This window comes from Cetorhinus maximus, chromosome 21, assembly GCF_964194155.1.
Source record: "Cetorhinus maximus chromosome 21, sCetMax3.hap1.1, whole genome shotgun sequence".
Classification (NCBI taxonomy): Eukaryota; Metazoa; Chordata; class Chondrichthyes; order Lamniformes; family Cetorhinidae; genus Cetorhinus; species Cetorhinus maximus.
The window spans coordinates 75,692,559-75,811,939 of record NC_135899.1 but is presented as its reverse complement, the minus strand read 5'-3'; the positions used below and the strand labels follow the sequence as shown (position 1 = coordinate 75,811,939).

General features: G+C 43.9%; 1 protein-coding gene across 3 annotated transcripts; it reads left to right on the top strand.

Annotated features, from left to right (window-relative positions):
- Positions 1 to 47,355: 47,355 nt before the first annotated feature.
- fam110d (family with sequence similarity 110 member D) lies at positions 47,356 to 98,748 on the top strand. 3 transcript variants are annotated; one of them, XM_078567174.1, is made up of 3 exons: positions 47,362 to 47,552; positions 73,403 to 73,527; positions 96,046 to 98,748. In XM_078567174.1, the coding sequence occupies exon 3, from the start codon at positions 96,329 to 96,331 to the stop codon at positions 97,442 to 97,444; it is 1,116 nt and encodes a 371-aa protein (XP_078423300.1). In that variant the 5' UTR covers positions 47,362 to 47,552; positions 73,403 to 73,527; positions 96,046 to 96,328; the 3' UTR covers positions 97,445 to 98,748. The 3 variants fall into 3 exon arrangements, with proteins under 3 accessions (XP_078423298.1, XP_078423300.1, XP_078423301.1); XM_078567172.1 differs by lacking the exon at positions 73,403 to 73,527 and having other exon boundaries at positions 47,356 to 47,552; XM_078567175.1 differs by lacking the exons at positions 47,362 to 47,552; positions 73,403 to 73,527 and adding an exon at positions 47,561 to 47,683.
- The last annotated feature ends 20,633 nt before the right edge of the window (positions 98,749 to 119,381 follow it).

Genomic DNA, 119,381 nt, shown 5'->3' with positions numbered 1-119,381 from the left:
AAAAAGCAGGAAGAAAGAGAGCTTGTCTATTTGGAATATAAATGGAATCTTCCCCAGCAGTTACAAGTACTTTGTTAACACAGGAGTCAGAATGTCTGTACCCTCTGGTTGACTTTATCCCTACACTTAAAGATTAATATCCAAGTAACACAGTCTGCTTTCCACTTTACCATTTTTACCACAAACACACAAAATAGGTTAAATTCATATGCATGCGCCTTGTGAATATGAGCATTGAGATCATGAGCATTGAGATCATGAGCAATCAACTATCATTTAGATTTGGTGGGTGATTTTACAGCCAGATATTCTTCCTGCTGCTAACCACCCAGTTATCTGGGCTTGGGACCGGCACTGAGACATGCTGGCTTACCTGCACCAGTGACTTGGGCAACATCAAGAAGAGACGGACACTGACCGGATACTAATAAGATGCGCATCGTGAGATGGACGCGTGGAGTAATGAGAAAGGACAAAATCAGGAACCAGCATCAAGGGGTCAGTGAAGATTGTGGGAGCACTGAAGAAAGTAGCTGAGAAGGGATTGGTATGGTCATCTTTTGTGGAGGAGAGAGGAAATGTGGTGAGGTGAGTGATGGAGGTGGAACTGCCAGGAAGAAGGAGAAGTGGAAGGCTTAAGACCAGCAGGAAAGATGCGGTGGGAGAGACTTAAGTGTAACAATATTGGATGAGCAATGGGTGACTGACAGCAAGAGATGGAGAAGGGTGATCAACCAGCATTGTAGTGAGCCCAAGTAAAATGGGAGAATGTGTAGATAAGGGCAATGCATTTGACGTAGTCTACTTGGACTTCAGCAAGGCTTTTGATAAGGTCCCGCATGGGAGACTGATAACGATGGTAAGAGCCCATGGGATCCAAGGCAATTTGGCAAATTGGATCCAGAATCCTGAATGACAGGAAGCAGAGGGTGATGGCTGAGGGATGTTTTTGTGACTGGGTGCCTGTGTCCAGTGGGGTTCCACAGGGATCAGTGTTGGGTCCCTTGCTATTTGTGGTATATATAAACGATTCAGACTTGAATGTAGGAGGGTTGATCAGTAAGTTCGCGCATGACACGAAAATTGGTGGGGTGGTAGATAGTGAGGAGGATAGCCTTAGATTACAGGAGGATATAGACGGACTGGTCAGATGGGCTGATCAGTGACAAAAGGAATTTAATCCGGATAAGTGTGAGGTGATGCACTGAGGCAGGACAAACAAGGCACGGGAATACACGATGAATGGTAGGACCCTGGGAAGTACCGAGGATCAGAGGGATGTGCATGTCCACTGGTCCCTTAAGGTAGTGGGACAGGTAGATAAGGTGGTTAAGAAGGCAAATGGGATACTTGCCTTTATTATCCGAGGTATATAATATAAGAGCAGGGAGGTTATGCTGGAACTGTATAAAATGCTGGTTAGGCCACAGCTAGAGTATTGCGTGCAGCTCTGGAATCCACATTATAGGAAGGATGTGATTGCATTATAGAGAGTGCAGAGGAGATTTACCAGGATGTTGCCTGGGCTGGAGAGTTTTAGTTATGAGGAGAGATTGGATAGACTGGGGTTATTTTCCCTGGAGCAGAGGAGATTGATGGGGGACATGATTGAGGTGTATAAAATTATGAGGGGCATAGATAGGGTAGACAGGAAGGAACTTTTCCCCTTGGTGGAGGGATCAATCACCATGGGGCATAAATTTAAGGTAAGGGGCAGGAGGTTTAGAGGGGCTGTGAGGAAGAATTTTTTTCACACAGAGGGTGGTGGGAATCTGGAACTCACTGCCTGAAAGGATGGTAGAGGCAGAAACCCTCATAACATTTAAGAAGTATTTGGATGTGCACTTGCGATGCCATGGCATATAAGGCTATGGGCCTAGTGCTGGAAAATGGGATTAGAATAGTTAGGTGCTTGTTTGACTGGTGCAGACACGATGGGCTGAAGGGCCTTTTTCTGTGCTGTAGACCTCTATGACTCTATGAGCCGAAAGAAGAAGATGACCAATGACAAGGTCTGTTACTCATTTCTTATTTACCAATCAGAAATGCAATTGACCACAGCTGTTTTTCAATCAGCCCATGTGACTAGTGGTCGAGTTAACGCATTGGACAACAATGATCATAGAACCTCAAGGAACCACACACTCCAGTTTGAAGAGCACTGCGTTATATAAAATCGAATTGCACTTCAATGCACAAAGGTGAATAATGTTGACACTGTACAATTGTATAAAACAACTCTAGAGACATTGACACCCTGCTTTACATCACTGAAGCCAATTGTCTATAAATGTGTAGAGATTTAAAATGGACGGTCGATCTTGCTATCACCCATGTTACACTATTGTACAATGTCAATATTAACCCCAAAGAGTGTGGAAGGGTCAATTTCACAGAGGTGAAACTTTTTTTCAATTATTCCCTTTTGCATCATTCAAATTACAAAATGCGCAAAATAATAAAACTGGTTCAGAAACTGAAGGAAAATTTCAACTCAATTTAAGGAGAAAAATTCTTGCAATTCTTTGCCTAGAATCTTACAGCACAGGAGAAGGCTATTCGGCCCATTGTGGTTGGTTCTTCGAAAGGGCTAACCAGTTAGTCCTACTCCCCTTGCTCTTTCCCCATAGCCCTGCAATTTTATTTTCTCCTTCAAGTATTTATCCAATTCCCTTCTGAAAGTTAGCATTGAATCTGCTTCCACCACACTCCCAGGCCGTGCAGCCCAGATCACAACAACTTGACTTTTAATGAAATTGACTCTGCTTTTGTTTGAGATGAGATGAACCTTTTGACTGAAGAACCCTTGGGCATTTTACTTAATGTCATAGTTGACGATGATAGCCGCTTCATTTTCACATTGTCGCTAACAGTTAGTGTTATTGTTGTGAACATTCATGCAGGTTTTACTTGTGTTTTATTTTATTTCCTTTAACCTTCAGGCACATTGTAGCTCATGTCACATTAATCCAGTCATCTGTAAGGTCAGAAACAAGGGCATTCTATAAAAGCTGCAGCTCCTACCATTTCCTTCCTTTGCTGTTCTATTTACCGTGGAAAGCAAGAGAAATACCAAAACATTCTCCAATTTCCTAGAAATGTGATCTGTCACAGAAATGATAGAAGAAAAATATTGAGGTAGCAATTGCGTCCATTTCATGGACTTAAAATAGGGCCCTGAAGCTCAGTTTTGGAAACTGATATCCCATACTCCAAGAACAGCTGAAAATGCCCTATCCAAAACTGGATGGGGTAATTTCTCAAGCATCAGGGGTGACTGTCTAAAAGAGGCGTTAGGTCTCCTTGCAGATGCTAACACAACAACAACTTTCATTTGTACGGCTCCTTTAATGTAGCAAAATATCCCAGTGCACATTATAGGTGCGATTATCAGACAAAATTTGACACTGAGCCATGTAAGGAGATATTAGACTAGTGACCCAGAGCTTGGTCAAAGAGGTAGATTTAAGGAGAGTCTTAAAAGAGGAGAAAAACACAAGGAAGAGAAGAGACTTAGGGAGGGAATTCTAGAGTTTAAAATGAAAAACACAACTTGAATCAATATGGCACTAAGAATCTTGAGTGTTTGGGATTTCTAGCATGGAATGGGAAAGGTCGCTCTACCAATCAAATTCATTCCTTGCAGAATCCTTGCATTATTCTATCCTGAACCTTGGTCCTTTTCCTTGTTAATAGGATCCAAGCCGGTTGGTGAAGCCAAAACCAAGACTCAGAGCTCTTCTTTATTGAAAGTTTATTGACTTATTCAGTCTCACAGCTCTCCTCCCACTCCACTCAGTGTCCCAGCTATCCCCTTTTATATGTGCTCAAATTCAAAGACAATTAATATCCATCACTTGTTCCTTTTAACCACAACAATGTATTGACATGACAATAACAAACTGTAGCAATGTAAGTCATAAGACTTTGACATCCGTCTGTCTCTTGTCCACAGCATCTGTTGATCCTCTCCTTTAGGGAACACTGAGTACATTCTAACTCCTCTCAATCATTACTGGTGAAATCTCTCTAACTCCTTCTCAAGTCTGATCTAGTATTGTGAGGCACAAGACATTTTAATTATGTGGGACTAGATAGTCCAGTAGGTCTTTTCCTGTCCATCATTTCTCGCAGGCATGTTCATATGGATCTTGGGAGCGGTAACAAGCTGAGAGGGATTACCATTGAGATGGGGGAGAGTTTGTTATTAGTAGTTGTAGTCAGCCATGACTCAATAGGTAGCACCCTTGCTGCTGAATCAGAACATTGTAGGATCACTTCAGAGATGTGAGCACATAATCCAGGCTGACAATCCCAGTGCAGTACCGATGAGGATTACTTTGTCCTTGATGATGTCGAGCTTCTTGAGTGTTGTTGGAAGTCCGCTTATCCAGGTAAGGGAAAGTATTCCATCACACTCCTGGCTTTTGCCTTGTAGATGGTGGACAGGTTTTGAGGAGTCAGGAGATGAGTTACTTACTACAGAATTCCCAGCCACTGACCTGCTCTTGTAGCCATATATTTATAGGGTAGGTTCAAACTGCCTGATTGGAGGTGCTGTTTTTTGAATGAGACATTAAATCGAGGATGTAAAAGATTTCATGGCACTATTTCGAAGAGAAACAGGGGAGTTCTCTTCATCCTAGATGAGGTAAGTGAAGGACAATCTGTTCCTCTCTGCCTCTAATTCCATTCCCAACTAGATAAAATTCTGTCCAGAGAATGCAGCAATAATTTTTGGATATTAAATTATTTGTTGCTAGATCAATTGGCAATTTCTAAACTGAGATCAATGGATTTTGTTAGGCATTAAAGGACATGAAAGTAAGGAAAGTAAATGAAGTTAAGGTACAGATCAATTGAATGATGGAACAGTCTCAAATGGCTGAATGAGCTCCTGTTCCTATATTAGCTGAGGCGAGAGACAGGCTAGGTGCCCTTAAATGACCTTTCCCAAATTGTAAAATTATAGAATGACAGAACACAGGAGGGAGTCATTTGGCCCAATGTTCCTGTGGTGGAGCTATCCAATTAGATCCACTCCCTTGCTTTTTTTCCCATAGCCCTGTAATCTTTTTTCTTATTTATCCAATTTCCCTTTGAAAGTTACTATTGAATCTGCTTCCAGCAGCTTTTCAAAACATGCATTCAAGATCGCAACAATTTGCCGTGTACAAAATATTTCCTCAAGTTGCCTCTGGTCTTTTGTCAATCACCTTAAATCTGTGTCCTCTTCTTACTGACAGCTTGTCACTCAAAACAGTTTTGCTTATTTACTCTATCAAAACCTCTATCAAAAACCTGAACAATATTCAGGCCTGGGCTGATAAAGTGGTAAGTAACATTCGCACAAAACAAGTGTCGGGCAATGACCATCTCCAACAAGAGAGAATCTAACCACCTCCCTTTGATATTGAACAACATTACTTTTGTCAGAAACCCCACCATCAACATTCTGGGTCACCAATAACCATAAATTTAATTGAACCTACCTTATAAATATATGGCTACAAGAGGTCAGTGGCTGGGAATTCTGCAGTAAGTAACTCATCTCCTGACTCCTCAAAACCTGTCCACCATCTACAAGGCAAAAGCCAGGAGTGTGATAGAATACTTTCCACTTACCTGGATAAGTGGACCTCCAACAACACTCAAGAAGCTCGACATCATCAAGGACAAAGCAACCCAATTGATTGGCACCCCATCCACCACCTCAAACATTCACTCCCTTACCACTGACGCATAGTAGCAACTGTGTGTGCCATATGCAAAATACACCGCAGCAACTTGCGCCTTTGACAGCACCTTCCAAACCTGTCTATCACATGGAAGACAAGGGCAGCATGAGCATGGGAACACCACTACCTGCAGGTTCCCCTCTAGGTCACACACCATCCTGACTTGGAAATATATTGCCGTTCCTTTGTCTTCACTAGATGAAAATCCCAGAGCTCCTTCCCTAACAGCATTGTGGCTGTTATCATATGGACTGCAACAGCTTAATATGGAAACTCACTGCCACTTTCTGAGGGAGGATTATGGATGGGTACTAAATGCTGGTCTTTCCAGCAATGCCCACATCTCATGAATAAGGAAGAAAATCTCCCCTTAACTCTCTCTGCTCTATGGAGAATAATCCTAGCTTCACCAATCTTCCCAAATAAACAAAGTCCCTCGTCACTGGTACCATATACTTATCTCATCTGCTCCCTCATCGAGGCCTCTGCATCCCTCCTAAAGTGCAATGCCCAGAATTGAACACCAGAACTCAGCTGAGGTCTAGCTGATGTTTTATACAAGGTTTAGTGCAATGGCAGACTCTGATTCATATAGTGTGTAGCACCATTACTGGGCTTCCAAGGTCGTGGTTCAAACAGCAACTTTCTATGCTAAAGGTTTTGGCAGTTTGCATGATTCTTTGATATTTGTGAGATCTATTGTTCACCAGATTCTGATGAAGCCACAGATAAAGAGCAGCAGAGACCACTGGTTATCTGTTTCCCCTGACCTGATAAGGATGTGGTCAGTGATTCTGCCTGCTCACCACCAATCGAGCTTCTCTAGTTTTTATAAGTATTTGAAAATATTTCTTATGCCCAGCATCTCCTGTCATTCAAATGCCTACTTACAGTAATTAACTTGCACTCTGACCAATGCAAAGAAGCTAAGGGAACACAAACCAAAGTACTACCATATTCACCAGCCTTAACCATTGTCAAAAATGACATTGTCTCTGATTGTGACCTGTAGTGCATTATTCATTCTTTACCTGCTTGTCTTCTAGACTTGCCAGCCCTCCAGGATTGGCTTGGAGTCTCCAGAAATTGAAGATCAATCTCCAGGACACTGCTGTGTGAAACCACGGAGAAAGATCATAGGGACATTTATTTTTTCAAAATTTTCTTGGAGCAATAAAAATATTGAAAATGGGAAAAAAGGCTGTTTGGTTTACAGTCAAGCATCATCCAATTGGGTAATGAATCTTTTTGCTTTCCAAGTGGTGTAGAAAGGCAGTCCATCACAAGGATGGATGTGTTGGCTGACTAATGGCTGGAGCGAGGGGGCAAGTCATGATGAAGCTTCCAGGGATACATTTAATCACATTAGACTTCTCTGTACTATTTGACACAGTCAACTGGGCAACTAGGAAGTACTTCTTTCACGCAAAGCGTGATATAAATCTAGATCTCTCTCTCCCAGAAAGGTTTTAGTTGGTGAGGGCCAATTGGAGCTTTAAATACTAAGATTGATCGATTTTTGTTAGGTATGGGTATCAAGAGATATGGAGCTAAAATGGGTAAATGGGATTAAGGTGCAGAACAGCCATGACCTAATTGAATGACGGAGCAGGCTCAAGAGGTTGAATGACCTGTTCTTGTTGCCATATTCCAAATGAAGCATCTCCCTACAGTGCCTCTCCGCTATTGCCCAGATGAGGGGAACAGTACAGTGCTTACCTAGCTAATTTGAACAAAATCATCTCAAGCATTGGTTTCTTTATTTGCTTCTGTATTATTATTTCAGAAGTTCCATATCCTTGCACCCCGCCCTCCCCATTATTGATATATTTCCACTTGGTGACATCATCCAGAGGCATAGGATCAGATTCTGCATGTACCTTGAGAACACCAAGAGCAACCTTACAACTACATCCCCCGACCATTGATAGGAACATAAAAGGAGGCCCTCAAGCCTGTTCCCCCATTCAATGAGACCATGTCTGATCTCACCATGGTCAGGCTGTAATGTCTAACATGCTTGCTTTGGATGAGCCACAATTTCCTCCAGTTAATCATTCGGAAGACCGAAGCAATTACCTGACTACATTGAAGATGCAAGTTGTTGTTGTTGTGGTCATCCTGTGCTTAGTCAGAGCAAAAAGGGAGAAATGAAATGGGCTCCCTTACGGTTGTGAATGCCTTCCCGCCTGATATTCCCGAATTCATTGTGACCAAACCAGAGCCTCAGGCGTGAAATTTATCTTGATTCCACATCCCAGATTCCAAGCTGCTGCGAGACAATATCTGTTTCAAACAGCAGGTGGCACCAAATTGATGAACTGGGAGCAGAGAGAGGTCCAACCTGGGCTCTCGAGTCATTGTGCCCTCTGGAGGCAAAGGTTTGAAGGACAATTATAGTTCCAGTTTAAAAAGACTCTGGGCGGAATGGTCCCAGATTTGCACTGTGTGGTACTGGGCGGGTAAAATGACGCTTTACCCACCGGCCGCAATGGCAGTTTTTCACACCGTATTGTACCAAACCCGTATTATTTATGCATTCCTGGGAAACAGGCCGTTTCTATGTCAGGTGGGCTCCGATTCGCCTGCCACACCATCACCTCGTCGCATCATCACGCCAGGCACCACATTTAAAGTGCAGCTGTGCTCAGTGCTTCCAGTCCAGGACTGCAGCAAAGAAGACATGGCCCCAAAAGGCAAGACGTTTACAGCCCTCGAGTGCCTTTTGGACACCATGGAAGCCCACTGTGATGTCCTCTACCCCGCTCTGGCCACAGGAGGGGCAGCTACATTACCACTCCGGCTTGGCAGGCGATGGCAGTGGTGATCAGTGCCAATGCTGCACAGAAGAGGTTGGCCAATGCGGATAGAGGATGAATGATCTCATCTGTGCTGCCAGGGTATGGCAACCATCTCATCACTCTAAACTCATACTCTCAAGCCCATCACACATTCACTGGCACCTCACTCACTGCCAGCTCAAGGGACATCACCACCCATTCTCACACACACACCCTCACATGGCAAGCTGGCCTCATCCCCTCTGGAGACTGCCTCCTCAGCCCTCACCATCTTGAGGCCACTTGCACAGGTTAACATGTGCCCCCACACACGCCCTGGGATACCCTTCTTCCACATTACAGCCCTCGCCCTGCAGCCTCTTCCCTTGTCTGCGGCCACTTCTCCCCGTTCCCCAGGCAAGCTCAAACCCTGCAGCCATTGAAAAGCCACCTACATATGGCTGGTCTGGTAGGTAGAGACCTGCCTATAAGCCCCCCTAAAAGTGATGTGGTGCTGTCTGTGAAGCCTGGCGCTGATGACTGCGAGTGCTGTCTGAAGCAAGGTCGGCAAACAAACCTTGAAGTCCCGAGTGAAGGCAACCCGCCAAGTGCACGCCTTATATCTGTTGTTGTAGAACACGTTGGCATGTTTTCCTGCCAACTTGGGCAGGGGGTTGGGGGTTGAGTCCAGCGGGCTGGCCTTATAATGATATGCTGATGTATTACAATGAGGTTCCTGACGTCTGATGGCGGGTGGAGCAGATGTTCGCAAGCTGGTTTCATGACGTTGTGAAACCGATTTTTGGCCTTCTCGCCATGTTGTCCGCTCACGCCACCGAACACGCCGGATGCCAGTGGGTGTGGAAAGTTCTGGCCTCTGGGCCGTAACTTCCGAGTTCCCCGGCACAAACTTCCTTCGGGCAATTGCCCTGCGCTGGGAACTATCGGAAAATGCGATTTAAATTGCAAAATCCAGATGTTTCTGACAGGGCTACATCAACACTTACTCTGAAAAAGTTGAAGAATTAAAACTTCTAACTTCTGGGTAACTATTGTAAAGATTCAGACCCCCCCAACAGGACTCTCCCCACACCCCCAACACCCCCATAGACACCCCACCATGGGACTCTCCCCACACCCCCAATCCCCCCATGGACCCCCCCACGGGACTCTCTCCACACCCCCAACCCCCTCTTGGACCCCCCCCATGGGACTCCCACCACACCCTCAACCTCCCAGGGGACTCCCTCCACGTCTTGACAAACCACCCTCCCATGTTATTCCCCAACCCCACCAACCCCCTCCCCCACAGGAATCCCCCCACCTGCACCGGGCTCTTTCCCCGCCATCCCGACCTGACCCCCAGCCTGCCCCACAGGCCCGACTTGATCGACTCCTAGACCCAACCTGACGCTCAACTTCAAAGAATTAAAAAAGAGAATTAAGCCAAATGCCAAATGGCCACATTCAAAACAACATTCATCAAGGTTTACCCAGTACATAGAGTCCACCACTGCTCCAACTGTTGTAAAGACAAGGCTTGGAAGAGTTATAAAGCCTCCAGACTGCCTGACCCTGTTAACACTGAAACTTGAAGGGGAGAGGAGGGGCCGTAAAAGCAATATAAATATATTTGGTAAAAGGGAATGCATTGTAAATGTATTGGATAAAGATGTTGGGGAGGTGCAGTATAAGGATCTGGCATAGAAAGGGTTTATGTGGGACTGGGAACAGTACTGCCCACAGTATGATGCAAAAGAATACATGACCCGAGTCTAGACGGCAGCCTTATACTGGACAGGGATGTGTGTAGAGGAAAGCATGGAGACAGCTCCAAACTAAGACCTTATACTATATATATGTATATAGTTACAAGTAGTTAATAAACAATTACTGTTAAACTGTACAAGAATCAGAATATCTTCATCAGACTTACCAAACTACACACATCTTACATCTACCTTTATTTCTGGGTTACCCTCTATCTCTGTGTTAATCTGTTACCCTTCATCTCTGTTACTCTGTTATGAACATATGAACAAGGAGCAGGAGTAGGCTATTCAGCCCCTCGAACCTGCTCTGCTATTTAATAAGATCATGGCTGATCTGATAGTAATCTGAAATTTGCATCTCACCCCTGATAACCTATCACCCCTTGCTCACCAAGAATCTACCTACCTCTGCCTTAAAAGTATTCAAAGACTCTGCTTCCATCGCGTTTTCAGGAAGAGTTCCAAAGACTTATGACCCTCTGAGTGAAAAAAATTCACCTTGTCTCTGTTTTAAATGGGTGATCCCTTATTTTTAATGCATGACCTCTAGTTCTAGATTCTTCCACAAGAGGAAACATCCTCTCCACATCCATCCTGTCAAGACCCTTCAGGATCTTATATGTTTCAATCAAGTTGCCCCTTTGCCTTCAGCGTATACAAGCCTCGTCTATCCAACCTTTCATCATAAGACAACCCACCCATTCCAGGTACTAGTCTGGTAAACTTTCTCTGAACTGCTTCTAATGCATTTACATCCTTCCTTAAATAAGGTGACCAATACTGTTCACAGAACAGAACTCCATCTCATTAGTGTACAACTGAAGCATAATCTCCCTACTTTTGTATTCAATTCCCCACCCCCTCTGTTACCCTCTATCTCACTCTGATACACTCTATTTCAGTGTTACTCTGTTTTTTTCAAATTCATTCATGGGATGTGGGTGTCACTGGGCAGGCCAACATTTAACCACATCGCTGTGGGTCTGGAGTCACATGTAGGCCAGACCAGGTAAGGACAGCAGATTTCCTTCCCTAAAGGGCATTTGTAAATACAACAATTGGCAATGGTTTCATCATGTTTATTAAATTCAAATTGCACCATCTGCTGTGGTAGGATTCAAATCTGAGTCCCTACAGCATTACACTGGGTTTCTGCATTACTAGTCCAGCGACAATACCACTACACCACTGCCACCTTCCCTGTTACCCTACATCTTTATGTTACTCTGTTACCCTCTATCTCTGTTTCTCTGTTACCCTACATTTATGCATTACTCTGTTACCCTCTTTATCTATGTTACTCTGTTACCCTCTATCTCTCTGTTACTTTGTTACCCTCTACATCTCTTTTAATCTGTTACCCAAGATCTATGTGTTACTCTTCTACCCTCTATCTCTCCATCACTCTGTTACCTTACATCTTTATGTTACTCTGTTACCTTCTTATCTCTGTTACTCTTTATCTCTGTGTTACTGTTATCTTCCATCTCTGTGTTACTCTGTTACTCTACATCTATGTGTTACTCTGTTTTCCTCTTTATCTATGTTACTCTGTTACCCTCTATCTCTCTGTTACTTTGTTACCCTCTACATCTCTGTTACTCTGTTACCCTCTATATCTCTGTAACTGTGTTACACTCTATCTCTGTTACTCTGTTATCATCCATATCTCTGCTACTCCACATCTCTATGTTACTCTGCTACCCTTTATCTCTGTGCTAACCTCTATATCTGTGTTAATCTGCTACCCTCTATCTCTGTTTCCCTGTTACCCTAGATCTGTGTCACTCTACTACCCTCTATATCTCTGTTACTTTCTTATTCTCCCTCCGTGTTACTCGCTTACCATCTCTCTTTGTGTTAATCTGTTGCATTCTACATCTGTTATCCTACATCTATTTAATAAATAGATATGTTACTCTTACCCTTTATCCCTGTGTTACTCTGTTGCCCTCTCTCTCAGTATTACTCTGTTACCCTCTATCTCTGTTGCCCCCCATCTTTGTGTTAGTCTGTTAGTCTCTAACTGTTCTTGTTGCTTTGTCTGTTACTCCACGATTTGAGCTTGCTCCAAATCTGCCATCAGGGAAAGTCATGAAGCTGTTGCATTGAGAGTTTTAGACTTCAACCAAAAAAGAGAGCAAAAAACAGGTGGTGGGAATAAAAATGAAAAATGGGCCAGAAGTTACTCTGTGGACTAGAAGGCTCTGAATTCCTGCTGCCACCTATTTTCATAGATGTGTTAAGCTATTTAAAATAAGCCCGGTCAACCTGTACAGCAGAGAGACTAGCAGGTGAGCTCTTTCTATGTTAGCCTCACAGGCCATCGACCTGAGACCATGAAGCTTTCAAGCCTAATTGAGAGGTTTTAGTTGGGTAAAGTTATCAAGGAACATGGAGCATTGGCAGGCAATGAGTTGAGGGGCAGATCAAACACAATCTCATTACACGGCAGTGCAGGCTCAAGGGACTGAATGACCTCCCTCTGTTCTTGGGTTGCATTGTCATTTCAACTTTCAGTGTCTATTTAAGAATGAGGGCCAGGCAAATGTGTAACCACTAGGTGGAGACAGATGGTTACTTGTGAATGACTGAGATTGTGTCTGTGAGGAATCATAGAATAATTCTGGCAAAGATTCAGCACAGGCATGACTATTCAGCCCATCCTGCCTATGCCAACTCTTTGAAAGAGTTATCCAGTTAGTCCCGCACCCTCACCCTTTGCAAATTCTTGCAAATTTCTCCTTTTCAATATTTATCCAACCCCATTTTGAAAGTTACTGTTGAATCACTCTTTCAGATAATGCATTCCAGGTCATAACAACTTGCTGCATGTAAAAACAATTCCTCATGCAGTCTCTGGCTCTTTTGTTAATCACCATAAATCTGTGTCCTCTGGTTACCAACCCTTCTGTTACTGGAAACAGTTTTAACTCTATTGCTTTTGAACACATCTATCAAATTTCCCTTAAACTTCCTTTGTCTTATGGAGAACAAACACAGCTTCCTCAGTCTCCCCATGTAACTGAAGTCCCGCATCCCTGGTATCTTTCTGGCAAATCTTCTCCGCAAATTCACTAGGGCCTTGACATCCTTCCTGATGTGTCGTGCACATATACTCCAGCTGGACCTAAACTGTATCTTATCAACTGTGAAATGTGGAATAATAAAAGGAAATCACTGTTGATATCTATTTTAGTTATAGCCTATCAACAGGAACTTGCATTATAAGTCTGATGAATGACCATGTTCCTCTTTCACCTCGTACAGTCTGTGACTGTCCCAGCATTTTCCTGATGTTCTATTGGAAAGTGCATTGGAAAGGTTGGCATTCAGGCTGGGATCTGTATGTGCCAGGCTTTATTTAGACATTTGTTCTCAGGATGTGAATGTCCCTGGCAAGACCGAGATCAAAGATCCCAAGACTAATTAAAGTAAAAATAAATAAAACCTTGTACGTTCTTCTCTGATCCTCCTAGGCAACTGAAGCTAGTCCACGGGCAGAACTTTTTGCTTGGCGTGCGGGTGCGCGCCCGACACGCTCGAGCATGAAATAGCGCTTGATGACGTCAGGCGAGCGTCCCGACGTCATCGAGCACTCGTGCAATATTTCGGCTGGTGGGCATGTGCAAGAGTCGGCAGCGCACCCGCTGACAATTAAGAGGCCTATTAAGGCCACTAACATTGCAATTACCAGGGATTTTACATTGTCCGTCCAACGTTACAGTTGGCAGGCGGGCGAATTGGCCAGGCGGCCTTTGCCTTTTTGAGGAAACCTCATCTAAGGGCGGGATGAGGTTTCCGAGATTAATTAAAAGAAATAAAAATGTTTGGACAGAATTTTCAGCATCCATGGGTGGGCCCAATACGCCCGATGTGTAAAATGACGCGCGATGACATCGGGCGTGTGTCCTGATGTTGCGCGTCATTTCGATATTTCGTTCGGCAGGCACGCGCTGGAGGCGGCTGCGCGCCCGCCGAACTGTCAACGGCCTATTAAGGCCACTAAAAAAGTAGTTAAACCTGTTTAGAACCCGTTTAAGGTTGGCGGTGCTGGCTTCCAAATGAGATGGTAAATCATCTGCCTGTTTGGATTGATGTAAAATAGCCCATGGCACTATTCAAGGATGAGCAGGGAATTCTCCTGGTGTCCTGACCAATATTCCTCTCTCAGCTAACACCACCAGAAACAGATGAACAGGTCATTTATCTCAATGTTGCTTGTGGGAGCTTGCTGTGCACAAATTGGTTGTTGCTGCATGGCTTACACAAGTATCACCATGCCTCACAAGAGTCATTCATTGGCTAGTAAGCACTTTGGTTTGTTCTGTGGGTGCTAATTGATGTTCTATAAATGCATGATCAACCTTGCTTCAATCTTCACTTGAATGTGAAAGCAAGAAAGAAAGGAGGATTTGTGTTTCTGTGGTGCCGTTCATAATCTCTAATTAATTGCTTTTGAGATGTAGCTGCTGTTGTAATGTAGGAAACATAATATGTGTACAGCAAGCTCCCATAAACAGCAATTTGGTAACAACCAGATAATCTGTTTTGGTGAGATTGGCCAAGGGAATAAATATTGGCCAGGACACCGGGGAGAATTCCTCTGCTCTTCTTTGAAGTAGGTCAGTGGGATCTTTTACATCTGCCTGAGAGGGCAGATGGGACGTTGGGACTGTTGCCCTAGACCTTGTGTTCAAATCTCTGAAGTGAAACTTGAACCTGTGACTTCCCAACCCAGAAGAGAGAACTTGCATTTATGTATCGCCTTTCACAATCTCAGGATGCCCCGCCGTGAAGCACACTTCCCAGCAGGCCTCACTGATCAAGGGCAGAAACCTGATCGATTTTTACCACCACCCTACTCCACCCCACCCCAACCACACCCCCCCACCCCCACCCCCACAACCACTCTCCCCATCGCCTTTCTAACCCAAGGGGGGGCCTGAGGAAAAAGGTAGCTGCACCAAATGAACCCATCACAGATGAGAAATAAAATTGTGCAACTTTCCCAGTAAATATTGCTCGAGGATCAAGTTGGTTAAACCGAAAATTGGAACAGTTCTGCTTAATGTTCAAGATTTTGCGTGGTACAAGGAAAAGGGCCATTTGTCACAGTAGAACACTCCAGATAAACGTGTGGGACTGTACATGGAAAGCCAATCCATCAAACCACTTGCTCATTATTCCCATCGGGTAGAACTCCAGATCCATGCAAAACACTTCATCATTTATGAGTTTGCTGTGATGGTCACGCAAAAGTAATGGAGTGGAAAGTGTAGTCAAACTGTTCTGTTCGATATAAAGAGTGTGCAGCACAGGAAGTCAGGAAGCGGTCAGTCACCAAGACTGCCGTCATTTTAGGTATTTGTTAAATAAAACAAGGATTAAACGGTGTGATTGAAAAAATAACAGATGCTAATTTGTGGAAGCTGTGGTTGTGGTTGCAGAGTGTTGGAGCTCTAGCTGATTACACAGGCTACAAACTGTTTCTCTAGTGAGAATATTGTTAAAAAAACTGGCAAACTCTAGCTCACGGGCCTTAATCCCTTCCAAATAATGGAACACTCCCACAGACCCCCCTTCAAAATGTGGATACGCTCCAAAAGGCCCCTTTCTAAGTGTTAGAGAGCGCAATTTGTATAAAAACCATTCCTTGGTCTGTAATGTTGACTTGTGTCCAGTTGGGGCGAGGTAATCATATGAAATGGCTCATATCAGCATCTCACAGGATTTAAGTTAAAAGCGAAATACTGCAGATGCTGAAAGTCTGAAATAAAAACAGAAAACGTTGGAAAAGCTCAGCAGATCTGGCATCCACAGTATTTAGCTTTTATCTTAATGTTTAATTCACTGCCACTTCTCTTCCTTGAAGAAGTACCGCTCTTCTCTCTCTCTGTTTTCCTCTTTCACCCTGTTCACCTTCATTGCTTTCCATTTCCCTCCGGGTGTTTGACAAGGTGTTCACTAAAATTCGCTTTCACAGCCATATTTCCTTCCTCAGTGACTGTCTCCATTTCCGACTTACCCCATGCGGATGACAACTGAAGTTCCATCCCTCATGTTTCGAATCCACCCAGGATTACATGTAGCTACGGGACATAGAGCATTCCCCGGCCTGCTGTTCTCGTCGCATCCTGAGATCCACTCTCAGTGCCATGCACCACCACATGTATACACTCGACCTCTCTCTCCAGCAGCACCGCCTCACCCTATCTCAAAGCTATCCTTATCCCTAGTTTCATTTTATTCTTCGTGTCATCCGACGCCTTAACAGGAAACTTTTTCTCTTCCTTTCAGGTGTTAAGCAACAGCTATTTGCCAGACCTGCTGAGTTTTTCCAGCATTTTCTGTTTCTATCACAGCATTTAAGTATTGCTGTGACAGGGAGGTTTGCTGGTGGTGACTGACCAGATGCCTCTGCAAGACTCCTGCCTCTTCCCAGGCCCTGTTGCTGTTCCCGACCCCTCTGGAGCCTGATTGTCTCCTCTCTCTGTTCCTGCTTGAGGAAGCCCTCATGGCATCTCATTGACAGGAATTTTTAGTTTGCAAGTCAAATTTTAGATCAATTGTTTCACAATGCAATAATAACTTACAATGTGCAATGGCAAATAAAGTAGAAAGAAAGAACTTGCATTTATATATGACATGCCTTCCTTCTTCCTTAACCGAGGTTTCCCACCCATGGTGGTTGACAGGGCCCTCAACCGTGTCTGGCCCGTCTCCCGCGCATCCGCCCTCACACCTTCCTCTCCCTCCCAGAAACATGATAATGTCCCCCTTGTCCTCACTTATCACCCCACCAGCCTCCGTATTCAAAGGATCATCCTCTGCCATTTCCGCCAACTCCAACTTGATGCCACCACTAAACACATCTCCCCTTCACCCCCCCTGTCGGCATTCCATAGGGACCGTTCCCTCCGGGAAACCCTGGTTCACTCCTCCATCACCCCTTGCACTTCAACCTCCTCCCACGGCACCTTCCCATGCAACCACAGAAGGTGCAACACCTGCCCCTTTACTTCCCCTCTCCTCACCGTCCAAGGGCCCAAACACTCCTTTCAAGTGAAGCAGCATTTCACTTGCACTTCCCTCAATTTAGTCTACTGCATTCGCTGCTCCTAATGCGGTCTCCTCTACATTGGAGAGACCAAACGCAGACTGGGTGACCGCATTGCGGAACACCTTCGGTCTGTCTGCAAGCATGACCCAGACCTTCCTGTCGCTTGCCATTTCAACACACCACCCTGCTCTCATGCCCACATGTCTGTCCTTGGCCTACTGCAATGTTCCAGTGAAGATCAATGCAAACTGGAGGAACAGCACCTCATCTTCCGATTAGGCACTTTACAGCCTTCTGGACTTAACATTGAGTTCAACAACTTCAGACCATGAACTCTCCTCCATCCTCACCCCTTTTTGATCTCCTTTTTTCAATATTTATTTTTTAAAAGTTTTATATATTTTTTCCCCAGCTGTTTCTATTATTATTTTTCAAATTTATTTCCATTCATTGTTTTATCCTTGCCTTTTAGCCCATTTCGATCTTTTTTCCCACACTGTCCCCTCCCCCCACCCTGTCCCTTCCCCCCATCCTACTCCCACTAGGGCCATCTGTCACTTGCTCATCCTGCTTTCTACTCTTAATGTCACCATTAGCACCACCATCAACACCCCTTTGACCTTTTGTTTATGACACCTTTGGCAATCTCTCCTTTGCCTCCACCTATCACTGGCCCTCTATCCAGCTTAACCCCCTTAAACAGTATATATTTCACCACATTTCTACTTCTCTTTAGATCTGAAGAAGTCATACAGACTTGAAACATTAACTCTGTCTTTCTCTCCACAGGCGTTTTCAGACCTGCTGAGTTTTTCCAGCAATTTTTGTTTTTGTTGCATTTATATAGCTCCTTTGGGACTGAAGAAAGGTAGATACATCTCAGGACCTTGCAAAGTGCTTCACAACCAATTAAGTATTTTCTAAGTTTCACTATTGTAATGTTGGAAGTGTGGCAGTTAACGTATGTTCAGCAAGCTCCCACAAACAACAGCATGATAAAGGCACAGTTAATCTGTTCTTGTTTAGTGATGCTGGTTGAGGGATAAATATTGGCCTAGTACACTACAGAGAACTTGGTAGATGTAAACAAGTTGTTACAGCACATTTTGTATCTACCAGAGATAACAAACAGAACCTCCTCAGGTTAGTGTCACATCAGAAAAACAGCACCTCTGACTGTGCAGCACTCCCTCAAAACTGCACAGGGCGCATCAGCCCAGATTAGGCGCTCATGTCTTTCTGGAGCGGGACTTGAACCCACAACCTTTTGACGCAGAGGTGAGAGTGCCACCCACCAAGCCAACTCTGGGCAGGAACTATTTGTTAGTATTTACTCCAAAATTGAGCTTTCTTTCATTTTTAAAAAAATTTGTGTTAGCTGTTTGGGGAAGAACATACACAGAACCTGCAAAATGAGGCCTATTCACTTCAGAATTGGTAGCATATGATGCACCGGTTAAAGGCAGAGTCACGGATATAGAACTGTGATAATTAAGGGTAATTTGAATAGCAGGAGCCGTCACCTTTAGTTGAGTCAGATTAAACTATATGAGTTTAGATAAGGGTCTCAATATAATTGCTGATGGGAGAGATTCGGACTCCTACCAGGAAAGATGATTGAACAGCCTTGGGCCTCTGTTCCCTATAGAAAAACGAAGTGAAGTGGTTTTAAGTGGTTACTTATCAGCAAGCCCACTAAGTTGTAATGTTAACGGAAAATTGGATGCAATTTATTGAGTCCTTTTCACTTAGAGTTCACTCAAGTGGAGAGGACTGCACACTGTCGCTGGCTCACTGACATTACTGGGCAGTGACTGACAGGAGTTTCAGGAAAGCCTTGACTATTTTCCTTCACTGCTTGAATACATCCTGTCCCAGGCAGCACCAGCCCAGTGACTGGGAACTGCTTCCAGCAACATATGGGATTCCTCATGATCTGAGTGTTTCCCCTGGGGGGGGGTTGGGGGAAGGGAAGTGGGAGGGGGCCGGGGAGGTTGGGCCGTAGACAATTTGGAAGACAACAGGTTAGCATCGTGACTCATGGAAGGTCAGGATGGAGTCCTTGAGCATTATTACAATAAGACAAACAGGAACTGGGATTTATGGATTCCCCAGTGACTGGAATTGGGCACGATTATTTGAAGAGTTGGGGTAGATTTTAACTCAGCCAGTCCACATGAGGAGCAGCAGGTTGTTAAAATAGAATTAGGGAGGTGGCAAAAGCAGAGCTCATTCTGGAGGCATTTTCCACCCTCCTCACTATTTTACCACATCTCAAAACAGGCACAGGACAGGTCTGATGCTGCCATTCAAATTAAAAAACCCAGGAGGGTTGCACACGAACAAAATCAACAGACAGGCCTGCCAACATCTAGATGATGGGAAAATAGTCTCTAAATAGTCAGACTGCTTGTCGCAGTATTGCATGGACAGGAATTTCCTCCAACTAAATATTGGGAGGACCGAGGTTACGGACAAGAAAGCGAGGTGAATTGAATTTTTTATGACTGTCCCCCTCTTCCGCCTGTGACAATGGTAGTTTATTTTCTAATTTAATTTGTTTCCCTTTAGCATCCTTCCCCTTGCTGAAATAGGCCGTGGCGTGTTTCCCAAACCCCGGTTTATGAGGTCTAGTGTTAGAAATGACCCCGCAGCAAATTCTTTAAGGTGAGGCAAAACTAGGATTTATTAATACATTCAAAACCCAAGGGATGGATGATGACACACATTCACGCTCACAAACATACAAGGCAGAAGGACAGGGAAAGAGGAGGACAGGAGTTACAAATTGCAAGTTACTTCAAAAGAATCAAAAAGTATTGGCATTTAATTCACGTGAATAGAATCATGTAAGTCAATGTCAAATAAAGGCTCTTTCAGTTGACTCTGTCTGGCAGAATTCCTGCACCAGAATTTTACAGCTCCGTTGCGATGGGGTAAAATGTGGCGAGCCATTCTAAACCCCATTGACTTCAACGGGAACGTAAAACCCCGCTGGCGTCAAATTCCACCCCTGGTCTTTTTCCAGGAGCTCAGTTGCAGGTTTGGGCAGTTGAAGATACAGCAAAGTATTCTTGTGTTCTGGGAATTAGTTCACTTTGTAGGAAAAATACAGGATTCTTCCTGGAGATCTGACTTTTTGAGAGAGGCGGAGGTCAGACGCACGCTGCTAGCCTGGAGTCTTGCTTTATCTTCTGAGGTTAAACTGCAACTGAAGACAGAATCCAAAAGCTGTATAATTAAAGCAATTCAAACAGCTCAAGTCTCAGTCATTGGCAAGGTAGTTTCAGGTCGAGCCATTCAGTTCATGATGTGCTTTAAGTACCCTCGCCAAAACCCATTGTATTTTGAGCAGATAACTGTGGAACTATCAGCACAACGTTGGAAATGAGGAGACACAGTAGCTCTTCCTTTGTCCAGAGTTGACTGGTGCAGACATCTCGCCTACTGATCCTTTGTGTTGGCTTGGCTGAAATGTTCATATAGTGAACATTCCAGGAATATGATGAGTTAGCCTTTGTCCATTGGAGCTGCTCAGAATCCTCCAGAGCTACCATCATGTGATCAGCTGTGGTCATTTTAGCAGTCCAACAATAGTGTCCATTTTTAAAAACAGAATTTAAACAAGAGAATATGGAAGAGAAACAAATTTTTAAGACTTTTGTTTTTCTTCATGCCTTCTTGGCATTACACCGATTTCAAAAACCACCTCACCACAAGCTCCATTCCCTAGCCATCAACTTCATTGATCTCCCTGGCAACTGTCTTAAGGCTGAACCAGACTGGTGCCATATTTGATGCTGAGATAATCATCCAAACACTAAGACCGTCTATTTCGACCTCTGTAACATTGCCCAACTCTGCCCCGCTTCTGCTTATCTGCTGTCGAAATCCTCATCCATACCATTATTACTTCTAGACTTGACATTCCAATGTACTCCTGGCTGGTCTCCCATGTTCTGCCCTCTGTGAACTTCAGGTAAAATTCTGTTGCCAATGTCCTATCTTGTACCAAGTCCCGTTCACCAATCACCTCTTGTGCTCACTAACCTATACCGGCTTCCTGTTAAGTAACACCACTAATGTTAAAATCTTCATCCTTCATTTCAAATCGCTCCATGCCCTTCCCCATCTCTGTAACTTCCTCCAGCCCCAGGACCTTCTGAGATATCTGTGCTCCTCTAATTCTGGTTTCTTGAGTATCCCAGCTTTTAACTGCTCTGCCATTGGCGGCTGTGCCTTCTGCTGCCTAGTCCTGAAGCTCTGGAATTCCCTTCCTAAACCTTGCTGTCTCTGTACCTCCTTTCCCTCTAGGCTCTTTATAGCCTAGCTCTTTGACCAAACTTTTGGTCACCTGTCCGAATATCTCCTTACGTGGTTCAGTGTCATGTTTTGTTTCATAATACTCCCGTGAAGTGCCTTGGGACATTTTATTATATTAAAGGTGCTTGTGGTTGTTGTTGTTGAAGTGGCCAGGATAAGTTATTTATAAAGCACACTTAACATAGTAAGACATCACAAATTTTTCAGAGGAACATTATCAAGCAAAATTAGACAACAAGCTACATAGACAGAGTAGCTTTTAAGGAGCATCTTAAAGGAGGAGAAGGGGGTAGAGAGGCTTAGGGCCAGAGCAGCTAAAGGCATGGCACCACTGGTAGGGAGATATAAGTCAGGTTTGTGCAAGAAGCCAAAATTGGAGGAGTTCAGACAAAACAGAGGATTGTGGGGCTAGAGGAGTTTTCAGGGATGGGAAGGGGCAAAGCCATGGCATTTGAAAACCTTCTAAAGCCTCTACCTGCTCCACCCCCACACTACTCTGATTGGTTACTCCATGTGTCCATCCTTATGGTGCCCCAACTTGACCTAGCCAATTGAAAAGCAAACAGACTCTTCGTTATCCGATTGAATGATTTTTCCCTATCATGCAAACAACATTTTCTCCCATCACTAGTGTTTTATAAATAACAAACAAAAATGCTCAAAAGATATTAAAAACAGTTTTTTATTGCTCTGATGATTTTTTTCTCCCAGGTTGCTCATAGCAGTGTCCTGGTGGAGATTAATCTTCAATTCTTGGAGACTCCTGGACAATCCTGGAGGTGTGGCAACCCTAGCTCTGGGACATTATATTATCACTGTTGTTCTGAAACCATCCCTCCAATTTAACAGCGCCACAGCACAGTTCAGATGCTGGACTAAAAGGGCTTGAAGACTTGACGTGGACCCAGCCTTAGAGAGAGGATGGCTTTTAGTGTTCTGTGACTTTACTCATGTCCAAGCAATAAGTTTGAGTTAGGCTGGAGCCAGATAAATTAAATTACCAAACAGCATCAAGAGGAGAAAAGAGCACAGTGCCCTTAACTTAACCCCATCCCCATCGATCCAACAATAAAGATTTTTCCCATCGCTCTTGTGCTCCCATCTGTCTGTGATGGATGAATCTGGGTAAACAGGAACATGAGTGAGTGTGTTTACCTCATTCTGCACCAAACTGCCACTGGGACAGCCAGTCTCTTGTGAGTCTTGGTCTCTTCCAGCTTCCTTTGTTTAGCTGTGGTTGTTTGCAATTCCCATCCTAATAAAGTGAAGGGTTGTATCTTGGTGACCTCAATGAAACTGGTCTCTCTGCGAAAAAAACACTGAGCCTCCCGATTCTTCACTGTGTTCAACACAATGAACGGTAACACACACAAACATATATCCAGACACACAGCCAGACACAAACCTACACACATCCAGACACACACAAACATATATCCAGACACACAGCCAGACACAAACCCACACACATCCAGACACACACAAACATATATCCAGACACACAGCCAGACACAAACCCACACACATCCAGACACACACAAACATATATCCAGACACACAGCCAGACACAAACCCACACACATCCAGACACACACAAACACACACACATCCACACACATATGTAAAGACAAATACACACACACACACACACACACATACAGAGAAACACACACAGACCCACACACATCCAGACACACACAAACACACATACACATCCACACACATATGTAAAGACGTACATATACACACACACACACACACACACATAAAGAGAAACACACACAGACCCACACACTCAGACAGACACACACCCATATACTCAGGTGCAGACTATACATCCCAGATGTACACACTAATTAACTAGGGTTGCCAATTCTGTGATGTAGTCCAGAGGTTTCATCACATAACCTCTTTCCTCTGACTGCCCCACTTGGTCAAATTGCTTTGTTTTGACCCCCTCCAATATTTTTTACAACTAATAAGTCAAAGCAAAACACACTTTTTTGAATACCCCTAGGATCTTTCCCCTGGGTTTCCTCACAGCAGAATCCAGTTGCACGGAGACACATCATCAACTCACGGAGACTAAAGCTATCGCAAGTGCTGGAAATCTGAATTTGAAACAGAAAATGCTGGGAACTCTCAGCAGGTTAGGTAGTAGGTTAAGAGGACCCATTGAGTTTTTCCAGCATTATCCGTTTCTCGGCCTAATTATAAGATTGTCATGCACTTAATACTCTGCTCTTAGGGTTTGCCTCTTATACCAATTAAGTCCAAAACTAAATGGGGGCGAGCAAAATTAAAGGCAGGAGAGGGATGGGAGAGGAGCGGAGGGAAGGAGAGGGGTATGGGAAAGGGGCAGCAGTGTAAGGGGGGAGGTGGGGATAGGAGAAGGGGAGGAGGACTGCCCAAAATGATCCGGCGAGGGACAGACAGACAGAGAAAGAGGGGGAGGGATCTCAGCTACAGATTCATTGTTTACTCTTATCCTTCTAGGAAAGTCCTGAGGGTCAGTGGTGGCTTAGTATCCTACAGCGCCCAGGTGGGAAACTAATTGAACTCCTATTTTTATATAAATAAGACTTTCAGTGACAGCTTCGCATTAAGGAAGTTTCCAGATTACCCACTAAAAACCTAGCTTGGCCAGCAACAATGCTCAGCGAGTTCCGCATCTGAGGCTCATGGGGATGGAGGGCCAATTAAAGTTTATGCATCAGCCACTGCACTAAAAATAACACCCAATGGAGGCTCAATATGTCCCTTTGGCAGTGGGTAAGATCGACAGGAGTCAGCCCTGCTCCTCTGCTCCCCCTGCTGCCTGGCTAGGTGATGAACAGCAGCTCTGGGTTGAACAGCTGACATCCCATAAACATGAAGAATAACATGTGGCACTGATAGAGGGCAGGGGGAGGAGGGGACTTAAAACGCAGGAGAAAATAAATTGGGTATAAAATTTACCTATATCCATTCAGAAAGTTAACGGTGGCCAACAGGATATGGGCAGAGATCAAAGTAACTATAAGCAGATGTTGCCTCAAGGAAGCTCTCTGCTATTAAACAGCTGGCTGGACTTGTACTTTATTCACTCAGCAACCCCAAAGCTCTAACAGTGCTTAAATCATGGATAAGGGGGCCCTGATGGAATGGAACTTGAATTGGAATATGTCACGTCCATGGTTCACTCTTCCCAGCTTATTTTTACTTGATACCAATATCCCCACTGGACACCAGAGATTTTTGATTTCTGTTATTATGAGTTAGAGAATCTGTTAAATGGGGACCAAATCTAGAGTTGGTGTCTGAAGTACCTCAAGAAAATGAAGGGAACACGCTTCACTGAACAACCTCCCATTCATAAGTGATGTATCATAGAATCACAGGCTCTAACAGTACAGAAGGAGGCCATTCAGCCCATTGTGCCTGTGCTAGTTCATCCCCTGCAAGTATTTATCAATTTGAGTATTGCTGAAAATTTTGTCAAAGCTTTTCATCTTGCACTCATCTGGACAATTGCAAGAATACCAATGTCAGGGGGAGCAACAACTTTATACAGTGTAAGAAGAGAGTGCTGATTGGTTGGCAGTGGACAATGATTGGTAGAGGTGTTGCCATGGAGAATGCGCCAGTTAATTGTGACTGACAGTTAACTGCCTAGCATTGTTTGAATTTTAAACTAGGCAGCTTGACTCTGATCAGTCAAGGTATTGCCCTGAGGAATGAACAGCGAAAGGCTATAACTTATTTTGTTTAGCTGAAACAGGTGCAATGCATGTACATATTCTTCCTGTCTGCAAAGAACAGGACCCTGTGTATTAATATATATAGCTTCCAGGACATGCAAGTGCACCACACTGCGAGTCCGACTGACAATCTTAAATTGGTTGTCAGGGTAATTTTTAGCACACTGAGCTAGCAAATGTTATCTAATCGCAGAATCACATCTAATGTTGGATACTGTGTTTTGAGTTTTGCAAGAATAGGCTGGTTGTGTACAGTCTGTACCTTGCCCGTTGCGAACAGAGGAAAGGATATACTGTTTGATATGATCCACCAGTCTTTGGACATACGGCCTACATACCTAGCATTGCACTGGCACTGAAAATTCATTTACCACATTGCTCATTGGTGTGATAGACAGAACATCTTTTTGGCTTGATGGCAGCATCCTGTTAGTGGTGAATACCACTTGTGTTACTACTGCATAGTAGCAGCATGAAACAGCTAGCTTCACCTGTTGCTCAAATTTTTGAGATACCTTGCCCTTCTAGGGTAATCAGTGGTAGATTGGGTAATTTTCAGAGCCGAAAGTGACGGCCTTAGGCCCTTTCATGGGTTTTTGGATATACAGCGCAAAATGATCTGATCAGGATAGCCATTATCCTGCAGGATGTCTTTATGCCCTATTTCAGCATCAGGATTGCATGGTGAGCAAATGACCTGGGCCCAATTTACAAGGTTGCCGATAAGGCCAATCTTATAGCATATGGAGCTGTAAAAATCCCAACACATGTATTGACCAGTGAAGATAGGCTTGCAGTAGACCGTGGTAGAGAACCCCCTGGCAGAATTCTAGTACGTCAAGGAAAGGGAGTTAATTTGACTGCTCCATTTTATAGGTAAATTTGAGCGCAGGATGAAGCCCGTTAAGACATGCAAGGAAATTATTGCATGCAGCTGCGGATTTAAATATAGCAAATGTATCATCCACATATCAGAAATATGCAAGTGGTAGAAGGTTAGGTGTAATTCCATCAAAGACTTGTTTCTCATGGAACTCAACAAAGATGTTTGCGAGAGCTGGGCCTAGAGGGGATCCCATGGCAACACCATCTATTTGGGCATAAATAGTGTCATTAAAGCTGAACTCAACTGCGCCAACTGCCGAGTTCATAAGCTCAATGAATGCTGATTCACGCAATAGTGGCAGGTCTAGATCGCCATGATATAGTGCTTCAGTGCAAATATCTATGGCTTCCTTAAGTGAAACATTGGTGAATAGGTGAGCAATGTCAGATGGGCACATGGACACAGCATTGTCAATGATATGCAAGTCCTGTATGGTTTTCGTAAATGTGAAGGAATCCTTCACTGTGTATGTGGAAAACTTGTTTAAAACCGGTTGTAACAATTCACCCAACCATTTGGCCAATTCATACTGTGCAGAACTGGTCATAGATTAGATAGGACGTAAAGGGACATCACTTTTGTGTATCTTGGGCAGCCCATACATACATGGACACAGCAAGCTGCGAGGACGAACCCTGTAATATATATCACGCAGTAGCTCATCGCGCTTACACAAGTCCAGCAAGCATTTTTTTTAGCTTACTTTTGAGCAAGGCTTGTCCGGTCATGTTGAGCAACAGGTCCAATGGATATGAATTTGGACCCGACATTAAGAATGCTGTGCATTCTGTTGATATAGTCACACTTGTTAAGGATGATTATTCCCGTCCCTTTGTTGGGTTTACTGATGTGTGTGTCCGGGTTGGTCTTAAGGCCTCACAACATTGTAAGACATTCACGTTGCACGTGAAAATCAGACAGGTCATTCAGAATCCTGCAACATTCGTGCGCTGGATCAGCTAGGCGCACTTTCAAAGATTCAGCATCCTCAGTGGACACTGGTTTGTAGCAGGATAGTTGGGAGTAGAGGAGTTCAAACTCAGCAAATCCCTCTTCCCATTTGACTTGGGATGAAGGCACACCAAAATTGAAACCATGCGCAAGAGCAAACTCCTCACTTTCTAAGAGTCCATGGAGAGATTTGTTACATGTTTAGTGGTGTCATTAATTGCTTTGCCAAATTGCTTCCGCTTAAGTGAGTTTATGGTGCAGACGTGTTTCAAATGGGTACTGTTTATGGTGCGGTCATCTACTGAAGCAATATAGCGGTACAAACAGATCAAATCAATTCCTTTTGAAAGTTATTATTGAATCTGTTTCCACCGTCCTTTTAAGCAGTGCATTCTGGATCTCAAAAACAAGTTAAGTAAAAAAAATGATTCTCCTCATCTCGGCTTTGGTTCCTTTGCCAATTATCTTAAATATGTGTCCTTTAGTGGTGACCCACCTGCTAGTGGAAACAGTCTCTCCATATCAACTCTATCAAAACCCATTATAATTCTGCATCCATTAAATTTTCCCTTAATCTCTCTGCTTTTAAGGAGAACAAACAGCTTCTCCAGCCTCTCCACATGGCTGAAGTCCCTCATGTAAATGAGTATGCATTGGTAAAGGAAAATTATCAATGGGTCTTCCTTCTCCATTTGAAGACCATGCACCTTTAAATCCAGGTCCATTGCCTATCCTCCTTGAGATCTGAATTTGAGGTTGGAATGAGAGTATAGAGAGACTAAAATCCTGGAACTCCCTTCCTAACAGCACTATGGGTGTTCCTACAATACGTGGACTGCAGCGGTTCAAGAAACTCACCACCCCCTTCTGAAGGGCAATTACGGATAGGCAATGACGCCCACATCCCATGAATGAATTTTTTAAAATTTCTGAATGAAGTTTTATCCAAAACTCTGCTTCCTGTATCCTAACTTGCACCTACTCCCAGTCACGCATCACCCGTATGCGCGCTGATAGACAGAAATGCCCCAATTTTAAAATTCTCATTCTTGGACTCATCTCCCTCTGTGGCCTCGCCCCCCCCTTCATATCTCTGTAACCTTCTCCAGTTCTACAACCCTCTGAGGTCTCTGCGCTCCTCCAATTCTGGCCTCTTGTTCATTTCTGAATTTTTTGCTCTGCCATTAGCAGCCGCTTTGACTTTACTGCTCTGGAATTCCCTTCATGAATTTCTATCTCTTTCTATCCTTCTTCAAGACGTCCCTTAAAAATTACCTCTCTGACCAACCCTTCCAAAATCTCCTTCTTTGACTCGGTGTGAATTTGTTGTATTATTAAGCTTCTGTGCAGGGCCTAGGAACATTTTCCTTTTTTATATTCTTTCACGGGATGTGGACATCGCTGGTCAGGCCGACATTTATTGCCCATCCCTAATTGCCCTTGAGAAGGCGCATTAAAAGGAGCTATATAATTGCATAACAAAAACAGAATTACCTGGAAAAACTCAGCAGGTCTGGCAGCATCGGCGGAGAAGAAAAGAGTTGACGTTTCGAGTCCTCATGACCCTTCAGCAGAACTGACGAAAATCCTGTCGGAGAGCAAAGCAGTACTTCTTCAAGGTAGGCATTTCTTGAAGAGGAGTGGCAGTCAATTAAACACAGAGATAAAAACAAAAAACTACTGCGGATGCTGGAAATCCAAAACAAAAACAGAATTACCTGGAAAAACTCAGCAGGACTGGGAATTGCATGTTGTTGTTTTAGGGTTAAGAAAACTTCTGATATTACATTATATCCTTTGGCCTGTCTTCCTCCTGCTTGACTACTGAATGACTCTCAAACATCTGCTGCCCAATTCTCCTTCCTCTGGAGAACATAAGAAGCTTAGATTACAAGGGGAAAGAAAATGCAAGTTTCTCTTTTGGAGAAATGGTGTAAGTGTTTATTTTGAGCCCTTCTGTAGATTCACTGCCAAGTGACCATAGCAATCTTCACAATTGCAATTCAACGCTATTTATACAACCCACAGACCCAACTATAGATAGACAATAAAAACAGGAAATGTTGGAAATACTCAGTGCATCATGTAGCATCTGTGGTCAGAGAAATAGAGTTAATATTTCAAGTCAGTGATCTTTCATGCCGCTCTAATCAGGTTTCCAAGTCCATGCCTAATAAAAATTAGATGGTTTCTTGAATTCAAGAATTTGCATTCTCAAGGGGGGTGGGCGCTGAAGGAGAGGTCAGTGGAGAACTGGACACTTGAGGGGATAGACCTCATCCCTTTCTCACCTCTAACTTCCAACTTCCAATCTCTATTTCCGTCACAACCTTACTGGTCTCTCTCCATTTCATTGATGCTGCTATATGGGGTTACCAATGCTGGTTGGATGCTACTGTGGAGATTTCACCACAAGACCTCCTGCCTCCAACCACCCCACCCCAAACCCCTTTGCCACTGATCGCCCAGCATACCCATCCTCGCCGCACTCTGACCTCCCATCCAAATCGGAATGTGAGCATACTCTTTGGTACATGATTAAATGATTCTTGATTATTTTTACAACTAATAAGCCAAATGTTCAAAGAAAATGAGTAAAAATGAGAACTTTTTAATGTCCTCTATAATTTTTTCTGCCTGCATGGAGTCTCCAGGAAAACCCTGGAGAGTTGTCAACTTTACTGCTCCAGTCAATGTTTCCTGATCTTTCCCCGCTTGCTCCTTCTAAGCTTCAATTGCTCTATCTTACGCATCCTTCCTACCTCCTACATCCGATCTGTGTTGATTAGTGTCTCCTAATCTTTCTTCTTGTTCTCTGCCTGAGATAGTCTGTCAGAAAGGAAGAAAGTGATTCCTTTCTCCTCCTCCATGCACCAGCAGCAGGATCTGTTTCAGGACTTCAGCATAAAGGGTTATTTGTGATTAGACACGGTGGGCACAAACTACTCAACTAAAGCATTGATTTGGGTCTATTCCGAGCAGAACCAAAAGAGTCACATTCAGGTATGTCCAAATCTGCGATCTCACCACCATTTCAGTCTCTTAGGGTAGTAGACACATGGAAACACCACCCTCCAAGTCACAAACATCATCCCAATCATGATATCATTGCCTGCTCCTTTACTGTCAGTGGGTCAAAATCCTGGAATTCTCTCCCCAACAGCACCGAGGGAGCACATTTACCACTTGGACTGCAGTGGTTCAAGAAGGCGGCTCACCACCACCTTCTTAAGGGTAACAAGGGATAGGCAATAAATGCTGGTCTTGCCAGTGATGCCCACATCCTGAAAATGAATATATAAAAAGTATAAAAATGCCAACAGACAAAACACGATAAGAGGAGGGCAGCATTAATATAACTCTAACCATTTTCCCAGGATCTCAAAATTCAGTACCCTTTCCAACTCCCCTAACCCATCTTTCTTGCTTCCTGTAAACTACAGACTCTTAAAAACCGAGCTCAGTGTGTAACCTAATCCTTACTTCCTGACTGACAACATCTCTTTAAGAGAAGACATTGTAATTAAAGGGTGAATGGGGTTAATATCTCGGTTGAAAGAGCAGGGAGAGGGAAGTTTTAGAATGTGTTAAGCACTCCTATTTGATGTGTTAGAATACCTGTGCCTTTAGTTTTTATCATTCATTCATGGGAAGTGGACATCAGTAGCAAGGCCTACTTGTTTTGCCCATCTCTAAGTGGAGAAGGTGGTGGTGTGTCATTTTCTTGAGCTGCTGCAGCTTGTGTGGTGAAGATACCCCACAGCGCTGATGGGTAGGATTTGGACTAAGCGATAATGAAGAAACAGTGATCTATTTTAACGTCAAGTTGGTGTATGACAAGGAGGGGAATCTGCAGTTGATGGTGTTCCGATGCCCTTTTTCTTCTAGATGGTAGAGGTCGCAGGTTTGGAAGGTGCTGTTGAAGGAAGATTGGTGAGTTATTGCAGGCATCCTGTAGGTGGTACACCCTGATGCCACTGTGCTGGGTGGTGGAGGGAGTGAATGTTTAAGATTGTGGATGGGGTGCTGATCAAACAGGCTGCTTTGTCCTGTTTGAGCTTCTTGACTCTTGAGCTACGCTTATCCAGGCAAGTGGAGAGTATTCCATCACACCCCTAACTTGGGCCTTGTAGATAGTGGAAAAACTCTAGGGAGTCAGGAGGTTTATTTTTATACATTCATGGGATGTGGGCATCGCTGGCTAGGCCAGCATTTATTGCCCATCTCTAATTGCCCTTATTCAGAGGGCATTTAAGGGTCAAACACATTGCTGTGGGTCTGGAGTCACAAGGATGGCAGTTTTCCTTTCCTAAAGGACATTAGTAAACCAGATAGGTTTTTAGAACAATTGACAATGGTTTCATGGTCATCATTAGACTTTAAATTCCAGATTTTTATTGAATTCAAATTCGAACCCGGGTCCCCAGAGCATTATCCTGCATCTCTAGATGACTAGTCCAGCGACAATACCACTGCGCCATTGCCTCCCTCGTGAGTCACTCACTGCAGAATTCCAGCCTCTGTCCTGCCAACATTTTAAAGATTTCAACCCCTGTGCTGTCAAACAACATTGGTTATACACCTACACCCACCTTTTTCAATTGCTGCTCAGAACATCTCCATCACAGAAAAAAGAAAGAATTTGTATTTATATTGCACCTTTCACAGCCTCAGGACATACCAAAATGCATTACAGTCAGTACTACTGTCCATTTTGAGTATTCCCCCCTCAATTTCTCTAATGGATTTCTACCTTCCCCCACCCCCTCTCCTGTAGCACAGTGAGGACCCCCCTGGGAGCTGTGTGCTTTTGTTGTTAGTGAAATGCTGATTTAGCCGAGTTGATTTTTTAGTGATGTGGTTACTCGCGTCTCTCTGGTTTCCAGCCCCACACACTGACCAGTCAAGTAGCTGCCTGTTTATTCAGCTGCTGAGGGCGTGCAGTAGGCCACCTTCTTTAATTTCATTCCTCTCACTGCATGCTACCTTAGATCATTTTTTTTTAAACTTGCTTCCTGGTGTGCGGCAGCTCTGTAACCAGGCCCTGGCAATCTTCATTTTTGAAACCTTTTCATTGGCTACAATCCTGTTTCCCTTCCCCAAAGGAAAGCCTGAGGGGTTCATTTTCTTTCAGTCTTTGGCTCTTCTCTCCTGAAGGCGCTGGTTCATGGTATTAGTTGTATAAAGCTCTGGAGGCCCCATGGAAAGTCCTGTGTTCAGTTCTGGGCAATGCATCTCAGTAAGGACAGATTAACCTTGGGGGTTGGGAGCGGTGGCGGTGGGGGTGGGGGTGGGGGGGGAGGGGCAGGGAGTGCAACTCAGATTCACCAGAGTGACACTGAGGCAAAAAGGGTTAAATTACAAGTTGCACAGACTACGGTTATATTCCTTTGAGCATAGAAGATGTAAGAGGTGATCTAATTGAACTCTTTAAAATGATTAAAGGAATTAATTGGATAGATAGAGAGAAACTATTTCCTGGTGGGGGAAATGAAAATAGTGGTGCCATAACCATGAAATTAGAGTGAGACCATTCAGGGATGGCATCAGGGAGCTCTTCTTTGCACAAAGGGTAATGGAAATCTGGAACTTTCTCCCCCTCCCAAAAAGATGTTAGTATCATGGGTCAATTGAAAATTTCAAAACTGAAATTTGATGGGCTTTTGTTGGCAAGGGTATTCAAGGATTTCGAACTGCTGGCATAGACACAATGAGCTGAATGGCCTCCTGTGTTGTAACAATTCTGTGAACTTGAGGCAGATAGATTGAGTTAAGATACAGCTCAGTGATGATGTAATTGAATGGCACAAATATAGGGCACCTTCATGATCAACAACAACTCGCATTTTTATAGCACCTTTAATGAGGCAAAATACCCCAAGGCACTTCACAGGAGACTAACCCCAATCCGACCCCCAAACCTAACCCCAACCCTAACTGCAAGGCACTTCACAGGAGGCTACTTAGTCAAAATTCAACTCCGAATTGCGTAAGGAGATATTAGGGCAGGTGGCCAAAAGCTTGGTCAAAGGGATAGGCTTTAAGGAGTGACTTGCCACAACCCAATGCCGAGCAGCTAATTACTGCTGAAAGAGAGTAATGGGTCACACTATCGCCTCTGAATCAGAGGGTTGTGAGTACAAGTCCCACTTCAGAGACTTGAACACATAATCCAGGCTGACTCTCCAGTGCAGCATTGAGGGACCATATGTGTCCTGCTCAATATTGAACCCTCAATCAACACTGTAAAACAATGATCTTATTATTCTCATACTGTTATTTGTTGGAGCTTGCTGTGCTCAAATTGGCTGTTGCATTTTCTACATTATATCAGTGACTACATTTTAAAAGTACTTCCCATGTTGTAAATGCTTTGGGAGTCCCTGAAATGTGGTAGATGCTATAGAAATGCAAGCTGCTTCTTTCTCCAAACACAACTGTTTAAACAGCTACTTGGTGTAAGCACAAGTAACATAGTGTAATTAAACAATTGATTGGCTACAGGACTGTCTGTCACTAAAGCCTCTGCTACTGTATTATAAAACAAACATCCTGTCATCAGCTGTACTCCAATAAAACATTAATCATAGAATAACAAACCTAATACAGTGAGGGGAATTTGAGTGTGCTCCTTTTGAGTGTTTATTTAAGATATCCAAGCTAAAGAAAGCAACATATTACGTAAAATTACACAGTACTTATAGCATAGAAACAGGCCATTTGGCCCAACTGGTTTATATCAGTGCTTATTCTCCACACAAGTCACCTCACAATTTGGCTGTGCATGCTCATATACACAAACACATGTACTAGGTTGGGAAACTGAATGATTCTATCTCCCTCTCTAGACCACAGATGTTGAGCTTAACAGCTAGGATTTTTGGGGTCTTTTTGCCTTCTCCAGGAGACTATGAACATGGGTAAAGGTGGTGGTGAGCAGGAAGTATCATGAGTGTGGGGAAAGCTTGATGGAGCTACTGGTCTCTTCATAACTATAGCATATGTACTGGTCTCCCAGCCAAAATATATGGGAACAGATTCCCCTGTGTCTGAACCTAGCTGTATCATATCACCTAGGCCAGAACCAGAGAAGAAAATTAACCAGGAAGCTCTATATACCCATAAGGGAATCTGACCAGTTTACAGTTCTTACATTTGAAAGATACAGTGGACATTTCTGTATTTCTGCATTTCTCGGCCAGGCCTGCCCATAAGACCCCTACAAACTTCAAAGTATCAGCAGTAGCAATACCCATCACCCACTCTGCTCGTTGACTTCGTTACATCCCAGTCCAGGAGCACCTCGATTTAAAAATCTCATCCTTGTTTACAAACCCCTCTAAGACCCCACCACTTTCCCATCTTGGTAACCTCCTCCAACCCTTCAACCCACCAAGATCTTTCTTGCAAGTTACGCATTCCTGATTTTAATCATTCCACTATGGGTGGCCATGCCTTCAGATGCCTAGGTCTTAAGCTCCGGAATTCCCGCCATAAACCTTTCTGCTCTTTACCTCTCTTTCCTGCTTTCGTAAAACCTAACTCTTCAACCACGTTTTTGGTCGCCTGTACTATATTTTCCTTATGGAGGTCAGTGTCAAACTTTGCTTGTTAATGCTCCTGTTTTACTACCTTAAAGGCACTATATAAATGAGTGAAAACAATTCCCCCTCCTCCTCCCCTTTCTCTTTGGTATTTAGACAGGACCTTTCACTGAGAGGAATCTTGTTCTCACTGGGTTTACATTCCCAGGAACCAGGGAATCTTATGTTTGCTTCAAGAACCTTTATTAACGCTCTTCAAATAGTGTCCAAAGAGATAATAGTGTTTACGGAATACCTACTCTTGAATTTCTTCCACATTGTTTATTAGCCAGGGGATGACAACCCTAGTCCATAAAGATTCAGTTCATTGTAACTTTCTTCTGGGAATTTTAACAATTAAGGAACCTTATTTAAAGAGTTGTCATCTGGTTGGGGCCATCTTCTTTTGTGAGGCTCCCTTTCTCCATCTTTTTAAGAGGTTTGTTTCTTTAAGCTGCCTGTTCACACAGAATGAAGCACTGTGTGCCTCTTCATTGTGTGAGATCTGGGACCGTGAGGCCAAGTTCCCCAAACATAAGCTGTGTACAACTGGCTGGCAGCCAGCTGTAAAACCATCAGGACTTTTGAAGACGAGCTGTTGAGATGACCTGTTTTCGGTCAGTCTTCTGGACTGACAGTCTTAGTGAGTCCCAACAGTTCTACATTGGAAACTTCAATGTTCCCTAACGCGTGATATTAAGTAAGCTCAAGTCTCAAAACAACAACAGTTTGCATTTCTATAGCGTTTTTAAAATATTGAAATACCTGAAGGCAATTCACAGACAGAATTTGACACCAAGCCACAAAGGCAGGCATTAGGACAGGTGATGAGAAGCTTGGTCAGGAGGCAGGTCTTAGGCAGAGACAGGTAAAGGGGAGGATAGGTTATTGGTAGTGATTTCTAGGCAGCTGAAGGCTCATCAATGGTGGAACCATTAAGATCATGGATGGGCAAGATGGCGGAATTGGAGGAGCACAGATCCCAGAGGGTTGTAGGGTCGGAGAAGCTTAGAGATAAGGAAGGGTCAGGCCATGGTGGGATTTGACCACACTCAGATTGTGAGCACAGATGGGACTTGATGCAATTTAGGATATGGCTAGCAGAGTTTTGGATGAGCTTGCATTTAAGGAGAGTGCAGATGGGTATCAAACCCCATTCCGTCCTGAATTAAAAAGTGAAATTAAAGAACTTGCATTTACATAGCACCTTTCAAGACCCAAAGTGCTTTACAGCCAATTAAGCACTTTTGAAGTTGTAATGGAGAAAACACAGCAGTCAATTTTCATACAGCAATGTTTCACAAACAGAAATGTGATAATGACTGACTGGGTCATCTGCTTTTTTGGTGATATTGATTGAGGGATAAATATTGGCCAAGAACTCTCCTGCTCTTCAGAATAGTGCCAAGGGATCCCTTACGTCTACCTGAGAATGCAGATGTGCCCCTGATTTAATGTCCCATCCAAAAGACAGTACCTTCAACAGTGTAGCACCTCCTCAGAACTACACTGGAGTGTCAGCGGGATGGAGGCGTGGCAGGGCTACCCACCTGCATGTGTGGGATAGCTGATCAAGCTCATTAAGGGCCATTAAAGATCAATTAAAAGTGGCTGACTGCAATTTTCCAGTCAGCCTCCAGGTAGCAGGGGCCAGTTTAGCTGCCTGGAGGCAGCTTCCTGGTGGTGGATTGGGAGGGCCAGGATTCCAGGTAGGCGTGGAGGCCCTCCCTGCCTGCCAGGCTCCAGCTCCAGCTGCAGGCTGCCCTGTAGAGGGGCTGGAACACCCTCTCACCCTCATTTACCACCCACCACCCTCAGGGGTGGCCTGGCTGCAAAAGCTATTTTATATTCAAACTTTAAAATAGTTGAAGAGAGGACGCCTCCATTCTGAAGCTTCTTCCCTCTCACTTATACTTCACTGCATCCTGTAATATCACCCTCTTGTTGCCATCTGAGTATGTATGTATATAAGCAAACTGGAATAAACCAGCTCAGTTGGGTACTTGAACTCCATGTCCGTGCACCAGTGTTTTGTCCTGCAAGGATATCACAGACTGGCAATAATTGTGGATTTCCATAGCTGAACAAAATTTGGGTTGGAAAAGCTTCCAGCAAATCAGAGGAACTGAGAAATAGGCTCAAAAATCCAGCCTTAGAGAAAAGGCTGTTTATATACATAGGTGGACTGACCTTCAAAGATGGCTGCATCAACGGGTACTATTGGGCGCCTGGGAGAATACAGTCATGACGGCAAGTCTTTCAGTGCCTACGTGGAGCAGCCCAAGGTGTTCTTCACTGCTAATAATATCGAGTATCCCGATAATCCAGCTGTTAACCATACAATGGGAGGAAAGGAAAAGGGTGATACTTCTGACCAAAGAAGGCTCAGAACTGTTTGAAATTCTGGAGAACTTGCTCGCCCCTGCTAAACCAAAAGACACGCCGCTGTCGGACATTTTGTATAAGCTTGAGCAGCGCTACAATCCCAAGCCCTTGGAGATTGCAGAAAGTTATTTGGAACAAGGAGCCTGTTGCCCAGTGAGGACATTTGAGACTTTATTGTGGCTTTGAAAAAGCTGTAAGTTTGGAGAATTTCAAGAGAGAGCATTGTGGGACAGATTTGTATTTGGTTTAAAAAGTGAATGCATTCTCAGTAAGTTACTGCCATTGGCAAAGTTAACTTTTGACATAACTTGCCAAACGGCATTGTCCATGGACATGGCGGAATATGACCTGAGAGAAGTCAGAGTTAACAACCATCAGTCATCTGCTGAAGTAAATAAGCTGCAGTTGAGGAAACAGAAAGCTCTAAGGACAGCAATTAGTAGTAGCAGAGGTATTAAAGGGTCCTGTTACCAATGCTTAGGCCAACACTGGGCACAGAATTGTCCATTTGTGAGAGCAGAGTGCTACAGCTGTAAGAAGAAGAATTATCTTGCCAAGAGAATGTAAACGGAGAAAAAGCTGGCTGGAGGAAATGGCACTCACTGCAGCACCAGGTCACTGAGGGGTCAGTTGAGACCCTACAATTCGAAGCACAAGGACGTCTGCAGGGCATCTTAGTTCAAGTAGCATTGAATGGAGATCCAGTAAACATAGAGGTTGATATCCGTGAATCATTTAGCATGATTCCTGAATTGTGAAAAATTGAGGCAGCATTGGCTGGAGAAATCACGCATAGAATTAGAAAGTTATGGAGGAGAGAAAATCCCCATAATGGGAAGTGTGTCGTTTCGAGTCACATGCAAGGAGCAATGTGCAAAGCTGCACATAATTGTGGTGGAGGATGAAAATCCAGCCTTGTTAGGAAGAAACTGATTAGCAGCACTTTAGTTTAATTGGAATGAGCTTCCTTGTGCCAAAGAGAAATTCTGAAAGTCTATGGGTGGAATTGTCCCAGATTTGCACTAAGTGCGGTAGTGGGCGGGAAAAGGAACGTTTTACCTGCCGGCCGCAATGATGGCTTTTCACACCGTATTGTCCCAATCCCGCCTCATTAATCATGATTTACCGGGAAACATGTCGTTTCGCTGGCAGGTGGCCTCCAATTCGCCATGCCGTCATCTTGCTGCTTCCTCACGCCAGGTGCCAGATTTAAAGTGCAGCCGCGTGCACACCTCTCAACGCTTCCAGTCCAGGACTGCTGCACAGAGGGCATGGCCCCCAAAGGGAAGAAGACTGCAGCCCCCACAATTCACTGACGCATCCCTGGGATGCCTTCTGGACACTGTTGGAGCCCGCCGCGATGTCCTCTACCCCCGCTCTGGCTACAGGAGGCCCAGCAGTGTCACCACTCCGGCTTGGGAGGCGGTGGCAGTGGAGGTCAGTGCCAATGCTGCACAGAAGAGGTTGGCCAATGCGGATAGAGGATGAATGATCTCATCCATGCCGCCAGGGTAAGGCAACCATCTCATCTCTCTAAACTCACACACTCACAAGCTTTCTGTTTTTGTACACCAGTGTTTTGTCCTGCAAAGGTATCACACATCCTGCTGCTGCTTTCAAGCTAGAAAGCCTCTGATTGGCCCTCCCGCTTCAAAAGCCCACCATTGTCTTTAATTGGATGGCAGGTCCGTCTTCTAGCCATTAATTGGCCCCTCTGGGGCAAATCACATTAGTGACTGTTTCCTAGAGCTAGAGTATTGCGTGCAGTTCTGGAATCTGCATTATAGGAAGGATGTGATTGCACTAGAGAGAGTGCAGAGGAGATTTACCAGGATGTTGCCTGGTCTGGAGAGTTTTAGTTATGAGGAGAGATTGGATAGACTGGGGTTATTTTCCCTGGAGCAGAGGAGATTGACGGGGGACATGACTGAGGTGTATAAAATTATGAGGGGCATAGATAGGGTAGACAGGAAGGAACTTTTCCCCTTGGTGGAGGGATCAATAACAGGGGGCATAGATTTAAGGTAAGGGGCAGGAAGTTTAGAGGGGAGGTGAGGAAGAATTTTTTCAGCTAGAGGGTGGTGGGAATCTGGAACTCACTGCCTGAAAGGGTGGTAGAGGCAGAAACCCTCAAAGCATTTAAGAAGTATTTGGGTGTACACTTGCGATGCCATGGCATTCAAGGCTATGGGCCTATGCTGGGAAATAGGATTAGAATAGTTAGGTACTTATTTGACTGGCACAGACTTGATGGGTCGAAGGGCCTTTATCTGTGCTGTAGACCTCTTTGACTCTATGACTATGACTCTATTCCCACACAGTGCAGGCTTCTGACCCCCATTTGAACCTGATGCCACAGTTCAGAAGTGCAAGGTGAAAATCCAGCCCCAAGCCTCTGGGGTAGGCCCTGGAGCCATGATTTTCTGACTGAAATAAGAATGTTCCCCACTGAGCCACAACTGACACGAAGACATTAAACCAAGGTGCCACCCCTCTGTTCCAATGAAGCTTCAACATCTGTCTCATCAGAAGGACAGCAGTTTGGACAATGTGACATTCTCTTGGCACATCATTAGTTTGCCAGCCTAGGTCAAGCACTTTAATCCTGGTGTGTAGTTGAATCCACACTTCCTGGCTAGACTCAGGCGTCACACCCATTGAGCAAAGCTGAAAGATAAAATTATTTTGAGATTGGTAGAAATGTGACCTGTTAAAGTTTTGGTGTGTCTGCAAGTGAACAAATACACTGACAGAAACCTTTGGATTCTCAACTGTATGTTGCAGATGTCTAAACAATGGAAGCAAAGTGTGGCTTTTTCAAATTTGCCTGTCAAAATTAGAGTTAGGAACTGCCCCAGTGCTCACTGTGAGATTTATGGCAATCCCTTTCACATTTCCACACATAACAGGAAGCAGGAATTCTACAGCTGTGTAACATATTCAGGTTTCAGGCATTATCCTGAGGGTCATGGATATCCTCTGGCAAATCCATTATAGTGACTGCTGAGCTGTAACCAGAGTCAGGTACAATCCCATTCATGCTGGTTTATACATCTCTGTAATCTGCCCATGTTAATGCTGTTCATCTAGACTACAGCTTCAATTATGTGTAAAAAGCCTGGTGATAAAAAGAGGGAAAAAAATGAAGAATGCTGGAAATGAGAAAGAACAAATGTTGGAAACGTGCAGCTGGTCTCTCAGCATCTGTAAAGGTGAAAGCAGATGTCAATGTCCAAGGTTCACATCTTTCATCAGATTGAAAACATAAGACACGAGTTTTCTTTATTCTACTCCACAGAATTGAGCCCATAATCTAAGCTGACATTGCCAGTGCACCGCTGAGGGAGTGCTGCACTGTCGGAGACACCATCTTTCAGACGGGATATTAAACCAAAGCCTCATCTGCCCTCTCAGGTGGATATAAAAAATCATATTTATTATCTTGAAGATAACAAGGGGAGTTTTCCCCAGTGTCCTGGGGCCATTGTTTATTTCCTCACACACATCTGTTTGGTATCATCTGGCTGTTTGTGGGAACTTGATGTGTGCAAAGTCACCTCCATGTTTCCTACACTATAGCAGTGACTATACCTCAAAAGTATTTCACTGGTTGTAGGATGTCTGGAGGTCAAGAAAGGCACTATAGAAATGTAATTTTTTGGTGTACCTATTGGAGTTTAGAAAAAATGAGAGGTAACCTTATTGAAACATATAAGATGCTGAGGGGGCTGGGCAGGGTAAATGCTGAGAGGATGTTTCCTCTCATGGGGGAAATCTAAAACAAGGGGACACAGTTTAAAAATAAGGAATGCTCCATTTAAGAGGGAGATGAGGAGGAATTTCTTCTCTCAGAGGGTCGTTAGCCTTTGGAATTCTCTTCCACAGAGAACAGTGGAGGCTGGGTCATTGTATATATTCAATGCTGGGTTAGACAAATTTTTGATTGACAAGGGAGTCAAGGGTTATGGGGGGCAGGCAGGAAAGTGGGGTTAAGGCCGCAATAGGATTAGCAAAGATCTTACTGAATGGTGGCAGCTCAATGGGCTAAATGGCCTACCCCTGCTCCTATTTCTTATGATCTTATGGTGGTTAAATCTCTAGTGTGAGACTTAAATGCACAAAATTCTGACCCAAAGGCAAGAGGACTACACACTGAACCATAATGACACCTAAGAGCCAAAGAGAAAATTAATTAGATTTTTAAAGAAGAATTATTGTCATTATTGAAAAATTTATGGTGGAGATGTAAATGCATATTTGCAAAATGGACCAAACTGATGCAGCCTAAGGATCAGGACCAACTTCTATTAATAAATGACCTGTCCCACTCATTGAAAACAGGTCAGTTCCTCTCAGAAAATGGCCATATATAACCCTTATCCTCGAGTCAGGTCATAAATCTTTCCTATCTGTTGACCCTCAACTGTCTACCCCATCAATATGACACAGACCCCCTTGACACAGGAAATGTCTTGAGGCTTGCACTGAAGTACAGATCGTATCAATCAGCTTAGTCTTAGGTCTCTGCAAGGTCTGGATCCTGTTATAGGTGAAGAGGTCTATCAACAGATGGGCCGCAATAGGAGAAGTGGAAAGGTCACTTGCAGAAACAACCAATAATTCTTTCGAGATCTACAGCAGCAGAACTCCATTAGATAAAATTCAGATTACTTTTAGTGTTTTTTTTACAAGAACACAATGATTTTTGTAAGTGGCTTCAAATTTATAACAGGATATGCAGGTTTTTAAAAAAGTTTTGTTTTCCAATTCCCCTATTAAATTTTGTTCCTAGCAAGTTAATGGTGGGGAATGGAATATTTTCCATTTCAGGCAGTCAGTGCCTGTATCAAGACAGTCGCTCTGTCAGTGTACCTTAGCACCAACCATAATCAGTGAGACATTTTTCCATGTCCCATATACCACCTTTCTCATTGAGATTAATAGGATGACATTGAACAAGGAGGTAGTTCTGTATTGTGTGTGGACACACTTAACTAGGAACCAGGACAAAAATACTCAAAACTTGTCCAATTAGCAATCGCTGAGCAGAATTTATACTCTGGGCTTCATTCAGACCCAGTTCCCAGGTATGAATGATTAATGCCCCAGCCCTCGCCATCCCCTTGAGAATATGCACCTTTAAAGAGTGATGCAGCGATGTTTGATTTAGGATTGGGCCTCACAAGTGGAGAGAGACAAATCATTCACACTATTGGCTATGACATATATTATTCAGAGCACTTGTGACAGGGTCTTTGACCAGAAGGGAAGCGATTCTGGTGAACAATTTTATGGCTGGAATCTTAGTTTATTATTTTGTCTTCCCCAGTGCTCCTTATAGTCTCCTAGTTGGTCCTCACTGACATATATTTGCTGCCACTCTGTTACAAGTTAATGTTCCGCACACAAACAGTTTGGTGCGAATGATCGATCATTAAATGCAGAGGCAGTTGCAGTCGGATTGGAACTGATTATTCTCCTGGTGCACAGTAAGGTATTTCCAACAAGCCTCACATAATATTGGCTCCACCAGGTCAATTTCCAAAATGAACACAGGATGCTGAGGACAAGGAGGCCACTTAAATAAGAAGTGATAAAGGGTAATTGATCTGCATGTACCTATGGTGGTTTTAAGCTTGAACAATGTAAATATTAAGATCTGGTTCACGCACATCACGCTCCTGCCCTCAAATCAGAATTGCCAAATGTAAAAGCTGCTGAAGTCTGCTACTTTGTATTTGAAGAGCAGAACAACAGACCTCACCTTTTGGATAGATGGAAAAGATCTCACAGCACCATTCGAGGAAGAGCAGGGGAGTTTTCCCACCGTGTCCCAGCAAATACTTGTCCCTCAACCTCCAGGAATATGTATGTGGAGACCATGTGAGGACAGAGTTAGAATTAATCCTGAAGTCCACTACCTCAAATAGTCTGTCAATACTCTTTGCTCAGCCTCACACCTGGGAAAAGCGCTGGAGGATGTTAACTCCCATGGTACCCCCATTTCCAGGAGGCAAAGTATATAAATGGTCTAGAGGAGAAAGGTTCAATATTGCTACTGCCCCATCTACAGCTCAGGCTTTATCAAATCTTTTCAGAGAAATTTTTAAACCACACAACATGATGATGAAGGAACATTGTTGTGTGACCTCACCATCACTCTATCCTCACACAGACTACCCCCTCCGCCTTCACTTCATAATGCCTCCACACCTGGCCTCTTGCAAATCCCCAATTTTAATCGTTTACTATTGGCGGCCGTGCCTTCAGCTGTCAAGGCCCTAAGCTCTGGAATTCCCTTGCTCACCCTCTCTCTCAGTTTTGAAGTCACTCATTAAAACTACCTTTTTCACCAACCTTTTGGTCACCTGTACTAATTATGTGGCTTGGTGTCAATTTTTTGATAATGATCCTGTGAAACATCTTGGGATGTTTTTTACTGTGTTAAAGGCACCATGATGTCAGTTGCTTGACGCCAACACACAGACCTGAAAGGACCAGTTTCTCACTCTTTGATCAAAGCCTGGCTCAAAATTAACTTTGCACCATCACAACTAACGTCCACATTATATCGGGTGACCACGAGTTGTGAGATCGGACCAGCTGAACGGTAGCATTGTGTTCGAAGGTTAAAGTACGGATTCCCAGGGAGTCCGTCAAATGGTTTAACGTGAAATCGACAGTTCCAAGCTGAAATGTGAGCTCAATCCTCCAGTGATGAGCAACAATTTTCAGGCTTATTAACTGTGTAATGCGGAGCAGATGGGAAAGTAATGGTGAGCTGGTAGACGTGAAGAGAGAGAAAATGAAAGAAAGAGAGAGAGAAAACAGAAAAGCACATATTAACACAAAAATAAATTCAGGCCCCAATGGATGGCATGTTATAAAAGGTCTTTTCCCCCGCCTCAGTTTTGCATGAAATGAGTTTAGTAGCTTTTGCTATCTTATTCTGTTGTTGTCTGCTCACCTTTTATTTATAAATATAAAATTAATTCCAGTTGCAACATCCTTTAGCAATCTGTCTAACCTTTCTCTCGATTAAAGTTTCATGTATATCCATCATCTTGCAGAGGTCACACTGCAAAGTGTTGAAAGAATAATAAGAATTTAAAAAAGATAATGATAGCACATCATTTCCTGATGGTTTGATTATGACCCTGGTAATAGCCTTTCCATCAGGTCTGGAGCCTGGGATCTGCCATACTAGAGCAATTTACATCAGTAATTAGCCTCAGATTGATCTGAGTGAGTGCCCAGTTTGATGATGTCCTCAAAGGTTGCATGTGAATGGTAGCCTTAAAGGGAGGGGCCAAATTAGCAGCTAAACATTGCAATGATGCTACAAAGCCCAGACTACCCATGAGCAATGCCATGGGAGACATACAAATGGGGGAAGGCCACCGTCGAAGGCTGTTCAGTCATACCACACCGAGGGGCTGGAAACTGGGTAAAACACCCTCAGGCTGTATGTGTGACAGGTAATGGATCTTGTAAGTAACATGCACTACTGGGAGAAACTGATTTGGTTTGCATCTTATGTAATGTCAACCTTGTACAGTCATGTAGTATACTTCTATAAATTGTATAAATAAAGCGTTTTTAGAAAAAAAACCAGATTTAGTTCTCATTGTACTGCCAATGTCTGTCCCTCGGGTAATCCCATGGCATTCTTTTGAAGAAGAGCAGGGCATTCTCCCCACTGTCCATGCCAATATTTATCTCTCAACCAACATCACTAAAACAAATTATCTAGTCATTATCATAGTGCTGTTTGTAGGAACTTGCTGTGCACAGATTGGCTACTGCAATTTCCACATTGCAACAGTCACGACACTTTGAAAAGTATTTCATTGGCTGCAAAAAGTGTTTGGGGACACACTGAGGTTGTGAAAGGTGCTAAATAAATGCAAGTCTTACTGCCTTCTTTCTTAATTATTTACTTGATTTTATTTTGCTAACCATGTCTCAGGTCATGTCTCGCACTGTGCAGTTGGTGTGAAAGTCTATGGTCGGGATTTTCTGGTCCTGTCGTGGGTGGGACCCGCCATGGGCGAGGCAGTGCCCCAGCCAGAAGTCCATTGGCTTGCGGCAGGACCGGAAGATCCCAGTGGCGGGCGGGTGTGGAAAATCCCGCCGTATGTCAGTTTGCCTCCGGATTGTCCCTGAGGTGGAGAAAAAGCACAGTGCAAGCACATTGGCCTGTGGAGGGCAGACTGAACAGCTGGGGTCTTAAATACAAAATGCCGGCACAGGGTTCCTTGCAGCAGACTGGCTGCACTGATCGCAGAGTCTGAACTCCAGTTGCCACTCACTTTACCTCATAGAATCATACAGCAAGGAAGGAGGCCATTCAACCCACTGTGCCTGTGACAGCTCTTTGAAAGAGCCATCCAATTCACCCCACTCCCTGTTCTCTCCCCGTAGCCCTGCAAATGTTTCCTTTTCAAGAATTTACCCAATTCCCTATCGAAAGTTGCTGTTGAATCTGCTTCCAACACCCGTTCAAGCAGTGGATTCCAGATCACAACAACAATGATAACAACTTACATTTATTTAGAACCTTCAACGTTGTAAAACATCCTGAGGCGGACGCGTTTAGCAAAGTTTGACACCCAGCCACATAAGGAGGTTTTAGACCAGAAGCATGGTCAGAAAGGTAGTTTTAAGGAGCATCTTAAAGGAGAAAAGAGAGGTGGATACAGTTGGAGAGGTTTTGGGATGGAATTCCAGAGATTAGAGCACAGCAGTCGAAAGCAAAGCCGCCAGTAGTGAAGTGATGAAAATCCAGGGTGCACAAGAGGCCATACTCGGAGGAGCACAGAGATCACAAAGGGTTGTGTTGAACAATTTTTCCTCACCTACTCAATGGTTCTTTTGCCAATTTACCTTGAATCTGTATCCTCTGGTCACCACGCCTCCTGCCTGTGGAAGCAGTTTCTCACTATTTAGTGTATCAAAACCCATTCATGATTTAGGCCTCTATCAAAATCATCCTTAAATCTTCTCTGCTTTAAGGAGATTAATCCCAACTTTCTAATGTCTCCATGTAACTGAATCCCTGGTACCATTCTCATTATTCTCCTCTTCATGCAATTCCACCATCTCAATATCAATTCTGTAGTGTGGCACCCAGAATTAGACACAATACTCCAACTGAGGTCTAACCAGTGATTGAGTAGATGGTGAGGTGATATAGCTGTGTCACTCACATCTCACAGCATTTGACAGTACTGAAAACATCACATCATTTAAATGAGAATTTATGCTCACTACCCAAATCTCAATTTACAATAGCCAGCATATAATATTTCTCCATCTGCAGAAGTTCACAAGTGTCTTACCAAGTTTAGCCAACAGGAGGAGTGCAACACACACTTCTGATGAGAAGGCAGGAGTTGAGTAGCTTCTCCTAACATTGTATGTACGTTAGAACATTGCTTCTTAAAAAAAAGCAATTGCGTTTATGTTGTGCCATTCATGACCTCGGAACGTCCCAAAGCACTGTACCGCCAACAAAGTACTTTTTTGAAGCTTAATTACTGTTGCAAAGTAGGAAACAGAGCAGCCAGTTTGCGCACAGCAAGCTCCCACAAACAGCAATGTGGTAATGACGAGATAATCTGTTTTAATGATATGGGGGATAAATATTAGCCAGGACACTGAAGAGAACTATGTTTGTGGAGGTTTAATTACGTGACCTCCCACCTCCACACTCCCGCCATTGGTCACTCGACATGCCAATCCTCGCAGAGTGCCGCCTTCCCATGGTCAATTAAAAATCAAACAATCTACGTTACCCCCCGTTTGAATGATTCTCCCATGTCCCAAATTTTTCGAGCTAATAGACAGGGGAGAATTAAAATAAACAATTTGTTTAACACACCTATGATTTTTCTCCTTGGCTTTTGCTTGCAACAAATTCCTGGATATTATTTTTTAATTGCTGGAGACTCTAAGGCAAGCTTGGAGGGTTGGCAACACTAACAGTGTGAGGAAGTATCCACTGGTCACAGAGCTGGGTAAGTTTCAAGCCATTCTTTGCCTGTGGCATCAGATTCCTTAGCCACCCCTCTGAAGAATTAATAAGTGGAGCATTCCTGTTTGGGGGGTGGGGGGCAGGAGTGGTAGGCGGGGAAGGAAGGGTGAAGCTGGTGGTTCAGTCCTAATTCTGCAATGACAGAGCCAACAGTTAGTTCATAGCAGTGCTTGCCTCTGGAGTGTATCCTGCAGGAGTGCCATTAACACAATGTTGACCAGAGAGAGGGCACCGAGAGGACGCTTTCTACTGGAAATTCCCAACGATGGTCACAGTCACAGCCTGCTTTGTGGCGGTCAGTGCATCTTTTCATTACAAATTACCAATAATTTGACCATAATGTGAAGCTTGAGTGTGAGACTGCCTGCATTTAATTACAAGTGTGTTGACTTAACCAGCTCACTCTGTGTAAACTCTGTTTTTCAGGTGACTGTTCTTTTATGATGTTTTGCATGTTGTATAGCTGTTATGTTAAAGTGCTTGACCATATGTCTGGGTTTACCCACAATAAATGAATCCGGTTCCTGTGGGAAGCTACTGTTTACCTTTATGCTGCTGCTGCTCCACAGGTTTCTTCGGCATTAAGATAAGGGTAACAGCAAAAGTTCAACAAATATTTAATTGTAGTTAGACAGGATCTTGTTTGTTAATCTTACAAAGGAAAATTCTTCACTTTAGAATGTGTTCCCTCCTGATTATTCCAGCTGGATGAGAAAGGAAGACTTGCATTAATAAAGCAGGATGTTCCAAAGTGCCAAAAAGCTAGGAAGTATTTTTTGAAGTTGCAAATTAAGAAACACAGCAGTCAATTTACACACAGCATGCTTTCACAAACAGCAGTTTGATAATAACCAGAGATCTGTTGAGCGGTTGATTGAGGCATAAATATTGGTCAGGGGGTAATTAGGGCTGAATTTCCTTGCTTTTTGATGTAGCGCCACAGAGTTTTTCACGTCCATCTGAGAGGGGCGACGAGGCCTTTGCTTAATGTCTTATCCAAGAGATGACATCTCTGATAGTGCAGCACGCCCTTGGCACTGCACTGGGAATGTCAGCCTGAATTATGTGCTCAAGTTTCTGGAGAGGGACTGGGAGCAAACGCCTTATGTTTCAGAAGCAAGAGAGCTTGCTATCCACCACCTGCTTTTTGTCTCTTCACTCATGAAGGAGCCCGTCACCAACAGGGGTTCACAGCAACCATCTGGTGCCTCATATAACTGACTGTTCATCACATGTGGGCCTAGACCGTGAGCATTGCCTGGCTATTTGACTGCGTGGTGCATCGCAACTGATGCCCACACTTTCCAGCAGTGCTCAGTAGACAGTGGTCAGGAGCAGGAACCAGGTCTCATTGTATTTATTTGACCCCTCTCTAACCTACTTGGTGCTGAACCCAGTTTAACTTTTCTACCAGATACTGTACTGATATCTCAGCATGCTTGGGAGGAACAGGTGACATTGGAACTATGGCTCCCAAAGCCCTGCTCCACTTGGGGTTTTCCCTGTCTCATACCTTGGTCTGTGGTAGCCTAATCATAGCAATCAATTGCTTTGATTAGTCAACGATTCCATTAACGTGTTTATCAGGCGACTATCAGACAGTAGAAGGTGAGCTAGATGGACCTGGGTCTTTTGATTCAAGCCATTCTTATGTTCTTGTATCAGATAACTCCTTGCAGACAGAGGTTTCAGCAGGAACATCCAACTCTGTTCAGTTTTATATAGTCTGGAGACTTTTGGTTAGAGACTCCAATTTGTGGGAAAAGGGGTAACCACAAATGGAGATGGGGTTAAAAATGTTTAAACTAACTTTAAGCTTTTTATTCTTGGTTTCAGGCCTTCCTCTCTCAGTAACACACATCCTAATAGCACTGTTTCCTTCCTAACAGCACTGTGGGTGTATCTATACCACATTGAGTGCAGTGGTTCAAGAAGGCGGCTCACCACCGCCTTCTCAAGAACAATTGGGGATGGGCAATAAATGCTGACCTAGCCAGTGATGCCCACATCCCATCAATAAATAAATAGTTTAAAAACTGGTAATTTAACCTTACAACACTCTGGGGTCTCTGCTCTTCCAATTCTTGGCCTTTTGTGCATCCTTGATTTTATTCACTTTGCCACTGGGGGCTGTGCCTTCAGCTGCCTAGACCCTAAGCTCTGGAATTCCCCCCTTAAACCTCTTCCCCCTCTCTCTCCTTTCAGACACCCCTTAAAACCTAACCCTTTGACCAAGCTTTGGCCCGTACATCAGTTTGTGTCTTGGTGTCAAGTTTTGTCTGTTAAACGCTCCTGTGAAACACCCTGGGACATGCGCTGGAGGCCTGAACGGGAGGAGTGCGGAGAGCTTGGTGGGCCATAGAGCAGGAGGAGATTCCAGAGGTAGGTAGGGGACAAGGGATTGGAAGGATTTGCAAACTAGGATGAGAATTTTAAAATCGAGGCTGTGCAGGTCAGTGGCTTGCTGTATGTTGGGATGAGAATCTGGATTTACCCAGTTCACGCATTCAGTATATTGTTTGCAGCCATGCATGTAAAGCTTGGCGATGCACTGTTTCTCGAAATAGTCACAATTATGACTTAAAGTGTCAAGCTGCAAACCTTCCCACGGGAAAGAGGGAGGACGTGAGAAGGTGCACACAGGTCAGAAATGTTTAAAGCTCACTACCAGCGATGGCTGCCCACTCCCTCTCCTACCCCGCAACAACGACCCCTATCTGTATGGGGTTGTCTGTGCAGTGGCACGAGTGCTTGCTGTTGGTGGCGATTTGCCTTTCAAAGAGCCTTGGAGACCTGTGGCGAGTGGGGGGGAGGCGGGGTGGGGGGGGGGTGGTAGGTGTTAGCCACTCAGAGGACTGCCTTAAATGACAGAGCCTGAGTGAGATTTCAACACTTCTTCAGCAGCACCTCCCAAACTCCCAAATAAGCCACCTCCACCACTGGTAGGAAAAGGGCAGCAAGAGCATGGGATCAGCACCACCTCCAAGTTCCCTCTAAATCACACACTATCCTGATTTTGAACTATAACATGTTCCTTCATCATCATCGGGTGAAAACCCTCAAACCGAACAGCACTGTGGGTGTACCTACACCACGCTGGCTGCAGCGATTCAAGAATGTGGCTCACCGATACCTCCTCAAGGGAAACTAGGGATGGGCAACAAATGCCCATTTTGCCAGTGATGCTCACATCTGAGAATGAATAAAAAAAAGTATAAGTAGTGTGCAGTAAGCTACTTAATTTGCTCCTTTTTTCCCTGGCTCTGTATTTCTGAAAAGCTGATAATCTCTAACATCTTAGGGATGGCCAATAAATGCTAGCCTAGCCAGCGATGCCTGTATCCAGTGAATAAATAAATTTAAAAAGAATTGGTAATTAACCCTACAATACTCTGAGATCTCTGCTCTTCCAATTCTGGCCTTTTGCGCATCTCTGATTTTATTCACTTTGCCATTGGTGGCTGTGCCTTCAGCTCTGGAATTCTCTCCCTAAACTTCACCCCCTCGTTCTCCTTTTAGACACTCTTTAAAACCTAACCTTTTGACCAAGATTTGGTCCTAACATCTGTTTATGCGGCTGAGCTGAAATGTTAACCCTTGTTTCACCATCTACGTCTGTTACCTGGCAAGTCAGTGCAGAAATAGGAGGATAAGGCAGATGAATGCATGACTGGAAAGATGGTGCAGGAGGGAGGGCTTTAGAATCCTGGGACACTGGGACTGACTCTGGGGAAGATGGCACCTGTACAAGCCGGACAGGTTGCACATGAACACAGCCAGGATTGAGTTCCTTGTGGGGTGTTTTGCTAGTGCTGTTGGGGGGGTTTTAAACTAACTCAGCAGGGGTGTGGGAACCAGGGACAGAATATTGCCATCGGCATGCGGGGGCGGGCCCGACATACCGGCACGTAAAATGACGCGCGATGATGTCGGGCATGCGTCTTTTCGATATTTCGTTTGGCGGGCGCGCGCCAGAGGCGGCTGCGCAGCCGCTGAACTGTCAACGGCCTATTAAGGCCATTAAACAAGTAATTAAAGTTGTTAACAACGCCGCCCGTCCAACCTTAAGGTTGGTGGGCATGTCAAGAGCCCAAGCGGCCTTCACGTTTTTCAGGAAACCTCATCCACGGGCGGGATGAGGTTTCCTGAAGGTTTTATAAAATAATTAAATAAATTTTCCACACTTCACAAACATGTCCCAGCTCATGTGACACATGAGGGGACATGTTTAAATAATTTTTTACTTTATTTATTAACAAGTTTTATTATCTACTTAATCTCCCTGAGGCAGCTCCGTGCCTCAGGGAGATTGCTGCGCTCTTTCACGCACATGCGCAAGAGAGTGTAGGCCCTGACTCTCCCTCCTCCCCCCGCCTGCACAGGTAGCGTTGAGTGCTACCGGCCGCGTATTGAGCTGGTGGCGTGCAGCTGATCGCGGGCGGCGATTGGCTCCGTGCCCGCCCAGCCCGCCCGCCATAGGAAAAACTGTCCCCAAGGAGAGAGTATTAGAGAGGAATATCAGGGTGCACAAAATACTGGGAGAGACAGATAGCATTAGTATAGAGAATCATAAGGTAATAGGCGGAGCTGGAGTAAGGGAGAAAGGCATGAAGTCTAAATCAGGGTTACTGTACATGTATGTGAATGCACAGAGTATAGTAACTAAGATCGGGGAGTTACAGGCGCAGATTGTCATGTGGAAATATGATGTTGTGGCGATAACAGAGACCTGGCTCAAGGAAGGGCAGAACTGGGTGTTAAATATTCCTGGGTACAAGGTGTTCAGAAAAGATAGGAAAGGATGAAAACGAGGAGGGGATGGCAGTATTGGTTAAGGGGAGCATTACAGTGCTGGGGAAAGAGGATGTCTTAGAGGGTTCAAGGACAGAATCAATTTGACTAGAGCTAAGGAACAAAAAGGGTGCAATTACGTTGTCTATAGAATCCAACTAATGGGATGGATGTAGAGGGACAAATCTGCAGGGAAATAACAGAGAGATGCAATCATTATAGAATAGTTATAAAGGGGGACTTTAATTACCTGAATGTAGACTGAGACAGTGGTAGTGTAAAGGGTGGAGAGGGGCAAGAGTTCCTAGGTTGTGTTCAGGAGAATTTTTTACAGCAGTATGTGTCCAGTCCAACAAGAAAGGATGCACCATTGGTAAATAAAAACAGAAAATGCTGGAAATACTCAGCATGTCTGACAGCTTTTGTGGAGAGAGAAACAGAGTTAACATTTCGAGTTTGTATAACTCTTCTTCAGAGCTAAAGAGAAGTAGAAATGTGATGGAATTTATACTCTTTAAGGGGTGGGTGAAGCAGGGAAAGCAAGACAGAAGGTCGGTGACAGGTAGAGGCTAAGGAGAGATTAACAAAGATGTCATGGACTCAAGACAAAAGGAGTGTTAATGGTAGTGGCAAAGACTAATGAATATGCTGATAGTGGCATAAAGGTAAGAGCAGAATGTGTTAATACCAGCACAAGGGTCAGCGCTCTGTGGAAGAACAACATAGAAACAATTGACAGATGGCCCTATGGGGTTGGGGGAGGTGGGGAGATGGTGGTTGGGAAAAAGCATAAAAAATATATATAAATGAGTAAATGAAAAATAAAAATAAAGAAAGAAAAAGGACTTAAAAAGGGGTGAGGATGGAGGAGAGAGTTCATGATCTGAAGTTGTTGAACTCAATGTTGCGTCCGGAAGGCTGTAAAGTACCTAGTCAGAAGATGAGGTGCTATTCATCCAGTTTGTGTTGAGTTTCACTGGAACAATGCAGCAGGCCAAGGACAGACATGTGGGCATGAGAGCAGGGTGGAGTGTTGAAATGGCAAGCGACAGGGAGGTCTGGGTTATGCTTGCGGACAGACCGAAGGTGTTCTGCAAAGCGGTCACCCAGTCTGCGTTTGGTCTCCCCAGTGTAGAGGAGACTGCGTTGGCAGCAGCGAATACAGTAGACCAAATTGAAGGAGGTGCTGCAAGTAAAGCGCTGCTTCACCTGAAATGAGTGTTTGGGGCCTTGGACAGTGGGGAGGGAGGAGGTGAAGGGGCAGGTGTTGCACCTTCTGCGATTGCATTGGAAGGTGCCATGGGAAGGGGATGAGGAGCATGGGGTGATGCAGGTGATGCGAGTGGACCAGGGTGTCATGGAGGAAATGGTCCCTACAGAATGCTGACAATGGGGGCTGAGGGGAAGATGTGTTTAGTGGTGGCATCATGCTGGAGTTGGTGGAAATGGTTGCACTGTTGGACCTGGTTCTTGGAAATGAGGTGGGACAAGTGAATCAAGTATCAGTGGGGGAGCATTTAGGAGACAGTGATCATTGTGTCGTAAGGTTTAGGATGATGGTAGAAAAGGACAATGTGCAATCCAGAGTAAGAATAATTAATTGGTGGAGAGCCGACTTCAATGGGACAAGAACAGAATTGGGCTGGATAAACTGGAACCAATGGTTGGAGAGAAAAACTGCAGCTGAACAATGGGTTACCTTCAAAGAAGAAATGGTTTGGGCACAGTCAATGTGTATTCCCTCAAAAGGGAAAGGAAGGGCAAACAAATCCAGAGGGACCTGGATGAAAAATGAGATACAAATTATGAAGAAAAAGCGTGCTTATGACAGTTGTCAGGTAGAAAATACAATTGAGAACCATGCGGAATACAGAAGGTTCAGAGGGGAGGTGAAAAAGCAAATGAGAGAAGCAAAGAGGGATCATGAGAAAAGACTGGCAGTCAACATAAAGGGGAATCTTGAAGTCTTCTATCAGCACATGAATAGTAAGAGGATGGTAAAAGGAGGAGTAGGGCCCATTAGGGACCAAAAGGGGGATTTACACATGGAGGCAGAGGGCATGGTAGAGGTGTTAAATGAATGCCTGCATCTGTCTTTACCAAGGAAGCAGATGTTACCAAGGCCACGGTGGTAGTGGAGGAAACACTGTCACTAGAAGTGTTCAAAATTGATAAGGAGGAAGTGTTGGATAAACTGTCAGTACTTAAGGTTGACAAGGCACTGGGACCGGATGAAATGCATCCAAGGATATTGAAGGAAGTAAAAGTGGAAATTGCAGGGGCACCAACCATAATCTTTCAATCTACCCTAGACCCAGGGGAGGTGCCAGTGCACTGGAGAATTGCAAACATTGCGCCCTTGTTCAAAAAAGATTGTAAGCTTAAGCCTAACAATTACAGACCTGTCAGTTTAACTTCAGTGGTGGGGAAGCTTCTAGAGATAATTATTCGGGATAGAATTGGTAGTCGCGTGGAAAAATATGGTTTGATTAGGAAGAGACAGCATGTATTTTTAAAGGTAAATCATGTTTAACTAACTTGCTGGAGGTTTTTGTGGAGGTAACAAGAGAGGATTAATGAGGGTAATGCTGTTGATGTGGTGTACATGGACTTTCAAAAGGCATTCAATACAGTGCCACACAACAGGCTTGTGAGAAAAGTTGTAGCTCATGGAATAAAAGGGACAGTAGTAAAGTGGATACAAAATTGGCTGAGTAATAGGTGACAGAGGGTAATGGTCAATGGATTTTTTTGGGCTGGAAGAAGGTTTGTAGTGGAGTTCCCCAGGGGCCGATATTGGGACCCTTGCCCTTCCTCGTATACATTAATGGTCTAGATTTTGGTGTGCAGGGTACAATTTCAAAGTTTGCAGATGATACAAAGCTTGGAAGCATTGTAAACTGAGGGGAGGACAGTGTAGAACTTCAAAAGGACATAGACAAGTTGGTGGAGTGGGCAGATAGGTGGCAGATGAAGTTCAATGCAGAGAAGTGTGAGGTGATTCATTTTGGTAGGAAGAACATGGAGAGACAATATAAAATACGGGGTACAATTATTAAGGGGGTGCAAGAGCAGAGGGACCTGGATGTATTTGTGCATTGATAATTGAAGGTGGCAGGACAGGTGGAGAGAACAGTTAATAAAGCATACATTATCCTGGGCTTTATTAATGGGGGCATAGAGTACAAGAGCAGGGAGGTCATGCTGAGCTTATATAAGACACAAGACATTAGTTAGATGTTATGGCACAGCCGATGGTAAATGCTGAGCTGTTCAAATCCCAAAGGGAAACTTGAAACAACTGCCATAGCTTGTTTCGCAATTTATATAAATTTCGAGATGCTTGCCTTGAATTCAGTGGTAATAAGACCACCGAGTTGTACAAGTTTTTACAAAACTAGATTAAACATTGATTAACAAGAAAAATGATTTTTAAGCACATACATATGTCTATAGATTACTACTATAATAGTTTCTAAATTCCCTACTTGATCTGTCTCCCAATTGCACTTTCGTTAAGGTAACAGTAAGACACATGGATTTTAAAAGACCCAGGCAAAGAACCATGATACCCTGGCAACCCAATTCAAAGTGAGTTTCCTTAACTTCAGTTTGTTGCAGAGAGAAACTTGAGGCATAGGTGCTGAAGACTTTTCGCACTTGTTAGATCCTAAAATGCTACCCTCACACATAGCCTTCTCTCCTTTATACATATTTTCCCCTTTGAATGCAAATTCCCAATGTTTCACTACATCTTTTGACTTTACCTTTCTGATAATAAAAACCCCTCATAGTACTAAGTTTTATCAGTAATCTTTGGGAAAAATAAACACACTGTTTCTTAACTTCACCTGGCTAGGTGACACATTTCACTCCCTCTTTTGAAAACAATCTAGTCTGGTTTATTTAAAAATGCAAATATACTTTTACACCTTACATCTAAACCCCCCCACCCCCATGTTTACCATGTTTATGTCAAAGCCTTCATACCAGTTGCCTTTTAATCCAATTAAGTCACACACACACCCATACACACACGGCAGAATTTTACTGCAGCGGGATTTTACGTTCCCGCTGAAGTCAATGGGGTTTAGAATGTCTCGCTGCATTTTACGGCCCCGCCCCCGCCGAAACGGGGCGTAAAATTCTGCCCATAGACACAGATACCACTATTTTACAATAAATTCCAATAACATTATGAGAATTGGAGTATTGTGTACAGTTCTGGATACCACACTATAGGAGGGATGTGATCGCATTGGAGAGAGTGCAGAAGAGGTTTACAGGAATAGTTCCAGGGATGGGAAACTTCAGCTATGAGGATAGATTAGAGAGGTTGGGACTGTTGTCCTTGGAGAGGAGAAGGCTAAGGCTAAGAGGAGATTTGATAGAGGTGTTCAAAATCGTGAGGGGGCTGGATAGAGCAGATAGGGAGATACTGTTCCTGCTCATCAAAGGATCGAGAAGGAGAGGGCACAGATTTAAAGTGATTTGCAAAAGGAGCAAATGTGATGTGAGAAAAAACTTTTTCACGCAGCGAGTGGTTCGAGTCTGGAGTGCACTGCCTGGAAGCGTGGTGGAGGCAGGTCAATGGAGGCATTCAAGAGGGCATTAGATGATTATTTAAATAGAAACAATGTGCAAGGGTACGGGAAAAAGGCAGGAGAATGGCACTTTGTCATAGCGCTCAGTTGGAGAGCCAGTGCAGACGCGATGGGCTGAATGACCTCTTTATACACCGTAACACTTCTGTGATTTGTTTTCATACATTCTCCAGATGTGATTGTTGCTGGCCTGCCCGTTCTCTAGGTGCCCTTGAGAAGGTGGTGGTGACCCGCCTTCCTGGACCACTGCAATCCATGTGGTGAAGGCACTCCCACAGCGCGGTTAGCTAGGGAGTGACCTCCTGTACTCGTTTCAGATTTTCAGCATCGGCAGTATTTTACCTGGTGTTTTATCAGTTACACAGCTGTGTTTATTGGGGAGAGATCTGTAAAGTGTCTCACTAAGAATTCTCCTGCCCTTACACCAGCACCTTAAAGTGACACGCAATTAAAAGTTTATCGGAAATACTGTAAAACCTGGATAAATAGCCATTGGATTGTGTTAAATGTCTTTTTTAGAACAACATCTTGTTAATGTTAATTAATGTTAGCAAGATCAGTTTACTTTGAAACCAAAGAAAGTTAATTCCTGTCCTATTGCAACATTGGATAGTCTGGGATTGTTTTCCTTGGAACAGAGGAAGCTAGGGGGAGGGTTGATTGAGGTGTACAAGGTTGTGAGGGGCCTGGATGGAGTGGATGAGAAGGACCTATTTCCCTTAGCAGGGAGGTCAGGGACTAGGGGGCATAGATTTAAAGCGCTTGCTCGAAGGGCTAGAGGGGAGATGAGGAAAAATGTTTTCACCTAGATGCTGGTAGGAGTCTGGAACTTTCTGCCTAAAAGGATGGAAGAGGCAGAAACTTTCAACTCATTGAAAAGGTGCCTGGATAAGTGCCGGAACCTCCAGGGCTACGGACCAAGTGCTGGAAAATGGGATTAGGCTGGGGGGGGTTCGTTTTCCAGCTGATGCAGACATGATGGGCAGAGTGGCCTACTTTTGTGCCATGAATCTTTCTACGTTTAAAGGACGAATGTGCAGGGATGTGGGAAGAGAGCACAGGGGTGCCAGTATGGACAGGGTGGGCTGAATGGCCCTCTGTGCTGTCATGATTCTATGAAAGTTATATCAAGTCTACAACACAGAAACAGGCCATTCGGCCCAACTGGTCTAAACTGGTGCTTATGCTCCACACAAACCATCTCCTACCATATTTCCCCTAACTCTAACAGCATACCCTTCTATTTCTTTCTCCTTCATGTATTTAGCTTAAATGCATCTATGCTATTCGCCTGTGGTAGTAAATTTCAGATTCTAACCACTCTCTGGGTAAAGAAGTTTCTCCTCCATTTCCTACTGGATTTATTGGTGACGATTGTATATTTATGGTGCCTTGTCTTGGATTCACCCACAAATGGAAAGGTTTTTTTTACATCTACGGCGTCAAACTCTTTCAGAATTTTAAACTCCTTTATCAAGTCAACCATCTTTTCTAGAGACAAGACCCCCCAGTCTCTTCACCCGTAACCTGCAAGGCTACGGACCAGGTGCTGGAAGCTGGGATTAGAATGGGCAGCGCAAACATGATGGGCTGAACGGCCTCTTTCTGCGCCGTAATTTTCCTATGGTTCTATTCTTTTCTGCTTAAAAACTGATCGAGGTCGAGGAAATACAACTAGTCACCAAATCTCATAAGAAGTTCACACTGGGAACATTTAGGAACCATCCTTGGGCTGTGCTGTGTTAGCTGATCTCAGCTATGATGATGCTGAGGGAAGGGGCTGCAAGAGTGTGGGAAAAGAGGGCTGCAATGACTTCAGTAGACCTGGCCCAGAAGAGGAAAACATTTATCCTGATCGCAAGCCCCTGACTCCTTCTGGATAATACATTAAAAAAAGGTGCGATGTCTTCACAGTGGAATAGCCAACCGCCATGATCAATTTAATGTCGCATATGGCGAATGGTTGCATGAAGAAAACGCTGGAAATACATGGCAGGTCTGTCAGCATTTGTGCTGATCTCAGAAATGGTATGCGCCTGAGACAGTAGTCTTTTGCTTTAAGGAGCTAATAAGAACGTGCATTTATATAGCACCTTTCACGACCTCAGGATGTCCCAAAACATTTTATGGCCAATAAAGTATTTGTGAAATGCAGTGATTGTTGTAATTTAGGGAAACGAGGTAGCCAAATTGTGTACAGCATCATCCCACAAACAACAATGGGATAATGATCGGATAATCCATTTTATCTGTTAGTTGAGGGATTAAGTATTAAGCAGGGCACCAGGGATTATCCCCCTGCTCTTCTTTGAAATAGTGCCGTGGAGTGAGCCTCCATTTAAAGTCTTATCCAAAAGAAGGCACCTTTGACAGTGCAGCACGCCCTCAGTGTTCCAAGGCCTGTCGGCCTAGATTTTTGTGCTCGAGTCTTGAGATGGGAACTTGAATCCACAAGTTTCTAACCCAAAAGCGAGAATGCTAGCAACTGAGCCATTGCTGATTCAGTCATTGCTCTGCATCTCCAGCACTCTCTTGTTTTTATTTCAGATCCTTCTCGTCTTCAGTATGTTAAATAGACAGTGTGGTGAGTGTACCCATTGTGCTCTAATACCCATGATACCCAATACTCATGGCACCCTATCCCAACACAAAGCCAGCATATTTATGGAGAAACATGAGGGGCAAAAGAAAGGGGTATTAGCCTCATAAAAAAATCAACCTGTGTAATTGTGAGACTCCCAAATGCCGAAGGGCAAGAGATTTTAATTGTTGGGACTGACACAACTATTACCAGTTTGGATATTTTTGAAGGGCATTGGTGCACTGTGTAGGGGCAAGACTGCAGCTTCTGTCTCTGGATCTATAGAATAAAACCTCTGTTTTCCAAAATAAAACAAAATGCACAGTCATCCCCCGAAAGGCTTCCAGCCAACCACTAGTAAATGGCGAGTGGGGAAATCATGCACAGTGTGGCTCTGAAAGGTCACTGTGGTCATATACAGAAGGTAAACACAGAGTGGACAGATTGAAGGCAGAGAGTGCCTTTTTACCTCTGTGCCCAGATAACTCTAGCTCTGAATTTTTACGAGGGCAGGCAGGGCCTCGGTTTAACATCTCATCAGAAAGTTGGCCTCTCTGACAGTGCAGCACTCCCTCCCACTGAAGGCAGGGAGGCGATATACAGCTGACTAGATTAGATCACTATTATGGTTGCTATTTCCTGTTCAGCTGCAGCCACTCTATCCAATAGGGTTTATGCTTGCAGATAAGTGAAAAGAAAGAACCCTAGGGACAGGTCCAATGAGTTTGGTTCCATTGATGGGCCCAAGCTGAAGGTATCAGGACATTGAGAACTGACTTAATTTGCAATTTCCATTGCCAAACCTGTCACCAAGTCTGCCTACTTCCACCACTAATATTGGCTGTCTCCACTCCTTCCTCAGCTCAGTTGCTGTTGAAACCCTTATTCAAGTTTTCATTATCTCAGGATTCTGCAATTCCAATACTCTCCTGGCTGGACCCCACCTTGTACCTTCTGTAAACTTGAGTTCATCTAACATTCTGCTGCCCATTTCCTATCTTTCACAAAGTCCCATTCACCCATCACCACTGTGATCACTGATATACATTGGCTCCAGCCTGGCAATGCCTCAGTTTTTAAAATTCCTTTTCTTGTTTTCAAATCCCTCCATGGTCTTAACCCATATGCTGCAAGTTGTTGTTGTACCAAAGCAAGAGCCTCAGTCAAAAACAGCATAAGCAAGGATTTGTTGTAAACGTTTATTGTTTGGGATGGTTTCAAAAGTGCAAAATCTAAACAAGTCCCATAAATAAAAAGAGAAAGTGTGAATGCTGGAAAGCCAAAATAAAGTGCAGCACGGACAAAGCATCTGAGAGAGAAAAGACACGTTTACATATTCGCTGGCAATGCTGCTGAAAGCTATCTTCATTTACCTAAACTTTCTCTTTCAAACACTGACTGACCTGGTGGGTACTTTCCCAGCTAGTTTCTACAACTAGCATCACTAAAACAGGTTCTCTGATCATTAGCATATTGCTGTTTGTTGGATCTTGCTGTGCACAAACTGGCTACCTCGCTTCCTACACTTCAGCAGTGGCTACTCTTCAAAAAATCTAATTGGCTGTAAAGTACTTTGGGACATTCTGAAGTCATGAAATGTGCTACAAGAATGGAAGCCTTTCTCGTTTCGCTTGCTCTTTTGCTCCCTTTCTTGCTCTCTTGCTCACTCTTTCAATCGATATTGTGCTTGCTCTCTCTTTTGCTTTCTCTCTTGCCCGCTCTCGCTCTGTTTTGTGTGCCCCCTCTCTCTCTCTCTCTCTCGCTGTCGCTCTCTTGCGGTCTCGCTCGCTCTGTTTGTCACTTGTGCTCTTTCTGTCGCTCTTAACTAAAGCTCCTCACACTTCATAGAATTCTTGAAAACCCTTTTTATTCTGTCTTTTCTTGGAACTCAATTCTTTAATCCTTATTCCTCCCTTTGCATTCTGCTTCCCCCGCAGCACAGGATATCAGCCATCTTTGTTCCTTATCCTTGCACTTTACTGACCACCAAATGAAATCCAGATGTCTGTATGAAGCTGACTGACTGAGCTGACATCTGTCAATACTGAGAAGCCCAGGGACATTGCAGTCCCTTCCAAGTTGTGTTATTGATATCCAGAGCTGTACTGGCCCCAGTGTTACCAACTCTGATTGGTATACTTTTCCAGGTTTCATCATTGACCTGCCTCTAATTTCCTCAACCAATCAAAAAATCCCTTTTCCACATTAAATATCTTTTATAACTAATACTCAAGGATAATGAGAGAACCTTTTTCAATGCACCAATGGTATTTTCCCTGGGTGTTGATCGCAACAGTGTCCAGGAGATTGAGTTCAGTTCCTGGAGGTTCCAGGCCAATCATGAAGGATTAGTGTAGTGATTTGTAAGTAAAACCTTTCATTCTGTTTCGGGGATCATCTGACTGCACAGATGAATCAGCCCTAAGCGCGTGTAATCTTGGGGGCAGAGCTTTTCTAGCCTTGGTTTTGGTTCAAGCATGTAGCTTCATCAGGAGCTCTGTAAATAAAGCTACTGTTTCTAACACGAAACCTGTCCAGTACACCAAGTTTATTACAATTGGCGACGAGGATAAATAGCTCCGACGCTGCACCTCGCCTCACGATTGTGAGTATTTTGGTTTTTAAGGGAAGAAAGAAAAGTATACTCACCAGGCATGCCATTCTTCAGCAGAATCGACCTGCATGACTCATCCTTCAAAGACTGGAGTCAGTACATAGAGCGCCCAGGTTTCTACGTTGTGGCGAACAAAGTAACGGCAGAGGAGAAACAGAAAGCAATCCATCTAAATGTCTGCTGGAGCAAGACGTATAACCTAGTCCGTAGTCTGACGGCTCCAAATGTGCCAAAGGCCAAATCCTTTAACAAGCTAGTAAACCTCGTGAAGGCACGTTTTCAGCCTAAAGCCTCGGTGATCTTGCAAAGATTCAAGTTCAGCTCTAGAGTGTGAGTCAATCGCAACGTACATCACGAAGTTAAAACAGTTAACGGAGCACTGTGACTTCGGAGATACTCTAAATAACACGTTGCGAGATCGTTTTCTTGCAGCATACACAACGACGCCATTCAGTGTCATTTACTTGCAGAAGTTAATGTGGACCTGAAGCGTGCCATGGAGATAGCGCTGGCAATGGAGAGTGCTGAGAGAGACCCGCAGGTTTTGCAGGATGTGCAACATGGCGCCGTTCTTCAGTTAGGGTGGAAACCTACCGCCAGGCGTGGCGCGAAGATCAGGGAGACAACCGTGGAGCAGGACGCGGTCCCTACCGCTCGAAAAACAAAAAGAAATACTAGGACAAAAACAAAAAGTGCTGGAAAAACTCAGCAGGTCTGACAGCATCTGTGGAGAGAAAGACAAAGTTAACGTTTCGAGTCCGTATGATTCTTCTTCAGAACTAAAGAGAAGTAAAAATGTGGTGAAATATATACTGTTTAAGGGGGCTGGAACAGGTAAAGCTGGATAGAAGGCCAGCGATAGGTGGAGGCAAAGGAGAGATTGCCAAAGATGTCATAAACAAAAGGTCAAAGAGGTATTGGCTAAAGGAGGTGCTAATGGTGACATTAAGAGTAGAAAGCAGAATGAACGAGGGACAGATGGCCCTAGTCGGGGTGGGGTGGGGGGAGGGTATGGTGATGGGAAAAAAGATCGAAATAGACTAAAAGGTGGGATTAAACAAATAAAAATGGAAATAAATTTTTAAAATAATAATAGTAATAAAAATAGGTGGGAAAAAATATATATAAAAATAAAATAAAAATGAATATTTGAAAAAATCGAATCAAAAAGGGGTGAGGATAGAGGAGCGAGTTCATGGTCTGAAGTTGTTGAACTTAATGTTAAGTCTGGAAGGCTGTAAAGTGCCTAATCAGAAGAAATATTGGGAGCAGCTCACCAGTGATTCTGAAATTAGTGTTACCGATGTATAAGTAATCATGTCCCGGAAACCTGCAGATTTAAAGAGGCAGAATGCCACTACTGTCACAAAAAAGGGCAGGTTGTTATAAAACAATGCAGGGCAAAATCCAAACAGCCAGTCAGACAGCAGGCTAAGATGATTGAAGTGCACAATATAAATGAACCAGAAGCTGCTGATAGTGATACCAATTCCCTATACAATCTCAAGAAAGGGAAAACTGAACCAGTTACCCTTCAAGTAAATGGGAAGCCTTTAGTCATGGAGGTTGACACAGGAGCATTGTCCACAGTGGTGGGCGAACACATCTTTAAATACCTCAGTGAAGGTACCCAGCCACTGAACCTGGAGCAAACCACGGCTCAGTTTAAGACGTACACTGGAGAGGCATTACAGGTGAAAGGCATCTCCTCTGCACCTGTATCCTACAGGCAAAAGACAGCTCAGTTACCAGTAATTGTTGTAACAGGCGAAGGACCGAGCCTTCTGGGCCGTGATTGGTTGCAAGAAATTAAACTCAACTTGTCAGAAATTTTTCAAGTCACAGCAGAAAAAAATCCTGAGTTGACAAGGAATACGATGGCGTCTTTGGAATGAGATAGAAGAACTGAAGGATCTTCACAGGATGCAAGGATCCCTCGCGTCAGAGGGATCACAGGAAAATCATGAAAACAAATACAGTGCAACTCTGAACCAACTGCAGAAAAAACTCAGCAATGTTCAATGTTCCAAGTCAAAAAATACAAAAAAGAGACCAAAGAGCTGAAGAATCGGCTGATTGAGACAAAAGAGGCATTAGAAGGAAAAATCATGGAACTTTCCAAGATGTGAATGGTTAGCTCAACCCCTGAACTGAGCCAAGTTAGGATTTCACCCGAGAGAAATTTGGCCGACTGTGAAATCAAAATGAAGAACGAGCCAAAACCCTTTGGCAAACAGAAGGAGAAAGGACAGAAATCAAATCCAAAAGGCCAATAAGATATGCCTCCAGAACACACTCTGCAGCTGAGAAGGGTTACTCATATATTGAAAAAGAAGGCTTATCTGTGATATTTGGAGTAAAAAAGTTCCACCAATATTTGCATGGTCGATACTTCACTATAGTGTCAGATCACGAGCCACTGTTGGGTTTATTTAGTGAAGATAAGGCAATCTGCTGAAAGGCACTGCTAGGATTCAAAGATGGACTTTGATTTTGTCGGCATATGAATACACCTTTATGCACCATCTGGGTGTGTATATAGCAAATGTAGACTCCCTCAGTCATCTCCCTTTGCCAATTAGCATTATACATGCCTCAAGAAGTTGCACTTGTGTTGAATTTCCTGGACTCCTCACCAGTCTGTGCAAAGCAGCTAAAGAATTGGACAAACCGGGGTCCAATTTTATCAAGAGTCTGAAAACAGGTATTGCAAGGATGGTCAAATGCATAAGTTTCTCAAGAGTTAAAACCATTCTATGCCCATAAATCTGAATTAAGTTGTCAAGGGTGGTGTCTTGTTGTGGGGAACAGGAGTCGTCATCCCCTTCGCAAGGAAGAGAACCACTTTTGACAGAGTTTCATAGTGCGCATCCAAGCATTTTGAAAATGAAGATGCTAGCAAAAAGTTCTATCTGGTGGCCAGGTATAGACAGTGATATAGAAAAAATGGTTAAACACTGTCTCCAATGTCAGCAACAACAGAAGTTGCCAGTTTCAGCTCCCCTGCACCTGTGGGAGTGGCCTGGTCGATCCTGGGTTAGACTACATATAGACCAGGATTTCCCGGTCAGCGCGAGGGGAGTGGGGCCCGCTCGCCGACGCGTAAAATTACACGGGATGATGTCAGGCGGAACTCCTAACGTCTCCCCGCCCATTTAAATTTTCAGGCTGGCGGGGGCTCAGCCAATCAGCTGTGTGCCCACCAACCTGTCAGTGGCCTATTGAGGCCATTGACAAAGTAATTAATGTAATTAGTGGACCTGCCCGTCCAACCTTAAGGTTGGCGGGCAGGCCGGGAGCCCTGGTGGGCATTGGAAAAAGCATGAAACCTCATCCACGGGCGGGATGAGATTTTATGTATGTTTATAAATTTTTAATAAAAGCGAAACTGAAAGTGATGGACGTGTTGTGACAGTGTCACATGAGGGGACATGTCAGGGAATTTTTTTTCTCTTGTTTTCAATATTTTTTAATGTGTAGCCGATCTCCCTGAGGCAGCACTTAGCCTCAGGGAGATGAGTGCGCTCTTCCGTGCGCATGCGTGAAAGAGCGCACTCTCGGCTCAGGGAACCCTGCCCCGCCCACACTGGGAGTGCATAGCGCTTCCTTGCGGACGTCACGCTGGGCGGGCCTCAATTGGCCCGCCCACGTAAAATGGCGGCGCGCCCTTGATTGGGGGCGCCGATCGGAGGAGCGCCTCCACGTGCCTGCTCCTGAACCTCCCCCCCGACAGGGGGAAGATTCTGCCCACAGAGTATGTCAGTCTATTTTTAGGTACCATGTTTTTAATGACCATCAATGTGCATTCTAAGTGGATGGATGTGTATGAAGTGAGATCACCTACAATGTGTACAACTATTGAAAAGCTGTGCCAATGTTTTAGTGTACATGACCTACCAGAAGTCATTGCTTCAGATAATGGTACTGCTTTCAGTAGTACGGAATTCCAGAGATTCATGAACCTAAATGGGATTAAACGTTTCAAAACAGCACCGTATCATCCATCATCCAATGGGTTAGCAGAAAGAGCACGGCAAACTTTTAAAACAGGCATGAAGAAATTATCTGGAGGAACGTTAGAAATGTGAATTTCAAGATTCCTCAACTATCGCACGACTCCTCACGCAACTATGGGTTCCACACCATCTGAATTACTAATGAAACGTCGTCTTCACACAAGATTGAGTCTAGTATTCCCTAACTTCGGGGGGATGGTGGAGAAGAACCACAATAGTCAGAAAGTGAACCATGATGTTCACAGTAAAGATCGAAAATTACTGTGGGAGAGACAGTTTTTGTGCAAAATTTTAGAACTGGACTGAGATGGGTTCCTGGTATAATCATCTCTGAAACAGGACCTTTGTCGTACGAATTGGAAATGGAAAACTGGACTGTTAGGAAACATGTGGATCACTTAAGAAGGCACTTCAATGACCAGTTACTCCACCTGAAATTGAAGTCTCTGAGGTGCCAGATTGACAAAGAATAGATGTCTCTGTTGGAAGTAAATAATTCTGAACTCCCATTGTCTAAGGATGTCCCTGGTGCTGCAGCTCCTGGTCAAATCGATCCGATTGAAGAATCTCAGATCATAGAGCTGTGCCGCTCTACCCGAATCAGAAAATCACCTCAGACTAAACATATAATTGTATATATTTGTGCATGTTATGGGTTAGTATGTTCTTGTAAATAAGAGAGGTAAAACAAAATTAAAGGGGGAGGAATGTAGTGATTGTAAGTAAAGCCTTTCATTCTGCTTTGGGGATCATGTGACTGTACAGACGAATCAGCCCTAAACGCGGGTAATCTTAGGAGTGGAGCTTTTCTAGCCTTGGTTTTGGTTCAAGCATCAGGACCTCTGCAAATAAAGTTTACTGTTTCTAATAAGAAACCTGCCCGGTACACCAAGTTTTTACAGTTGGCAAGCCTAATTGCCTCAGAAACATATAGATATTTATTTGTAGGTAATTTATAAAAACTTACCGCTTCTAAACTAAGTGGGGCCCCAGACAGAGTTGACCTCCTTAACCAAACACAGCAATACTTGATTTTAAAGGTTATTCCAGAGTTGTCCATTATTATTGAGAGCTTTTTGGTGAAGGTCCAAGATGAAGGAGAGAGTATAGGATGGAGACAAAGTGAATCCAGGGCTACCAAGTCTGGGATTGCACTGTCACTCCTTCCACCAACCGGAAAGGCATCAGGAAAGGTTGTGCATTTGGACTCGGCCTGTGCTGTGTTGTTATTGTGCGTATCTTTAGAAAAGTTGAGTTAAACTCCATTTCCTCACCACTAACTCTATCCCGCTCCCTGAGCATTGTCTGAGGATGAACCAGACCATTCGCAATGTTAGTGCCCTTCTCGACCCCAAGCTGACGCTAACTCCATAACCTTTCCATCATCAAGACCACTCATGTTCACCTTCATAGTGCCACCCATCTCCATTCTTGCCTCAGCTCAGTTGCTGCTGAAATCCTCAGTCATACCTTTGTTATGTCTGGACTCAACTATTCCAATGCTCTTCTGGCCAGCCTTGCATCTTATACTCTCCCTAAACTTAAACTCATCTAAAACCCTAACCTAGCGTGCATCAACCTTTATTCCCCCCTCCCCCCTCCACATCTCTGCAAACCTCCTCCAGCTCCACAATCCTTTGAGATCACTGCACTTCTGGTCTCTTGAGCATCCCGAACTTCCTCACCATTGGTGGCTGTACCTTCAGCTACCTAGCCGTAAGTCCTGGAATTCCCTCCCTAAACCTCTCGGCTCTCTACCCCTCTCTCCTTCTTTAAAATGCTCCTTTACACCACGTTTTTGGAGAAAACCTTTGGTTCCAATATCTCTTTACGCAGCGAGTTGTTACAACTGGGAATGCACTGTCTAAAAGGATGATGGAAGAAGATTGAGTACTAACTATCAAAAAGCAATTGGATAAATATTTGGATTGGAAATATTTGCAGGGCTGGGAGGAGAGAGCTGGGGTGTGGGACAAATTGGATAAGCAAAGAGCCACACAGTCAGACCAAGTGGCCTCCTCCTGTGCAATGTCATTATATGGTTCTATGCGACTCGGTGTCAAATTTTGTCTGATAACCACTCCTGTGAAATGCCTTGGAGCATTTTACTACACTAAAGGCACTATATAAATGCAAGTTAATTTTTTTCTTGCAAATGTGTGGATGCAAAACAGTTTCACCCCCGCAAATGCAATAATGAGACATTTGCTGTTTCTGTTTGCAATTTTTTTTTCCTTTCCCTTTCATGGGATGTGGGCAACTCTGGCAAGCCCAGCATTTGTTGCCCATCCCTAATTGTCCTTAAATGGAGTGGTTTTCTAGGCCATTTCAGATGGCAGTTAAGAGTCAACTATATTGCTCTGAGTCTGGAGTCACGTCTAGGCTAGACCAGGTAAGGGTGGCAGGTTTCCTTCCCTAAAGGGCATTGGTGAACCAGATGGGTTTTTAATGATAACCGATGATAATTTCATGGCCACCATTACTGAGACTAGTTTTCAGTTCCAGATTTGTTTGGCCTTTCTTTAATTTGCAGCAGGAGAAGGCTTGTGGTGAAGTTTTTGCTGCTGTATGTTACCTGGGATTTATTCGGTACAAAGCCAGGCACTGGTCACCCTTTTGGACACAGATGTTTTCTGATGTTTGAATTATTAGTACAAAAGCTCAGCAGCTGCAGATTCCTGAGGGAATTTTCAATCTGGCAATTGAACTAATGTTCTTTAACCTGCTGTCCACGTTTACAGCAGTGTTATTTTTAACAAAAGAGGATAAAACACTTTGAACAGAAACTGTTGGAAAGAAACAACACTTGGCTCAGTCAGTACCTGAAAAGAACAAGGTAACTCATCCTTAAAGTACTGGAGGTCAATTTACTTCCAGCTGAGAGAACGGACAGGTCTTCTGTTTAACGTCTCATCCGAAAGATGGCACCTCCGACACTGCAGCTCAGAATCTTAGAATAATACAGCACAGAATGAGGCCATTTGGCCTCTGCTGACTTTTTGAAAGAACTGTGATATATGAGCAGGAGTAGAATATACTGCTCCCCTGTTCAATAAGATCATGACTAATCTTCTTTCTCAGCTCTACTTTCCCAACCATTCTTGAGAGACCAAAAATTTGTCTAACCCAGCCTTAAATGTTTCAATGATGGAGCAGCCACAACCCTCTGGGGAAGAGAATTCCAAAGATTCACAACCCTTTGAGTGAAGAATTCCTCCTCATCTCAGTATGTTACCCTGAGGCCCTGCCCCCGAGTTCTAGATTCCCCGATCAGTGGAAACAACCTCAGTGTCTATCCTGTCAAGCCCCTTCAGAATCTTGTATGTTTCAACGAGATTACCTCTCATTCTCCTAAACTTCACAGAGTATAGGCCCAATTTACTTAGCCTCTCATCATAGGACAATCCTCTAACCTCAGGATTAGGGTTAGGGTTAGGGTTAAACCTTCATCAAACCTTCACTGTACCACCTCCAATACAAGTATATCCTCCCTTAAAATATGAAGACTAATACAGAAACAGAAATATAAGAAACTATGCACAACATTCCAGGTGTGGTCTCACTGAGCCTTGTGCCATTGTAGCAAGGCTTCCTTATTCTTGTGCTCCAATCCCTTTGCAATAAAAGCCAGTATATCATTTGCCTTATTAATTGTTTGCTGTATCTACATGCTAATTTTGAGTTCTTTGTATGAGTACACCCATGTGTCTCTGAACATCAACCTTTACAAGCTTCACGCCTTTTTAAAAATGTTCTGCTTTTCTGTTCTTACTACCAAAGTGAATATCCTAACACTTCCCCACATTATACTCCATCTGTTACCTTATTGCCCACCTACTTAACCTGTCTATATCTCTTTGCAGCCACTTTGTGTCTTCCTCACAGTTTGCATTCCCATCTAGCTTTGCATCATTAGCAAACTTGGGACGCATTACTCCTGGTCTCTTTGTCTAAATTACTAATATAGATTGTAAATAACTGAGGCCCCTGTACAGATCCTTGCGGCACTCCACTAGTTGCAGTCTGCCAACTTGAAAATGCTCTCTTTATCCCTATCCTGTCCATTAACCAATCCTCCATCCATGTTAAAAAAAAATTACCCCCAACCACATGCAGCCTAATGTTGCATATTACCTTTTATGTGGCACCTCAATGCCCTTTTGGAAATCCAAGTATATTGCATCTACTAGTTCCCCTTTATCTACCTGGTTACATTCTCAAACAACCCTAAAAATTTGTCACGATTTCCCTTTCATAATACCACTTTGGCTCTGTCTGAAAGAGCAATAAATTAGCCCCACTCTTTCTCCAGAGTCCTGTTTTCTCATTCCCTTCCAATTTTCTTTTGAGTGTTACAATTCAATCTGCTTCGACCACCCGGCAGTGCATTCCTGATCACAATAACTTGCTGAGTTAAAAATAAAATTCCCCTCGTGTCGCCTCTGGTTATTTTGCTAATCATCTTAAATGTGAGTCCTCTAGTTACTGACCCTTCTGCCACTGGTAACAGTTTCTCCTTAGTTGTTCTATAAAAATCTTTTCATTCCTTCAGTGATGCACAGGGATCTTGATATAAGTGGGACTTGAACTGGTGCAGGAAGGACTGCTCCTCTGCATGTGGCTGCACCTTTTAGAAACATCCATTTGATGTAAAAACAAAAATAATGCTGGAAACAAACAGCAGGTCTCTTAGCATACGTGTAAATAAACAGACATGTTTCCGAATGGGAACCTTAACCAGTTGCATGAGCTATTTCTCTCCACTGACGCTGCCTGATCTGCTCATTGTTTCCGATTTCCAGCATCTGCAATGTTTTACATTTAAGTGACCAGTTGATAATTAACTGTAATTATTGAGCATTCTCCTTTCCTCTTCCCCTCAGTGTTCCCAGCTGTTGTTTGCCAACTTTGTTGCTTTGACTGGTTCCCAATGGTGTAAAGTGCTTGAAACAGGACCATTACATCATCAACAGGGCCCACTGGAGAGGGAGACTGTTGACTATGCGAGATGGAGACAGAGAAAGGCTGGCTAAAGCATTCATGCAGCCTCTTCACTGAGAACTTTAATGTTTTGAATACAACCTTTCATTTGACTTGCTGTGTATTTCCAGCATTTGCAGTTTTTTGTTACTGTTCTTAATGCTGACCTCCCATGTCCCTCCGTTAACTTGAGCTCATTTATAACTCTGCTGCCCAACACCCATGTGCTCACTGACTTAACCATTCCAGGTCCGGTAACACCTAGATTTTTAAAATTCCCATCTGAATCTTCATGGCCACGCCCCTCCCTATCTCTGTTACTGATCCAGCCCTACAACCCACCCAGATTTCTGTGCTCTCCGTTCTTGGCACATGTGCAGTGCTCCAAATTTGGGGCACCTGCTTACAGTGCCAACCCCTAAACTCTGGATTTCCCTTCCTAAACCACTCTGCCTCACTCTTTTAGTTGCTTCTTAAAACCCATCTCTGACATTTTGATTGCCTGTCCTAATACATTAAATTAAAGAGGTGTTGGTGGTTACAGATACCCTGATCTGAGAAGCTATAAGCCAGTGAAATGCAGCATCAGGTTGTGTATGCATGTCTTAATTTCACTTGTGGTTTGCTTCCTTCCCCCAGAAGGAACTGCTTCTTGCTGAGGTACAGTTCCACAGGCAGTGGTTGTCCACTGGTATTTTATCCAGAATGATGCCAGCTGTGGCTGAGTGGGTAGCACTCTTGTCTGAGTCAGAAGTTTGTTGGTTCAAGTCTAGCTCCACAGACATGAGCATAAAATCTTTTTATAGTGCTCTTCAAAATCACAGCAAGTCCCAAACAGCTTCACAGTCAATGAAGTACTTTTGAAGCTTAGGAAATGTGGCTACCAATTTGCACACAGCAGTTAAACAAATGACCAGGTCATCTGTTTTAGTGATGTTGCTTGACTGATAAATATTGGCCAGGACACAGGAGAACTCCCTTCCAATGCTGTTGGACCTTCTACATCCACATGAGAGGGCAGGTGGGGCCTCGGTTTTCATGTCTCATTCTAAAGGTGACACTTCTGAGAGTGCAGCACTCCCTCGGTACTGTGTTAGGTGTGTCAGCCTAGATTTGGTGCTCGGGTTTATTCAATGGGTTTTTTTCTAGATTATCTCGGACCAATCTGTTGGGAGGAGTAACACCCCTTGTGAAAAGAAATGTACTTTTATTTGCCTATGAGTTCTTCAGCTAAAATACAATGGTCACACCAGTGTAGGGCCAGTCATGCCTAGGTGTTAAATGCAAGATAATTTCAATACAGTTTAATGTGCAGAGAGAAAAGGCCACTTCAGAATCACTGCTCCTTTGTGACACCTCACCATTGCTCCTGGTCAGTTTATACACTTTGACACCTTGCCCATAGATAAGAGGAGAGGTGTCTCCCCTGATAATTTTATCTGGATGTTCCCGCCTTGGCAAATATCAAAGGCCTCAGGCTGAGGCTGGGGTAGTGGAATCGATTGGCAGCTTTGAGAAGGGGTAGGATGATTGATTGGCTGCCACCTTCTTTGATGGACAGCCTGGCAGTTATGAAGTTTCCAATTACAGATTATATTGGGTGGTGTGTGTAATTCAAAGGCAGTTTACATCAGTCCTGACCTGCATCAGGGAGCTGTGCTTCTTGAAGTTTTATGTGAACCAGCTGAGGAGCCTGCCGGATTGAAGTTACAAGTCAACTTTTGTTTAAGGTCTCTGCTGGGAGAGGAAGCTATTGAACTCTCTTTATTATTTTACATATCAAGGGTTGACTGGTGCTCTGTGATGTGCTGCGTGACATCCATTCATCCACCATTTGCTGGGTGAGCAAAACCACTTGTTAATCAGTTGAGTAATTGTGTACATTTACAGAGTGTGCTGGAAACACTCAGCAAGTCAGGCTGCACCTGAGGAAACATCTTTTCTTCCTTTCTCCCGCCCTTACCCCTCTCCTCACTCATTGCTTCTTTCTCTTTCCCTCTCTTGCTCTTCCTCTATCTCCCACTCTCGCTCCTTAATTCACTCTATTTTTTTCTCTCTCCCGCTCCAACTGTCTGTTCTGTTTGTGCTCCCTCTCTCCTTTGCTCACTCAGTTTCTCGCTCCTCCACTTTTACTTTCTCCTTCACCCATTTACACTGTTTATTTTTTTCCCTCTCACTACTTCTACTCCCTCCCTTTCACTCACTCACTGATCTGTTTCTCTTTCTGCTTCTTGTACAGTCTCTCCCTCTCACTACCATCACTCCTTTTCCTCACCCATTCTATTTCTCCTTCATCCTGCCCCTCACTTAATTTCTCTCTGTCCTTCATGCACTTACTCTGTATTTCTCTGTCTCTCCCCCACCATCCTCTCATTTCCTCTGCTGTTTTGTGCTTGTTCATGGGCACCCCCGCTCCTGTGTGAGTAATGCAGCCTGGAGAGCAGCTTGTTGTCATGGAGGCAGCCACTGTTTGATGTATGGAGGGCAGATCCCAGGAGCCTCAGTGCCGGCCCCTCATTACCTGAAACTAATGACTTTATTCTGGCCGATTATAAGCAGCGGGTAAATCGTGGACCTCCCGGCCAAACATGAGAGAGACAGACTGCGGAGGAAACATGTGTCTACCTGATGTTTGAACTGCAGGGTATTAAGCAGCCGCAGCAGCCATTCACACAATTTGAAAGGTAAATTTCCCATGCATTAGCCACATTTCTTTGGTGTGGTTTTCAGACGTTGTAACCTTCTCGAGCAAAAGAAACCAAACTTGACACTATAGGCAAATGAGAGCAGTTTTATTCATAGGAGGAGATCTGTTGACACTTTCCTGCTTTCTACACTCTGTCTTTTCCAGGTGTTCTGGGCTCTGTGGTGTCATACAGAAACAGCAACAACTTGCATTTATATAGCATCTTTATTGTAGGAAAAAGTATCCCAGGACGTTTCACAGAATCAATATTTGACAGCAAGCCAAAGAATATTAGGATGGCCAACTAAATGTTTAGACAGACCTTTGAAGAACATCTTAAAGAAGGAATGTGAAGTGGACAGGTTAAAGGAGGGGATTACAGCTGAATATAAGGACAAGAGGAGGCCATTCAGCCCTTCAGCATGTTTCACCATTTAATCAGGTCATGGCTGATCTGCATCTCCACTCTATTTATCCTCCTTTGCTCCATATCTTCTTGTTGCCCTTACCTAAACAAAATCTGACCATACCAGTCTTGAAAGCCGCAGTTGACCCCCTGCATCCACAGCCTTTCAGGGGGAGAGAGTTCCTGATTCCACCAACCCTTGTGATTCAGTCTGCTACTTGCACATTGGGAAGAGAACTTCATTGGCAGCAGAGACAGGACAAGCCAGTGGAGGGACGAAAAGACGAGGATGGGAAAAGGCCAGGTTTGGAGGAGGGCAGAAACTTCGGAGAGTTAGAGGAGATTTATGGAGAGGAGATGCAATGGAGGGATTCAAAAATGTGGATGAGATTTTTAAAATGGAGGCATTGGGGATCTGATACCAATGTAGGTCAGTAAACACAGGTATGATGGCTGAGCGTCACTAGGTGTGGGGCATCAAGGGGTATGGAGAGAAAGTGGGAATATGGCATTGAGATAAAGGATCAGCCATGATCATATTGGCTGGTAGAGCAGGCTCGAAGGGCCGAATGGCCTACTCCTGCTCCTAGTTTCTATGTATCTATGTATACGGGCAGCAGAGTTTTTGCTGAGCTGAAGTTTATGAAGGATGGAAGGCTGGCCTAGAAAGCATAAAAGTCATCAAGTCTGGAGGTAACGAAGTCATGGGCGAGGGTTTTGGCAGCAGATGAGCTAAGGCTGGGTCAGAGATGGCTGATGTTATAGAGATGGAAGTTTGCGATGAAGAGGTAATGGATTTGGAAGCTCAGTTGTGGGTCAGATAGAATGTCAAGTTTGCAAACGTGGTTCAATGTGAGACAGGGAGAAAGATGGAATCTGTGGCAAGAGAATGATGATGGATGGGAGAGGTCTGGAGGGTTATGGACTAGGTGCAGGTCAATGGGACTAGCGGAATAATATTTCGGCACAGACTAGAAGGGCCGAATGGCCTGTTTTCTGTGCTGTAGTGTTCTATGGTTCTATGGTTCTAATGACTTTCATGGTGGGGGCTAAAGGCAAAGGTTTTGTTTAATCCAATGTCTAACCAGAGAAAGTTGCATCTCATCCAGGGATGGAAGTCAAGACAAGCAGAGTGATAACGACAATATGGTGGAGGTGCCGAGAGAGTTGGGGCAGTGGTAGAGCTGGGAATTGTTAACATCAAGAAACTTGACTTTTGGCCTTCAGATGATGTAATCAAGGGGCAGCTTGAAGAAAAGGAGGGGCCAAGGATAAATCCTCAGGGTCTCCAGTGATAATGGTGTGGGAACAGGAAAAGACATTATTCAGAGATGTTCTAGCTAAGATTGGGTAGAAACCCACAGAGCAAGCAAGAAGGACTCACTTAATACATTGTTGCACTGAATCAGGTGGCTTCTGTTGCATGTTAGTTTGTAAAGATAGGAACAGGAGGAGGCCATTCAGCCCCCTAAGCCTGTTCCATCATTCAATTAGGTTATGGCTGCTCTGAACCTTAACAATTTACCTAGTGGTCGCTCCATACCTCCTGATAGCCTTACCAAGCAAAAATCCATCGATCTCAGTCTTAAATTCCAATAGTTCTGGCATCCACAGCTTTTTGGGGCAGATAGTTCCAGATTTTGACTACGCTTTGTGTGGAAAAGCTTTTTGGTTTCCCCTACCAGAAGAAATAGTTCCTCTGTATTTAGCCAACTGAACCCTTTAAATCAACTTAAATACATCAATTAGTTCCTTCCGGTCTTCCAAACTGAAGGGAATACAACACAAGTTGATTCAACATGCCCTCACAACTGGACAACTTTTATATAGTGTCTTTAAAACATAGTAACATGCCCCAAGGTGCTTCACAGGATCGTTAGGAAATAACATTTGACAACAAATTGCATAAGGAGATAATAGGAAAGGTGACTAAAAGCTTAGTCAGAAAGGTAGGCTTGGGGCAGTGTCTTAAAGGCGGAGAGAGAGGTAGAAAGATTTAGGGAGGAATTCCAGAGATTAAGCAGCTAAAGGCATGGCCGTCAATGGAGGAGCAAAGAAAATCGGGAATGCACATAAGGCCAGACTTGGGGGAGTGCAGAGATCTTGGAGGGTTATTGACTTGAGGAGCTATAAAGTCTCTGTTTTCGGAACTGCTATGCTATTGCCCCCTGGACAGCTCTTTGTTTACCTCACACAGCACAGCCATTAACTGCTCTAGTGCAACCTTAAATTTCTCTTTCTGCCGTCACAGGACCGGCGATGTCTTAGCTCAGTTCACATCACTGATTAACCACCTCAGCTCTTGCATAGTGATATAGACAGTGCCATATAGTAATGTTACTGGACTAGGCCTGGACTTCGGAGACAGGATTCAAATGGCAGCTGGAAGAATTTAAATTCAATTAATTAATAAATCGGGAATTAAAAAGCTAGTCTCATTCATAACAATGATCATGAATCTATTGGATTGTCATAAAAACCCTGATTCACTAGTGTCCTGCAGGGAAGAAAATCTGCCATCTTTACCCAGTATGGTCTACATTTGGCTCCAGATCCACTGCAATGTGGTTGACACTTAACTGCCCTCTGAAATGGCTTCATAAGCCACTCAGTTGTATCAAGCCACAACAGGAAAAAAAGCACTCTGCATGTATACCAGACTTACTGTAGTGGTTCAAAAAGGTGATACTTCCACCTTCTAGAGGGTAGATAAGGATCGGCAATAAATTCTGGCCTTGCCAGCAGCATTTACATCCCAAAAACAAAAAAAAAACTCTTGTTTTTGTCTCATTTGATGAGATCGACTAAATTTCAAATGACAGTGAAACATTTCGTGATGTAGTAATTTCCTGGGAAAATTTGCTGACTTTAGACAGTTCCTTCCAAGTTTTCTCCCTTCCTCTAGTCCTGGCCTCTGACTGGGGTACATATTCTAACAGTACTAGCCACTCCTTCCCCGTGTCCCCTCCCAGCATCGACCCAATTGTCCATTTGATGTGTGTGAGCCAAGCCAGTCTTCAATCATGGAGGACATCACAACTGAGCCCAAACTCATCCTCATCTGAATAATGCAGGATGATACAGTAAACTGAAACCTCTTCTGCCCTCTCAAGTGGATATAAATGATCCCAAGGCACTATTTGGGGAAGAACAGAGATTTCTTTTTCCCCTGTGTTTTGATCAATATTTATCCCTCAGCCCATACCTAAAGCAGATTATCTGGCCATTTATTTCCTAGCTGTTTGTGGGATCTTGCTGTGCATAAGTTGCTGCGTTTCCTACCTTACAGCAGTGACTACGCTTTAGAAAGTACTTTATTGGCTGTAAAATGCTTTGGGATGTCCTGAAGCTGTGAAAGGTGTTACATAATGAAAACTCTTTCCTTCTAGATGGGTTTAAGGAGAGCCTTAAGAAGGAATGGGAAGAGGAGGAGGAATTTACAAAGAGTGCTGGGGGCCTAGTCAATGCACTTTCTAGCAGAGGCCACTGGATAGGTGCCAAGAATGAGAATCTTGGCTAATCATAGAATGAATAGTGAAGGTTGCCATTCGGCCCATCGTGTCTGTGCTGGCTCTTTAGAAGAGTAATCTAACTAATTCTTCACACCTCATGGTTGATGAAACTGTAGCTTCTTTACCACAATCCAGCTGAGCCAATGTAACATTGCAAACATTCAGGATTGAAACCTGAACCTTCCTGGCTTCTCTTCCCCTATGATATTGTGTAGTACATTTACCCATGCAACCAGGACTAATTATTTTCCCTAAAATTCATTCCAGCATCTTCTCTTAATGCTGCTTGTGCTAAGAAGTTCCCTTCATTCTCTAACCTGCAGGCTACCAATGTTAGTCAGGCTCAGTGCTTAGCGCTGGTATCTCTGAGTTCAAAGCTTGTGTTTTCAAATCCCACATCAGAGATTTGAGCACATGATCTATACTGATATTTAAGTCCAGTACTCAGAGTGCTACATTGTCAGTCTTTTAGATGAGGCATTAAGCTCAGGCCCAGGCTGCTCTGTTAGGTGATGAAAAACATCTCATGTGTTTGGGTTTTGTAATGCAACAGTACTACGTGTCCTAGCTGGCTCTCTGTAGTCATGTGACTTCTGCCAAGAGGCAGCCTCTAGGTAAACAGGCATTTTACATCAACTCAATTATGACCTACAATGAGAAAGCACTACTGCCTTTGAACATGAAACATCATGCATCATTTTGAAGAAAAGGAGAGTTCTTCCTGGTGCCCTGGAAAGTGTTTATCCCTCAGCCAACATCACTAAAACATTATCTGCTTCAATACCTGAAGGAGAAAAAATTGGGGGCTTTGGGGCAGGATATAGGTAAAGAACTGGGGAGTGGGGCTAATAGGATTGTTCTTCGAAAGAGCCAATGCAGACCCCCATGGGTTGAGTGACCTCCTTCCGACCTGTGCTGTACTATACTATGATTCTATGAATATCGCCACTTCCTGGTGGGATGTTTGAGAGCAGGGCTGATCCAGACACAAGAAAGAGAAGGCTGAGAGGTGAGCTGATAAAATTCTTCATGGTTATAAAGGGGTTCATAGGGTAAACAAATTGAAGACACTTACACATGTGGAGAGCACAAAACTAGGATCCATCAGTCAGAGATAGTCATCAACAAATCCAATAGGGAATTCAAGAGAAACATCCTTACCTAGAGAGTGGTGAAAATGTGGAATTCAATACCACAAAGAATGATTGAGGTGAATAGCATAGTTACATTTAACGGGAAATCAGATAAGCACACAGGGGGAATGGAATAGAAGAATATGTTGGGTTATGTAGGGTTAAATTAAGTAGGGTAGTAAAAGGCTCACATGGAGCACAAATGGCAGGTTCAGTTGCTTTACTATTAATATAAATGCAGGTGGTTGTTGTTTCTGTGGTGTCCATCTATGAAAAAAAGTTCCCCGGCGATGCTTTGTAAGAGGTAGCCATTAAATTCTGCTCCTTTGCTAGCTCCACTGATGACTCAGTGTGGACTAATTGCATCATTGGAAGGGCTTGTGACAGTGAAGTGTTTAATAGCTGACTTTAAAATGGCTACATAGAACAGGTAGGTCTCAGGTTTAGTACTCGGTCTGTGATCATTTGGCTGGGACATTGGTAGAGGAACTATGAGTGCCTCTGGGTTAAGGATAGCCCACCTCCTACCTTTCACTCTCTATAAACTTGAGCTTATCCAAAACTCTGCTGCAGGTATCCTAACACACACCAAGTCGCATTCAACCATACAAAGCTATGCTTGCTGGCTTACATTAGCTCCTGGCAATGTCACAATTTTCAGATTCTCATCCGTGTGTTGAAATCCCTCTGTAACCTTCTCCCTCCCTATCTTTGTAAACTCCTCCAGCCCTACCCTCTGAAATCTTGGCACTCCTCCAGTTCTGGCCTCTTGATCCCTAATTTTTGTCGCCCCACCTTTGACGCCTGTGCCTACAGTTGCCTGGGCCCAAATCTCTGGAATTACCTCCCTAAACCTCGCTGCCATCTTCACCTCTCTAATTCTCCTTACCTCTTTGACCAAGCTTTTGGTCATGTGTCCTAACATATCCTTCTTTGGCTCGGTGTTGGATTTTTTTTGTCAGGCGGTAGTCCTGTGAACCTGGGGATTTTTTTGCCACGTTATAGATGATATATACTGCGAGGCGTTTATTGTTGTCTTATGAGTTGCCGTGGAAACACGGAGAGGAGCCACACATAAAAGGAGCGTGGATTGGATGGAGGGTTACACTGACCCATGCATCCTGTCCCTGTGAATTTGTTGACATCCTCTCCTAGTGTGAATTCTCACCTAGAAGGAAGGAGAGAAGGGAATGAATTTTTAAAAGTTCATTGTCTTTATGCACAGCGCCTTGAGGGAGCAGGAAGGGGTGGAGACGCTCTCATTTTGTGTTTGTGCCTGGTGTGGAAAAATAATAAATGTGTTCTTTAGAGAATGTGTCAACCGGAGGAAATGCTCTCCCCGGGAATGGAAAACTCAGGAACTAATCTTTGCTTTTAATTTTGAGAGGCTGCTTCCACAAAAAAACCAGTCCAAGTCTCCACTGCACATACTTAATCCTGATTGAGTGACGTGTAACTTCAGGTAAATAGGAGCAGATTAAAGTCAGATTCCCACCACCCTGCTAGACTATTAATAGATTGAAAGTTTGCGGACATCTGCTGGTGATGATGGCCTTTGAAAATGCACCTGAAGTCTCTGTAGTCGGGGGCTGGGAGCATCTGTAAAACATTGCGCTGGTCTCTCAAACAGGCTAATTAGAGAGGAAAGGCTTTTGCATTTAAATACTTTGCCACAACAGATTGTCTCAAGGTCATTGTGCACAGCAGCTCTCTCCAAAAGGTGTTGGAATTGGAATTCCGGATTTGTTTGGAGAAGCTTCTGGAAGGGAATAAGGATCTTTCTTTCCCCAGCCCATTCTTTCCTACACTTTGATCACTGAATGGCCTTACTGACTCTAGGGCTGTTCTGAAGTCTGTAGGAATTTAAAATTGCTCCCAGCAGTGTCCTGGAGATTAAACCCAGGAGAAAAATCATGCAGCCGTCAAACAAATCTGAAAGAAAGTTTTTGTTGTTAAAAATATTGGATGTAGAGGAAGGAATCCCGGCTGAGAATTAAGAATCATCCAGTCGCGGGTAACAAGGGGTCTACCCACATTCTGAATGCCTGTGGGAAGGTAGGTGGATCCGTCATTGTGGGGGAAGGGCACCTGACAGGGGGGGTCCCTCTGATGAAACCTCCAGGAATATGCCCTACAGGAGTTGGCAACCCTGATGGCCTCCTCTTCATTTGTTTGGAGCCATTTGCACGAGACGATTGAGAAGCAAAAGTTGGATTGGAGTTGCACACACGCATTGTCCTGTGCTGGTAACTTCTGAGTGTTCTTTTGCTTCCCAGATTTCTTCAGCAAGATGGAGGCAGGGAAACACTCAGGAGGCTGTGAAAGAAAAACAGAAAAATCCAGAGAAAGGGAGACAGGAGAGAGGTTATTTTTTTAAAATAGAGAAGGGCGAGCAAGGGAACAGATAAGAGAAAGAATTTGCATTCTTAAATGCCTCTCCTAATCTCAGCTCATCTCAAAGCCAATTAAGTACCTGTAGTCTCTGTATTAACCATAGGAAACATGGCTGCCAATGTAATGCACAGTAAGATCCCAGAGTGTTGTGACATTGATGAGGAAATCTATTTTAGCAATATTGGTGAAGAACTTACTTCCACAAGCTTTGCTTACACCAGGGATTAAAGGGAAGGGTCATTTCCAATATTTCACCGATCTCCCATAAATTCCCCTCCGAAAACTTCAAATCGTTCGAAAATTTATGGCCCACGATCCATTCACCTATCGCCCATGGGGAGATGGTGGCATAGTGGTAGTCTTGCTGGTTTAGTAATTTAGAGACCCACATTAATACTCCGGGGACAAGGTTCAAATCCCACCATGGCAGTTGATGATATTTGAATCCAGTTAATAAATTTGGAATATAAAGCTAGCCTCAATAATGGTGACCATGAAGCTATTATCAATTGTTGTAAAAACCCATGATTCACTAATGTCCCCAGGAAATATGCTATCCTTACCTGGTCTGCCCTACATGTGATCCAGACCCACAGCAATGTGGGTAACTCTGAAATGACCTAGCAGGTAATTTAGTTCAAGGGTAATTAGGGATGGGCAACAAATGCTGGTCTTGCCAATGACATCCACACCCCATGAGAGAATAAAAAAAAACATACTCACTGATAATATAATGTTCCTAAGTGCCTGAACACCTCAGATGTTAAAATCTTCATTTTTGTATTTAAATCCCTTCATAGTGTTTCAAGAAGCCAGCTCACCACTACCTTCTCAAGGGCGATTAGGGATGGGCAATAAATGCTGGCCTAGCCAGCGACACCCACATGCCATGAATTAATTTTTAAAATAGCATATTTAATGTGTAAACATTGCAAGGTGCTTTGCACCAACATTATCAAACAAAATTGGAAACCAGGCCACATAAGATATTAGGACAGAAAGTGTTAGGTTTCAACAAACTTCTTAAAGGAGAAGTGTGACATAGGCAGAGAGTTTTAGGGAGGGAAACCCAGATCTTAGGGCTTAGCGTTTCGATGAGACATTGATTTGAGGCTGTGGTGTGGATTTCACCAGCCCTCTGGAGATGGACTGGGAGGTGGGAGGCCCCATGAAATGGTGGCAGAGGCACCAGGAGGGAAGCCCAGTGTCCTCCTGCTGCCACAGAAAGATAAGCTGCATGGCCACCCTCTGACCAAGGGCAGACGGCTGATAAAAAACAATTAAGTGGCCAATTTCTGGACACTTCCCACCCCCATTGGCAGTTAACTGGTGTGGAAAGGAGCCACAGCCACAAGGGGAAACCAACAGCTAAACCTTGCAGCCTCCTGGCAGCTTCCCGAGGGTGGGGGGAGGGATGGGGGAGGTGGTTGGTTGCCCTCCTTCATGACTGCTCCATGGCCCACCACGGGTTACCCCCCCTCCCCCCCACCACTGGCAGCAATGGCTGCCCTCGCAGCTATGGCGATGCCGATGGGAGGTGCACACTTGTGCCCCCACTCCTAATCGCTGTGGCCCGGTCCTGGCATGGTAGATGAAAAAAAAATCTTATCTGGCTTTTGTGGGCGCCTCAATTTGAGCTGGTAGCTCTGGGAGGTGGGCACCATTCCGAACTGAACAGCAGTCCAGGTGGCAACCTTTTAATTGGCTGCTACTGGTAAATGCCACATGGACTACAGCAGTTCAGGAAAGCAGCACACCACCACCTTCTCAAGGGCAATTAGGGATGGGCATTAAATACTGGCCCAGTGAGAGAACACCCACATCCCATGAACGAGTAAATATATGTTTTCAACTGCTGCCCAAGGTCCCACTACCCACCCATCTGGGGTCGGGGTCCCATTATCAATCCCAGTGGTAGGATTACCTAGCTTTTGGAAAAATTCAAGCTCCCATCTGCTCTCACAGGTGTACATAAAAGATCCCATTTCAATGTTTTGAAGAAGTCAGGGGAGTTCTTTTCAGTGCCCCTGGCCAATATTTGACCCTCAAACAATAAATCACTAATACGTTATTTGGCCTTTATAAAGTTTATTGCTGTTGTGGAAGATTGGTGGGAACAACATGGCTGCTGCATTTCTTACAACAGTGACAACACTTCAACAAGTACTTCATTGGTTGTAAATCACTGTGGGCATCCCGAGATAGTTCGTGAAAGTCACTATATAAATGCAAGTGCTTATTTTTTCTAGGTAGCTGTAGGTACAACCGCTTAATTGGCCTCCCCCACCCTATCTCTGCAACCTTCATCAAGAGGATCCCCCAAATCCATCTGAGATTTGGCATCTTTGCATCCCTCATGCCCTTTCTCCTGGCATTATCGACCATGCCTTCAGCTTCCTAGGTCCCACACTCCAGAATTCTATCTGTAAACCATTCCATCTCTCCACATGGTTCAAACATGGATAAAAGAGCTGAACTCCAGAGGTGAGTTGAGGGTGGCTACCCTTGACATCAAGGCAGCATTTGACCAAGTGTGGCACCAAGGAGCCCTAGCAAAATTGGAGTCAATGAGAATCAGGGGAAAACTCTCTGCTGGTTGGAATCATACTTAGCACCAAAGGAAAATGGTTGTGGTTGTTGGAGGTCAAACATCTCAGTCCCAGGACATCACTGCGGGAGGTCCTCAGGGTAGTGTCCTTGGCTCAACCATCTTTAGCTGCTTCATCAATGACATTCCTTCCATCATAAGGTCAGAAGTGGGGATATTCACTGATGATTACACAATGTTCAGCGTCATTCGCAACTCCTCAGATACTGAAGCAGTCCATGTCCAAATGCATCGAGATCTGGACAATATCTAGGCTTGGGCTGACAAATGGCAAGTAACATTCGTGCCACACAAATGCCAGTCAAATGATCATCCCAACAAGAGAGAATCCAACCATTGCTCCTTGATATTCAATGGTATTACCATTGCTGAATCCCCTACTATCAACGTCCTGGGGGTTACCATTGACCAGAAACTGGACTGGACTACCCATATAAATACTATATATGTATACGGCTATAAGAGCAGGTCAGAGGTTAGGAATCATGCAGTGAGTAACTCACCTCCTGACTCCCCAAAGCCTGTCCATCATCTACAAGGCACAAGTCAGGAGTGTGATGGAATACTCTTCACTTGCCAGGATGAATGCAGCTCCAACAACACTTAAGAAGCTTGACACCATCCAGGACAAAACAGCCTGCTTGATTGGCACCCCATCCACAAACATTCACTCCCTCCACCACCGACGCACAGTGGCAGCAGTGTGTACCACCTACAAGATGTACTACAGGATCTCACCAAGCCTCCTTAGACAGCTCCTTCCAAACTCACAATCAATACAATCTAGAAGGGCAGCAGTCATATGGAAACACCACCACCTGGAAGTTCCCCTCCAAGCCATACACCATCATGACTTGGAAATATATTGCAGTTCCTTCACTGTCACTGGATCAAAATCTTGGAACTCCCTCCCTAACAGCACTGTGGGTGTACCTACACCACATGGACTGCAGCGGTTCAAGAAGGCAGCTCACTACCACCTTCTCAAGGGCAATTAGGGATGGGCAATAAATGCTGGCTTAGCCAGTGACACCCACATCCCACCCACGAATGAATAGAAAACATTTGTCTCTTAACTTTAAGGCCCTCCTTAAAATTTACCTCTTTGACTAAGTTTTGACCAACTACACCTGACATTTCCTGTTTTAGCCTTGCAGCCATTTTTTCTATAGATCTCTTTTTTATGTTGAAGGTGCTTTGTAACTTCAGATTTCTTCAGAAAAGTTGTGTTAAATAGTAGAATTTTTACTTGTTAAAATTAGCTTCCCTCTCCATCCTTCCCTCCACCTCTTGTATCGTCTGCTCCTCCTTGCCCCTTTAGTTACAAGCCAACCCTCCCTTTGCAAAGAGTTGACCTTAAATCCCAATCATTATCCTCATTCAGTGTTGCTGAATATCTCCTAACACTTCATGTTTCTGGTGATTTCATGACACAGCACCATTGGTAAGACATTGTTAGGTAAGATATTGATAAGACATTAGTAGGTAGACATTGGTAAGACATTGTCAGGTAAGGCAGTGTGTTCATGTCCCACTTCAGACACTTGAGCACAAAACCTAGACTGTTGATCCCAGTGTCAGTACTGAAGGAGCGCTGCACTGTTGGAGATGCTGTCTCTCAGATGAGAGCCGAATGGACATCCCACCTGCCCCCTCAGACTGAAATAAAGATCCCGTGGCACTATTTTGAAGAAAGTGGGGGAGTTCTTCCCCGTGCCTCAGCCAGGGAAGCAACATTACTCTTTTTAAAAAAAAAGCTGGTCTAGTTGTTAGCACATTGTTCTTTGTGGAACCTTGCTGTGCACAAATTAGCTGCCATGTTTCCTATCTTACAATGATGACTACACTTTAAAAGTGTGTCATTGGCCATAAAGAGCTTTGGGATGTTCGAGGTTGTGAAAAGGCGTTATATAAATGCAAGTCTTTCTGTGTTCCTTTTAAACCCCTGGATATATTGCTCTGTGGTAAACTGTGATTGTGAGTTAGATTTACCCTAGACTTCCCCTGGCATTAAGCTCTGGTATAATAATATGTCAGTCTGGCCAGGATAACTGGGTGGACAATTTGCAAGCATGACACACCTCTCTCTCTCTCTCTCTCTCTCTTTGAGCTGCTCCTACTGTATTCATGATTTCTGTTTCAGTCTTTGAAAGTGCTGACCTGCATTATAAATTTGGAATGGAAAGTACAGCTTGCTGCACATGTTGTTTGCTTTGCAGTAACAGTTGATTATAGGCTCCCCACGTGGCCTTACGGATAATGGCACCGCCCTGTGCCGTACTAAGCCATGGAAATCGGGCAGGCCCAAAGTTCAGTCTGGTCTGAAAGAAGATTTTGCATTTAGATAGTAATTTTCACAACCACCAGACATTTCAAAAGTGCTTAAATTTACAGCCAATGAGGTACCTTCAAAGTGTACACTGTTGGAATGTAGGAAGCATAGCAGTCAATTTGCACACAGCAAACTCTCACAAACAGCAATGTGATAAACGACCAAATAATCTGTTTTGTAATGTTGATTAACAAATATTGGTCAGGCACCGGGGTAATTCCCTTGCTCTATTTGGCTGTTGTAATATGGATCTTTTGCACCCCTCTGAGAGGGTAGACATGACCTCAGTAGATCACACAACACTCCCTAAGCACTGCGCTGGTGTGTCAGCTTTGATTTTTAATGTTTATATCCTAGAGTGGGACTTGAACCTAGAACCTTGTGCGTTAGAGTAGAGAGTGCTACCAATGCAGCTGACACTGTGTGCAGTTAACCAATCTCAATTTCTGTGCTTGGTTTAATCACTAGCCCTGTGTTAGGGTTGGGGAGTGGGGATGGAAAATTGACCAATTCTTGTTCCCATCCCTATTACGTGTGTGGACAGGATTGGAGGCCAGTGATGACAATCCCTGTGGTTGAATAGCTTGTTAATCCCCCCTAGCTTGACTCAGGATGAGGAGCAACCATTTGGGTAAAGTCTTGAAGAAGAGAAAATGGACAGCAAATTATATGGATTATGGCTTCAGTATAAAACGACTTGCATTTATGCAGAACCTTTTAACATTGTAAAACAACACAAGGTGCTTCACAGGAGTGTTGTCAAATGAAACCTGACATCAAGCCACATAAAGACTTATTAGGACGGGTGACTAAAAGCTTGGCCAATGTGATATGTTCTAAAGGAGGAGAAAAAGACAAAGTTTTAGAATGGAGTTCTAGAGCTTATGCCCTTAGCAGCTGAAAGCAGAGCCGCCAGTTATGAGGTGAATGGAGTGAGGCTATGCAAGAGACCAGAGTTGGTGGAGCACTGCTACAATCAAAATTGTTTAAGGCATTTAAAAAAATGCTTTTCATTTTCTTGTAAGACTTATAAATATTTTGGAGATATGGAAAAAGGCTGTTTGCCCAACAGCCAAGAACCATCCAATTGGGTAAGAATCTGTTCATTTGCCGATTGGCTGTGGGAAGCAGGGCACCGCGAGAATGGACGTGCCAAGCGACCAGTGGTGTGAGTGTGGGGTGGGAGGCGGAATGACATGTGATGAAATCACCTGGAATACCTCCAAGTTGAGTTGGTAACCCTGGCGGAGTGGCAAATATGGTAATGAAATTATCCAATGGCTGCTTGATTGTACAACTAGGTGAAGGGCCAAGACCCAGAATGAAGCACATGTACCTTAACACATTGATATAAAAGCAAAAAACTGCGGATGCTGGAAATCCAAAACAAAAATAAAAATACCTGGAAAAACTCAGCAGGTCTGGCAGCAACTGCGGAGAGGAACACAGTTAACGTTTCAAGTCCGTATGACTCAACAGAACTATTTTTACTTAGTTCTGTTGAAGAGTCATACGGACTCGAAACGTTAACTGTGTTCCTCTCCGCAGATGCTGCCAGACCTGCTGAGCTTTTCCAGGTATTTTTATTTTTGTTTCACCTTAACACATTATTTGTTTTGGCTTTGTCTACTTCAACATATTTATAGTGTTTCCGCCTCTGTACAAATAACTCTTACCTTAAATCATCTTTGCAAAGTTACCATTCTTTACGAGCTTCCCTTTTTGAGATTTTTCGTGCAAGTCTCTTTGTTTGTTCACAAATTGCAGTCTTTAATCCTTGGAACCCAGAGTTTGAGGGCCTATCGTAAATCGGAACTTGAAATACACCTAAGGACCTAATTGAGGTGCAATTTCAAACAGTTTTTATTGGGGGCTATAAAAGGCAGTGAACAGCTGGGGTCAATGAATCTCCCTGTCCTGAATCCTTTGGTCACATGGGGTCACCAAGTCTGATTATTCTCTGGCCATTTGGCAACATGGATGAAAGGCCATTGAAAAGGTGATTGAAAATCTTTACACGTTTCCGTGGTCTTCAGCCAATGAAACTGAGGTCAAAGAGTTGGAGCTGATGAATAGCTGATTACTATTGCAAACACCACGAACATTTAAATATTCACGAAATGACAACCAATTGTAGACCATCTGTACCAGAAAATCCTATTAATTTAAATGATCCTTTGTGACACACAGCTCTTAGTGACCTAGATATGCAGTTCAACAATTTGTATTTATATAGTAAACAATCCCATGGCGTGGGACTAATCAGACATACCTTGAGCTTGAGCCACATAAGGAGATATTAGGACAAGGCTTCAGAAGCTTGGTCAGAAAGGTAGGTTTTAGGGAGAGGAGAGCGAGGTAGAGAGGCGGAACGATTTAGGGAGGGAACTCCAGAGTTTAGAGTCTCGGCAGCTGAAGACATGTTTAATGTTAGAGTGATGAGAATCTGGGATGTGTGAGAGGCCAGGACTGGAAGAGCACAGTGATTTTGGAGAGCTGTATGGTTGGAGAAATAATAGGGAGGGGCAAAGTTATGGAGGGATTTGAAGTTAAGGCTGAGAATTTTAAAATCGAAGCCTTGTTGGACCGGGAGCCAATGTAGGTCAGCGAGCACAGTGGGTCATGAGTGAATGGAACTTGATGTGCATTAGGGTGCAGGCAGCAGAGTTCAGAATGAAAAGGACAAGGTGGCAGAATTTCAAACTCAGAAACAGTTCAAAAGAGATAGTTCTATTACCATTATAAAAGGGTGTTATCGTCTTCCTTACCTTCTTACCTGTGTTTTTGTTTAAATTGAAGGGGCTTGATTTTGGAGGAAGCACGGGGAGCATTTAATTATGCAGAACAGGGGAAATCAGGTACAATCCATGGACAGTGGTAAGCTAATTGATCTGGAATTGCTCTCCGGACCCCTGGCCTAGGGAAGAGAAAGATCAGTCACTGCAGATAGGTTTCCAATAACTCCTGCTGGCAGGGAAATGTATTGATGATGGGTAAAGAGAAACTCTACCTGGCTTTGAGACCCTTTTTGTCCAAATAGCACGCTCACTGATGTGGAGGGTCCAACTGATTCTTTTTTGTTCAAAATATCCAATGTATACTTTTGAGTTTTGAAGTTCTAGAATGGGCTATGCTCTCAGTTCCTCCATATAGAGAGAAAATAAATCAATTTTATCCGATCGCGGTACAGACTACAGTTGGTTTCAATTTCTCAGGCCAAAGTGAATCCACATTTAGGGATGTGAGGGTCCTTGACACGGTGCAGAGGAGATTTACCAAGGATATGGGGAACTTGGCTCCAAAGCTAGGTTGAAGAAATTGGGGTTGGAGCTGGAGCTTGAGGGGAGATCTGAGATGTACAAGATTACGAACAATACAAATAAGCTAGGTAAAGAAAACCTGATCCTATTGACTGATGATACAAGGACTCGTGGACACAGATTTAAGGCAAGAGATGCAGGGGGATGTGAAAAATAATTTTTTTTTACGCAGTGTGTCCAATGACATGGAATTCGTTACCAACGAGGGTGGCGAAAGCAGAAACGATTAATGATTTCAAAAAGATAGGGACTTGAGGGAAAAAAAAACTTGCAGGTCTACAGGGATAGAGCAGGGAAATGGGGCTGACTGGATTGCTCCAAAAGAGCCAGCATGGACTCAATGGGCAGAATGGCCTCCTTCTGTGCTGCATTGACTCTATGAAATGAATGTTCATCGATCAAAGGGGCTTTTAGGATAGTGAGACACCCACATTCTTGTAATTTTCAATCCTTTGTTGTGTTTTCTTGGGTGCAAAAAGCCTTTCAATTGTGATTGACTTTTTGTAACATAATCTCAATTGCCAAGGCACTGTTCTCTGTACTATCATGTGTCAATGCTGCCTTTTCATTACAGTAAGGGCTTGAGAGTGCAGGAAAACACCAAACCTGTTGTGAGCTGCAAGTCAGTGATGCATCAAGAGGCTGAGGTGATGTCAAACCACACAAGTTGCTTTATCAAAGTCATCTTGACCCCTGAGATCTTATTCTGTGGAACACTCTGTAACGTGTACTGTATTCTGAATTGGAAAACAGGCTTGCTTATTATTTTGCCCATTTTTTCCAGAAGATGCTGACTCTGGGGTTTGGGCATTGGGCACATCGATTACTTTACCTCAGCTGCCATTCCTTGTGTACGAGCCTATACACTGCATATCTAATGGTGTGGGGTGTGGGGGGAGGGGGGGCACACAGCTGAAACTGGTTCTAACCTTCCCCGCATCCCCCCCCCCCCCCCCACCGCCCCAATGTCTACATGTGTGAGTGTCCCAATGATAACAAACAGCAGCTAAGTACCCTTACTGATTTTCTTTCTTCTCCCTAGTTCAGCATTACTGATATGCTTTGCAACATCCCACCTCTGGCGAGATAAGCTACCTCAACACTAGTGTTGCCAGCTGTGATTAAATGTATTCCTGGAGGTTTCATCACATGACTTGCCCCCATGCTCCAGCCAACATATCCATCCTTGTGGCGGACTGCCTTCATACACTAATTGGAAAGCAAAAAGACTCATTACCCAATAGGATGATGCTTGATGGTCAGCCAAACAGCCTTTTCTCCCATCTTCAATATTTGTATAACTTGCAAAGAGAAATGTTCAAAGAAATTTGTTAAAAAGCAGTCTTTTTTAATGTCCCGTTGTATTTTCTCCAGAGTTGCACACAGCAGTGCCCTGGAGATTAATCTTCAACTCCTGGAGGCCCCAGGCCACTCCTGGAGGGTTGGCAACCCAACTCAGCACAGAAGCAAAAGCAGGGATTTTTCTGGTTTGCAATGCATCCCCAGAGGTACTTCAAAATTAGACCTGCAGTACTAAGGGCAGTTAGACATTATGGACCAGACAATGGCATCATGCATACAGTGTGACCTTTATTTGCCCTTGGGACGAGGGCATCACTTAAAGTCTGGCGTTCATTGTCCATCCCTGGTTGCCCTGATAAGGTGGTAGTGGGCCGTCTTCTCAAATTTAGAGGGAGTCGTGTGACATGTGTTTGTTTTGTAAAGCATACATTGATGTTAATAGAGTACATGCCTTTCAAAAACAAGGAACCTGTTTTAAGAAACGTGAATGAGTATTCCAGATTTTGCTACTGTCATGAATTGATGGCCAAAAGTGATCCAGTTCCCTCCTTTTCATTCCCCTTTCTCCTCCGATGAAAATGAAAGTTTGACATGTGGTATTTTCCTGCTGCAAACATGAAAAGCTTCAGTTGTATCTTTGGATGAAAGAGCAGCTTGTTTGTCCTTTAGCTAAGGTTTCCCATGGAAGGAAGAAAACACAAAGAACTTGCATTTATATAGCACTTTTCGTGACCTCAGGACGTCCCGAGTACTTTCCTTTAGTTATTTTTGAAATGCAGTCACTGTTGTAATACAAGCAATCAATTTGCACACTAACGGCAATATGATAATGATCAGGAGATCCAGTTTGAGGAATAAATATTGACCCAGAGCACCAGGGAGAACAGCTTCGAAATATTGGCCATGAGATCTTTCATGTCCACCTGGGAGGGCGTCTCATCTGAAAGATGGCACCTCTGACAAAGGCATTTCACAGATTCTTTCCACCAGATTGTCTAGGGTTTCGATCTGAATACCCACCATACTGAACATTTAGCATACTGGAATTGAGAAAAACATGAAATAAAACCAGATTGTCCTGGAATAATGGAGGCTTGGCTCAGTTGTTAGCGTTCTCCCCTGAGAGCCAGAAAGTTGTCCGTTCCAACCCCTTCTGGAGACTTGAAACCATAGTGTAGACTGACATTCCATTGGAACATTCTATCCCGGTCCGGGTACCGTGGGCTGAAAGATCTTGTACTGTGCAGTCTGATTTTATGATTCCCTATCTTTGCCTTCCTTCCCTTTTCTCTCCACCACTCTGCCTAATGAAGGAGTAGGTGTTTTGGAATCATAGAATTATACAACACAGAAGGAGGACATTCGGCCCATCATTCCTGTGTCAACTCTTTGAAGGCGTTCTCCAAACAGTCCGACTTCTGTACTGTTTTCCCCGTAGCCCTGCAACTTTTTCCCCTTTTGAGTATTTATCCTATTCTCTTTTTAAAGTTATTACTGTGTCTGCATCTACCACCCTTTCAGGCAGTGCAATATGGACATACTTATGAACTAGGAGCAGGAGTAGGCCACTTCAAGCCTGCTCCGGCATTCAGTAAGATCATGGCTGATCTGATTGTAACCTCCTGCCTACCCCCGATAACCTTTTACCTCCCTTGTTTATCGAGAATCTATCTAGCTCTGCTTTAAGATTATTCAAAGAACCTGCTTCCACTGTCTTTTGGGGAAGAGAGTTCCAAAGACTCACAAATCACTGAGAGAAAAAATTTCTCCTCATCTGCGCCTTAAATGAGCGACCCTTGTTTTTAAAGTGACTCCTAGTTCTAGATTCTCCCAAAAGAGGAAACATCCTCTCCACATCCACTCTGTTAAGACCTCAGATTCTCAAAGGTTTCGATCAAGTCACCTCTTACTCCTTTAAATTCCAGTAGATAGAAGCCTAATCTGTCCACCCTTTCCTCATAAAGCAACCCACCCATTCCTGTTTTTAGCTTAGTAAACCTTCTCTGAACTGCTTATAACGCATTTACATCTTTCCTTAAATAAGGAGATCAATACTATACACAGTACTCCAGATGTAGTCTCTTCAGTGCCTTGTACAACTGAAGCATAACCTCCCTACTTCTGTATTCAATTCCCCTCCCAATAAACGATAACATTCTAATAGCTTTCCTAATTACTTGCTGTACCTGTATAATGGCCTTTTGTGATTCATGCCTTAGGCCATCCAGATCCCTCTGAATCTCAGAGCTCTGCAACCTCTTGCCATTTAGATAATATGCTTCTTTTTTACTCTACCTGCCAAAATGGACAATTTCACATTTGCCCACTTTATAATACTCCATCTGCCAGGTCTTTGCCCACTCACTTAACCTGTCTATGTCACTTTGTAGCCTCCTTACATCCTCCTCACAACTTACTTTCCTACCTATCTTTGTGTGATCAGCAAATTTAGCAATTATACCTTCTGTCCCTTCGTACTGGTCATTTGTATCAATTGTAAGAAGTTGAGGCATAATTTTTTTTAACCTCCCATTGCTACTGATTCTTTTCCTAATTACCTTAAATCTGTGCCCTCTGTTTACTGACCCTTCTGCCAGTCAAAACAGTTTCTCCTTATTTACTCTATACTCTTCACGTTTTTGTTGTAGCCCTATAAAATCTTCCCTAAACCTTCTGTGCCCGAGATGAAGAAATAGGGTGGGAGGATATTTGTATAGAGCATAGACCAATTGGGCTGAATGACCTGTTTCTGTACTGCTTATGCAATGTAATTCTATGTAAAGCATCAAGACTCTAATTAAAGTCATCCTCTGCTTTGATCTTTGTTCTCATTTTCTAACTATGTTTTTTCCCACATGGGAGGGTGGAGTACAAAAAAATTATGCTGCAGCTGTATTATGTCAGTCACTATAAAAAGCAAGAGAAAATACAAAGATAGCACTCGTGATGGGATTTGGGATAGATTTGAAAGTGGTTGTGGTCTTAAAGCCTGTGGTTCATACTCTCTAAACTGTTTCACTGTGGTGTGTTGTTTTAAACCGATCCCTACTGAAAGGGAAACGTTTCAGAACCATTTAACAGGACAGGAAAAGGAGAGATTCTGAGCAGGAAACATAGAAGATAAGTTTAAACGTCAGGCTGAAAGACACAGCCAAAACAGAAGCGTTTTTCGGAAGCAGATGAGAGCAAAATGGAAGTGGCATAGAAGGGAATTTGATCCAGAGCTTTAGTGTCATCAGTGTTGTGTGGTGGAGCGTTGTAGGACTGGAGGAGGTTAGAGAAATAGAGAGGGGTGAGGTTACGGAAGGGATTTGCAAACAAGGATGAGATTTTTAAAATTGGGGCATTGACAGACAGCAAGCCAATCTAGGTTAGCAAGGGGGTGACTGAGTGAATGGGCTTGGTGAGGGTTTGGATATGAGCAGTACAGTTTTGGATGAGCTCGAGTTAGCTGTTCTTCATTGAGTGGCAGTCTCACGAAGGGGACTTACATTTATGTCCGAGAATCGCTTTGTCTCTCAGCAGTGCACAGTCCTGACAGTTCCCAGCATTTCCCTCAATGCAGAAGGAGGGTAAGCAGGACATCATTGCTGTCAAGACTGCAGGTGTGGTGCAGTCCAAACAATGACTCACATGACTCACATTGTTGAAGAGTGTCTGCTAACTGAACTTGAAGGCGGGCTTAAAGAATTCCATCCAACCACTGACAAGGCTTGCATTTATATAAAATGTTTCACCACCTCAGGGTGTCCCAAAATGCCTTATAGCCAGTGCATTGCTTTCATAATCATTTGGCCAAAATTTGCTAAGAACATAACCGTATGGTTAATGGCGCTCACTGTTACTAATGTGTAAATCATCCAGAAACTTATGACAAGGATGAGATACCCTGTGAGTTACAAATTGCCACAAGTTGTAGGACAATTTGCATCATTTGACCATTAACATCTTGAAAATGACCACTCACCCTCAACATCACTTCCCCACAATGAGTTTCAAGATATTGCTGCATTTAAAATCAATTATTCATTAAACCCACACAGAAGGTTAGGGCTGGTATTTAATGGCCTAAGAATACTTTTAATGATAACATTTATATTCCTGATATGTCATTCAACCTCTCCGGCTCGGAAAGAAACAATTGAAACTAAAGTTTCCTTCTGGCAGGTAGTATATTGTTCTTAGGGTTTTTTCTTTAAATTTCAAATATAATTCTTTTTCTTACATTTTCCTGTCTCCCTACATCTGTCTATTAATCCAATCTTTCTTTCCTTCTCTTTATTTCTCTTTCTGTATCTGACTTGACTCTAGTTCACCCTATTTTCTTCACTGTTGTTCCTCGGTTGCTTTCTCAATCCTTAACTCTCATCGGAAATAGTCTGTTGGTACCAATGTTCATTCAGGACCCATTGCCTTTGTCCCGCTGTTATCAGCTCACACTTTCAGCCAGTTGCTGGACTCATTCAGCAAAGGTGAAGGCCATTTGGCCCATCTTTGGTCCACACTGACGCTTTGGGGACTGTAATGTAGGAAACGTGGCAGCCAGTTTGCACACAGCAAGCTCCCACAAACAGCAATGAGATAAATCTGCTTTATTGAATAGACTGTGACACTTCAGTGCAGTGCTGAGGGACAGCTGCATTGCCCAACTGCCTATTTAATGGTCAGCCCACCTCAAAATAATTGCAATTCAAACACTGAGCCATTTCTAAACAATATGATAAAAGTTGTCAGACACATGCAAAGCTCCCTGTCCTATCTACAAATATGGCAAATTGATTAAATGTGACTCTGTGCCGCACTGAAATAATAGCATGACATTTCTTGATGACTAGTTTTTTTACCTTTTCTCAGTGTATGTTAAGGAATGTTGGCTATGGTTCAGGGGTTAGCACTCTTGCCTCTGGGTCAGAAGGTTGTGAAGGTTCAAGTTCTACTCCAGAGATTTGAGCACAGAATCTAGGCTGATACACTGGTGCAGAATTGATGGAGGCGCTGCATTGTCTGAAGTGTCATCGTTTGGCTAAGATGCTAAACTGCCCTCTCAGGCAGACCTAAAAAAATCCCATGGCACTAAGTGGGGTAGTTCTTACAGGTGTCCGGATCAACATTTCTCCCTCGGTTGAGCTAAAGATAATTCACCTGATCATTCTCACATTGTGGGATATTGCTGTTTGGCTGCTACACTTCCCTGCATCATAACAGCGACTGCACTTGTGAAATGGTCTTGAGGTCATGAAAGGCGTCATATAAATGCATGTTGTTTCTGTTGGCTGCACAGGATTCATTTCACTGGGTTTTGCAGTGTGCCTCTTGCTTGGAGACTGTCTCTCCCTGGTGCATTGTGAGAACTGGCTGCCTTTAAGCTAAGCCAGCTGACCCTCAGTGTCAGCTCAGTACTGCTGTTGCTGGTGCATTGGATCTGTCAGCACTGAGAGACAAAATAGCTTTTAGGATCAAGTCCAGAGGCTTTGAACTGACGCATGGCATACTTTGATTTATTTTTCAGGAGGATGCACGAAGCTGAGAGGAAAGTTCGGTGAAGCGTTCCAGTTAAGAGTGGAGTGCCTTAATAGAAGCATGCTGAAAGCGTTTTATCCTGTTTCTTGCTGTTTTCTGCAATAAAGAAATCATTGAGGAGTCTGCGTTCTCAAACCCCACCAAAACAAAACTATAAGGCTTTCAGTGACCCGGTTTCAGTGGCTTGGATATGGGAGAGTTGGTCTGAATGCTGCTGCTGGTTCAGCTCTGGACTTGTCTTATTGTCCTGAACCACTAGTGAAGTGAGGAGAATGAAACCAGTTACTCCAGTCGGTTCCCCGTCACCTCTCAGGCTCCTGAACAAAGGCCCGGAGTACCTACGCAGGCAAATGGAAAGCGACAATAAGGGTCGGACACTGAGTGCTGTTGAGAGGCTTGAAGCAGACAAGCTCAAGTACGTTAAAAGCCAGAAAGTGATGAACACCAAGTTAGAGCCCATCGTCAGTCCTTGTGTGACTCCACAGTCTTCTGCTCGAAATTGGGTCAAACCAGATGAGGCGAGAGGTCCATGCCAGGTCTTTAATGACAGAAAAGAGAATGCCAATATGGAACAGCTTAACAATGTCAGGAACATCTTGGTGGACAAGCCATCCCATGACTCGGTGGTCACTAGGAGGACCACCTCCAAGAGAGTCATGAGGCCTGACTCCTTAATCATTTACCGACAGAAACGTGACTGCAAGACAGGGAGCAACGAGAACTCCAGAGGCTACAACTTCATCCGACGCCTATTTCAGGGGTCCATGAGGGACAAACAAGTGACCCCGCTGGAGTTGCCAAAGATCATCCTGAAGGAGAACAGTAGATCCTTCTCTGAAGGCAGCTCCCCGCTGTTGCACATGTGCCGTCTCAGTGAAGATGAAGCAACAAAGGTCGAGAACCATTGCGTCAATCTCTTCGCCCACAAAGGAATCGCAGGTTCAGTTTCTCCAAACCTTTCCATGACCAGAACGCAAAACTTGCCAAGCGATCCGCCTGAAGCAAGTGGCCGAGGGGCTTTGAGAAGCAGGACTTTGCAACGCTCAGACTCGGACACTCTCCTGCGTAACTCGGTCGCCTCGTCGGAGGAAGAAAGATTTTTTAATTACTGCGGGCTTGAGCCGGCTGTAGCGGAGCATCTCGGGCTGGCGAACCTCTCTCCTGCTGCCTCGGACTCTATCTCACCTAGGATTCAGAACTTCAGCATGACTGAGAGTGATGGCAGTGAACTGTCTCACGGAAGCAGAGGTGGCGAAGGCCTTTATGAAGAAGAAACTCATGAGCAGGTCTCATTGGGGATATCTGTCATTGAACGGAATGCACGGGTCATCAAGTGGTTGTATAGTTGCAAAAAGGCCAAAGAGGGACCAAAGGAGTCAACAGTGTAGAGAGGGAAGGAGAGCTTTAGAATTTAGCCCAACATGCAAAGAGGATATTTTCACTGAAGTACATTACTGCTTCATTCATAACATGGGGAATTGAAACAGATCCTGTCTTTAGCTCAACCATATGGCACATATTTGAGAAGTTTTATTTTCTTAATTTAACTCCTAAACCTGATGTTCAGCTTTGGTCTGAAAGTTTTAGTTGAAGTAATTAAACGAGCAAGGGATGCTGAGTGTGACGTTTGGCGCAGCATCAGCCCTGAAAGGATGGGGTGGGGTTAGTGGGCTTTCCTATAGTGGAGTTTTTGTGCTCGTTGAGGTCAGGGTCTTGGGTGCCAGGGAGTAGACTGCTTTCACACACCCACGTCAACAGCAAGCACACCCAGACCCAGTACAGCATGGATTAGGAAGAAAGACTTCTGAAGTGCTTTGCAGTCAATGAAGTACGTTAGAAGTGTACTTTGACGCTGTTTAATGTGGGAAATATGACAGCCAATTTGCATGCAGCAAGCTCCCACAAACAGAAATGTGATAATGACCACCTTTTTTTTTAGCGATAGAAGGACAAATGTTGGTCAGACACTGGGAATAACACCCCTGCCATGGGATCTTTTACATTCATCTAGAGGGCAGACAGGGCCTCAGCTTCATGTCTCATCCAACAGTTGACACCTCAGCACTCCCTCAGTAATGCATTTGGAGCGTCAGCCTTAATTTTGTTCTCAGGTCTCTGGAGGGGGACTTGAGCCCACAGCTTTCTGCCTCTGAGGTGAGAATACTACTAGCTGAGCAATAGGGGTCACCCAATGTAAAGTACAATTTAGAGGTAGAGTAAAGCTCCTCTACAATTTCCCTATTATGTCTCAGACACAACAACATCCTTTACTGTACAACATGGCAATCTCCAAGTGAGATTGCCAAATTAGGGGCAGTCCTGTGCCCATCAAACACCGGGCTGTGACTGCCCAAACTGACCTCTTATAGGACAAGTAGGAAGAGGTGTCTTTCATTCCCTGGGATGAATTTGAACCCAGGCCTTGGATCAATTCGGCAGCTTTAAGCAAAATCCCAGTGTTTGCACCAACAGCTTTTTCTATATTATAGAAAACAAGCGGCAAAAACTAAAGGAAATGGAGACCTTGGAACTGAAGCAACATCACGTTGTTTCCCAAACGCAACCCTGGCAATTGAATTAAATATAAACCATTTCTCAATTGAACCTAAAATGAAAGGGGCATTTTTTTTCTGGAGGATTTTAAAGCTTCTTTCAAAGCTAAATTTTATAGAGGAAAATAAAAAAAAAAAGAAACGAGTATTTGGTTTTGATTGATTTCTTGCTGGGAAAAAAGTTGCTGTCTAATTTGTTCTGTTTCTGATGTGGTCATTGCAGCAAAATGAGTGGTTGATTTGTCCCATAACAGAGAGGTTAAAGATTTCTCTTTATTTCCAATTTTCCCTCCCCTCCCCTCCCCTTCCCTCCTCTCCTCTTGGCGTGGCGATTTCATAGGTGCTGGTCATCCCTCATCATGGGTATCATGACCTTGGGGGCTATCGCATTGCACCTTGACCCAGTTCACACCCAATATTCACACACATGAACTTTCCAGCAGGGGCCACTGGAGCTCTACTGATACCCACCCCCACTCACCCGACACCCTCAACCTCTCTCTCCCAGCCCAGCTTTTCTGGGCCTGTGGTGGTGTCCCAGTTTCCTGCCTTGGTGTGATTGCATAGACTGTACAGCATGGAAACAGTCCACTCGACCCATCTCTTCTATGCTGGCCTATACTCCACACAAGCTCCTCCCATTCTGATTGCCTCTTCCCGCCCTGCACTGTATTCCTCCTCCCTTGAGTGTGCACCAATCCATACCTTAAATGCATCACTGCTCTCTGCTTTAACCACCCCATGTAACAGTATAACACACCAACCTCTGAAAAGAAATCCCTTGTTCTTTGGCTGGGATTTTCCAGGCATGACTTGTTGCAGGAACGGAAAATTTGGACAGCCAGCCAAAAGTCCATTGAGTTTTGGTGACACCGGAAAATCCCAGCTGTGGGCGGGGCCGGAAAATCCAGGCCTTTATCTCTGTTAGATCTGTTAGTGACAACCTTATATTTATATCCCTTTGTTCTGGATTCACTCACAAGTGGCATCAGTTTCTCTACATTAATCCTATTGAAACCCTTCATAATTTTAAAGATCTCTGTTGGGTCACCCCTCAACCTTCACCTTTCCAGATAAAAGAGCCCTGGTCTGCTCAATTTTTCCTGATAGTTAGCATCCTCTCAATTCTGGTAGACCTCTCTTGAATTTATCAGCAGAATCTCTTTATAAAATCCCCTTTGTGATGTGAAGAGCTGAACTGCGCATGGTGCGGTCTGACTTGGGATTTATTTGCTGACTCAGCACAGTTCTGTACATGAAACCAAGGCGATGGCCCTGCCCCATCTAATTGAGGACGATGAAGTTGTGATTTAAGTGGGTTGCACATTGAATCATAGGGGTGATTTTAACCCCCAAGAACGGGTGGGTGAGAGTCTGGTGAGAAGCTCACATTTATTCTAACAATTTCTATTTTTAACCAGAAAGTACGACAAGTGAAAAAGAGGTGAGTCCATCAGGTAAATGCATTTACAGCACTGAATGTGGGCCAGAGGAGGAGTGTTACCCAAGCCCAACAAGCTTACCGCTTAAACCCCACCCTACAAACCCCTCCCCCCGCCCAATAATTGCCTTCCCTGACCATTAGACCCCCATCTCACAACTGCAATCTCTCCCTGCCTCCCGCTCTGCTTCTCTACAATGCCCTTCTGCTACAGGCTTTTCCGCCTGACGGGCAGGCAGACGGCTTGTTAGTCAGTTTGGCAATTGAGCCAGCTGTGTGGCAGGAAACATGGAGAAAAAAATGTGAAAGGCGTTGCAAGAAACCTGTACTTTCGAGTTCCCCATCCATAACTCCTCCCTCCCTCCCGCATGTTCCAGTAAATATCAAAAACATACCACCTCACAGGACAGAAGGAGGCCTTTTGGCTCATCAGCTTTTGAAGGAATGATCCAATTCATTCTGCTCTTTCCCCCATAGCCCAGCAGTTATATTCTTTTTCTAGTATTTACCTGATTCATTTGGAAGTTGCTATTAAATTTGCTCCCACCCTTTTTCAGACAGTGCCTGATCATAACTTGCTGAGCTTAAAAAAAATGTTGCCAATTACCTATCCTCTCATAACACCCTGCTGCCAATGGAGACAGTTTCTAACATCAGTAATTATAAATGTCAGCCTGACATTTAGCAGTGGACTCAGGTAGGTGTAGCTCCCGCTGCTTTGCCTCCAACATTGTGCATCGACCTCACAAGAGGACCCGAGGGTGACACTTAACATGAATTATGAACAAGTAGGTGTTTCTGCGTGTGTGATTATTGATTGAACCTAGGATTAGCAAATGACAGTCCCGCTATCCAATGTCATTTTGTATAAATATCCGCAAGCTGTTTTATTTCTGTTCATTCAAGATGGCAGCCAGTGCGTTAGAATGGTTGGTGTCCACAGGTGAGATTTAACACTACTATGGAGGAACGAGGATGCACAGCTGGGTGCCTGTCGGAGATGAACGTTCTATGAATGAACCGTCATTGACAACAAAATGTTTTCAAAAAATGCAAAGGACAGAACGGATTTGCATTTATATAGTGCCTTTCACAACTTCAGGACATCCCTCAACACATTACAGCCAACTGAACACTTCCAAAGTGTTGTCATTATCGTTATGTCAGAAAAGCAGCATCTAATTTGCACACAGCAATCTCCCACAAAAAAACAATTTGCTAATGACCATAACTTCTGTTTTTGTGATATCAATTGAGGGATAAGTATTGCCTAGGGATATTTGACATTTACTTCAGTTTAATATCTGTGAAAGAACAGCAACTCTGACAGCACAGAATTCCCTCAGCTACCGCACTACAAATGTCAGTCTACCTTTTGTGCTTAAGGGTGGGACTTGAACTCTCAACCTTACTAACACACAGACATGAATGCTACCCACTGGGACACAGTTGGCTCTGGGTATGAAGTAATTTAAAGTATTTTAAAACTTGGTGATAATTGTGCAAGAGAGGAAGATCTCCACAGTCAATCACAAGTCCCATATCTCCAGTACTAAGGTCCAGGAAACTGAGGGCTGGAAAATGACCAAACTACAGTCATAGAGCAATGCAGTGGGATAAAAACAGTAAATGTTGAAAATACTCAGCAGATCAGGCAGCATCTGTGGAGAGAGAAACAGTGTTAATGTTTCAGATCTGTGACTTTTCATCAGAACAGATCCTGCCTGAAGTATTTCCAGGATCTTCTATTTATTTTTCCGATTCCCAGCATAATTTGCCTTCACCAATACAGTGGGTGAACTTGCATCTCATGAGCCTCAGGTTCAATTCAAGCATCATCCAGATGGGATGAAAGCTGTCATGCTGCCTTTGCTTTGGTCGATTCTAACCCTTCTCGGGTGGGCAGATAGGCTGGCCGGCCGACTTCCCACTCGCACTGGGTGACCCAGCCAGGCAAGACCCAGGAGTTAAAACTTCTCAGGCCTCATGATGCCAATGTCTACAGGACTGTTGCCGTTGCCTTGACCCCTCCCTGACATCGCAAAGTGCTCAGCTGAGTTGTTTATCTTTCTGCCTGTGTCTGCCTCCATTCCATTCTCTCTCCTAGTGCATTTTGTGGGGTAGATGGTGACATTTGTGCGATAATGTAAAATGGTGATTATGAGTCCGCCCATTTTACATCTCTATCCATTTTTGTTTTTATTGAAGACAGTGGAAATACAAAAAAAGGGGAGGGATATAATCGGACTGACCATTCACTATCACCCATTCTGCTATCACGCTGTCAAGGTTCTCCCAGTTTCCCTAACACATTGTCTATATGTATATCTCTTCAAGTCACCCTCACTATTCACTATGCCTCACTTTACCCCATTCTGTGTGTCTCTTTGACAAGCAGTGAAATTCATTCAAAAGCTTTTAAAAGGAGAAACTAACTCAGTAGGATGTGGTGCACTTTAAAACATGAACCGCCCCTGCTATATGACTAGTATTTTGATCGTGTTGGAGGGGACAGATAGAAAAAAACTAATGCTAGATGTGTTTAGTGCAAAATGTCAAGAGTTAACTCCAGATTGTGATTAGGGCCTGACCTCAGTCTGGTCACTGGAGTGCTGTTTATGCTCAGGCCTCTTACTTGGCCAGATGTTGTTTAGACTCAGGAGTCGTACCAGTCTGTGAGATGCTATTTTCCATTCTTGTTAACAGCAGTTTGAGAGACAGTTTATCTTAGAACTGCCTCTTGACAACTGTATAGAGCCTGATAGATTAGAAGTTCCTCTGAATTCTTTAATTCCTAAGTCAGTTGAAGAAGTGAGTTTGCGACAGTTTAAAGGATTCAAAGTCTCCTTCAAGACTGGGTCACTTTTAATGATTTAGATTTTTCACTTGCTCACCATCTAATTCTCCAGCTCTTTCATCCTAATATCCATTCATCTGGCCAAGGTCTATCATTTACCCCATCATTCCCTACCCTTTCCCCCCATCCCCCTTCCTCTGCTCCGTCATTAGTGTTTGAGCCACCTTTCCCACACTATATATTTCCCTTCTTAATCACGCCTGCTTCATTACCCTTCTTGTCACGTTCAAAACTCTCCTTACAACTTCGCTTGGTGACGGTGCATTCTTTCCTTCCAGTTTGCCAGCCTTCCCCCTCTTGTTTCCCATTTTGGGACATCAAATGAAAATTGTTATATGGAAAGAATATGAGGCCTTTCAATCCCTCAAGCCTATTCAGACATTCAGTTAGATCATGGCTGATCTGTATCTGAACTACATTTATCCTCCTCAGTTCTGTAAGCCTTGCCTAACAAAAACGTATCGACCTGTTTTGACATTTTCAATTGCTCTTCACCACTCCCCACTCCCTGAGCCCGCCCCCAGCTTTCGGGGTGGGAAACGGTTCCAGATTCCACTACCCGTCATATGAAGAAGTCCTTCTCGACAGCAGCCCTGAACGGCCGAACTCTAATTTTACAATGATGCCCTTTCGTTCTGGACTCACTAACCAGAGCGAATAGTTCCTCTCTATCCAGTCAACTCCTTTAACCACCTTTAAACATCTCAACACTATCACCCCTTTTAACCTTCTAGACTCATGGGGATACAAATACAACACACAGCTTGGGTGTGGAGGGAATGTTTCCACTTGTAGGAGAATCCAATACTAAGGCCATTAGTGTGAGATAGCTGTTGATAAATCTAATAGGGGAATAAAGAAAAGAAATCTTTACTCGGGGAATGGTGAGAATGTGAACCCGCTAAATTAAACACTTTCAAAAGGAGACTAGATGAGTACATGAGAGGAAACAGAACAAAATGATATGCTGAAAAGTTGAGTTGAGGGAGGTAGAATGGGATGAGCTTTATGTGGGCCCGGATCTCCTGAGCAGTGGCAGTAATAGTTGGATTGTCACTGAATTGTTGATTCCCCCAACCCAATGTGGCTGTACATTTCCTCTGGGGTCTTCTGACCCCAGATTTTGCAGAAATGAGCAGCGCAGCATCCCTTGGGGAGCTCTGTCACAGCGGAGTAGATTCAGGGGCAGACAAGACATGCCCCTTTTTATGGCACTGGATGCTGAGTGGCAAGTTTACATGTCCAGCCTGTGAATGTTAGCGGATGCATGAATGAGTGAATGGTTAGGTGGATAGGGTGTATAGGTGGTGGGTGGGCAGGCTTGCAGGTGGGTACTTGGATAGGTGGGTCAGTTGGGTGAGCGGGTAGTCGGGTCGGAGGGTAATCTGGCCAGGTCATGAGGGGTAGTCAGATTGGGGTTGGGGGGTAGTTAAATCTGGTCAGGAGGGTAGTCAGGTGGTTTGGGAGTAGTCAGGTCTGGTCATGAGGGGTAGTCAGGTCGGTGGGGGTGCACAGGGGGGTTAGTCAGGCTGGTTGGAAGGTAGTCAGGTGGCCAGGGGTTAGTCAGGGGTCAGGTGGGGTGATTGGGAGTCAGTTATTGAGTTACCCAGATGTTAGTCTAGGTTTTCACCTGTCCAACACTTCCTGGGTAACTATCAGGTAAGTAGCCAGGAATTGCCTGAAGTTTCTGATTCTAGCCTGGAGTTGGGGACGTTCGCAGTGGGTCCCGGGAAGGAGGGGAATTGCCCATTGGAATTTTAAACTTGATGAGAAATTCCCACATACATCCATGCATCAAGACTTCTGCAGGCTCATCTTCTGCCGTATGCCTAGTCTCCAACAATATGGAGACCGGACGATATGGTTCATGGAGTATAAACAAAGCAAAGTCTAGTTGGGCTGAGTGGCTGTTTCTGTGCTGTATATTCTGTGTAACTATTCATTCTCAGGATGTGGGTGTCATTGACTAGGCCAGCATTTATTTCCCACCCTTCCCTAGCTGCCCTTGAGAAGGTGGTGGTGGGCCGCCTTCTTGATCTCAACAAGGTAGAGTGTGAGTAACTGAATGGAAGGCTGGGTTATGACAAACCATCTCTCAGTCGAAGTCACTCACACCAGAACACCAGCTCCAGCTCGTGACTCATTGTTCAATGAGGACTCCGGAATGAATGTGTAGGATGAATTGATGATGTTCAGTCAGGTTCTATAGAGAGACTCTTGTGCATTTTCTGCCTCTGTAGGCTGACATCTGAGCTTAATATTTTAATCATGCCAAATCTTCTCTCCACACAAACACATACACACACCCTTTATCGTGCTGTGAAATCCCAAATATATTTAAGGCAGTGCCAAGATTGGGAAGAGTTGGAAAGAAGTCAAGCAGCTTTGGTTTTAAAGGACGCGAGGGTTTTAAAATGAAGGGAAGACTGCGGAAGGTAATGAGTTCCATAGTGTGGAGGATAAACAAAAGAATCTTGCTTTCAGTAGTGAATATATCTCTGCCAGGCACCCAGGGTGAGCACGACTAAAGAAATGTGTGGGTAAATTGTGCCTACTTAGGGCTCAGAGGGTTTTGCATGGCCTTGTCTTCATCAGCCAACCTGTAGAGTGGACAGTAAATTTGGAATTACATAGCAGGCCATTCGGTCCACTGCTTTTGTGCACCACATGAACATCCTCCCAACTCTATCTCACTATCAGTACTTCCTTCTATTCCTTTCTCGATCGTGCTTATCTAACTTCCCTTTAGTACACCTATATTGTTCACCTCAAATGCTCCTTATGGCAGCAAGTTCTGCATTCTAGCCAATAGTTTATCCAAATTTTCTATTGGGTTTACTAGTGACAATCTTTACAGTTATGGCAAATAAAAGCAAAATGCTATGAACACTGGAGATCTGAAAGTGCTGGAAAAACTCAGCAGGTCTGGCAGCACTGACCTTGATTCTGGTATTAACACATTCTGCTATTTTGCTTCCAGACAGCGCTGACCTTTATTCTACTATTAACACCAACTCTGGGCTAATACTTTGTTTCTTTACTACTACCATTCCCACTCTCTTTGCCTTTCGTTCCATGGTGTCCTTGTAATTTAATGCCCCCCCACCCTCTAACCTATCCATGACCTTGCCTTTTTGCTCCACTTGATCCTCCCTCCTTTTTCAACAGTATAAAACCTATCACATGATTCTGTTCCGAACAAGAGTCATATTCGACTCAAAATGTTAACCCTGTTTCTCTCTCCACAGGTGCTGCCAGATGTGCTGAGTTTTTTCAGTATTTTATGCTTTTAATTCAGATTTCCAGCACCCGCAGTATTTCTATTTCTATGAGCCATGCATTTTGGCAATGAACATACAGACTATACAGAAAGTAGATCCATGGTTAGGTGAATTATACCTTGTCCCCCTTGCCCCACAAAAACATTATGAGGCAGGGTGACCTCAGATAGGAAAGTATAGAGTCCTCTGACACAGGTGCTTGTTAAAGCTGCTGAGTCTTTTTTGAAAGTCTGGTCTAAAAGGGTTTAACCAATGACATCAGAGAGTGGGGTCAGACTGAGCGACAGGTGTGTGAGTAAGAAGAGTAAGAAAGAGAGAGAAAGGCACAGAGAAAGATAGATAGAGAAACTGAGCAACTGGATGAAGAACAGAGTAAGGGGGAAAAAAATTGCATTTATATAGTATTTTTCACAACTACTAAACCTCTCCAACACTTTTGAGGTAAAGTCACTGTTGTAATGTAGGAAATGTAGCAGCCAATTTGCGCATAGCAAACTCCCACAAACAGTGTTGCGATAATTTTTAAAAATTCATTCATGGGATGTGGGCTTCGCTGGCTAGGCCAGCATTTATTGTCCATCCCTAATTGCCCTTGTTCAGAGGGCAGTTAAGAGTCAACCTCATTGCTGTGGGTCTGGAGTCACATGTAGGCCAGACCAGACAATGATGGCAAATTTTCTTCCCTGAATGACTTTAGTGAACCAGGTCGGTTTTTACAACAATTGACAATAGCTTCATGGTCATCGTCAGACTTCTAATTCCAGATTTTTATTGCATTCAAATTTCACCATCGGCCATGGCAGAACATTACCCTGGGTCTCTGGAATACCAATTCAGTGACAATACCGCTATGCTACTGCCTCCCCCAGTGACCAGATAATCTATTTTTTCGTGATGTTGATTGAGGGATAAATATTGTCCAGGACACTCGAGATAACTCCCCTGTTTTTCTTCAAACTAGAGCCCACGAGATCTTTTACACCCACCCAAGCAGAAAGATGGGCCTTGGCTTAACAGCTCATCCAAAAAACAGCTCCTCCAACAGTACAGCATTCCCTCAGTACTGCACTGGAGTGTCTGCCTTGAACCTTATGCTCAAGCCCTGGAGTGGGACTTGACCCAGAACCTTGGAACTTGCAGAGGTGACGGCGCTACTAACTGAGCCACACAGCGAAGTGAGAAAGGCAAAGGGCGGGATTTTCCAGCCCTGCCCGCCATGGGACTGGGAACTCCTGCCCGATGTCAACAGACCTTTCGCTGGTTCGTCAAATTTTCCGCCCTGCCGGCAGCGATTCCCGTGCCGGGCAGGACCGGAAAATCCTGCCCAAAGAGAAAAAAATGACTGAGCCTGAGGGTGACAAATAGAGGGAGAGAAAAAGAGAGACAGATAAGGTGATTAAGTCAGAAATAGAAAAGCAGACAAAGTGAGACGTGTCTGGATGTTCAACATTAAGCATTTTTATCTCAGTCTTTAGGATGTGGGCATTGTTGGCAATGCTGGCATATATTGCCCATCTCTAATTGCCCTTTGAGAGTGTGGTGGTGGGCTTTCTTCTTGAACCATATGGTGAAGAAACTCCGACTGTGCTGTTATGTAGGAAGATCCAGAACTTTGAACTAGTGACAATAAAGGAACAATGATGTATGTTATGCCAGTATATGTCCCTACAGCCTTTCTCCTGGTATCCTGGAAATTAATCTTTAATTCCCAGAGACTCCAGGGAAATCCTGGAGGGTTGGCAACCCAAATCTATCTGAGCCCGCGGAAGGTTTACCAATTTGAAATAAAAAATGCAGAATCTTTTGAAACTGTTCACAAAGCTTATTTCCTATTCAATTTTATCCGATTCAGAAAGAACTGGCCTGATTTAGCTCTCTCGGCTAGGGGCATCAATAGTATTACTCCAACCTAGTAATTCCCCTCAGAATAAGAAAGCTGTGAAAAGTAACTCATCAAGGGCCCAATCCCTGCATGATGGCCAGCATCATTCCACTGGTCCAAGCACCAGCTGTTGTACTAACCTGTGATTCAGTACAGTTCAGTACCAAGCACTTAGGAAGGCAAATGGCATGTCGGCCTTCATTGCAAGAGGATTTGAGTTCAAAAGTAAGGATGTTTCACTGCAGTTATACAGGGCCTTAGTGAGACCACACCTGGAGTATTGCATGCAGTTTTTGTCTTCCTACCGAAGAAAGGATGCACTTGCCATAGAAGGAGTGGAGCGAAGGTTCACTAGGCTGATACCGGGGATGGCAGGACTGTCGTATGAGGAGAGGTTGGTTCGATTGGGCCTGTATTCACTAGAGTTTAGAAGAATGAGAGGGGATCTGATTGAAACATATAAAATTCTAACAGGGCTAGACAGACTGGATGCAGGGAGGATGTTTAACCTGGTTGGGGAGTCTAGAACCAGGGGCTACAGTCTCAGGATACAGGGCAGGCTATTTAGGACTGAGATGAGGAAAAATGTCTTCACTCAGAGGGTACACTGAAAACCTAATTTTCAATAATTTGTTCATTCTTATTCAGAGCAACGATATTTTTACAACTCACAAATATTTCAGTGATGTTGTAGAATCTTGCAGTACAGAAAGGGCCATTCAGCCCATGGTGTTTGTGCAGGCTGTTTGAAAGAGCTCTTCAATTAGTGCCACACCCTCTGCTCATAGAGTCATAGAGGTCTACAGCACAGAAGAAGGCCCTTTGGCCAATCGAGTCTGCGCCGGTCAAACAAGCACATAACTATTCTAATCCCATTTTCCAGCACTAGGCCCAAAGCCTTGTGTGCCATGGCATCGCAAGTGCACATCCAAATACTTCTTAAATGTTATGAGGGTTTCTGCCTCTGCCACCCTTTCAGGCAGTGAGTTCCAGATTCCCGCCACCTTCTGGATGAAAAATTTCTTTCTCACATCCCCTCTAAACCTCCTGCCCCTTACCTTAAATCTATGCCACCTGGTTATTGATCCCTCCACCAAGGAGAAAAGTTCCTTCCTATCTACCTTAATTATGTCCCTCATAATTTTATACACCTCAATCATGTCCCCCCTCAATCTCCTCTGCTCCAGGGAAAATAACCCCAGCCTGTCCAACCTCTCCTCATAACTAAAACTCTCCAGCCCAGGCAACATCCTGGTAATTCTCCTCTGCACTCTCTCTAGTCCAATCACATCCTTCCTATAATCCGGATTCCAGAACTGCATGCAGTACTCTAGCTGTGGCCTTTTATACAGTTCCAGCATAATCTCCTTCCTCTTATATTCTATGCCTCGTCTAATAAAGGCAAGTATCCCATATGCCTTCTTAACCACCTTATCTACCTGTCCCGCTACCTTAAGGGACCGGTGGACATGCACACCAAGGTCCCTCTGTCCCTCGGTACTTCCCAGGGTCATACCATTCATCATGTATTCCTGTGCCTTGTTTGTCCGATCCCTTGGCCCTGCAATGGTTTCTTTTTCAAGTGCTTATCAAATTTCCTTCTGAAAGTTATTATTGAATCTGTTTCCTTCATCCCTTCAAGTAATGCATTCCAAATCATAACAACTGGCTGTGTTAGAAAACAATCTCCTTATCTCCCCTCTTTTTATTTTTGTCAATTACCATAAGGCCTTAAGGTGTAGGAGCAGAAATCAGCCATTCCACCCAGTGAGTCCGCTCCACCATTCAATGAGTTCATGGCTGATCTGATAATCCTCAACTCCACTTTCCTGCCTTTTCCCCAAAACCCTTGATTCCCTTACTGATTAAAAATGTGTCTACCTCCGCCTTGAATATACTTAACGACCCAGCCTCTACAGCCCTCTGCGATAAAGAATTCCATAGATTCACTACCCTCTGAGAGGAGCAATTCCTCCTCATCTCTGTTTTAAGTGGGTGACCCCTTACTCTGAGATTATGCTCTCTGACCCTTGACTCTCCCACAAGGGGAAACAACCTCTCAGCATCTACCCTGTCAAGCCCCCTAAGAATCTTATCTTTTTCAATAAGGTCACCTCCCGTTCATCTAAACTCCAATGAGTACAGACCCAACCTACTCAACCTCTCCTCATAAGAAAATCCCTACATACATGTTGATTCCCTTCTCTGGACTGCCTCCAATGCCAGTATATCTTCCTCAGATAAGGGGACCAAAACTGTTCACAGTATTCTAGGTGTGGTCTAACTAGTGCCTTGAATAGTTTTAGCAAGAATTCCCTATTTTTATACTCTATTCCCTTTGAAATAAAGGCCAACATTCCATTTGCCTTCCCTATTACCTGTTGAACTTGTATGTTAGCTTTTTGGGATTCATGCACAAGGACTCCCAAATCCCTTTGTGCTGCAGCCTTCTGCAGTCTTTCTCCACTTAAATAACATTCAACCCTGTATTCTTCCTGCCAAAGTGTATAGCCTCACATTTTCCCACATTATATTCCATCTGCCACTTTTTTGCCCACTCACGTAACCTGTCTATATCTCCCTGTAGACTTTTTATATCATCCTCATCACTTACCTTCCCAACTACTTTTGTATCAACTGCAAATTTGGCAATAGTACATCCACTTCTCTCATCTAAGTCATTCATATATATTGTAAATAATTGTGACCCCAGCACTGATCCCTGTGGCACTCCACTTGTTACAGTTTCATCCTGAACATGCCCCCCCTTATCCCAACTCTCTGTCTTCTATTAGTTAGCCGGTCCTCTATCCATGCTAATATACTACCCCCAACACCATGGGCTCGTATCTTATTAAGTAGACTTACCTGCGGTACCTTATTGAATGCCTTTTGGAAATCCAAATATATTGCATCTACTGGTTCCCCTTTATCCTGTTAGTTGCCTCTTCAAAGAATTCTAATAAATTGGTCAGGCATGATTTCCCCTTCATGAAGCCATGCTGACTCTGCTTGATTAGATTGTGTAATTCTAAATGCTCTGCTATTACATCCTTTATAATAGACTCCAACATTTTCCCAATGATAGATGTTAAGCTAACTGGCCTATAGTTACCTGTTTTTTGTCTCCCTCCCTATTTGAATAAGGGTGTTACTCTTGCAATTTTCCAATCCTCTGGGACTTTTTCAGAATCTAAGCATTCTTAGAAGATTACTACCAGTGCATCCACTATCTCTGTAGCTACTTCCTTTAATATCCTAGGATGCAACCCATCAGGTCCAGGGCACTTATCAGCCTTTAGCCCCATTAGTTTCCCTAGTACTTTTTCTTTAGTGATAATTATTGTATTTATTTCCTCTACCTCTTTTGCCCCTTGGTTATTTATTATTGGAATGCTGTTAGTGTCTTCTACCGTGAAGACTGAAGCAAAGTATTTCTTCAACCCCTCTTCCATTTCCTGGTTCCCCATTATTATTTCCCCAGCCTCATTCTGTAAAGGGCCTATGTTCACTTTAAGAAACTCTTATTGTCCATTTTTATATTACTTGCTAGTTTATCCTCATAGTTTATTTTCTCCCTCTTTATTTTTTTTTGGTCGTCTTTGTTGGTTTTTAAAACTTTCCCAATCCTCTGTCTTCCCACTAATCTTTGCCACATTCTATGTCTTTTATTTTAATTTGATACCATCCTTAACTTCCTTGGTTAACCATGGCTGGTTTACCCCCTTCCTTGAATCCTTTTTCCTCGCTGGGATATATCTTTGTTGTGAGTCATGGACTATTTTCTTAAACATCTACCATTGTTCATCAACCATTTTTCTGCCAAAAACCTATCCCAGTCCACTCCAGCCAACTCTGTCCTCATTCCTTTGTAATTTTTACCTTGTTTTTTACAGAGAAATCCTTTGGACTACGTAGGGACTGATCTCTGATTCAAAGCTTTCAATAACTCTATTTCAGGGAAGGTTTGCAAAGTATAAAAATGGAAGCTATAATACATATTACATAGTATTAAAAATTATGGCACAGAAATAGGCCATTCTGCCCAATTGGTCTACACTGGCCTTTAGGTTCCACATGAACCTTCTCCCGCCTCTTTTCATCTAACCCTGCATCTATTTGTAGGGTCACCAACTGTGACTAAATGTATTTCTGGAGGTTTCATCATGTGACTTACCCCACGCTCTAGCCATTCATCGGCCAACACATCCATCCTTTGACAGGCTGCCTTCCTACACCAATTGGAAAGCAAATAGACTCAAAACCCAACTGGATGATGCCTGACTGTCAGCCAAACAACCTTTTCCCCCCGTTTTTAATGTAGTGTAAAGAGAAATGTTCAAAGAAATTTTTTTTAAAACTACCTTTTTAAATATCCCTATGCCTTTTCCCCCATGGTTGCGCACAGCAGTGTCCTGGAGATTGATCTCTAATTCCTGGAGACTCCTGGCCAATCCTGGAGGGATGGCACCCCTATTAGTTTCAATCATTCCCTGTGGTAACAGGTTCCACATTCTTACCACTCTTTGGGTAAAATGGCTTCTCCTGAATTCCTTATTGGTTTGTTAGCGGCTATTTATTATTAATATAAAAGATAAAGTCTTGTTTTATCAAGATCTTGGGTGTGTAGAGCTGTTGCCTATATTTGTGGCTTTTTTAGAGGGGCAGCCAAGCATTTTGCAATGATGGGACAAGAAGGCTGATATCCACGTGATTTATTAGACAGGTCGACCACCATGCATGTCATGCCTCATGAGGAGAACAAATCTTGCTCATAACCTTTTTATTAGGCGTTATGTAAACATTTAAAAACTCTCTCTAAGATACGCAACTTAATGTAACAACACAACCATAGGTATAGGTTCTTAATTTTGTTACAAATGGAGAATTTCTTTTGGAACTTCTATAACTTTGCAAAAAGAATCCCAAACAGCTTCATCTGTAACTAATTCACTTGTAGTTTACATGCTGTTGAAACCCTCATCCATGCTTTTATTACTTCCAGACTCAACTATTCTAATGTGCTGCTGGCCAACCTCCCACCTTGGACCCTTCAGCTCATCCAAAACTCTGCTGCTCTTTTCCTAACTCAAATTAAGTCATGTTCACCCATCACGTCTGTGCTCATTGACATATGTTGGTTCTTGATCCATCAAAGCCTTGATTTTAAAATTCTAATTATCCAATCCCTCCATGGCCTTGCCCTCCCTATCTATGGAATATCCTCCAGCCCTACAACCCTCCCAGGTCTCTGTGGTCCTCCAATCCTGATACCTTACACATCTCCAGTTTACACCACTCCAATATTGGTGGCAGTGCCTTTTAGCCACCTTGGTCCTAAGCTCTGGAATTCTCTCCCCAAACCTTTCCACCTTTCACTCCTCCTTCAGGACGTTCTGTAAAACCTGCCACTCTGCCCGAGCATTAGGGCACCTGTCCTAATATCTCTTTTCATAGCCCAGTGTCAAGTTCAGTCTAATATGCTCCTACAAAGCGCTTAGAACATTTTGCGACCTTAATGCACTAAATAATTGCAGGTTGTTGTTGAGCTAGAAGGTGAAAGTTTTGAGTCCAAATCCAGGTATTCCTGGTGAGTGGAGATTGGTCCCTAGTTACGGCTGACATTCAGTCAGGTACCCATGACCAGACAGAGTGACCACTGGCTCAGAGTGTTGTCTTTGAGACACGCTCCAGACAGTCCCAGCAGGCAAAGACTGACTTTGAAAAGTGGATAGATATTCAATGGGGATGATCTGCTCTAATGGCTGAGGATGGCACCTTCCCACCATTGTATAGGTTAGGTGAGATTCCTGAGCCTTGGTTGTAGCCCACTCTAGGAGAAGGCACCCTGATGTTACAAACTGTAAGGAAGACAATGGGAAACCATCTCAGCTCCTTTGCTTTTGTAGTGGCTCAAGAATCTCATGTGCTTGAGACTCCATAAACTTGGGGTCATCCAAAAGTTAGCTGCCCTAATCTTAACCCGCAGAAAGTCCTGTTCCCCTATCACCCTTATGCTCGCTGGCTTACAGTGGCTCCCGGTCAAGCAACATCTTGACATTAAAATTCTCATCCTTGTTTTCAAATTTCTCCATGGCCTTGCCTCTTCCTATCTCTGTAATCTCCAACAGCCCCACAAACCTCCAAGATATCTGCGCTCATCTAATTCTGAACTCTTGTACCTTCTCAATTATAATTGTTCCACCATTGGTACCATACCTTCAGTTTTCTAGGCCCCAAGCTCTGGAGTTCATTCTCGATGCCTCTCTGCCTCTCTACCTTGCTTTCCTCTTTTAAGACACCCCTTAAAACCTAAAAAACAACTTATTTGACCAAGCTTTTAGTCACTTGTCCCATTATATCCTTATTGGACTTGGTGTCAGTCTTTGTATTATGATGTTCCTGTGAAGCACATTGGGAAGTTTCTTTATGTTAAAGGTGCTATGTAAATATAAGTGGTTGTTGTTGTTGAGGCTAGGTCTTTCTCTAAGGTCACAATACAACAAGTAAGTGGATTGGGCCCTCCAGGGTGACATTTTTTTCCTAACCCCTGTTGGTTATCCTGTCCAATGGCTCAATAGAAACCTGGAGCACACTGTTGGCAATCACAGTCACGGACCCACTACCATCACACTGTGGTGCAGCATTGTTGACATAAACGCTTGATTGCGATTCATACCTCTGTGGGTAACACTGCCCTTCCTTTGCACTTTGTCTCAGAGCTCTCAAAGACCCAAAACTGAAGAAGCTGGAAATCATAAGAATCACGCACTCTAACAGCATTTGGCCCAACATGCCAGTGCCATCTCTTAGAACGAGCTATCCAATTAGTCCTACTCTCCTCCACATCTTTTCCCATAGCCTTGTAAATGTTTCCCTTTGAAGTAAATGTCCAATTCCCTTTCGAAAGTTGCTGCTTCCACCAGCCTTTCAGGAAGTGCATTTCAGGTCACAAATAACTTGCTGAGTAGTAACAATTTTTCCTTGTCTTTCCCTCTCTGACCAAAAACAAAAAAATGCTGGAGACACTCAGCTGGTCTGACAGCATCTGGGGACAGAATGAATGAGTTAACATTTTCAGGGTGGACCCTCACCCTGTATGAGCGTAGTGGTGGTGCCATACGATTTCCATCAGAAAGCCATTCAGCAACCTTTAAAACAGCATAAAGCTGCTCCTTTTTGTTGAGAACAAGTGTCAAGTTCTAATTTACATTGTTGACGGACAAGAATGGCTGAGTGGAGAGATCACTGAACAGGGTATCAGGTTACTGGGACAGAATGTGGGAACTCTTTGCAATCTCACCTGATTGAGGTGAGCAGGCAATGATCACAGAGAATCCTCATTGGAGTCAGGGAGGTAATGTTTGGCAAACAGCAATTACCTTGTCTCATTTGTACCAAGGAGAAAGCTGTTCTTTGCAAGGAAACGACGATGACCCAAATCGGTCTCCTCCAGAGGTCCCCAGCATCACAGATGCCAGTCTTGAGCCAATTCGATTCACTCCATGTGATATCAAGAAACGGCTAAAGGCACAGGATACTGCAAAGGCTATGGGCCCTGACAATATTCTGGCAATAGTACCGAAGACTTTGCTCCAGAACTTGCCGTGTCCCCAGCCAAGCTGTTCCAGTACAGCTATGACACAGGCATTTACCTGACAATGTGGAAAATTGCCCAGGTATGTCCTGTATACAAAAAGAAGGGCAAATTCACCTGGCCAATTACCACCTTACCAGTCTACTCTCTGTCATCAGTAAAGTGATGGAAGGGGTCATCAACAGTGCTGTCAAGCAGCACTTGCTTAGCAATAACCTGCTCCCTGACGCTCAGTTTGGGTTCTGCCAGGGTCACTCAGCTTCTGACCTCATTGCAGCTTTGTTTCAAACATGGGCAAAAGAGCTGAACTCCAGAGGTGAGGTGAGAGTGACTGCCCTTGACATCAAGGCAGCATTTGACTGAGTGTGGCATCAAGGAGCCCTAGCAAAACTGGAGTCAATGGGAATCAGGGGGAAAACTCTCCACTCGTTGGAGTCATGCCTAGCACAAAGGAAGATTTTTGTGGTTGTTGGAAGTCAATCAACTCAGTTCCAGGACATCACTACAGGAGTTCCTCAGGGTAGTGTCCTCAGCCCAACCATCTTCAGCTGCTTCATCACTGATCTTCCTTCCATCATAAGGTCAGAAGTGGGGATATTCGCTCATGATTGCACAATCCTCAGCACCATTCACGACTCCTCAGACACTGAAGCAGTCCATTTCTAAATGCAGCTAGACCTGGACAATATCCAGGCTTGGGCTGACTAGTGGCAAGTAACATTCATGCCACACAAGTGCCAGGCAATAACCATCTCCAGCAAGAGAGAATCTAACCATCGACCCTTGACATTCAATGGCATTACCATCACTGAATTCCCCACTATCAATATCCTGGAGGTTACCATTGACCAGAAACTGAAATGGACAATATAAATACTGTGGATACAAGAGCAGGTCAGAGGTTAGGAATCCTGTGGTGAGTAACTCACCTCCTGACACTCCAAACCTGTCCACTATCTACAAGGCACAAGTCAGGAGTGTGATGGAATACTCTCTGCTTGCCGTGATGAGTGCAGCTCCAACAACACTCAAGAAGCTTGACACCATCCAGGACAAAGCAGCCCACTTGATTGGCACCCCCACAGAAGATCATTCCCTCCACCACTGACAAACAATGGCAGCAGTGTGTACTATCTACAAGATGCACTGCAGAAATTCACCAAGGCTCCTTAGGCAGCACCTTCCAAACTCATGACCACTACCATCTAGAAGGGCAAGGGCAGCAGATACATGGGAACATCATCACCTGGAAGTTCCCCTCCAAGTCACTCACTACCCTGACTTGGAAATATATCACCGTTCCTTCACTGTCACTGGGTCAAAATCCTGGAACTCCCTCCCTAACAGCACTGTGGGTGTTCCTACACCACATGAACTGCAGCAGTTCAAGAAGGCAGCTCACCACCATCTTCTCAAGGGCAATTAGGGATGAGGAATAAATGCTGGCCTAGCCAGCCATGCCCACATTCTGTAAATTAATTTTATAAAAGATATTGACAAAAGGAAGAACAATAAACGATTATATAGTTTCTGATAATCCACCAGCAACAATTTACAGTATGTAGCACCTTTAATGGGGTAAAATATCCCAAGGTGCTTTACAGGAATACTATCCAATGAAATTTGACATCGGGCTGCATGAGGAAATATGCGGACAATTGTAGGTATAGGAATAAGGAACATCTTACAAGAGGAGAGAGGAGTAGGGAGATGGAGAGGTTTAGCAAGGGAATTCCAGAGATTGGGGCCCGAGACAGCTAAAGACATGGCCTTTATGAGGTGAGTTGGCAATGATCACTGGAAATCAGGGATGTACAAGGATCCTCGACAGCTGAAGGCCACCAGTAGTGTGCAAAGAGATGTTCAAAGAAGCCAGAATTCGAGGAGTGCTGATGTAGCATTGTGGGACTGGAGGAAGTTCTCGAGATAGGGAGGGGCAAAGACATTGAACGATTTGAAAACAAGGATGAAAATCTTGAAATCAAAACGTTGCAAGACCGAGAGACAATGTAGGTTAGTGAGCACAGATCATTCTAGAGACTCCAGAAATGTTGCAAGAAATTCTGGAGAAAATTGTGACATTTAAAAAAACAGGTGTGTTCTTTTCATTTGCTTTGAACACTTCTGATATTTAAGAAAATATTCGACACAGGATGGGGGAAGGATGCGAAAGAGACTGAGGCCAGAGAATCATCCAACCTGGGTAATGAAGAGTCTATCCCAATTGGTCATGGGAAGGGGAGATACCGCGAGGATGGTTATGTCGGGTGAACAATGATGGGTGTTGTGAGGGTGAGATGGTTAGAAGTGGTAGACCATTTGTTGAAACCTCCAGGAATATGTCCAACCAGAGTTGGTAATCCAAAACAATTCTGATCTCACCAGGCACATAGGTAGATTCCCTCAAAGCCGAACATAGAGACATAGAGCCACAGAATAACACAGCACCAGAGGAGGTCATTCAGCTTGTCATGGCTTTGCCAGTTCTTTGGTAGAGCTATCCAATCAGTCCCACTCCCCTACCCTTCCTCCATAGTCCTGCAATTTTTTTTCCCTTCAAGTATTTATCCAAATTGCTTGTGAAAGATATTATTGAATCTGCTTCGACCACCTTTTCAGACAGCGTGTTCCAGTTCACAACAACTTGCTACATTAAAAAAATTGTTTCCTCATCTGGCTCTTGTTCTTTTGCCAGTCACTATAAACCTGTGTCCCCTGGTTGCTGACCCTTTTGCCAGTGAACAGTTCCTTCCCTATCTAATCTATCAAAATCATTTATGATTTTAAATCCCTCTATTAAATCTCCCCCTAACCTTCCCTACTCTAAAGGGGACTATTCCATCTTCTCCAGTCGAAAGTCCTTCATCTCTGGTACCGTCTGAGTAAATCTCTTCTGCACCCTCTCCAGTTCTCAACAGATCCTACATTATAGAACTGAGTTGGGATGTAATCTGGGATCTGTCACATGACATTGTCTTCATTTATTAGTAGTGTTCTGCCCACTCCTTCCAAAAATGGGCTGCGCCTCACAGGGTAACATTCTACATGCGCCAGTAGCATCTCTCTGGTACCCCACCCAAGAGGTTATTCTTCATATGTACCTTCAGAGATTAAGTGTTGGCTGGCTATTGGACTGCAAAGGAAATCACACGCGCGCACACACACACACACAGAAATGCACATTCACACACATATGCAAAGATGCACAAATACATAATGATAAACAGGCCTTCACCCACACAAATATACACACACACACACACGTTCACACACACAGAAATGCACATTCACACACATACTCAAAGATGCACAAATACATAATGATAAACAGGCCTTCACCCACACAAATACACACACACACACACACGTTCACACACACAGAAATGCACATTCACACACATACTCAAAGATGCACAAATACATAATGACAAACAGGCATTCACCCACACAAATACACACACATGCACACAAATACACATGCACACACAACACATATACATGCAGATACTTTGACAGAAACTCAGGCACACACGCGCACAGACAAGCTGTAAAGCAGGGGTAACCAGTTAGTGATGGGCCGCAGGGAAACTGGCTGATTTTTTTCACCTCCATAGCCTGAAGGAGCGGAGGGCGACTACTGAACAGCCATTCCCATCCCATCTGGAGTTGGTTAACTGAGGTTCAGATCACTTACCAACTCAGGGACCTTCCTGAT

What these genes read in the sequence shown, in the direction of transcription:
- fam110d (XM_078567172.1), top strand. Translation starts at nt 96,329, where the DNA reads ATGAAACCAGTTACTCCAGTCGGTTCCCCGTCACCTCTCAGGCTCCTG.